Genomic DNA, 144,179 nt, shown 5'->3' on the forward strand with positions numbered 1-144,179 from the left:
ACGAGGCTGAATTTTTAATTATTTTACTCACTGCAAAATCTAATCTTCCTCCAAGATCCCATCCAAGCTGTGGTCTCCCAGTCTGCACCCTGCGAACAAGCCCCTGCCTCTCCCACTGAGGTGGGTGGGACTGTCCACGTTGCGCTTAGAGCAAGTGAGACTGTTTGCTCACCCATTTATTATTTTATATTTGCAATCCGTTTAACACTTAATTTTCTAATATTTTCTTCTTGGTGCCAAAGTAGGGCATCACTAAGATCAGAACTCAGTTTGGCTATATCATGGGGAAAGACTCCCCCAAACTGAGGTATCAGCCCAGGGTTCGGTGGCAGAACGGGAATCTGGGTTCTCCCGAGCTTTAGAGCCCAACTAGCCCTCAGCCTCTCCATCACTCTTCATCTCGGTCACCAATATCACCCCACTCCTTGAGAGCTGCTGTGGCCAGACACGTACCTGCTGCGACCAGAAACAGATAGCGAAGTATTTTAGGAGGGGAGTTAACACTCCCCAAATGAACTCATCCTTTCAGTTCATGTGTTGGCAGCACGGGCTGTCACAGCTTTATTTTTAAATGGCCTTTCTCTTTAACACCGGAAAAATTTCTTCCCATTGACCTGAACAGCACTAGCAAAGTCAAGTGGAATATATATATTCTTTCCTACTCACTGAACATAGTCATTGTTAATCTGAGCATGTTAAAACCAAAAGGGACAAGATGTGGAAGGTGGTTAACACTAATGGGATGGGAACAAAGGGGAAGGGGTGAAGACCAATCTTGTTGAAGGCAGAGTTAGATGTTTAAAATGGAAGTGAAGTGACTATCCATCTTGGACTTGGCAGTACCTGCCTCCATCTCAGGGGACACGGCCGCGGCACAAAGACTCTTGGCTGAGAAGAGACAAAGAACAACCAGTGGTCTTGTGGAGTTAACAGCAGCATGAGAAACGTGGCTACATGTTCACATGTATAAAACTGTGGGAGATCCAGAGTAGGAAACCAGCAAAAGCAACGTACAGAGCATTTGCAGAGCACAGCGCTGTCAGGGCACGGGGAAAACATTTTGTAGCCACTTTGAAAACCGTGACGTGAGACAATAGATACTCAGACTCTCTGTCTTTTTTGGAATACCGTTTTCTTTTGAGTCAGACCTTTGCATAAGTTCAAGGCCGGGCGACACAATGCATTTTTAATAAGCAATAAACAGCAATCACCTATGCAAATAATTTGCAGAAACAGTATTCGAGGGTCAGTACGTAGCAAGACTGTCTCATGTGAAGATGAAGGGAGGACCACCCCCCCATTCAGAAGGTCTCAGCCCGGTGCCGATGTCCACAGCGCTTGGCAAAACAAACTCACCTGGAGCCCACTCTCTGAAGCGGGCTGGAAACGATCCCACGAGCATTAGTAGCTCTCCCTTTCTGAGGAGAGGAGAAAGAAAAGCCCAGAGGAAGAGTTTTAGCATGCAGCAGCAGTGACAGGAATGTTTGGCTAGCTGAGAGAGGACAAGCCTACCGCTCTTCGCATCCTGAGACTTCCATAGGAGTAAAGCATACCTGTATAATCCACCCACGGCCTGACGGCACTTAAATCAGGCTGAAGGCACCTGTAGTAGCCACAGGAGGGGAGAGGGAGGGAGCTACCGAGCAGAAGGCACTGACCCCTTCTGCAGGACCCCAAAAGCAGGCAAGTCTGCTCCCCAAGATCGGTCCCCACCAGCCTCCTCCTCTCAGCGTTTATGTGAGAAATTCAAAAGCCGGAGCTAAGCGTATGCATTGGAATGATTTTTAACACAGCAAATTCCAATTTTAACAGTGAATTTCATCTGCAGGGAAAAAAAAAAAAAAAAAATCAGAAAGTGCCAAATCACACCAATCCATCAGGAACTGTCAGAACTGTCTTTGCTGGTACAAACGTGTGTCTTTCTCATTCCCGCAGCACTCGAGGTTCAGGGCAGAGCAGAAAATCTCTTGCAGAGTCCTTTGGATGGTCCTTAACTATACTACAAAATGTGGGTCTAATTAATCCCCAAAATTGGTGACATTACACTTGGGGTGAGTCTGCTTGTTAAGCCTGAGGAGGTGGGAAGGAAAAGAATAAAAATATACACACGCTTCAGTTTTATTTCAATGCAGCCAAAGCCCTAGCAACCACAGTCGCTTATTAGAGATTAGTCTTCATTTAAAAGTTAATTAGAACTGTACTGAAAAACTTAGGGGCTGAAGATGGTAAAGGTGAACTTTAATGAAGGTTCACTCACTAGAACGACCATGAAGTACCTTGGTTTGCGTGCCCTCTGCGGCAGCGCGGAGCTGCACCGCCATCTCCGCTCTGGGACATCAGGAAGAAATAGTTGAACAACACAGGGAACATCCAAGTTCAGAGGTCCCCAGAAGACAAGGGGGGTTGTACAAAGCATTGCAGAACAGAACCAGATTCTGTTTCGCGCATGGGATGATCATTACTCCGCTGCCCACGTTTTTTTAACTCGGAAAGCCGAAGTGGCCTCATTTCTGGAAGCGATGAGCCGAGCTTCATTTTGCCTATAATGGCAGTTCAGTGCATTAGTACCTACACCTCCTCTTTAAAAATGTGTGTTACCAGCCTACGGCAAATTCCCATTAAGAAAAAAAAATTATGAAAATGTCCTAACAAAGTGGGACAGCGCTATTTTAATGAAAATGGATGCAATTTCATTAATAAGAAAAATATTTGCTTTTTCCTAGGCACATCACTGTAACAGCCGCAGTGACTGTGTGACTCCTGCAATAAGCAACACTTTCTAACTGGAAACAACAGAAGCAATGCCCAGCGCATTTGAAAAAATAATTTATCTTCAAGGCATTTCTAATCACAGCAAGAAAGGCCAGAATCACAATGGATAAGACCCATTCCATCGAGATATAGCTTTAATTAATGGAATTAATAGGAACTTGGAGTTCAAATTAACATGAAAATGACAGGTCTGACAAAATATTTTTAAACATTTCTTAAAAAATGACCAAAAAAATAGTATCAATTATCTGCACCCAAGTCAAAGTAAGGCAGCCCACCTTCTGTTCTCCAAGATGCCCGTTGAGCTTTTCTACCGAGACAGACCCGTCCCGCTCCTGCGGATGTCCCCACGCGCAGCCGAGGCACTCAGGGCTCAGAACAACCCCAGCACCTCCTTTTATACAACGTGTCTCTCTGCCCTCAGCTCACTGAGCCCCATCCTCCTCCTCACCAGCAGGTGGGCTCACGCGTGTGCAGAGCTCTGGGGTCCTCGCTGGATGCTCCCACCCAAGCATGCGGTGTACCAGAGGACCACTGTCACTTCCCAGCCCCACAGCTAACTCATCGTTTGACGGTGAGTAAGTCTGACCTTGGCCCAGCCATTGCCCAGCTCCTACTTCCAGAGACCGTTCCGTTCCCTTTGGGTGCTGCTCTTCTGGAAGGCTGCTGGGAGGTGTTTTAATGCCTTTTCCAGCTGTCACCCCAAAATGGAGCACTCTCATGTTTCTTTCTGTGTCTATTTCTTCAAGGATTTCAGCTTATCCATCCCAAGCGACGCAGCCAGCAGCAGCCAGCCAGGCACCCACACCTCTGCAGTCTGCCTGCGGACGCTGCCCAGCCCCGTGGCTCCAGCCACCTCACCGGCGGAGCTGCAGCACCCACCGATGCCGTGGAGATAACCTCCAGCATCTCACCTGCTGCCTGCTGGTGTGCTCTGCCAGCTAAGCTGGCTTTGACAGTCGCTGCCTCTAATCAGGTATCCCTAAAGATTTTAATAACGTGATTATATGATGGCAAGAAAAACCAATAACCCAAGCCCCGACGTAAGCTGTTTTTGTCACAATCTTGAGAGTCCTGCTTGGAGCAGATGCCTTATTAGCCATTTAATTCTCAGCTTCACGGCAAGGCACGACAATGAGAGGAAACATAAAATCAACAAGGCAGCTGCAAACTATCTTCATGTTCTCTCTCAAATTTAATAGAGATTCATGAGGCTTTACACTAATGTGCTGAGAGGAAAGGATTACAGGGCTCTTGCACCTCGCTTGGGCATAAAGGAGGCGAACATCAGTAATCAGCATGCAGACGATAAAGGCCTGGCAGAAGTTACACCAAAACCCGACCTGCTAACGTCAAACAAGGCGCTTCAGCTGACGTGGTGCGTCCAGCTCAGGCCAAGCTGGCTGAGAAACACGAGCCCAGAGGTAAAGGAGCAGATCCGTAACAGAGGACACATCGATGCTGTGTGCGAGGGAGAAGCTGGACCTTCCAGAGAGCACACGCAGCATGAGCTGCGGCAGAGCTGCCCGAGCTTGGGGGTGGGCAGAGGGGAGCTGAGGTGGGTGTTGGCATTTCTCCTTCCCCCACCAGGCCCAGCAGAGGAAGCCAGCAAGTTTTTAAAAATGGAAGATTGTACTGCAAGGTTTTGTTTAACCAGATAATAATTAGCGGGTGGATCAGGGGGAGCGGGTGACGGCGCCCGGCAGCCCCCCAGGGTGGCTCTGCTCCGCTCGGATCTGCAGCCTTGAGGTGGGCAAAGGCGGGTGGCATCTGCCCTCCCCGAGACCGTGCAGGAACCAGGTCGGTTCGCTCCCCGCCACGAGGTTTTCGGCCATCGGGCAGTCGTGTCCCCATGCTCCCTGAAGCCGCCCGTGCCGGCGGGCTGTGCCAGTGTCGCCAGGTCCCGCAGCGGTGCCACCGCCCGGCTCCCTCTCCCCACACACATGGGCACAGGGTGGCATCTCGAGGGGCAGAACCAGTCCCACGTTTCTCCCCCTTTGCTGGTGCCTGGCTGACGGCTCTGGTCGTGCTCAGTCAGAACCCACTGACACAACTGACTTCGCTCCGGCAGTACTACGCACTTACTTGTACAGTCACCGCTCCGTTCCTTTAACTCCTCATCTCTTGGGTATTTCATGCAAGACAAAAAAGCAGCTGAGCGTTAATCCCACGGCTGCTGGAGTTAATCCCACGGCTGCTGGAGTGTGGTACCCAGCCCTCCGCCTCCCCCCACATCCTCCTGCTCTTTCCCCTCTCACTCCAAATGCATTTTTCCGCAGGGGTGCCAGGCTCCCACCCGGGACCTGCCCCAGCATCGCTGCTGCGGGGCGAGCGAGGAGCGCCTCGGGGTGAGCCGGGCGCATTAGCAGGGTCTGGGTGCTGAACTGCGATCCAAGTCAGTGAGCCGTCAGCCCAGTCAGTGAAGTTCACAGCAGCAGATGAGAGAGAGAGAGAGTCCCTCGTGCTAGAAAACACACCCAATATGCTTTCCAGCACATAAGGAAAATGGATAACCTTTTTATTTTAAAATGCAGTGCGCTCACATGAAAATGAACGTGCCCTAAAAAAGACTTTCTACCTTACATCCTTTGCTGTACTCTCGGTAAGTCATAAAACTTGCCGCCATATATTTTTTTTTACCAGGCAGGGAACCTTGGCTGCCATTCAGGAATGCCACTGGGATATAACAGCACCATCCAGCCCCAAGCCAACCCGCGTATGATTGTATTTATTGGTACAAAAACAGCCCTGAAAGAGCTTGACTGAGACCGGACCATGCAGTAGTGGGCACGGGACACAGCTGTTGAGAGAGAATCCTGACCCTAAAACCCTTAATCAGGCAGCAGGAAGGAGACAGAAGTTATTTTTACTCTGGTTTATCGGTGTGGAAGCTGTTTGCCAAAGGATGACATAAATTGTACAAACCTTGGGCTGAGCCAAGAAAGCAGCCCAAAGAATAACGCCGATTTACTGCCCGAGCTGCAGCCCTCCAGCGGTGGCGAGAGCGGCTCGGGGCCACCGGCCTGGCTGCAGGTGGGGACACTTGTTAAACGTGGGGACGTTTGTTATACGAGGGGACATTTGTTATACGACTGCCCGTTCAGGGCCGTTGTAAATAAAGCAGGGCATTACACAGTAGTTAATCCAGCACTGTTTTGCTGATTGTGTTGAAGACACCGACCTGTTTATGCTCTGCACACGTCTTATTGAAAATAATGGAGCAGATTTCACCTTAGCGACTGACTTCCACGGAGCCAGCCTCCGTGCCCCTAAATGAATGATAATAGCTGCTGTGCCACCGTAATTCCCGTGCAGCAAAGCACGTTGAAACCTGGTACCTCCTGTTTGTTCTCAGCATGGATCATTGCTCCTTCCGCCGCTGCGAGAGCCAGACCAAAAGAAAAACCCCACTGGTCTCCCAGCAGAGGCGTTTAATAAATTTATCGCACATCTGCAAGGAGATGCAGATACGAACAGGCACGGCCGGCTCTGGAAGGCAGCAGGGCTTCCCGGTGCTGGTGCTGGACGTTCCCCGGCACCGGGGCATGGCCGCCCCCCTTGGCAAAAGGCAGCACGGAGCACTGGGCGCCTGCAGTCCCGGCCGGCAGCCGGCGCCCAGGGCATGACTTCGCTTGGCTTCGCTTATCGTCCCATTTGCTTTATTACAGAAAGGAGGGCTGCGTCGTCTTTTTTGTACCTCTGAGGTACTGTCAGCCTTAAGCCGACGAGATAGAATGCAAGAATTATTTTGAGCAACTCAGAGTTGTTTTTTGTTGCCCTTGCTTTAAAGAAAAACCAAAACCAACAACAAACTTTGCAGAAGCAATACATTTTTATTCTGCACATAGACACATTCAATATCGCAGGCACTGAGTGCACTTAGGCAAAGCAAAGGCAAGAATTCATGTGAAGCAAAAAAATAATCTGGGTTTTTGACCAGTCTTCCAATTAACTTTGCTGGCAATTTCTAACAAGGAATTCATAAAAATCCTGAGGCACTTTTCATAGGCAAGATGGAAAGTGGTTTATTTTTTTTTCATCTTGCGGGAAATTTCCTTTTCTTTCTCTGAAGCAAAAGAAAACACATCAATAAATAAAGAATGACTCTCCAAAAACTTTCTTTGACTCAAAGGCAACCTGAAATTATACAGCCTAATTCACTTCAAGCGCTCCCGGCTGGGCCGGCTGAGTGCGTCATTCCCAGAGGCAAACACTACGTTTCTAAAGGACAGTCCATTAAGCACCACCGAAGTCCCCCTCCCGCTGCCTTCGACATATTGGGTTAGATCGCACAGCGACTCAGTGTCCTCGTCCCCTCTCTGCATCAAGTCCCTTAACTCAGCTCCGATTGCTGGCACAAGCAGCAGAGTCCTCTGCAAGCACCACCGTTCTTTGCCGAGGTTTCTCTGACATATCCGAAATCTAATAATACAGAAAGAAACCCTGGCTCTTCCGGCTGCAAAATATCCGCAGAAAACGAGCCGGGAGCTTTGCTCCCTCCCTGCCCCGGCACAGCGCCTGTCTCTGGGGTTTGACGCGCGTGTCGTGATGGATGTTAGTGGGGAGAAACAGCTGCGAGCCCCGCAGGGACCACGGCCACCCCGCTACCTGGCGTCCACCCTCCCAGCGTTTCAGCGCTCGACGAAAGCGTGTCGGCAATTTTAGTGACTCCCTTGAGTTCTGGAGGGGGTTTTGTTACTGAAAAAAGAGTCAGATGTCATTTCCTTCGCAAGAAAAGCAAGTGTCAGAAAAAGGCACTTGAGCTGCTCGGGTTGCCTCCAGCAGCCAGGAGCGTACCGGGTGTGTCAGGTCACAACGCGCATCGAGAGGGGCACCGATTTCATCTTTCTGCCTGTTCGGCTTCTGAGAAGCTGGGAGGAGTTTGGAGAAGGCTTAAAGCAGTGCACATTGGCACTGAAACTACAGTGAGATTTCGGGGCTGGAGGGGGGTGTGTGCAGAAATTAGTTCTCAGCTCTTGGATTTAGACAGAACTCGGGGTTCCGGGACACTTTATGGAAAGGACTGTTAAAAAACGGGCATGCAGAAGGGTATGTTGGTGAGACTACATCTTGGCTTTGGCTAAGATCGGTGCACAGCCCTGCAGGGAAACGGCAGCACCAGCAGCCACCATCCCCGCGAAGGACTGTTCGGGGACGCCCAGGGGTGAGCCCCGGCAGAGCCGGGCTGGGAAGAGCCATCTGGGCCCCTCCGCTCCAGCTGCGGGGTGCTGCCCCCCTGAACAACACGCAGAGCCGCTATGGAAAGACCCAGGTTTGGGTTCAGGTCGCAGGACACAGTGCGGACGCACCAAAGACACCACTGCTGCAGCACGGCAAAGGGCTACCAGGGACATTTTTGACAAAAAATAAACTGTTCTGCCTTGGCAGACTGTCCACGGGGGTTTGCTGTGGGGAGGGGTGGCGGTAAGGGTGGGGGTGGCGGTTTATGGTCCCCAGCTCTGCTCAGGCTGGGCTTACTGCCCGTCAGATGACCACTTTTACCGCCGAGACCATCATCAGCCTTTCCCCAGTCAAATGGGTATAATCGCGCCAAGCACCTCAAGCCGCAGGGTTTCGCCAGGGGAGCGGCCTGCGGCAGGCAGAGCACAGCGCCCCGGCCCAGGCCGGCGCCAGGCCCTGCTGCAGCCAGGACGGCACGGTGCGGGGCTGCCTCTATGACAGCACAGCGCCAAGGCCGCAACAAAGGTTTTGGCTTTGCTCTCGGGGAAAACATTTGGAAAACTCTGAATTTTCTCCATAAAACAGCTTTTCAGCCAGCCCCTTTTCCCCGTCTCCCACCCCAAGAGAAGGCAAACCCGCTCTCACAGCCAGCCATGCCAGTTCTCCTCCTCCAACGATGGTGGTCTTGGACCACTCCTCCAAATATCTCCATTCAAGCACCGTTTCCCACTTTTCCTCATCCTTTAACAGCTACTTCACAGGCTTTGCTCTTCCCACATCCCTCGTTTTTATCTCCCATCTGCTAACACCTCTTTTATTATCCCGTGCACCTCTCAAGTCGCTGACTGCTATCCACATTCCCTTCTACCCTACATCTGCCGACACTTGCAGTTTGGACATATTTTCTGACGCCTGTTTGAAGGCTGCCTTAAAACCTTAATCACAACTGTTTCTCCCAGTCTGAGATAATTGGATGTTAGAGACTGCTTCTCTTATTTATTTTTAGCAGAAGGTAAGACACTTTTACAGGTGTTCCAGCACACAGGGGGAGGGGAGGAGAAAGAAGTCAATTATGAGATCAAAACCTTTCCATATTCCACCCACCGCTGCAGATACTGCCAGCGTGTTGAGGCAAGAGGACGTGCCCCCACAGGATAAAGGTCATGTTTTACCTGTCTCGGAGGTCCTTGTCTCCAGCAAACAGCCAGATCCTCACCATTTCCAGAGGGTATCAGCAAAGGCAGAACAGAAAGTGCTCCAATCTAGCTGATTTTAAATGAATTTAACAATTATTCAGCAACCTTGTGTAAATTAGGGTTTCCTTGGGTACATTTAGTTAATTATCTGGGATTTTAAAGTGGAAACGTGACACATCGTTCAACAGCCAGCAACAAAAAGGATGCGCTCTGTGTCCTGCCCGTTGGCAATTCCTCTTGATCAAAAGGATTTAAATAAAGAAGAATTGATCGATGTACCTTTGTGCAGGCAAAAAAAAAAAAAAAATCCAACCCCAGAAAAAATGGGCTGGTGGGGGCTTAGCTGCTGGCCGGGGTCAACCCACCACGGTCCTTTGCGCCGAGGCCATGGGACAGGAGTCCCTGCCTGCCTACATTCCTATTTGCAAATGGGCTGGGCAAAGAGGTCGCTTTGCCCAAGGTACTCACGAAATCTATTGAGGTGGAACCTCCGAACTGAACTGAAATTTCCCAAATCCTCCCCTGGTTCTGCAGCAACAAGACCATCACCAACGGCACACGGGTTTAACTGCCTGCTGCTGAGCAGCCAAAACGCCAATGAAGGCAACAGAACTGCACCCACAGGCTGTAAATCCAACTCGGTAGGGCTGGCTTCTGAAATAACACACATACAGTAATTTTTTAACTATATTGACAGTAAGAGTTGCACAAATGCCAGTAAACCTGCCATTAGCAGTGTAAGTTAGTATGATTTTTAATAATAACCATCAGAAACAGCTAATCTACATTTAGCAGAGGAAAGAATGTAATTATTTAAAGGAACCTCTTTGTTTTTCTGTGCTGCGTATAAAATAACGTGGGTACATGAAAAGGGCACAGGAAAAATAAATGCAATAAACCCCCCCGTGCATATAAGGCTCCTTCTGCAGCGGTGGAGGGCTCAACATGGAGGATGGATCAGAGCTGTGTGGGGCAGCACGGATAAGGCGTCCCGTTGGCTTTCCGTGTAAGGCAAGGATCACCGAGACGTCTGCAGTGATTTGAGGCAAGGATTTCACTCCACTTGCACCACACTCCAAACTGCCTCCCCGGGGAGTGCAGCATGTTGTGGGTAAGTGAGTGTGGGGCAGAGACGGATGGAAGGATGACACGGATCCAGCAAACACAGCTGTGCACCCACAGCTCCGTCTCTGCAGTCCCCATCGCACACCCAGACACGCTGCCCAGTAGGAAGCCCTGGTTTGCTGAAGATTTCAGGATCGGGCTCCCGTCCTGCAAGCTGCTCTCAGTTCATGAGCGTACGTGAATCCACCAGCAGCTATAGAAATATTTGTACCGGATAGTCAAAGGAGTGGGTGGATTTCTCCATTAAGTCACCCCTCTGTTATTTCTCCTGGGAAAAAATTGTGTGCACTGCTTCAATTCTACCGAGACACATTTAAAAAAAAACCACGAGGGTCAATAAATCGGCTGTTAATATTACACACATGTAGAGATGAAGGCGGCGGCAGTTTGTCACTCATGGGGGAGCTGACAGGAATATGGCAGTACGACGGGGTCCTGCACACGTTCAGACTGTAATGCTGCTCTGAACACTGGCACCTAGTGATAGCTTTTTGTCGAGGAGGAAAGGGAAAACCAAAGCTTTGCTTTGCACCTGATAAATGGATCTCCCCGGAGTACTCCAGGAAGATCTGCAAGGGGAAAAAAAAAAAAAAAAAAAAGCACAGAATCCTGTATTTACATGAATTACGTACCAGAAGCTTTTGTAGGACTGGGGTTTTGTCATGAAACAGTAATTTTCAGAAGAATAAGGAGAGGTAGGCAGTATGTTTTTGAAGGTTGTAACAATGGTATAATGTGTTATGGAGATGGTCATAAATGCCTCTATTTCCCTGTTTATACCTATCCACACTTTGTATCTATGCAAGTTTATAGAGTCTTCTCCCTGGCATGCACTTTTCTCTGCTTGGACTTCTCAGTTTTCCCTATTTCTGCCCATTCCCACTGCTCCTGTATCCATTCCTCATCCCTGCACCCCAGTCCATGTTCCCTGGGCTCCCCAGCTGTCCTGTTACAAGTTCTTCCCTCCTCTCAATCTCTTTTCCCAGCCCGCTCCGATGCAGTGGGTCGTCTTGGCAAGTGCAGGATACTCCCTTCAGGAAGGTGATAGGACCGGTCCCTTCTGAGTGCTACTTGATCAAGAACAGAGCTGGGTCACTTAAATTCATTGCTCAACAAGTGTCTCGAGCATAGCACCATCTCCTTGTATCACCACTTAGGGCCAGTACTTCCCAAGATCGGCCTTCTGGATGCTAACGGGCTTCTCACGACTCAAGAGTCTGCAAAACCAGACCACCTTTGCTCGTGCTGACTTACCTGGTGGACCTGGAGCTTGGAGGACAAGCAGAGATTTTGTGCTGTCAGTAATAATGGCTAAATGTGGCACCAGATTCGAATGAGCTCCACCACCAGTGCTAACCAGTTTGCTACCAAGGAGATGGGGATCCCATCACACCATCCATATGCTGCTGCTTCCACTCTGCCTCTCCAGAGAAAGCACTGGAAAATGCTGTTGTGCTGCACAGTAATACTCAGTGAGTAGCTCAGAGTAAAAAGAAAACCATATGTTGAAAACCCATCACACTGATTATCAAATTCATTGCTGGTTTAAGAGAACACAGATTGAACAGAATTAATGAATTGTGCCAGCTGCAAAACTTCTGGCAGATGGAGCAGAAAAAAAGCAGCCCTGGATGCTGGGAATGATCTTCACCTCTTTTGAGGGAGATATTTCTACAATGAATATATTTAAGTGATGAAAAAAACCTCTCGTGCAAAGATGATCTTGCTTTTTCTTCAATCTTTCTTTGAAATAATTATTTCAAACACAACAGCTCTTCAGAAGATCAATAGCTAGGATTATAAAAATATCCCAGCACAGACTGATTGCTGCTGAAGAAAGAATTATTACTAAGGTTCAGCTTCACTTTTTTGTATTAAATAGAGACTATTTACAGCCCAGAAAACTCCATGTTTCAAGATCTGAGATGTCATTTTTAGCTATGCATTCATCTTTTTAGTTCACATCAACCACCATCATCTGTTAAGTCAATAGTTACCTCTCCTACCTACATCTGAGATGTCCTGAATGAACCCATCAGTCAAGGAAGTCTTCAGCGCTCTGGCTGCGGGAAAGAAGAAAAAGCACACACGTCAGAAGGAACCAGGTAAGAAACGCTTCTTCATACATCAGCGCCAAGCTTGTTTTCTTAAACAAAAGTACAAACTATTGCCTTACCTATGCAAAGGTATTTATGATGCAAAACCAAAGAAAATTGCTGTGGTAGATTATGCGCATTTACTGTTAAGATTCTAATAGTCAAGAATTTAATCTATTTAAAATTAACTCCAAAGCCAATTTTAATGCCATAATGCAGCTGAAAATCGAATAAGCTCTAAGCTCTAGAAGAGGGGAAAAATGCAGTTTAAAAAGTTAGGTAAGTCTGATCCAACATCTCTAGCGCTGGGAAATCTCAGTCCATCTCTGCACTAATGGAAGTGTACTTATTACCAAACGCTGGCGTGCGCAGAACGTCGTGCTGGCAGAACAGGGGTGCAGACATCTCCGTATAGGATTACGATCTGCATTACAGTGTGATCTCCAGCAGATTTTAGCCTCGTTGCACAATACAACGAATATACGGGGCTCATAGCTGGGAGCAGCAGTCTTCAACCATACAGTACAACTGCAGCATCATACTTTGTTCTCCCTCCTAGGCTCAGTTTAAGCTTTTCTTTCCTGTCACTTCTGAGCTATGCTCAAAGGTCTCAGAAACAACACTATGCCCTTAAGCCCAGGGTTACGCACCACCGAACAAAGCAAAGAAGTAAAATTACCTCAATTTTTCTCACATAGAACTGAAGTGATCTATATGAGATCAGGTAAGGAGACTGTTGGAGAGCCGAGCTCTCACCACGCTCCCACCAAGTGCCAGCCTGGTGCCCTGACCACACCGCGGTTCTGCCTTAATTCCAGAGAGTCAAAATTTTCAACTTGATTTTTCCCTCTTCCAGACGCCCTGCTTGGCATGCTAATACGCTGTTACGGGGGATAATGCTTCAGCCTCCCCATCTGGAAACACGCAGTCTGAGAGGACGGTGATGGGTGATAGGCACAATTCATGAATAGTTGTTAATTACCAAAGCCTTTTGATAATATTTATCCCAATAAATTAACAGGTAGAAAGCTCAGTGCAATTAGCAGAAGAGCCCAAGGCCTGATGTTGTACACTTGGCCAGACTTTAATTAGCCAAATAGCAACATTTTTGTACGAATCCTGACAATTAAAGCCAGAAGCTAATAACGTTCACAATGCTAGGCTAAATTGCGCACAGATAAAAATTGTAATGAATATAAATTAAAACTGAAGCTACAATGCAGATTCTTAAGGGCTCTTCCTGCAGATCTCAGGGGGATCTCAGCAGTATCTGAGGACAGCAGAGCCATGCGCTGCCAGGGCTCAGGTTATATTTTCATTGTGGAAGGATTGCTTTGTTACCTTTTTTTTTAATTTGTTTCGCTTTAAGTCAAAAGTTGAAATACTTCTAAATTTTGTAGCAGCCAACACAGGAGTGACAGAACACCTCCAAACAGCCCTTCTTCCTGCCTTTACTTGTGATTAGTGCACTCTTGGTGTTGCCTACGGCCTCAAAACGTGAACACCTTCCAGCCAGGAGCAGCGCTCCTGCAAGGACACACCGACTTCCTGCACCTCAATGGTCCCCCTTCACCAACAGGGTTGCAGAACGAAGGTTGAAGGACACAGATAGCTGAACACCTCTCGCTGCAGGCAACAAGGCAGCCTACTGCCCAACCGGGAGGACGGGGAAGCGCTCGCAGGATTCTCCACTCCTGGGGCAGCACCAACTCCATTGCCCGGGGCTGCCCCCTTAGTAAAGCTCCTGCATTTTTGCTATGAACGCGGGTTGACAAAGGTAATAGGAGATTCTGAAATTTAGAGCTCTTCTTTCTCACTGAATTTTGTTACTAAAACTCTAAGCAATAGGATTTAAAATATTAAATAGAAAAGGCAAACTCCTCTGCTTTTCCTGTGGCAGCAGAGCGCTGTGCCCCTCCCTTTGGTGCGGGTGAGCACTTTCACGGAACAACTTTCAGTGCTGCTCCATGGGAATGAGATGATTATTTTCCCCGGTAGCACCAGCCCCTCTCCCCGTTTCCCACTCATTGCAGCATGCCATTAGCTTCAGATGTACAAACAACAAAGCACGTTTTACAGCGAGGAATTAGCCTGTTATAATTTCTGTTAATAGGGAGAACAGAAAGGGCAGACTGGCACCATGCTACAAATTAGTCACTTTAAGATATTCCTTTTCTCCCTTTTGAGTTTTCATGGGTACTTCTAGACACTGCAAAGGCTCATCCTCCAGACAATCCAATTAAAAGAAAAGTTAGATTCGGTGATTCAGTGTATCAATACAGCACTGTTTACAGCATTTTTCCTCGTTATTTCATGACATCAACAGTTGCCAGAATAAAACCCGTGCAATTTGATTTGTTGCTCATGGGGTTGACTTCCTCTCCATTTATAGGATGCCGACTTTTTTGAAAGGAACATTTTTTTTAATCACAATGACAGTGTTTCATTTTCTTCATAAAAACGGGTTTCCAGATAGCTGTGGTTACAGCCACACATTCGGACCAGGCTTAACTATTTTAAGCTTTAACTCTTACCTCTCCCTCCCCTCTTAAAAGAATTAAAGTCTCCTGAATCTTTTGGTTGTCAGCACAGCTTTCTCAAAACGGTCCTGAAGTTATTTGTCCCATCAGTCATGTATGAGCTTAGTGCCAGTGCGAACCAGCAGACGTGCTCGAGCAGCGTAGCCAGCGGAAGGCGAGATCTCATATAACGCATCTTGCCAGCGGGGCAGCACCGCACCGCATCCCCACATCCCCAGCTCTGCGGCAGCGAGGCCCCATCTCCAACTGGCGCTTCTTAACCATCATCTTCATACTGCTTTGGCTGCTAAATATGGAATACTTCCCTCTCTTCCTGCCATTGTCTGAAGCCATGCCTAATAAACCCACATATGTAACTTGAATTACAGCAAATAGCCACCTATCTCCATAACGCAGCATAATTGGACACAATGAGTGATCATCTGGAATGCTTTTCAGAGAGTTCAGCTATGTGCTGAACACTGCAATACCCCTCTAAGAAGGCGGAGAAAGGCAAATGTGATTGACATGTCATTTTTATTTATTGGCAGATCATTCACAGTCCTGGCCTCTGTGGCAGGAACAACAGGAGGATTTGGAAGGCTTTTTACAAGCAGCCCATTCTGCAAAGATCATGCATTTTCGGGGAGGTTCTGTGAAACCTCCCCACTGCTAATTTCTGTCTAGGCAATAGAAATGGTAGGGAAAGCTTTCTATAACAGAGTGAACAAGATTTTAGTTGAACTCAAACTATGTGATACAGACAGAAAAAGTAACTATACAAGAACAAGTAATGGGAAGCTGTTTCTTAAGGTAACAGTTCATTTATAGAAGACTGTTGAGAAGCTGCTTTTGTACTGCTGACAATGCCTGAATGAAATCAGTGACTCTTCAGTGACTTTAAAGAAATTGCAGATAGATCCTACTTTGCTGGAGCTTTTATTAAGGTGTAAAACTCATTACTAGCAAAGGGCTAAAAGCTGTAAAACTTTGGTCTTGAAAGTTCCAGTTTCAAGATGCTGAGAGACCTTGAAAAAAAATGAGTTTTGAATGGGCTGTCAAGTTCAGAGTTAGAACTGAGCTTTGAGGAATTCATTATTAGGAACACAAAAATTCAGCACAGGGTACTACTTCAGGGTCACATCTGCTTACTTCTTTCCTAAGAGAATGCCATGACTTTTGGCATGAGATAGGGACTTTCAAGAGGCCCAGAATGAAGCTGGACCAGTCATAAGAGAGTCATGAGCCAAGTGGAAAGCAAGTACAATAAGGAAAAAAGTGCTTATAAGCATCTGGGGACTAGCCATTTTCATCCAGCAGAGATCTACTCACAAACAGAGCAATAAATTAAAGAGACTGCATGGAGATACTTGGCCACCAGCCTTTTAAGGGGCCGAGACAGTATTTCCCTGAGATGATCAAATCAATTGATGGCTGCCCAAACTTGTCATTATTTTCAGACTTCACAAGATGTTTTCCAGATCTTCAGCAAGGCAAAATGGGAAGGGACAACTTTTTGAAGCATGAAAAATAGCAGCCAAGTGCCATTACCTTCAGCCATAGCTACAAACCCCTGGCAACCAAAGAACAGCTCTCCAGGTGGGCTCTCACCTATTCACCTACCACTAGTTTTAGATGTACAGTGTACATAAAGAAAGACTTGGTTTGACATTTCAATCCATTATGAATCACCTGTCATTGTTTAGACGATGTCTCAGCCAAGTCATTAATTCCTTATGACTCAGTTTTTCGCAACTTGGTTCTTGAATCTGTGAACACATTAAATCATAGTACCGTTCCCCTTCTTCACTCCCAAACGAGAAAGAACACCAGTAAGTCTGAGCCAAAATCAATGAAATACAGAACTACGCCTTCTATTGTTAGATACTGACCTTGCTTTTACAATATTAAAAGAAAAACAAAACAACAACAACAAAACAAGCCCAGTAGTGGAATAATCTTGAACTGTAGGTGAAACTGGACATCATCCCATATGGCTCAGTTTTATCCATGGTCTGACTTACCAAATGATGCCAGTTGTGGGATCTAAGACATATTTGCCTGAACCCAAACAAGTCTCCACATGCAATCTGTAACACCCATTTGAATCTATTCTTTCCATTTTTAACTCTGTCCACTATTTTAATTGGTATTTGGAATATATTCTATTCTCTCTTCCCACGCAGACAGGCCACTGATGGAAAGACATTTCCCACACCACAACCATTATTTAAGGATAAATACTAGTATTAACTGTATCTGCACATTCTTAAAGCGTAAGGGCAAACAGTACACCTTCTTTATAGAATAATTGGTATCTTGTGTTTGCTTGTGGCTCAAGCAAGACCATTACATCCGTGCTCTTCTGTGTTGTCACAATATAATACTGAAAAGTTAGCAAGATACAAACCTGAACTTTCAGTGACATTTCAGAGTGCCTCTGACAGTGCAAACTTCAGCACACTGTACGCAGCAGGACCGTGACTCCCTTAACTGAGCAGCCGGGGAACCTGAGTACTCCCCGGCCTCCTCACGAGCAGCCAGTCCGTAGAGCAGAGGTCTCTCACCCGTGCACACCCTCAACAGCTGTTTCTATTTCTGCCTCTCTGTGAGACGTCACCCACTTATCCATAGGAAGAGTAAACTGCTTATTGCTTCAAACAGAGATACAGACAATTAAACCAAACCACCAATCAGAAAATGGCATTCAACCCATTTGCCCTCTACAAAAATGACCTACTTAGCTTCGATGTCACAGAAAGCACATTCCGAGCTTTCCTAAATCAAAACTTCTGCTTTGGGCTTGGGGGACTGTCAAAAAGAGGAAGCAAGTTCAATGATTTTGAAGGCCAGTAGCTCAATCATTTCTGTAAAGCAAAGCAGTCCGATTGCACGCTGCCTGTTATCCTCCGCTCCATGTAAAGCAGTCATTATTCTGGGAAGGAAACACAGAATTGCTTTCGCCTCTAAAGATGTTAAGACCCCATTCATCAGCAAAGTTGCACTGGCCTTAAAATCCAGCAAATTTTCACTGTCACAGTATGAGAACAACAGCTTTTCAACACCACTTATTGTGCCCATGCTCAAAAAACTATCACAGTGTCATCAAAATCGTTAAGTTGTCAGAACTGAATGAGTGTTTCTTTGCCAGTTAAGAAACACTGGACAAATGCCATCAGATTTGCCAGTGTAGCTCACTCATTTTTACAGTATTCTCTTAAATTCAACATATAATATCATTCTTTGTCCACTTTGTCTCCTTATCTACAATGCCTTAAAATAGAAATAGCTTTAGGAAAGGATGAAAGATGTGTTTAATTTTTGCCAAGTGTGATACCATTAAAGTCATTAGCCAATACTGGTTCCAACGGGAGATTATGAACAGCGGGAATTTAACGTGCTCCTTGTGCAGGATTAATAGATACATGTCTCACAATGTTTTGGTGCACAATGACAGCTTGAGGCTGTCAATTTCTACCATTTCCTGCTTAAAAGACATCAGACAAGCTTACACCCATTCAAGAAGCACAAAGAGAAGATGCAACTGAAGACAAATTGTTACGTGATGTACAAAGGTTTACATCATAGAACGCTTTTGGCAACGGGACGTGTGGGTTCAGGGAGTGTTTTAATTGGATCATGAAGCTGCCAAAGTTCAGCTATGAGGTTTCCCAGAATTCATAGCATATTATCATATTTTTAAAAGTGTCTTGTGAAGGGGAAGGAGTGCAATAAAAGCTACTTTAGTATACTGGCTTTTTTCCGTCTTTGAGACAATTCCTATTGTGTATTGCCGTAAGACAGAGGGCATTCACCTTTGGACTTAATATGCCTCTGTAAAGCTATTCCAGAGACACGGGGGACAGCTTCACCTAGAATATGCAGAGTGGAGGCAAAACCAGTCGTTTCCACCCTGATTAAGATGGGCAGTCTTGGATTGTTAGCAAACCAGAATAGCTGAGGTTGGCAGAGACCTCTGGAGATCATCGCATCCAAGCCCTTGGCTCAAAGCAAGATAAGCCGGAGCAGGGTGCCCAGGCCCATGTGCAGTCAGGTTTTGACCATCTCCAGGGATGAAGACTCTACAACCTCTCCAGACAATGGCAACAGCCAGTGAGTTAGACTTGAGCAATGAGAGCCAAGGAGTAGCAAAGGCCAACTGCTCCCTGAAGGATGGGAGGCAGGGGCTCAGTGCGACAACGCAGGTGGCAGGGCAGGGACCTCACCAGCCCAACCACAGCCCCATGGTACTCAAGCGAGCAGGGCAGCTGGGATCAGCCCAGAGTCCAGATTGCCAGATAGGTGTGTGGTGACAAAGCTCTGAAGTTAAGCCCGAAACTCAGCCTGTGGGTCGGGTCCAGGTCAACAGGGTCCATAGTCAGGCATGGCTGTGACGGACCTGGAGGCAGACATACCTTCAACCAGGCGCTGAGCTGAAAGGGAGTCTCCAGTCAGAGGCTGTGGGTGAAGGTCCCATGAGAGGCTGGTCAGGGCCATTAAGGTCTATCACTGCATTCAGGGCCCTGACAGAGAGAACACAAATGAGCTGGAAATATCTTTCCACTGACAAATTGCAGCACAACTCACAGGGACAGTGTGAACCCAAACAGATAAGGGACCCGCACAAAAGAATAATGATCATCTATTCTGTCTTTGCAATGGCAATTCTGAGAAAACGATTAACTTACAAACTCAAAGGCTTTCACAATTCATGATTCAACTGAGTAAACTGGTGGCTTCTTATTATGCAAATACATGAAATGTTTTGTTCTGGGAATACAAAACAATAGATTGGGGCATCTAAAGAACCTTTATTCCTCTTTCTGTCATTATTATACCATCACACTTAAATCTCACATATTTCACCATAAGAATCCAAGGGAATAAGGGGTTTCCTGCTAGAAATACACCTCTGGAGTAGTTGCTTTTTCACTCCGTGTTGAGTATGCACTAGGAGAAGGATTCTAGGTGAGGTCAAGGTCATATAGCTTTCCAACTTCTCTTGCAGCACAGAGCTTACCGAAAATGAACTGTAAGACTGCCATTGTGGCACAGGCTTTGCCCCATCCCACCATTTTTTTAAGGTAGTATCTTATGATTTTGATAAAATCTTTTAATAGTTGCACTTGGTGATTTATAATCTTCACTGTGCATAAGCTAGGGCACCCAAAGACCTGCGCACAGCGTACTTTTGACTGTCGCAATAGCTGCACTATCTTCTCACACTTACTTGACTTAAGGTGGCAAAATACTCATCTTTTCATCACTCTGTGCAAAATTAATTTTTCCTTTCTATTTTTCCTTAGAAAATGAATTAGATTATTATAGCTTCAGAAAGGAGGAGTAGAGATTACAGATTACTTTTGTTTCCTTCCTTGTGATGCCAAACCCTCTGACCTGTTTCTTGATAGGAGTTAAGATCGGGTTTTTTTCAAGCTTTGGCATTTCTGAAGAAAAAAAGCTGTTATAACAAGTGAGAACAATAATTTAACAGACAGTCCTCCAATCATAGAATCATAGAATCGTTATGGCTGGAAAAGACCTTTAAGATCATCAAGTCCAACTGTTATCTAAACTGTACTGGGCTCACTTCTAAACCATGTCCCTGAGCGCCGTATCTAGACGGCTTTTAAATACACCCAAGGATGGCGATTCAACCACTTCCCCGGGCAGCCTGTTCCAGTCTTTGATAACCAAGGCTACCATATCCGACTAAATAAAGTTGCGGACAAACATCTTTGGATTGCATTTTAACAAGAAATCTCAAATTCTCCTACTTTTTAATAGAGGAAATAAAAGCATATATGGGACTTCTCCCTGGAAGACTACATCCTTAGAATGTATTTTACAAAAAACAGGACAAGGAAAAGCTTGGATCCCTGAATTACACCAGTTTCACTGAAATAACATATCATATCTGTCACTCCGTGTTGTCTGGGGAAGTCGGCATCTGCCCTTCTCCAGTCCGTCATACTGGAATTTCTCTTACCTTACCAGGCAGCTGTATTTATAACCCTGTCAAATATCATCAAGAAGTCATCACACTTTCTATTTAGAGATCAACAGTTTAACACTCAGTACAAAGAGAAAAATGAGTTTGTCAGCATGCACCTAGATGTGCAGCCATTTTGTCCTTATCAGAATAACCAAGTCATCGCACATCTCCCGAGGAGAGCATGGCAGGGATCCAGAAATGGCAGATTATCATCATCGCTTTTAAAATGGTCTGGCAGAGCTTTTTATAATGTTTGTCATGCTACATGTTCAGGATTAATTGTTGCCAAGAGATTATCATCATCTTCATTCAAATTGAAGACATTAAATTAATACCATGGAATTTTCAAGTTCACTGGAAGGTAAAAGTGGATTTGTTACAAACAGTCAGGACTTGCTTTAAGATTATACAAAATCCAGTAGGGTATTTCTGTACCTATACTCACCTCCTGTGTAATCCAGAGTAGGGAAAATTAAAACAAAAATCAAAGACATGCTTTGCACGAAGAATTATCAAGAATCCTTCAATGGTTCAAACAGAGTAACAAAAGTAATACCACACCAGCTGGCCACCAGAAAGACCGAAACCCTAATTAGCGTGCAGGCAGGTATTAGTTTCCAACCAACCGCTCCAATAAAGCCTTTCCTTTCATATCTAATACTTAACCGAACTACACTCTTGGTGCTGAAAGGATCTGTCTAAAAGCAAAACAAAATATTCGGAACATGTTCGTATTTAAATCACAACACAAAAAAATTAAAACACTGAGCTTTCAACTTGTAAGAGCTGCACTTAGGAAAATTTCAAACAATTTTTTGATAAAGTTATAGCCAAGTTAATTTACGAGAGGAAAATAAGGACGTTAGACCAGTGCAATGCTTTATTTCATGCTTTCAGATCATGAGGCAAAAGAAAAATTAGTAAAGAAGATGCTTTAGCATTTTACTAACCTCAATCCACAGGTCTTTTACTTCTTTGCTTCATGTAATTAGTTGCTGGTAGGGATGGGAGAAGAGGAATAGATGATAAACGCAATTTAATTAAGTAGGAATTTAATTAAATAGAATTTCCCAATAAAATCTCTTCACAAAAGATAATAGACGTTGCCTTAAATCCAACAAAACATGAATTCTAAATGTTCTAATTTGTTGCCCCATTGAAAAAGAGAGTATGGTTTTGATTGTCTCTAATGCATGAAGTAAGAAAGTATATGTCCCAAAATAACCAGTGTCAGGCAAAATGCTACGATACAAAGAGTTACAAGTGACAATAGATGAGAAATCATGATCAATGCCAAGAGACCGCAGATACATCTCAATGGCTGTCAGCTTCTTGACGGAGCCAAATTGTTCAATGTCAAACCATTAACTCGGTTAGACAGAAGGTGCCCTACAAGTGGAAGCAAGGTAGATACCCAAAAGTACACCGAGATGGGCAAACGTTTTTAACTTTTTTCTTATTAACAGGTTACCCACCAGCTGAGTGAAGAGCCAAGTAGGAAGCTGCTGAACACATCTAATTAATTCCAATTAGAGCATCTTTAATACAAGTTATTATGAATCCACCTCTTGAACTATGAAGATTACACCTAGATGGGCAGATTGAGCAAAGCTGGTGAAGCAGAACCCATTCTTCAGACCATCTGCACTGGGAAATATGCTCTGAAGGAAGCTGGTAACAGGCATTGGCGGACAGATGTAGACAAGCACCTAATACGTAATTACTTCACTTCTATTTGACAAAGGTGGAGAACTTAAGGCTACACGCTACTTTTGCTGTAGCAATGCCTTTGGCCTATTAGCTTTGTTTCATAAAGCGATCCATCGCTGAGAAAGTATGTCCACAACACCTACAAATAACCAAATCTGCAAATGATTTAGTGGTTCAAAACCTAACAAAGTTGTAAGTACTTTTTTGATATCAAACTCAGCTTGTCTGTCAGTGGAAATTTTTTTTTGATAGAAGGCACGAATACAGAGAGAGCAAAGTTTTGTTGTATAAAGTGATAATTTTTTAAAATTCTATCTTCAAAACTATGATCTGGAACTCCTAAGACAATGAGGAAAGACCGGCTAGCACATTACAGACAAAAAGGCCCTTCCAAAGTGCTCTGGAAAGCTAGCGTTAATATTCCAAGTCCTTCTGGTTTGTTACACGCACGCAGAGGAAATAATTCAAAGTACCTACAGCTAAAGAGTTGCTTAAATTACTGTATTTGACCAAACTTAAAGCAAAGCAATCTCATGTTATATTGTTTCCACAAAACTGAGAAATTTGAAAAATTAAAACTAGGTGCTGACAACTCAGAGCTACCACAGTGCCTTCCTCGTGACTACTCAAAAGCCCGCTTTCTTCCACTTGAAGCTCTCCCAATTTCTTAACTCTCCGTTCCAGCAACCTCATGTATTTCCCATCAGAAACAAGATTGTGGCAATACAGGCAGGTGACACAGGGCCTCTTTAGGCCCTTTGGTGCACGGCCACATCGCAAGGAATTGATACGTACAGTTTTCGTGGACGGAGATGGGGTGTGAGACACAGCCCAATTCCCCTTTTCTGCAAATCCCAGACCTGCTGCCTGTGGTCCCAGATGCTTAGCCAGGGTCTTATAACTGCGTCCACAGAGAGGGTTCTTCCAGGGGCTGCACTGAAAATCCATACCTGGAAAATGGAAATTTGAAAATTTTCCAGTTTGAAGTCCTTAAGACACTTTCCTGATATTGGTTACACATTCTCCTGATATACCAGACATCAGAAATTGTACTGACTGTATCACAAGCCCCACGTAACGTGCTGTTGCAATGCAGCTGATGCCTGTGAAGACAGACTAAAAAAGTAGCATTGGTCTATAAATCTGAATACATACAAAGGAATTATTCTGGTAACGCAGTTCAAGCCCCTTTAATACAGTGAAAATGTCCATTTTGGTTAGAAAGAGAAAAAAATAACACAATAAAAACGCTACTACTATTTAAATTCTGGAGAATACAACTACCCATGAGAGTGTTAAATGCAAACAAACCTCAGTAAACAATAAAGTGTGTATAAAAATGCAGTTTAATCTAAATTTTCCTAGAGCTTAACGCTCCATCTCACTTCGTACCACAAAAGGGAATAAGAAATTAAAAAAAAGGGAAAAAAAAAAAAAAGACTTGCTCACAGGGAGGGAAAATATTTTAAGAAGTCATTAAAGCAACAACCTTCCCAAAGAGAATAAATCTGCAAAGCAGCAGCAAAGCAAGCTGCCCAGTCTATTTTGTCAGAGTTGGGCTTTTTTCCTATTACATGACAAACAACTGGCATCCAAGCTGCCAATTATTTAACCACAGTGAGACTTTTAACTCCATTTAAGAGGGAAAAATAAAGCTGCTGTAAATTTAACACTGCACAACAATCTAAACCAGCTGCCTACGAAATTTACTTTATGTCCTTTTTTATCTGTCTACTAGTACTGTTTCATCTACACGTACAGAGATGTTATCTCTCTCACACTGGCTGAAAGTTATTTTTGTCCTAGTCAAAACACTACAAATAACTTTGAAATAATTAGGTAAGTGGTGGATAACATGATTCTACATTACCATTTAAATGGCTCTGTTTCATCACAATTTATGTGCACCATGAAATTCCTCTGCATCAGACACAACATTTTATATTGTTTGTAAGAGTGTAAACTCTGCTAATTATTACTGGCTAAAAATTGAAAAGAAACCCGATTGATTATTGTTTCCAATGGTTTAAATACTGTTCTCTCATTCCAAGTGAGGACCAGCAAGTGGCATACCAACTACCATTTTGACCATCACGTTACTCAAAGCTTGAATAATATCAATGCATTGTTTCTCCTCCCCTTGCTTTGAGCAAAAACATTTTGCATTGGAGTTATTAATCTGTGTAGTTCTATGCAGTTCAATTACCAACTAGTCTGTGAGTAAGCGTAAACTTTATCACATTGATTTCTCTAATCCATTTCCAACCTCCACCTACTCTCTATAAAATTTGAGAAAATTAGGACATGAGTCACTATAACCACAATCTTCCTGATTATACATCACAGAGTTTTTAAGGGGTCATTAAAAGCCCTGATTCCACTCCATATGGAATCAGGTAACTGCCCATAAGGGCACCTTTTAAATACACCAACTATTACAAAACCTCATAGTTAAAGCAGGCTTGGGGAAAAAATCACACATGCCTTTTTGTAATCATTTTAAGAGTAATACAATTAAAAAATTAAATAGTCTCAGTGTCCAAGAAAGGACACATAATAAAGAAACGTGCAATTATACTGAGGCCACAAGCTTTCTGAAAAGTGTTAACTGGTATATGTCAGTAAAACGTAAGTTAGTAATCGCCTTCCTCAACCATATGAAAGATGTTAAATGAGAAGAATGCTGGATTTCTGTGAAGTATGCCTGTTGAATGACTACCACAATATACTCTCTTTTCTGTAGCTAACTAGAGAGAACAAGGCCCATTAAGACAAAGGGGCTACGGACCATTAGTTAATTGACTTCAAAGGGTCAACTCCTCAAATGGAGGCTCAGAGATCTTTCTAAACGATGGACATAAAATCATGTCCCTTGTCCAAAAACTGTCCACTACTAACATCCAAGCAAACAAGCATTCTTCTTCGACTGTTCTGTGCACAAAATACAAATATTTCTCAGCTTCAAGTGGTCAGGCAGGCTAGACAGTTGTTATTTTAAAAAGCAGAAAGTACTAAAGAAAAATAAAAATAATTTGTAACAAAAGTCAACTGCAAACAAGGACTCGACAAAAACTTTAGCTAATGAAAGATGTTTCGTTCTTTATTATTGTGTAATACTTCTTTCACAGAAACATGGTATTTACAAATATACACATATAGACCGCTGATCATAAAATGTTACTGAAGAATTAGTCAAAAAATCAATTTACAAAAACCAAAAACTTTCCAAAGATATTCTGGCTGAAAAAGTTTAATGAAATTTCAAGGAGACGCTTCTGTACAGAAAGATAGGTTTTAGCTCCTCGAGTTCTGGTAATATTAGACGAGTTGTGAACCAAGTGAGCTAAGCTCAGCTGTACATTTGAGATGAGGCAGTTTTTTTTAATATTGTTCTTTTTCACACAATTTCTTGATGGTCAGTTCAACAGGTCTCAGGAGGCACTAGTTTGTATGTTTTTGGAAGCTGCAAGCATTGCTCTCACTTTGGCCATAAGATCCTGCAGAAAATAAAAGGAAAATGATCAGACATGTCTGGGCTTTGAACAGAGCTAAAGCATGTGATTGCAAAAACCTGCACAAAAGGGTTAGCTTATGCTCCAGTCACAGAGAATACTTAGATGCATGATTATAAGATATTAACAGTCCCTAGGTTAAATGAGTGAAATAATTTGGAGAAAGTTTCTATGACAGCAGAAGTCTGCCTTTACTACAATGCTACAAGGTGCTGCACATAAATACTTAGAGCAGTTTCTATACAACAAAACACAGAAATCACATCAACTGAAATGGAAAGAAACTAGGACTGTATCTTCACAAAAACTGTAATGAACACACAACTATAACCACTGAAAGCTGAAAAAAGGAAAAAACGAAAAGAAAAAAGAAGAAAAGAGAGGGAGCAGGTAAAAAGAGAGTGCTGACAATTACTCTATAACAGAAAGCTTCTTTTGTTTGCTTTGTAAAACTGAACGAAAAATGTACATAGGAGTGGTATTTTCAGATATGAAAGAGTGACTGAAACATTAAGACTGTTGTGAAACCAAATAGCAACTCTCAGTCTTGTCTGAGTATCCAGTGGGAACAGCATTATAGAAGGAAATGAAATTTCATGCAAACGGCACTGAATAATTGGGTTGCAAAAAATGGTCACAAATGTGTGTTACAGTAATAAACTAAAGTTACTTAAAACATTTCTTCATAAATGCAATATAAATGAATTAAAATCCTTCGTTGTTTTAAATCATTTTTCATCTGAAGCTCTCAAAACGCTTCACAGGGGAGTTCAGCATCATTATTCCACTTTACAGATGGAAGGATTGAATGAGAAAAGATACTGAATTGGTCAGGGTCAGCCAGCACATTGGCAGTAAAATCATCTTACTAATAATTAGGTAAATTACATTTCTTTGGGCCCTTAAAGATAAAACGATGGTAAACTAATTTATGTTGGGAAGTATCTTGCAGATTCACAAAAGTTTCATTCTTCTTTTTTACTTTGTACAAATAGTAACTAAAGAATTGTATTTTAATATAGTAATCTTTCCTCCTCTTACAGCTGCGCTTCAAGCAAGCAGACTAATTAGCAAATGCTATGCCATAAGCAATATGCAATCCAAGAAATGCATGAACCTATTACCTTTGTTTGAAGGGTATATGTTTTTAAAGGGTGGGATGTTCATTCTGCTTTGAAGAGCATGATGTAGTTCATATCTTATTTCTCATACCAGGAACTTCCATGCATTTGTTTGGCAGCCTAAGAAGTGCTATGGTGCTAGTACTCTGTTTTCCTTCTCTGGTGCCTATACCTGCTATTCTATTTTCCGAAATATTTTTGGTTTGGGTTTCTCATAGAAAATAGACCAAATATAGTATGTAAGGTACTAGTCTACTAGTACTAATTCCCAACTACCACCATTTCCCTAGCGGAACTAAATCTTTGAACAATATTAATCTGTTGAAAGAATAATCTGTTCATTGAAAAAAAAGAGAATATAAAAAGCAATTCTGATTTTATATTGTAAATTTTCCAAACCATAATTAAGAGCTTTCCTCCTCTAAACTTGGCATATTCAATTGAAAGAAAGTTAAATATGCATGAAGACTGTAAGAGGATGAGTGAAATTAAAAATTTTAAAGAGTGATACCATGCAGTAGCTTTTAAAAAAGGAATGGAATTATTTTGACAGACGTTGAGTATCTTAAAATTGCCTTAGAGAAGCTGAATGCGTTTCGATTATGGCACAGCATATAGAGGCACGTACCCGATATACCATGATTCACAGCAAACTTTAATATATCAACAAAATCATAACAACAATAGTTCAGAGACGTAAACAGCAACAAGGGTAAGATAAGCGAGTTGAAGATACTGCTTAATGCAAAGGATACACTTACTTCAGTCTGCAAGAGGACATGTTTTTCCTGTACTGCCAACACTACAAACTTAGCCTTTGCCAAGGTATTTCTCTTTCCCTCTTTCTTCCACAAAACTTGTTAAGAGCACTACACAGTAAGACGGGCTCTCAGTAATACCTGCTATTGGTAACTGGGGTATTGTAGCAGAATGTGGACTTTGATATATTAACAGTGCATATACTGCAGCATAATGAATTTAGCTTGGTCTTTAGAGGCTTGATTAAACTTGAAAGGACAGTAGCTACAGAAACAATAAAATTGGTTTTCTCACAAGCAAATAGATTAAGAATGACAATGAACATGTCTCTACATCATATACAAAGCTCAGAATTGTCCAAGGTAGTGAGATGAGAAAATGATATGATGGACACACGCAATTAGGCAACACACTCTGCATTTGTTTATTTGTACCTGAGTGATTTTACTCTGCACTGAAGACACAATTGCTGAGGAGATTTGGCCATCTTTTTCCTGAGAAACTCCCCTAAAAAAGTAAAATTAGAAATTTATAGTCAATGTTTTAAAAATACATTTCACTCATCATCACGATTTTGGGGTTTATTGTACAAGTGTCTCATGTGTTAGCCAACAATTCTCTCATTCAACCAGAAGCCGTGATAAATCACAGAGTCACTCATACAACTGACAAAGAGAAATCTGAACAGACCAGGAATTTTTAGCAGGACTGTTCCTATATTATGTAGAATTTAATTATGAATCTTGCACACACATTACAATTCAAACCACTCTATTAAAATTCTACGTCAAAGAGGTATCCCATTTAGTGAGAGTTTCCAATTTCTAACTGAGAATTAGGTTGCAGAATTTTCTGCACCAGTTTTACTGTAAGAGTATGTTGAGATGTTTACTCCAGTAGGCAACAGAGATCCGATGTCTTCATTAGACTGATGCACAAAGTGCTGTCCTCCTAGTGTCTTTTAATATGTCACATTATATACACACAGAGCTCCTCACCATACAAGTTATGTCAAAAGACACACTCACAGTCAAGAGACATCAGCACTGCAGCATTACAGTAAAAGAGCATATTACCTGGAGCGTTCCTGGCTGGATTCCCTGCTCTCCACAGGAGAGACACTAGTTGAATGTACAGAATTTTTGTGTGTGGATGGTTTGCCTGGTGACACGGATGGTGAAGGAGACCTAGCTTTGGACTTGGTACGTGATCTAGACCGCCTCTTCTTCTTCTTTTCATGGGGACTTCTGCAAGAAGAAAGTATTTTACTGAAGGATATTGAAAGCAATATTACACTACTAGCTCAGTTGAGGTTACTTTTTGCACTTCTAAAAGCTTACGCAGCCCTCCTCCACAGGACACTTTTCATGCCTTCAGCAAGCATCAGAGCCTTACTCCAATACTGCGCTTCTACAGTTGTGCAGAACACTTTCTCAGAAGCTCTTTTTAACATATTACATTAGGCAACTACTAGTACCTGAGGTTCCCACTTGGAATGCTGCTTTACAGGTACGCAGGAATTACTAACCCGTATTTGATAGTTTGAAGGATGACAATGAAAAGTCTGTCACTGGAGATTTGCAGAACAACTTTGCTAGAGGGAAGTTCCTTCCCAAGCATCATGAGTCACTTAAAATACAATGAGAAATGTAACAGTTTATGTCCCTTCCAATTTTCCTAGCTCATAAATGAACAAACCATGGAATCACAGCTATGCAAAAGATCTACAAGGCAAATCCATGGTTTGTTTGTTTGCTTTTTAACAGAAATTATCCCTTTCCTTGTGATCCAACCTATAATGCAACAAACTGCAGGCTCAAAATTATAAACTAGCTCTCGTGTGCCACTCAAAGAAACCTAGACCTAGCAGCATATTTTAAGTGCAAACTGTTTATGACTTGGAAATTAGATACACAAATGTTTGTCACTATGACAGCTGGAACAAAGGACTTACGGGGTACCTGATGTGTTCATTATTGACAGAAGGGGAAAACAGAGATAGCCTCTTCATATGCAATATTAAGCTCAAAGAGAATTCAATTAGTAATATACTAGAGACGGAACTATCAAAATCTTTATACATAGCGATGAATTTATGTCTGTATGATTTACATACCAGTATTGATATTACTGTAATTAGAATTACTAGAGCAATGCTTTAATTAGAGTTAGGCAATACCTCATTGTAGGCACCTCTCTCTAGCATGCGCTGCTAGAAGCAGCTTGTTGAAGCTTCCAGAACATCTTAAAATACTGTAAAATTTAGAGCTATTTTTTAAGTATCACATTATCAGTTATTCTGATTTTCTTAGGAATTGTATTTGGTACTTAAAAAGCAGCTATGCTATAACATTAAATTCCCACATAAATACCGTACACCTCTGATGCTTAGAATTTATCATACAAATATCTGATTTTTACATAGAATTTAACATTAAAGACTTAAAATTGCAAAACCTCCTTACACTTTCTTCCATAAATAATGATTAAGTGGCAGAAGAAAAACCCCACAGCTCTACTGGCCCCTAACACTTTCATGAGTATACAGAAAACATCAGCTACAAAGTCGATTATTTCTTGACTAGCTAATTATGTACTGGAATTGCTCAGTTTCTTAAAACTTCATCATGTAATCAAGCTGTGAACATATTTCATACTTAACTCTTGAAAATCTCAGCAAACATTCATCATGCAAGAAGAATATTTTACAGTAAGCGTTTTTGGTGTTTTTCATCTCAGATTATGATGAACAAACATCATTAACAGCTGAATGGATGTGTCTCAATTTTCTATTTTTAGAACAGTCCATTTGCCAAAACTAGGCTTATTTTTTTAATACTTTTCTAGGTACAAAAGCTAGCACAAAAGAACTATGCATATTCTCTATGGCAAGTAATTCACTGCAGTGACATACACTAGACTTCTTTTTAAAGTGACTGTGATGGCAACTGAGGTACAGGATAAGTAGAAGAAAAAACAACCGTTATGTTTATTCTGAAGTGCACCTCATTCTACCAGCAGCGAGGCAGTAATTCCTAAACAAGACAAAGTAAAGCATAGCTTCCTAGTTCTTACGTATTTTCTTCTAGAAATGTACCTAAAAATTTACAAGCAATGCTAGCTATTCAGCATCACGACCGATATCAGATTAATGCCCTGAGCAAGTTTAAAACATTGTGGTATTTATTAATTCTGATCTTCAGTGCTCTGACAGTACTGGATTCTAATGCTCGCCTACTTCTTAGTGTAACCATGGTTAATAAAAACCACTCAACTGACTGCTGCCCTGTAGGAGTGAAACCTGCTCTCAGCTATCAGGCCACAGTGTATGTTACTCACTGACAGAAAGTCCAAGTAAACTAATTAGCTTTTAGCAGACCTAGAACCCAAACCTTGCTTCCGCTACACCACTGTGAACAACCTACTCCATAACTGAAGAGGAAAACTGGTCTATCACAGCATCAACATTTTCACTTGAAAATTCAACAGTAGGCCTTCTGCAATCAGTGCTGCAAAAGATCCTCAATGCAGTATTTTTTTTTCAGTCTACATTTTTTGCACTTATTGCCGTATTTTACTGCGTAGTGTTCATAGAATCATGGAACAGTCTGGGTTGGAAGGGACTTTTAAAGGCCATCTAGTCCAATGCCCCTGCCGTGAGCAGGGACGCCTTCAACTAGATCAGGTCGTTCAGAGCCTCGTCCAACCTGACGGTGGATGTTTCCAGGGATGGGGCATCAATCACCTTTCTGGGCAACCTCTGCCAGTGTTTCACCACCCTCGGCATAAAAAACTTCTTCCTTATATCTAGTCTGAATCTACCCTCTTTTAATTTAAAACCATTACCCCTTGTCCTGTCACAACAGGCCCTGCTAAGAAGTAGCTTGTTCTGTTTTCCTGTTTGAGGCCTAACAAAGTTTACAATTTCCACCTATATAAACAATATTGTTTAAAGTGGTATCTAGTTTGTTTCACAATTGTCGTCATAATTTACCACTTTGAGTGGCATAACGCTAAAGATAATTTATAGCTTAAAATGCCAAATGGTCAAGCAGCAGACACACCAACACTGCATTAAAATTAGCACAGGGCTGTGAAAAAATTCCTGTGTGTGTTTACAGGAAGAAAAACATTTTAAGATTCCATTTCTTTTCTGCTTAACCAAATTTGCACTCTGAATTCCACAGAAGCCTCTATTATCTCGAGTTGATGAACGCGAAAAACTGAATCAGTTGAAGTATACCTATGAAGTTCTCAATTATATATGCTGCACATCAATTAATTAGAGGCTGTCAAGAGACGGAAAGTTATCCTAAGGAACAACTGAAATTTTTTAATAATCATAAAGTTGAAAGCGATCTCTTTGCTTCTTATTCCACAACAGATATGGAGATACAGGTTAAAGACTAAATGTTCACCAATGAGGACAGAAAAATTCTGTATGCTCAGTTTAGCAACTTCAATGCGTTGGGTTTTGTGTACACTTTAGGTGTACATATACAAACCTGAAAAATTTTCACACAAAACATTAGAGACACAAAGCGTTTCAAAGCCTTCTGGGCACACACTTTGCAGATGTTTTTCTTCTGCGGTTGGTGAGCTGAAATAATGGTTGATATGCCATTTTGAGTATAAGAGATTCAGAGAGACTATATGCAAGGTGCTCTCAAAAAATGCACCTCTTGATTCATATTTCACATTTCACTCTGCCAGTAAAATAATTGCTAAACGTAAAGCATAGTTTGCTAAACTGGAGGGTTTTTTGTGCAGATATGACGGGATCTGAAGCAATACCAATAGGAATAACATAATACCGCTCAGTGCAGAAGTCATACAGCTTGCGCAAGCCAAGCATGAGAAAATGACTCAACAAGAAAGAAATATGGAAGTCCAAACAACATCTTAACTCTCAGCCAGGAGATAGTAGCATATTAACGTTCACTGATTTGGTTGTACATTTAGTGTTCAAACACATGCAAAAATAGGAGAAGAAGAATGAGTACTTCTATTACTTGTTTTTTCCTCCACAGAAGTATTTCTTTATTAAAATAGAGCTCCAGAACATTCGTCTATTAAAATAAAGCTCCAGAACATACCGAGGGAGTATACGACACATCAGGCAATGTTTAAAGTCTCTTATGATGTCAGGACATAACCTTCCCCAGGACCAGGTATACTTACTTGGAACGTGGACGTTTCCTACTATTTCCAGGACTATTACTAATGCGATAAGCTGTTGGAACACTTCTTTCATCTCTCCGCCTTTCTGGCGTGTGAGCCCTTCTCCTAGGTGACCTTGATCGTGACCTGAGCAGGAAAAAAACATCCAAAAGTTTGCTTCTTGTTGCTTATTTCAGTGGAATTGCGCTCTCACCAAACAAATAACACCTTTCAAATGCCTATTTTATACCAACATGGAGTATTTAGTCTCCAAGACTTGTCAGCTGCATAAAAATTTCTTACCCATCCAAGACATTGAGGATGTAATTATCCATTGCTTTTCACTCCCAACAGCGGGTGGGGGAAAAGCAATTATTTTTTGGTATTGTGTGCTAATGTCAACTTCTGTATTAGCAGGCGGGAAGGTTTTACTTTGCTCCAGTCACCTTTTGTGGCAACAAAGTTTACTAACGCTGGTATGCAGAAGTCCAATTTGGCTTGAAGCCTGGGATTGTCAGGCCTGACCTTGTCTTCTCAAATTAGCAGTATGTTTTTAGAACTGCTGCATCACAGAGATAAACACAAGTTTTTGTTTTTAGCACATCTCCAACACTGACAAGTCCAGGAAATTTTGTTCCTGATGCTGCAGAATAATCCTAGTGCAGCCAACATTTTCACCTGTGCAAGTGACCAACAACCCGTGATCGGTATTGTTTGGCACCAGCACTTCAACTTGAGATATTTTTCCTAGAAAAGTGAGAAAGAGATCAAGAGGGAAAAAAGAAAGCGCGCCCAGTTAAGATCAGAGATCAACTTAAGACAGCTTAACTCTTTTTCTCTATGATTTGAAATTAAGTGGATGTGCAAGCAAAACCTGAGCATTTCTCAATAACAAAATAAATGAAATGAGAAAAGTCCTTAGAGATGAAGGGAAGGGGGAAAGATAGAGAAGGGGGCAATTCAGGGACCCAGCTTGGAAAAAAAAAAGAAAAAAAAACAAACCCCCAAATCCACCCAAAATTCCTCATAGTAACAGCTAGTTTTGTTCTCACTAAAATATATAGTTCTAATAATTTTACTTCTATTTGCTTACTTCTTTTAAAGCCTTTCTTATTTATTTACTATAGGTATGTCATTCCACGTATACCAAACATTCATGTTCTTGAATATACCTAATTTGCAGTGACTAAAAGACAAGCCATTTGTGAAATCACTGATCTTCTGCAGACTCACACCATATATATAATATATACACACATGCTCCTGAGCCATTTCTTTTACACCTACAACAAAAGAGATCAACTGAAAATGAAAAAAAGTAATCACAATGGCAGTTAAGTGTTATAAATTAACTGCTTTGTCACTTAGACATCTGATCTTTACCAGGCAATTCAGAAGAATTAAAAAAGGAAAAAACCCAACAGATTATAAAGTTTGGGGTCAGTCAGACACCTTGACATTTTACCAGGATTTCCCTCAAAAGAGCTCCAGCAGTCAAATCTTTTCGTTGTCGAAGTTGCCTGATAATTTTCCCGCTCTGTTGCTGCTGCCATTGATGAGCTGCTCAGACTTGGCTCCACGCTCAGTGTCCCTGTGGATGCTGTGAGTCTGTGATACGGAGGCACACACTTCACATTCAGAATAAAATGTGCTAGTTTTGGTATTAACTAGAATCCTGAAAAGGCTCAGTCCCTTAACCAAAAGCTGAACCTTAGTGAAACATGCCTATATGGACCAGCCTAAAAAAAGTCCAAACAATCAGAAAGAAAAAAGCATTAGCTTCATTTTCATGAATTGATGTTTCTGGTTCTACAACATTCTTCCAACCACCAAATGTTAAGAACTTTGGCCATTAGCTTCAAACAATTAAAAACAGCTTAACAGTTTTACTGCAAAATATCAATTATTACTTTCATTAGACTGCTATTTTAAAAGGCATTCTATTCCTTTAAAGTCAGTATCACTTGTGTTTAGTAGGGTCCCAAAAGCTTAAAGGGTTACGAAGCTTGGCACGTCCCATACAAAATAGGAACTAAAACTATGTGAACAGACACTGCCTCAGCAATAAGAAAATCAGTGCAGAAGGAGAAAACACACCCACAAACAACCTTGTTTGTGAAGAACAGACACTTTCAAGTCTCTTAAATTTCTACCATTAAGGCAAAAAGTCTCACACACACACAGGTGTACTCTGTCCAAATTTACTGAAAAGTAACCTGTTAATGAAGTATGCCACTACTAATTACTGTTTATAACTCATTAACTGGATAAATTTGTGGCTTAGTACTACTCTGTTACTAGGCAGTATAAAGAAAAACAATCCATATCAAAGAGAAGTTTAGACTTTCCATCTCTACTCTAGTTCAAAACGAACATCCACATTTCATCTAACCAAATCACTAAATCACTCGGAACATAACGAGTGCCTCTGCTTCCCTTCCTCTCCTCTCACGTACACACACAAACCACGCTCGCACGTACAAACACATCATTAGCTTAGATCATGGACTACAAAGCTCTATTGGCAGAAAACAAAGATTCAGATGAACACTGTCATTATTTACACTTACTGCCAATAAGCTGTGAAACCTCACTTCTCCCTGGAACAGCACACTGGAAACTCCAGTGATGGACAACCTACACTTCTTTAAAGAGCACCACTGTCAGGTGCATTTCACATCAAACTTTTTAATGGTGCTTTGAAGTCGATTAGAAAAAAAGACACTGATGAAGCATTCACTACAGATGACCGAAAGGCACCAAGGGCTGTTTGTTTTCCAAGGCAGATTTAACAAATGTGCCCCATCTTTGACATTAAGTACTTATTTGTAATAACTAATTCTCTCTTTGGGACTAACAGCTCCAAAGCAATCCACGTTGCAATACCTTACAGCACTTTTGGACATGGTTTACTGTTTTCATGACTTTTATTTAACTTTAATCTGTCATGCTGGTCTAGAATTAAAACTGTACAATACCAGGAGCTTTATGAGACTAGTTTGGGCACAGAAATTTTGTTCCAGAAAATAACATGCATTCATACAGAAAATTGCTGTTAGCACATCCCATGCCACAATTAAGCCAATATATCTGGGTTCCTTACGTAACTACAATGTTTTAAAACTTGTTTCTGTAAAACATATTTGGCTGTGCTACCCAGAAAAATGAATATGCAAAACATGCTTTGAATCAACTTAATGTTATTTGAACAGAAATTTTCAACTTTAATACTCTCTGAAGATGCATTAGAAAATATAAAAAAAATGCAACAGTACAAAAATTGTATCTTACCACCAAAGGCTATTTTTAAATGAAGCAGAGCTTCTAGGTCTCTAACAATACAAAAATAAATGACAAACAAGTGATATAAAATGGTATACAGAGAAGTATACTGCAAAGATCATCTGTAGGATTTCTAAGCACAACACACGTTTTGGAAAAAAAATAAAGATGTACAAACCCAAAAGGAAGAGCTTGAAAAGTATACTGACCATCACTTGAACAAAGAGCAAAGAAAGTTACCACAAATTTCTATGTTTAACTTCCCACATCTCATTACCTATTCATTTGTCACAGTAAATTATATGGTAAAGGTGATTTTTAATCTTACTTTTTGAAACAAATTATACCATGAAATAGTAACTCCTCAAAGTGTTTTAAAACAGAAGTTCAACTAATGTCTATAAGGAAACCTCACAAAATCTAAGGATTTAACACTGGTTCCCCAAATACAGGGCATGTGTTGAGTGGTCATTATTACAATTTAGGGATCATAATTAATTATAATCTGAATGCAATATAGTCTAATGAAAAATTATGAAATAAACATAGCTCCTCTTTTGGCTATCACAGTTAAATTTAATAGTTTAAATAACTTCACATCCAAAATACCTATTTTCACTGTGCAGACACTTCAAACCTAGTAAGTTACTCTCCAAGAAAGTTCTGAAATCTGTTTATTAAGAAAAAGATCTTGTTATGCTAAATTGTTTGATTAATAGGAGGAACTGGAGCAGTAATTACTACAGAAAGGGAAAAGTCCATCTTTTTTCCATCCAATCTTGAGGTAAAATAAAGCATCAATAATAATTTTATATTGAGATCTGTAGGTTGGAATATACATTTTGAACAGAATAAAATAAGGCAACAAAATCTCAAACATAGAACATTAGACTGAGATGTTCAAATAAAGCACTGTTCCTTGAAACAGGGATGTTCCACTATAATTTAGCATCAATGTCCACACAATAAAGACTGTCTCTAAGTGCCATGAACTTAATACAACATGAACGCATTAACCTTTACAAATAGTTTACACTTTATCCCAGGAGAGTATGACCCTCTAGGTAACTATTCATTTAGCAGTAAGCTGTAACACCCAATGTTTGGGGAATCGAGGAAAAAGATACCCTTCTGGGTGAAGCACTGGGAAAACCGAAGAGCAAAGAAATGCGAAAGGTGCCACGTTTTGAATGTAACCAGACAATGCACAGAAACAATTTTCTCTGAATCACCACTAAATATATAAATAAATTAAAAAAAGAAGAAAGTCATATCCTCTAGGTAGGCAACGCCATTTACCTTTTTTTTTGGCAATTATTAAGACTCGGCATTATTTTTGCCTAAACATTTGAGAGACAAAACACATCAGTACCTGACTGGGTTATGAGTCAGCTCCCACTCTTGATTACTCTACAAATTTTCTGACTTCAGGAGCAAGCGCTTTAACTTTGGAAATACAGTGAGTATGTTAAGCTGTAGCAAACACCTTCAATAAAGCAAACCTTCAATCACCACTGTCTCACATGTCTTATACAATGTGAGACCACATGGACCCTAATTAGAAAGGCAAGACTAGAAAAGACTTCAGGAAATAAGACAATTCAATATTCTCTAAACTCTAATTCTTGACACAGAAATTTCCTACAATGGAGTGTTCACAAGCTGCATTAACTGCCTTTACCACTGAGACCCTATGGAAAACTTCCTAGTCTCTCTGTTAACAATTTAAATCCATTACTTATTGTCCAAACCCCAAGAAATGAAGAATGTTCTATTCCCTCTTTTTTGGTGTACATGAAGACTCATTTCATCTTCCTTCAGTCTTCCCAAACAGTCATTCCAACTCACTCTTTTTTTTTTTTTTTTAATTCTAAAAATTTGTGATGATTCCCTCTAAACTTCCTCCAATTGGTCTAATTCCTTCTAAAGGATGCACAAAGCTGGACACAGCACTCCAGCTGAGGCCAACAGAACCCCAACAGTTTCCAAATGCGGAGACACTTGATGCATCCTGCATAAGACTTGCTTGTCTGACCACATTAAAGTAAACCAATACAATCACTATATTAAGTATTGGATGCAGGAGAAAGGTAGTCATTAAAGTTGAATTACCATGAGGTCCTTGGGCCTTAGATTTAGCCATGTTCTGGCAAAATGCTATGGATAGGAAGGCACATTCAGACTTCTAACAGGTGTTCTGCCTGATAAAAGCATTTCATATGGCCTCCACAAAGTTCAAAAAGAACAAGCACCCACTCAGCACTGATGATACTGCCTTCAGTTCCCAGAAACAATGAGTTTCTGAATGGGAGAGAGATCCTCCAGAGACTTTTGTTTAAACTGGTGCTCACAGAACAGAAAGGCAGGCTGAATGGAAAGCCCTTTCCCATTCAGCTATACCTTCTGTCAAGTTTTATAATGTGCAAAATGTTTTCAGTGCAAGATGCGGTGCAGTTGTTCTGAAACAATTTTAAAATTCAGCTAGCCAGCATCAAGCTTATTGGACTTCTCAGGCTGTAGACTTCAACAGCTGATCTAGGAAATACACAACCAAATTTAATCAGGTGTTGTGTTGACTCATGACGTTAAGGCTTTTATGTGTTTGTGTGTCATCTTGAGTATTCGTCCTGGCACAAGTCAAATAACAAAGATTAGCTCCAGCAGAGCTAATTCTTAACTTTTCAACAGCAGAACGAAATGTAGACTAGTTTGTGGAAGTATTCAAGCCTCTATAAAGGACCAGATATCTTTTCTCCCTGAAGTCACTGAAGACGTTATCTCAGTACGTATCAAACTGAACTTGTAAGTTCCCATCAATCTGATTACTGCCTGATGCAAGCTCATGCAACATGCAAGATTATCTTTATCCTATTCAGTAGTATACCCAAGTACTGGTGAGGATATTCTCAGATAATTCTTTATCCTTTTCAAGGTAACACAGAAGATGATTTAATTTTTTTTTTTAGCATTCCTATGATGTTTCTCCTTGTTTTTACCATATATCATTAGAATCATGTAATTTAGATAACCTAAAAATAGGTAACAAAGCTTGGATGAAGTGACACGGGAAGTTCAAGTGAAGATATGGCTTGACAGGGAGTTGAAAAGGTGATTCACCTGAGGAGACTTCTCCCCAAAATATCCTTAATGCTGAGAGGGCTTGCATTCACTTCTTAAAAAAGGGAAGTTTCATTCCCTTCACATGCTGGCGAGCACAGAGAAGGAATGGCACACTATTTTGGAATCTGCCTTATAACATGGAGCATCATGACCACCCGTTGTCAAAGGCAGTCAAATAAGCAGCATGTCAGACTGATCGTTTCAGCCCAAGTTACGTCCATTTAATTCCCCACATCTCTGAATAGCAGAGATATCTTCGGCAAAGTACTGTATTTGACCTTAAAAATCTAGTATAAAATAACAAGTTGTAACTTGTTAACACTTTCTTGTATTAGTGTAGTTAAAAAAAATGCACAGGGAAAATATAAGAAGTTTAGCCACACTGCCATAAAAGGCTAGAAGCTGTTGTTCAGGAAGAAGCATGTGTCATAGGCATGGCCACAAAGATAAAGGAATGTATGATTTTCCATGCATCACATACATATATAGCTGTAGTAGTATTTAAATGCACAATCCATTTGAAGTACAAGTTACTTAAACACTGTTCTGTAGCATGATGCAAAGAATGTAACCTCAAGAACAAGCCCTTTCGACTGACCACAGCAACTGCTATGTGACAGGACGTTCAGATATGACAAATTTTTACAGACAGTAAACTTTGAAGGTGCCTAGACCCAACTGTCTTGGATGTAACTAACAGTATTAGTATAACACAATATATATCATCTTATAGTTGGATAAGTAATAGAGTAAATTTAATCTCATTAATGAATAAATGCAGAGTTAACTACACTGGGGTACATTCTTCTATGGTCACCCTTCCTCATCAACTCTGTTTTCACCCTGCTTGGATTCCTGTCATATCTCTCCTGCCATTCATTCATCACATTTTTTCACATGCCAGCCAACTGCTTACTTTCTTTCTGAGCTCTGCAGTTCAACCACCTGGTTCTCCACCTCTATTTCTTATCTTAATATTATCTGGTTACTTCACTCCAGCAACAGCCACAGACTTATTAGCAAGTTCTAGTCCTGCTATAATCACATTCCTACGTATTATCACCAGGTATTTCAGAGATTAGAGCAAAAAAGCATTTACTGGTACAATTTTTGCACTATGTAATTAGAAATTAATGATTCATTATTTCATTAAAACTATTTTCAAAAATCTTCCACATGTGGTGATATTTATTCACTGTCTTCAAGGTGACTACACCCGTTGTAATGGGTGCAAAGATGCTTGTACAGTGGAAGAAGTGCAAAAATGTTTTAAGTGTTACCCCACACAGAACTCTAAAGAATACATTTGGTTTCCAAACCCACCTTGAATGCCTGACAGTTCTATAGGCAGTGGGAAGTGAGTGCTTTGCTTTTGAATGTGATCTAGATCTGGACTTAGATGATGAATGATACTTGAATGGTGATCGAGATCTTGTCCGAGATCTTTTCTTATGTTTTTTCCTTTTCTTTTCTTTTTCTTCATCCCTAGGAGGATCTTTGCTTTTGCTTGAAGGTCTTTCTGCTTGTTTAACTTCTAAGGTGGGTAAAGTTCTGACTGCAGTCACAGGACATGGTATAATATTGACACTCTGAAATCAAAGGTAAACAAAGAACAGTATTCAGTTTTCAAAAGTCGCATGCAAATTTTTAATTTGAGAAAGTCCTACAAGTGCAGACAACACATAAGCATCTCTAGTCCTTTATACTAAACAGAGGGCTACATCCACTCCTGTGCATACCACGTACGTGCCCATTCTGGCAAAGAAACTTAAATATCCTGCTTGGTAGTCTTGCCAACATACAGTACAGGTTTTTTTTGCAGAAATACTGAATAACAAGTACAACAGCAAGGAAAATAATAACTAACAATCGCCTTACATTTTTTGACTCATGAAAGTGTCTGAGAAATACATCCATCTTAAGAAAGTAGCTGTTAAATCAATAACAATCTAACCTCCCACGAATGCTTTAAAACTTCACATTGCTGCATCAGTATTATGTAAAGTGTGCATAAGTAAGGCTGACATCGTCAAAAACATGCATCCAGTAATGTTTAATGGAGGCCTATACAGCTCCCCAAAGATACATATGCAAGTTGGGATATGAACCCTAGGACATAGTTCCGAAGTTTTCATCTTTAGTTTTTAGAAGAAATGTGTTCTAAAAAATGGGTACTATCAGACATCTTTTCATCTATTTATCCCTTTTATTTAAAAAAGGATAAACCTGAAAATACAATCAGGAATTACTGACATTCAAAGTCAAGTTTTAAAGTCACTTTTCTCCTTGAACTGTGCTGTTTAGATTACAAGTCCAAGGAAATCAGCAAAATGAATTAGTGCCGATATAAATTATTTCTGTACTTTGCGAAATAAATGTTTTGCATGTAAAGGGTTGGGAAGATCACAAAAGTTATTAATCTCAAAGATAGAACAAGTCCATGCACAATTCATGCTCAGTGAGTAATTCTGACTACAGTCAGTTAAGCAAAACATACCATACTCCACGAAATTTTCAAATTATCAGCTTGTACCTGAGAGAATTCTGCTCAATACCTTGTTTAGAACAATTCAAGTCAGGCACTATAGATATGCTCCTCATTTCAAAGCCTGTCATTCCCCCAGCTGCCATTTCAAGGCAACTGGAGAAATCAGTTTTCCTCTGTCATAATTTCTGCTCCACCTGGTCTGACACTTTCACCATTTGATACAAGGATGCTTACCGTGATCGGAATAAAAAGTAATACATTAAAACCTGAAATAACCAAATTAGAAACAGGTGATCTTTTCCTTTCATTTTACCCACCTCCCATTGTGAGTATGTCAAGCAATAATTGACTGCATTTGAATAATCAGAAATCCAGTTTTGCTTCAAGTTGGAGAGCCATGACACTTTTCTGAGCTTTAACTGATAACTTCTATCACAATATTTACAAAAATAGCAACAAAGCAGTACTAAAGTGGTTTGCTTCAAGGATTATAGACATTTTATAGCATGATCATTTGAGCGAGTGGTTTAGTAGAGGCCCATTTCCAATTTCACTAACTTCACAATGCATGTGTAATTGCAGACAACTCATCTCCAAACTTCAGAGTTTCCTAAGACCACAGCAGCTGACTTTTGTTCCTACACAAAGTTATTAATCTCTTTATACAGTGTCTTAGTCTTCGCTTTGAACACTACTGAATATGTAATAGACCTGTTTGCCTTGAAGTAGACACCTCTAATAGCTTGAAACAAAATAGCTGTAGGCAAAGTAGAATTAAGAGGAAAACAAGAGAGGAAAGAAAAAAAACAACGGTTTTCTGTGCCCAAGTTCATTTGGCCGCATAAAGCACAAGCTATCATACCACTGCCAAAAAGGAAGTTAATAAATGAATGACACATTTACTTTTAGGTCACACATAGAGATTCTCTCAGCAATCAGAATGAAGAAAGCCACAATGCCAAGCACCTCTAGGTATCCAGCAAAAGCATTGGACGCTGAAACCGCGGGCTCTCCTTGACCTCCAGGACGCTGGCACTGAAGAGTGACAGCGCTGCCCAGATATCTCCGAGAGCAGCACAGCTGCAGGCTGCCTGGCTGTAGATTCAGACACCACTGCTTCAGGCTACTAATGAATCATGTTTGGAAAGCCATACAGAAGTAACTTTAGCTCCCCCCACGTGGATATGTAGGTCCTGGAGAACAAGACACCAGCTAACACACAGGAAGAAGTCACCTACCCATCCAAACCTACACAACACACCACTGCTCAGGTGACAGTCATCAGGTCACAAAGGCACAAATGTGCCGATTCCCTCAGTGGAAACTCTGGCTGCCTTCAAGAAAAAAAAAAAATCACCAGCAAAATGGCCTGAAACACCATGACAGCAGAACTTAGAGCTCAGTGAAAGAACTCAACGTTAGCAAGTTGCCAAGCCACACAGAAAATTTCTAGGTGTATAAATGATGCTGCTGAATAAAAATATTTGGAAAAAAAATAAACTGTTTTAGTGTCTGTCAAAAAGAAAAAGCTGCCTGTGGTTTGCGTTTGTACTAGTGAAAGCTGATCCAGGCAAACTAAGGAAATGGGAACTAAAATTGGAAGCATGAATGTGGCGGGGGCGGGGGGTGGTGGTGGTATAAAAAAAAAAAAAAAAAAAAAAAAAATCAAAGAAAGCACAGATACTGGGAGATTATTAAGCATTTCTGAAAGGCAGAAATACTTTGTTTTACTGACCAGGCTCTGCAAACCTGCAGGTCAGTAGAACACAGTTTTGGAAAGCATGGCAACAAGCTGGTTACCTGATGAATTTTATTATGCATCTCAAGGGATGAGAGATTTAAAGTTTTTGAGAGCTCTTCTAGGATGTCACACTGCAAACATTCAGAGAGCATTCATAGACTCTCGCTTATTTGTCCATTTTGGGTAACAGCACATTTTTTTGGCCCTTATTAAATGCTATGGTGTCAGACAATTACACTGGCAGAGCTGTTCTTCAGCACATTTGCATGACTGAAGTAAATCCTACTAAAATAATGCTTCCTGCAGTAAACGCTTGGTATAAAAAAATGCTTCAGAGACAGATTTTTGGAAAACAAAGATGATTCAACAACTCTTTTTTATCAGGACTGGGTTAGGAAAGAGCTTTGTATGAGGAAGAATTTATAACTATATGAGAACAGAAACGAGCACTTCAGTTCATTACAAGACATTTGCATATTTGCAGTATTCATAAGACCAGAACACACATTAGTTATTCTGGGGTTACATTCCTTAATCAATACACAAAGACAACACTAGAAGTGAACCAAAAGGTGCTTATTACAACAGAACAAGACACTGGCATTGTTCCTGGTACAAACAAAATCAACTGGTAAAGAACATTATCGATAATGTTGCCAACACTCTTAAACTGGCTAATATTTCTTCTGTTCTGAACAGCCAAATTTTGCAGTAATTTGAACCCTATGTTAGATCAGAATTAGAAAGAGTGAAGAATGTCAGAACTGTGAAGAGTTAATCAACAATTCTTTCACTTCATTAAAATCTGAAAACATTCCAGATTCTCTTCTACCACTGTACCTTTTTTACCACAGGTTCTCCAAAGCTTACGGTGAAACATTCCCTGACTGAGAATTAATAAGCAACTGTCTACCAGCAATGGAAGTCTATGACTGCTCTGTGCGTTAAAGTGAGCAGTTACTGCCATTAGAAGAGTTTCTCAGTCCTAGCCCCGGCAAATTGGCCCAAAGGTTAAGTAGACATGATAAAAACATTTCCTATAGCATAAGTTCCTACAGAACAAAGTAAATAATATTCAAAGACTCAACAGTTTCATCAGGGTCTAGCCGCTGCACTGAAATATAGCTATTAACCGTACACTGACCGTGATAAGTTCTCCAAAACCAGACAGAATTTTGCATTCTCAATTTTGAAGGGCCAACTGTAAAGAAATTGATGGCTGTGAATCTGTTTGTTGCATGGATCAATATGCCTTTGTATCTTGAGTACTCTGATGAACAAAAAACCAAGGCATAGAACGTTCTTAGATCCCTCACCTAACTTAATTAAGATGGTAGTTCCAGATATTTAACTTTTTTCCCCCTATTAAATATTAATTAAAGTATTTACAGTATGAGGAATTAAAACTCATGTAGTTTTTGATAGTAGGGTTCTTGCAATAAAAAAAGTTCCAAATGCCAGCAAGCTATGCACTCCCCAAATGCCACATTAGTATGTGACATTTTGGTTTATGTTTTCATCTGTCCTTTTGAAAAAGCATGGTAAGGGAAATTTACAAACATCCCCCCTCCATGCTAAACAGAAGATAATTAACTATATTCTGAGAAAAAAAAAAAAAAAAGTAAGAAATGAATGGCCCTGAAATGATGTTGTACAGCATTTTTTCTTTAAATACTTATTGGATGGTTTTCATTAGACAATTACATTTTGCTCACAGGTTAACATAAAAAAAAACATGCAAGCATAAAATTATGTTATACATTATTATTCCAAAGAGGCATGCAGTAATAGCTACAGTCCATTGCTAAAATAGTAGGATGAACTACAGCAGCAAGTGTGACAGACATACACCATCTATAGCTGTTGATAACCCTATTATGATTGGCAAAACTTGAATACCATCTTAGTTTTAAACATGGCAAACTTCTATTTCACTAGTAAACAGACTACTTTCCACAGGAAAAAAAAATAAATTGTTACATACAGGACAAAATAAGGACAAGCCATCTAAAAAACAAATGATAAAACAGGGCTTCAAAACAGGGAAGATGAAAGAGCCAAAAGAAGTTAAGTTTTGCTTTGTGCTATAGAATCGTTATATTCAAAGGCACAACAGCAGATGACATTTGGGACAAACCATTAAAATAGAGTTACTTTCAAATCACATCCTTGTCTGTTTTTGCAGCATTATGATTGTAGATTTCTCCCTTGTTTAACTCGGATACTAAGGTTCAGACAGGTAAGAGTTTGGGCGTAACCAACTGTCTTTTACATCCATATCAAAGTACTATCACCCCTAAAGTCTTTCTGATATAGGATAAAATACGAGAAATCAGCAGAATAATCTGTATTAGAAACTCATCAGACACACTATTAGTTAAGTTATGCCCTGTAGACAAAAGTCGGACACCTGAAGAACAAGTAACTTTGACGAAGTCAAATACACTGTGGCTTGTCTAGCTAGCCACCAGTGCTGGCCCCTCCTCCTATTTTTGTCAGGTATTATCAGCACCAGTAGATTCTGGGAGACACTTTGTCAATTATATTACTTTAATGGTTACTTAGGAACAATTTCTTTGACAAAGAATGCTGGTCTCAGGCCTTCCTTTGACAGGGAGAGCAGGGAGGTGACTTTACCCGCACAAATTATATTCACCAAAACTTTTTGCTGGAAGCAGTGATTTGGCAGCTTAGATTTTCCCTCTGCAAGACTCCTATAACCTGCTACCACTATCAACCACTGTTAACAAAAACATTAAGGCAGTGTTCACCAGCAAGACACTGAACTATGCCAATTTTCTTCTGTGAGGCTTGGCTGCACACAGATAGATAACCACAGCTCCATAGCAGATTCTTTTTCCTTCTCTTTTTCAACCTTTTGCTCCCAGATGCACCTAAGAACAACGCTGCTCAGATGGACAGGGTTAGGGATAATCAAAAGTTTTGAACTGGCACATTTGCAGACAAACAACATTTTAACCCCTGAAAAAGGTGCAAAAATGTTACAGACCTACTATACCAAGTGCACCGTACCAAGGCCTACTACCAAGGGTGACTGACACTTGGAGTCAGAATTCAACTCGTGCCATATTTGCTTTATTAAAATGAAAGAAAAAAAAAAAAGTAAACCAAAACAAACATACCATCTTAATGTGAGCTCTCCCAGTGTCTAATCTACTTAATTCAGGCGTTAGTAAATATATATAGGAACATGCACAACTTGCCTTCATTCTACTTTATATATAAGTATGTCACCTTAATTTTAAAAATTTAAATAATTTTAATAATTTTGGAATAAGGTTTACATTTCAGATTATGAAACATCTTACTTTATTTATTTAAAAATAAAAAAGCACTTCAGTGCGGCACTCCAGATAACCTGGCGTACTCCAGCTCCGCGCACCCGGAAGAACCGCAGTTAAACCCCAGGTTGTTTGCTGCTGTAGGCCAGAGAACCGACGTTGGTTGCAGAATGACTGCAAATTCTCCTTACTGAAACTACCGGCCAGACATGCCAGTTGGCATGATTTTCTTGTTACAAAAGTGCCTATGTGAATTATATATGTAAACACAAGGAGGGAGATGTTACTGTTTACCTCTCCTGAAAAGAGGCAAAGACTTCAGTAGCTACAACCTTACTGGAAACCGATCGGTTTGGGAAAGGGAGCGAAGCTACCTGTTTTCCAAGTATTGGTTCGAGGAAATACTATACATAACTGTGCTGCTGTAATGCATGCAAGAATGGTGAGGAGCCACTTGCGAAAAGCTGTGCCGCTTCGTTGCTCAAGCTCAGTTTTCAGCCTTTTGTTCCTCTTGCTTGATTTCACGTTAAGGAAAAACAGGAAGCCATATAAAGGAAATAATTCAGCCTTGGGAAAAGTAGATCTGACTATTCTTACGATTTAGCTGAAGCAAAAAAATATTCTTACAAGCGCTATGTTCTGTGGTATCAACTGTCCTTTACATGCAGTTAGTGGAACCAATTTTGTTCAAAGGTATAACATATACTCAGTACCAGCATTTCTTTCAAGAAACACTAGGAATCAGGAAAATCTGACACAGGTCAAAAGAGCTTTGCTCATTGAATGTGTTTCTACACAGTGTGATAAGCAGGTTTTCAGCACAAATGTACATAAATAGCATTACTAGTTTTTATACAGTTATTAGGCAGGGGCAATCCCACGGGAATTATGCATCTCCCATGGACATTCTCAACTCCTCTTCATGCTTAATTATAAATCTCAGTCATTATCCCATTTTTTGAGCCACATTTTAAGCTATAAAAATTATTCCACTACATCAACTCTATGAACACTGCGCATCAATCTTTGTTTCCTGGACTCCTCAATAGACACTCCTTCCCCCAAAAAGGGAGATGAAATACATTAAGTGACATTTTTGGCAGACTTAAATAGTTAATGTGGTTTTTTTCTGTGTTTTCTGAAATTTCCCCAATTAGTTTCATTGATCAAACTACAGAACTCATTTTACATCTCTTTTTTTATATACTTTACAAAATTACAGCCACTACAGTTATTTTTGCAGTCAGTGTTTTTAAATGCAACTTTTTTGTTTCCAAAACATGACTGAAAAGCTTAAAAAAACCTCTCTGTGCTATGCATTTATAAACTGATTTAGACATCATGATGCAGCTTACTGGATTCTCAGTATATATGCAACAGAGGTTAACAAATCCACAATATGATTTAACTTATCTTTTCTCAATAAAATTTCTTGAATCAAATGGGCTGTTACGAATAGGCAAACCAGGCAAGGAAAGCGAAAGGCAGATTATGCATTGGAATGAATGTAGATGGAAGCTTTTTCAAATACGGCAAATGGAAAGACAGCCGCTTGAAAAACATAAATGTTTCAAAATAAACTCTTATATGCAAAAATCTATAGGCATATACCTATATAGACATATACAAGTGTGTCAATAAGGAAACTACACTTAGGAGGAGTATTATTTCCAATGAAATCATGGCATTTTAGACTGTTTATGAAGACAGTAGTAGCATTCCCAATATAAAGTCAATTTTATTTCAAAAAGTAAGGTCACATCAGTAACATTTAAATATACATTTAAAATTCTAAATAAACACTTTTATAAAGAAAGCATCTCCAAACCATTTCTACTGGTAAGAAGCAGTGAAACTGGTTGGTTTAAAATTCTTAAATGGATATTTATGTGTAAGAAAAAGAGATTCCTTCTCTGAAACTGTACATATGTAGGAGAAGGAAAAAGAAAGTTTTAGCAAATAAGTTTACTGAGAAGCTGGATTATGGTGTGGTTTTTGTTGAAAACTTCACTTGCTTTTACTAAGTTCAGCTTAGAACTTTAGTAAGTTCAGATGTAAGCAAGGACACTCATCTGCTCTTCTGAAAATGAGTCAGCTGTTACTGAAGAGTTACTGGTTATTTCAGGCACTCTCTTAAAGAAAAATATCAAAAGAACTTTATCTTAGAAATATCTATGTCCTTGAGAAATCCCCTTGAGAAGGAGAGCAGAACTGCAAGCCTGGGGAGTTCTGCATTGCCTTTGTCTCTTCGCATTCACTCTTCAGTATGTAACTGGAAAAAAGTACTGAACACTTGTGCCAGTTGGGGAGAATTCGTTAGCAGTAGCAGTGAGAAACCCCATACAGGATGTCTTTTGGGATGTGACCACAATCAATTCACCTATCTGCTACTCTATGCTGATATGGATCACCTAAACTGCAGGTATGTCTCTTTCAATTGTCTGTTCTCTTGAAAGTGTTTTGAGGTATAATCCATGATTTATTTGGGAAAAATCAAGAGCTGGGCAATGAATATGTGTTAGGTACTGGAATTCTTTCTGTGGGAAAAAATGGAGAGCCATGTCATTCGTTCTTGTAATCAGTCTGTCACAATCAATAACTGAAATTTTCTATCAGTATCCAGAGATTAAGTTTTGCTTGATTAGTGCAACCAAGAGTGATTTACTTGCTTTTCTGGAAGCAATACAATTCCAAACCCAGGAAACTGATGTTCTGCTTCCCAACAGTATTTCTATTTGCAATCTGTACGGAAGGTCTGACTGCAGCATACATAGACAAACAAAGGAATTCTAATCTCGCTTGTGAAGGATCCTGCAACAATACCCCAAGCTGCATAGATTTCGGGCCTTATTTAGGTTAAGTTTCAGGAAACTACATAGTCTACACCAAATCCCATTCCTACGTTTTCCCCACAGCTGTCTACAGCTATTGCAGTGAAGACATAAGTCTAAGGTGACTTTGTTGAAAATGGATTTTGACAGATTTTCTTCCATTAAGAAAAGAGATTGCCTGGGCTTGTTGGAGGTGTCGGTACAGGTGCTGGAAACAGACTCCCCTGTCTTTTAGCAAGCATGCATCAGATCCCACTGAACTGGGATGTGCTTACGATAAAATGACGTTTAGGCTGAATAAAAATGAGTGATGCTTCTGGAAGTAAAATTATCACTTCTTAAGCTAGGACAAGCACTATGCTGGCACAGAGAGAGAGTGGCTCAGTGAAATAGCTGGATCAAGGGGAAAAGAAAAGAGAAAGAACAGAAACCAAGTAGGAAAACAGCCAATTTCCTCTGTGGATGAAGTTAAGCAATTCGGAACTGAAATGGAAAATATACAATGTAAATGGGAAAGTGACTCTTCAGTAGAGAACACAGCTCTGCTGCCAAAACCTGCAGATGGAGAGAAAAGCTTCAGGATAGCGCTACGATGCATGAACAAATCAATATTTGAAGGATTTTCCTATATAATAAATTCAAATCTCTCATTTAGGCTTTTAAAAAAGTGTAGTTATTTTATTGAAATCAGAAAGGTTTTATGTGAAACATATTATTTCTTAGCTATTTTAAACAGCATTTTCTGTTTATTAGTAGGAAAAAATGCAAATGTACGGCTTTGATCAATACAGGTTTTCCTGTGGCCCAAGACTCCTCTTTAACCTTGCCTACTCAGGAATTCTGAGCCTTATAAAACTGATTTCTAGAGGTTCTACCCAAAAATATATTTTAACTACTCATCAAGTGACTGAGTAGTAATAGTTCTGTTCGCTGCAGAAGATAATGCCAACTAACTGACTAGCAGTTACTTCTGTATGATAAATCCTCTTTTTCCCCTTTGTGCTAAATTCTAGTAACCCAACATATGGCTATGAGAAATTAGCTTTTAATTTCCTTTGGAAACAACAGTCCAAACAGCCAAATGGCAAGGGAACTTATTAGCAATTTTATTGTGTTCCTAAAATCTAATATTAAGTCATCACATACCAAGGTTACTCTTAGATTTGCCCTAAGAGTGCAGTATCATAACAACCTAGTCAAAACAGAGGTTCTGAAAGCCCTCAAACTGACATTACCCTAGTATTAGCTATTGTGGTTGACTAGTCCACCAATGAAAACAGGTGCAAACGGACAAAAGAATTACAAGGCAGAAAAAAGATGGAAAGCAGTCTGCCTCTGCCACGTGACTATTTCCTTGTAGTTTTCTAGAAAGAAGCAGAGGGCATGAATTTCTAACACAACTATCAAAAATGGTTCTTTGAAAGAAGTACAGGAATACTAACACTCAAAGTTGATTTGCTACAGAAAGATACTTGCTTCTAATCTCCAAAATAAGAGATTCTGCTGAAGAAACCCAACGGATTATGTCATTTCATGATTAAGTAGGCACAGTCAGCGTGCTTACTTCCAGTTCTCTGGAAGACAGCTAGCAGAATAATTAGCCCTATCAATTATTTCACTTAGAGTTTTTTGATTTGACCCTTCATTGACTATGCCCAGTGAATAACTTGGATACATATATTTGTTTGAATTTTGTGCTGCTATCTGTAAAGTTAGCCATATTTTAAAAATCATATCCTTATAATAAAACAAAATATTTTATAACTTCCATACTAAACTTGGGCCTGAAAGAGAGAGATAAACATCCTAGCATTCTAAGCTTTTAAGGTGTTTACATGAAATACTCAATTGACACAAAGATGACAAAGAGCAAACCTATTTTTGTCCCACGTATGTATTCGTTTTCTTGATTAAGGATATCACAGCTAGAAACCTTAAATCATGTAGATCAGTTCACTAACTATATATCTCCATTCCATGCCGGTAAATTAATAAAAATCAAACAACTAAACCCAGCAGAACAGGTGCAAAGTAAGTCTTAAAGTAAGCTCAGTTGCCTGTGAATAATTTCTGGACTTGGATGTCTACTCACATCAAAATACATGTTAAATAAGTAAATATCACAACAGACATCCAAATACTCTTGAAAGGTAAGCATTCTAATTAATGGACCACTAGTACAGAGTTTAACTTGCAAGCTCATTTTCCTTTCTGTAACTGGTTAACTGACCTCCGAATTGTGCATCGTATTTCTCTACCAGGTCTTTAATGACAGACATATGTAAAATAACTGAAAAAGATTAATAGTGTTTAAAATTCAAATCTCTCCCCATTTATAAAAGCTACTATCTCTTCAGTCAACTTCATAACATACTGTCAGATCCGCACTCTATAGATAAGTTTTCTGCTAGTTTTATGGTAAAGAGAAATTTATTTCCTGCTTACCTCGTTATTGAAGGAACTCTCTTCAATTTTCTCAGTTTCTGCCTCTGTCAGAGGGTTTTTCAGGGTCTGCAAGAACAGTGCAGCTTTCCTTTTGCGCTCTGCTTGTAGCTGCTTTTCTTTTGATTCTTTGGAGGCCTGTGCAAGCTTCTCCCTGGCTGCAGCTGCTAATCTATCCTCTAGTTTCTGCTTTGCTAAGAAAGACAATTAAGCAGAAAGTTTTGAGTGAGTCACACTTGGATAACTTAGGTTTCCTTGAAACAAACACCCCCACCCCACCCCCAACACAAATAACCAAACAGCCCCTAACAACCATTCTCAAACCTTTCTAATACCTCCATTCAAAGACATAATAATTACACATCAGCTTCAAATTATGAAATTCCAAACATCTTAATTCATAGATACATCATTTACTTGATGAAAAGCAGTACAGGTGAAGTAAAAATTGTTAAGCTTAAAGAAAATTACTTGAAAATCCTATCATGAAAATTCAGGACACTTGTCCTTTTCTATTTACAAAAGTTACCCAAAAAAGTAGCATTGTAAATTCAGAAGCTTTTACTTGTACTTGTTAAAGCAATGCAAACTCTCCATTTTGCTCCTTCCATAGATCTGAACTTTACCTTCTGTTTTCCAGCCCCACTTACATACATCTTAAAACCTTTACACAAACGGCTGCTCCAGAAATTTTCAGAAACTGTTTCACCACTGCTACAACCAATAGTTGTTGTTATGCGATTACAGAAAGAGAATAAGCCAATTTATTTAACTGTGCACATAAAGGATGTTTTGTCTAACCTTTTTCATATTACATTTCCACTTTCATATTCTGTGCATGTATAAGATAACTGGGTTTTTTTGTTCAGTTGCAAAGTTCTCCCAACAAACAACTTTTTCCAAACGTGTTTTACACTTCATTTTTATTATCATACAAAATATTTCATATTTGCTTTAGGTATATATCACCATAGCTTACTTTGTGCTACTAAAGTTTAGAACGGAACTGCTACTTAGGAGCAAAAAAAACATTTTGAAAATCAAAAATAAAATTCCTGTGGCGTACTCATAGTTGTAAGAATAATATTAAATTTTTAAGCTAGTAAACACTGACAGCAACTCCTCTTTATTGAACAATCCCTGCTGTGAAACAGCCTTGGGGAGGAATGGGGGAAATTTGATCCCTTTAAAAGATCATTTCATTCAAATTCACACAGCATACCTTTCTGCCCTCACATACAGAAATGCAGTAACAGGAAAATCCCATACAAAGACTTAATGGCATTGCATTATAAGAATAACAAAACATCAACAAGGTGATATTAGTCTATATGGGAATGCTATATAAATGAAAAATAGCTTGAAACATTTCATTGTTCTCTGAAGAAAATGAGAAATGGACATGCCTTTTTCTGGGCTCTGCTAATGCAATGTGGAAACTAGAAGTTTAGTGCTTTACTCGGAGGTTGTAATGGAAAAAAAAATAATTCTGAAAGATAACGCATTAGGGCGAAGTACTCAACTACAGTATCTTACAAGTCTGATTTTAGCTGAGCAACCAATGAAGATTTCATTCTTAACAATAAGCAGGAAATTGTGGGAAAAGAATTCTGATTCCTGCTAACATGACATAGGAAAGATTCAAAATACCTAAAATGTCATACTTATTCATATGTCAGCCTATGAGGAGAGGCTGAAAGAGTTGAGGCTGTTCAGCCTGGAGAAGAGAAGGCTCCGGGGAGATCTTATTGCGGCCTTCCAGTATCTAAAGAGGGCCTACAGGAGAGCTGGGGAAGGACTTTTTACTAGGGCACGTAGTGATAGGATGAGGGGGAATGGCATTAAACTGGAAGAGGGCAGGGTTAGATTAAACATTAGGAATAAGTTTTTCACTGTGAGGGTGGTGCGGCACTGGAACAGGTTGCCCAGAGAGGTTGTTGAGGCCCCATCCCTGGAGGTGTTCAAGGCCAGGCTGGATGTGGCCTCGGGCAACCTGGTCTAGTGGGAGGTGTCCCTGTCTATGGCAGGGGGGTTGGAACTGCATGATCTTCAAGGTCTTTTCCAACCTAAACCATTCTATGATTCTGTAGTTTGTCTGAAGGACTCAATCTTTCATTTTGTTTGGAGTGTAATAGGGGATACCTTGTTTAGCTTCCAACTCCTCCTGGGTAAGTTGAGGTTTTTTCTCTTCAGCAGCAGTACAAGGAGTAGTAACAGCTGGAGTATGGTTTGAAGCATTATTAGCATTCTCTTGGCCTTCCTTGCCCTCTTCTTCCTCCTCATCACTGTCATCATCCAATTTAACGCGGTTTTTCTCCAAAGGAAGAAGGTCATTTTCTTTGGCCTTGATTGCAAAGCTTATTGGAGCAAATGATGCTGTGAATGAATGGGTTAGATTTTACACATCATTAGAGTACAGTAGAAAGCAGGTTGATTTTTGTGACTTTATCCATTTCTCATGCAGACTACACCACAAAAAGAAGAAAATTCTATTATCCTTACGTTATGCTAATTATTTTGGGGGAAATGACAACACAATCTTTTGTGTGATCTTACAGTAGGCATCTGCTACCAATCTCCAAACCAAGATGACAAGGCCAACACAGCAATATTTGGGTCACTTAAGCAAACTTCAGGTTAACAGAACCTGGTTCTTATGGGTGACTTCAACAACCCAGACATTTACTGGAAGAACAATACAGCAGCTCACGTCATCCATCAAGAATGTGTAGAGGACTGCTTCCTCATACAAATGTCAGATGTGCCAATCAGGAATGAGGCACTGCTGGACTTGCTACTCACAAGCTAAGAACACCTGCTTTGTAGTATCTTGGTTAGCAATAGCCTCGGCTGACAATATTGTGGAGTTTGGGATCCTGCTAAGCACACTGAAGGTTAGTACAAAAGACAAATGTTTTAGATTCTAGAAAGGCAAACCTCAGCTTGCTCAGAGCTCAGCTGGGAGGGATTCTGTGGGAAGCTGGAGGATAAAGGAACTAGAGTGTGCTGGGAGTTTTTCAAGAACACTCTCCTTTCCTGAAAGCACAAAACCAGTTCATCTCCTTTAAAGGTAAGGGAAGTAGGCAGAGCAAGAGGCCTCCTTAGCTTAACTGCAAGCTTCTGAGCCTGCTCAAAACCAAAAGAGAAGTGTACCAGAGATGGAAACGTAGATGAATACCTGTTGAGAACTATAAGGGCATCGCCAGGGTGTGCAGAGATGCAGTTAGAAAAGCAAAAGCTCACATCAAATTGCAATTGCCCAGAGACGTCAAAAACTACAAGAAAGGGTTCTTCAGGTACATGAACAACAAGCAGAAATAGAAGGAAAATATTGGCCTGCTGTTAAACAGGAGAGGTGAATTAGTCACCAACAATGCTGAAAACGCAGAGCTTCTCAATACTTTCTTCACCTCTGTCTTTACGAGCACTGTTGGGCCCCAGGCCTTGGGAACAACAATCCAGGTTGATGCAAACAGACTCACCACAAGTGAAGGAAGAGTTGGTATGCGAACTATTACAGTAGCTTGACCCCCACAAATCAATGGGCCCTGACAATATCCATCTGAAGGTGTTGAGAGAGCTGGCTGATGTTGATGCGAGGCTGCTCTCCATAATCTTTGAGAAGTCGTAGAAATCAGGGGACGTCCCAGGAGACTGGCAAAGGCCAACGTCACCCCTATCTACAAGACGGGCTTAAAGGAAGATCCAGGGAAATTACAGGCTCATCAGTCTTACTTCAGTCCCTGAAGTCTAAGACCAAGCGGCATGTGTGGTGGGTGGGAACTGGCTGACAGGCCCCAACTAGAGGGTGGTGGTCAATCACTCCTTTTCAAACTGGCAACTTGTCACAAGCGGGGTCCCCCAGGGATCAATACTGGGCCCAACGCTGTTTAATAGCTTTGTAAGTGATTTGGATGATGGGAATCAGGTGTAGCCTCATGAAGTTTGCTGATGACACCAAACTGAGTGGGGAAGTGGACACTTTGGAAGGGAGAGCAACCCTGCAGGAAGACCTGTATAGACTGGAAGAGTGGGCTAACAAGAACCTTATGAAGTTCAACAAGGACAAGTGTGAGGTCTTGCACCCGGGCAAACATAATCCAGGAGCGCAGCACAGGCTGGGATCTACCTGGCTAGGGAGCAGCTCTGCAGAAAGGGACCTGGGGGTCCTGATGGACAACAAGCTCAATATGAATGAGCAGTGCGCTGCTGCAGCAAAGAAAGCCAACAGGATGCTGGGTTGCATCAACAAGGGCATCACCAGATATTTAGGAGACGTTATCCCGCTCTACTCAGTGCTTGTCAGGCCACACCTGGAATCCTGTGTTCAGTTTTGGTCCCTGCTATACGAAAAAGATGTGGACAGGCTGGAGAGGGTCTAAAGAAGGGCAACAAAGATGATCAAAGGACTGGAAAGCCTACCTTATAAGGAAAGGCTGTGAGAATTGGGTTTGTCCAGCCTTGAGAAAAGAAGGCTTAGAGGAGACCTCATCACCACGTTCCAATATTTAAAGGGTGGCTACAAAGAAGATGGATAGTCCCTTGTTACAAGGAGTCACATGGAAAAGACGAGGGGTAAGGGGTACAAGTTAATCCTGGGGAGACTGCAACTGGACACAAGAGGAAAATTTTTCACAATGAGAACAATCAGCCATTGGAATCTCCCAGGTAAGGGACAGATTCCCCAACAATGGATGCTTTCAAGATTCATCTGGGCAGGGTGCTGGGCCATCTTGTCTAGACCGTGATTTTGCCAAGAAAGGTTGGACCAGATGATCCTTGAGGTCCCTTCCAACCTGGTATTCTATGATTCTATGGCTTTTTTTCTTTTTCTTACACAAATGCTGGAAGCTTCATTTGCCCCATAAAGGTCTGTCTCAAAGCCTTTCTAATACTTCAGTAGCAGCAGGGAAAAAGAAAGGTACTTTAAACCATCTCAGGAATTACATTTCCTGAGATGAGATGAATAATTTCATATTCTGCCCCAAATAAATTTTAGTTTCAGTACTACTTCTTTTCCCAAATGAACAATCTACTCTTTCAGGCTGAAGATGAAAGAGCCCTGTGCTCAGGCTCCTATCTGACACACTACAGTATGATATCGTCCCTTTATGTTTCCTTCACACTAAATCAATGGTTTGCACAACAAGAGCATTTGGTAGACTCACAGAACAGTATTTAAAGACTTATTTCCATCTATATGAAAATTAATTACTTTGGGGAGTTAACAACATTTCATTACAGGAGATATAAATGCAAAAGCTAAGTAATTTTCCCCAAATGTCTTAGCTAGTCTTGCTGTAGCAAGATTGGTGGTTAAGTATTCCTTTCAAGTAGCCCCAACTACTCCAACACAAAAGGACAGCACAACACACTCATACCAGCACACTGAAAGGAAGAAAAATGCCTGTAAAAAAACATGGAATACTGCAATAGAAAGGAAACTGTGGATCCTTTCAAGCTAGGTGGTATTAATGGATCTTCAAAAAAATATTAAGCATAGCTAATATATAACTATATTTAAGTCTAAACTAATCCTTTTGCCTCACAGAACTTTCCTTGGAAAGTTTTTTGAGAACCATTTTCTGAAAAGAATACAGAATTAATGTTTAATCAATTTATCCAAAATGTAGCTTCTAAGAATAAAGAATGGAATTTCTCACACATCTCAAGCAAAGCAACCTACTATTATATGGTCTGCTGCAATATTTGTCTTTCTTGGGACATCTTTGCATATATATTGTAAAGGTTTCAATTAGGGAAATTTAAATACAAAAATTAAATTATATACCAAAGTTTATAAAATATAAGCTTTGCACCTTGTAATTCTGGGGTAAGGAAACAGGCTCAGAAACACAGAATTCAAGAATTCCAAGAGAAGAGATATTATAACAGTGATTTTCCGAATTTTTCATATGACAAAACAAAACCTAACATGGGATTTTACTCCCTCAGATGCAAAAGAAAAATCTAGTGTGGATGTTATGTCTGTCTTGCAGCCAACTACTGGTTTTGGTTACAAGAAAGTGGGATTTGCACCATATTAAAAGAAAATGAAACTAGGTTTATAGAAATAGGATTGTCATGAAATGACTCATTGGTTACATTCCATCATCTAAATTTGATCAGATTACTATTGTTAAAGCAGAAGCTCCAGTTTACCATTTATTAATAACACAACAAGAAAAGGTATCATTTTCTGTTGCATATTACATTCTCTTAATAGGGCATCTTTGAAGACAGGAGAGATTGCTCCTTTCCTGGGGAAGCTACTCAACCTGCCCAGAGAAAAAACTGCAGAGTATGGACAGTCTGACAACCATAGAAGAGCTTGGAGCTTGCAGCCTGTGAAGGGAAAGAAATTGCAGCAAGGAGCAGGAAGAGAGAAGAATTCCAAAGGACCACAGCGAGTAGATAAACTTATCAGCAACTAAGAAAGCCACTGAAGTGGCATGAAGGCAGTACCCATCCATGGGAACACAGGTCAAGAGCGTTTTTCCTGTTTCGGTTTTTTTTTTTTTTTTCAGTGGCTTTCAGTTCTAGTTAAAAAATTTAAGTTTCTAGTTTTTACTGAAAAGAAGAAATTTTGAGATATCTTTTCCTGATAGGCCAGGAAATCACTTCCCAGGTATAAATAATGGCTTCTCCAACTCAGGACAGTAACAGGGTGTTAGTTGACTTTGTCTGACTGGCTTCCATGAGATCATCCCGTTTTGTCCCTCTGCTGCTATGACCACAAGAGGAAAAACATTCCACTTGGACATGTAAGGGTCTTTTTTTCCAGCATGACTAACATCCAACAAAGGAAGACTGAGCAACAGAGTAATAAGCCTAGCATACTTCCTCCATATGTATGGTTTCAAATAAGACTTCTGCTTTTATTCAGAAGGAATAACTTCTTCCTTGCACAGAGCTCGTAACTGTCAAGTTTAAAATGACAAAAATAAGATTCTACTAGGGTCACTGATGAAAGCCTTCAACTTTGCACAAAACTGAAATAAAACAATTTATTCTGTCAGACCATAAATACCTGATAGTCTGATAAGAAATAAATATGAAAGCAGTCACATTGCTTATTTCAGTCCTTTTTTGATGCTTCTAGTGAAAGTATTTTCCACACGATGAAACTCTTTTCCCTACTTTCCCCCCGGCTCTCCCCCCACCTTTTTTTTTTTTCTCTTAAGTATATGCCAACAAATATTTTCATGCCCAACAAATCATGCTAACGTACCTTTCACCAATTTACCATCACTGACAGTTTTAGGAGGAACGTCCTTTTTAGTTCCTGGGACTCCCTTAGCACTTGGCTCAGATGCATCTTCAGGTGCATGTTCATCTGCAAATTGAGTCTCACTTGGTGTATCACCAGCAGTATCTGCTGGAACATCTTCAGATGAAGATACTCCCTTTTCAAAAGAAATGTGCAAGCTTACTAACTGGATAGTTCATGAAAGAATTACTGCAGTGTCTGTGGAGTTGCAAATTTGCCAGCCATTTCAAAAACCACATTATCAGCTAATCACATAACAGCTAATTTTATATCAATAAGCACTCATGACCAAACAAAAGTCTGCTTCTTATAAACAATGCACTGCTTCATGTAAACCCACAGTCTGCAAGAACTACAGACCTACAATACGAATGTGTTATTATTTTACAGGGAAGAAAGTGTTCTTCAGCTGGTACACTTTTACCAACAACTGTTTCAAAAATTATGTTTTTTAAAATTAGACCCTAAAAGCATACGCTTGTGTTTTTTTTTGTTGTTTTGGGTTTTTTTTTTGTTTTTTTTTTTTTGTTTTGTTTTGTTTTTTTTTTTTTTTTACAAAGCATATTCTTTCAGGTCTTGATCTCCAGGGTACAGGACAAAATCCATTAAAGTAAATTCACAGTGACAGAATGAAAGCTTATGACATTTTTTCCTCATGTACAATTGCATGATACCTTCTTTACAAAATCAAGTTTTACAGGGATCAACAGAGGTTAACGTGTTTGATTTGTTCCAACATTATGCTGAAGAACATTGGGCCTATCAATGTTTTTTGTGGCATTAAACTTATACAGTATAGATGTGCTAATATTTTCAAACGAGTAAAGAAGTACTGATTCTACTATTACATGACTAAATCATTCACGACAACCTTAAAATTTTTATACTGTGAGTTTAGAGGTGGATATTGTAGAGCATTAAAAATATTTACGTGGTGAGTCAGGCAATGGCATTAAGTAATTTAACATTTAAATGAGCCTCTCCCAATAAATAGGTTGGTTGCTTTCCACTAGCTGCTGTTCAGTATACTCAATGTTGAAATACCAGGTATTGAAGAGATCCTTTCACCGCTCCCTGCAGCCATTCCCTGACCAACAGAACTAATTTCTGAAACTCCTCCATGGGGAAACCACAAGGAAATCAAGGACTTGATACATCCTGTATTTACTGAAGCCAGCAGTACAATTTCTTATTAACTTTAATGGCCAAAAGGAGAACAATCAATTGCATTAGTTGTCTATACGTACATTACTAAAGCGTAAAGATAATATTGAAATCATTACTCTAAAAAATTTAAAGAGAATGGCGTTATCTACAAAAGCATGCAGTAGGAAAATATGCATTGCTACACATGACCTCAGGGGACTTAAACCAGTTTCTGCTTGCTTCTTAGCTGTACTCATTTGAACACTTTAAATGAATCCTTTATTATTACACTTTGGTTACTGTACAATTTCCCCCCCCAATAAATGTTAACAAGTCCTTATTAATTATATAAGTATTATGAATTCAACCCACTCGTTTGCAAATAAGAAGTACCAGTATAATAGTCAGCATTGTGGTACAAGACAATTTTGCATGTAATTTAGCAACTGAATAAGACTGTATCTACCACAGCTTATGTTTAAAAACAGTATTTTCAAAAAATATTTTGGTTATTAAAGCAAAATATTAGACACAAGTGTTTCAAACAGCAACTAGTATTGAATATCTTCATTTTCCACAAAGCAATTTTGAGGAGTTTACCCACAGGCCTACCTTCTTCAGTTTAAGGCTCCCCAATCTAAGCCTTGAGATGACAAATGACATAGGGCCTAAAAAAAAAATAGCTCTTTCCGATGAAAAGTTAACATCAGATAATGTATTTCTGATACTATTTGCAATTTTCTTTTCAGTAGAGAACAATTTAATGAGATTAGCTAACATGAGAATAGTTAAAAACAAGGATGCCAAGTCTGGGTATCATCTTCTAATAACATGGACTAGAAGAAGCAAAGCGAGTAGGACACTGATGTGAGATTTTGAAGCTCCAATAATTGTTTCAATCAATCATGACAGGACTCTTTCTTAACAAAACCTCCCTCAGAAAAATGCATGTCAGAAAAGTAGTTCAGCTACTGTGCTACTGTTCTACAAAGAACCATGAGGCATACAAGAAGGTATGATTGTTAAAAAGCTATACCTAACCTTTCTGACAACAGAACACTAATCCCAATCCTACAAAGCTCTAAACCTCCACAAAGCATATATTCCCTTGTATAGAAAACCAAAAGATTTTCAGGTTTCCATTTTATAATACAAACACACTGAGTAGCTGCTTATACTAAAACGCAAGAACTAAATATCATACCACCTCACGTATCCTTGTTTAAACACTATGCAAAATTAAAAAGCAACAAAAAAAAAAATCACATCTTTTGCTCAAGAATTTCTCCATAATTCAGAAAGTTCCATTGTTAAAATATCTCAAGATAGAACAACAGAGAAGCAAGTCCTTTTCTCACTCACACTGCATTTTAATACATGTAAGTACAAACACACACATACCTGACAGTTGTCACTGCTCTCTTTTTGAAGGAAGAACTGTTTCTTAAATTCATAATAAGCATTATACTGATGCCACGGTTGCAAGAACTCAAATCTGTTAAAAGAAAACCAAATATGTCAAAATGCATATGAACATAGTAAATAACAACAATCCTGTGCCATATAATTTCCTCTAGCAGATGGAACGCTATTTGATGTTTGGAAAAAACTGTAACTTATGTGTAAACTTCTAGAGGATATACATTCTGAGCATTCTTTCTAGAGACATTTTTGTTAGGTTGGTTGTTTTTGGCCAATAATGCTTTGGTATGACTTGCATCATTATCAGCGTCGTTTAATTTGGGCAATAATGCATTACCTTTAAGTAGGTCCCTGAATTTCAATTAAAAAAAATAATGATAATGCATCTCTTCTTCAGACCTCCATGTCCTGGTAATATATTTAAAAATGAAACCCTCAACTTTTACAATAGAAGTTAAAATAACATTTTCTCTTACCTGAGATCATTCTTGGCACGAACACTGGTTTCAAATTTTATCCCATTCCTAGCAACATACTCAGCTAGCTTATCAATAACAGGTTGGATATCTGGGGGTGGAGGTATAATGGCAACCACTGGAGCAATTGTGCTGAAAACATCAAAAGCACATCGTTTTTATAAATAGAACATAAATATCTTTCAAACTCTTTTGTTAACAAAAAACACTTTATAGAGGCTTGCTCTCTGAGTTCATTATGCAGTTAAAATAACTTTATTTTCCATCATGCAAAAACTTCATAGTAGCTGAGTAACAATAACCACATACAATATCAAAGACCAAAGTGCAGATAATCAAAGCTGTATAAACACTGGTGAATGTTACTGAGGCATCACCAATAATAGAACCCATACTAAATACTTCATCTTGAAGTGCAGGAAGGAGACCCCTCCATCCAGCAAGCAAATCTGTATGTGGTACCTTGTAGATGTTGTGGTAGAAGTCAACCCACTGCTGCTATCAGCTGTGTCTGGGGGAGGTGGAGGTGTAGTACCAGGGGGCGGAGGTACTGTTGCTACCCCTGTAGTGCTCGATACAGTCACCCCTGCAGGCAACGCATTGTAGTAGGTGGCAACATCTATTCCTGGAGGTGGAGGCGCGAGGCAATAGGTTCCATCAGGTAGCATATAGTAACTATAATACATGGCTGCCACAGTTGCTATAAAAAGACATATTTAAGAACAATGTTCTAATTAGAAGAAAAACACAGAATAAAAAACCAAAACCAAACATCATGATTGCATCAGTACAAATACAATGAGAATCCAGATTCACACAACACACTAAGAAATGGTATCTAATTTTTTATTTAAAAAAAAAAAAAGAAGAAACAAAAGAATGCTCATACTAACACACTTAGGATGAATAAGAAATATGTAGATTAAGAGACAGAATCAGAACAAACGAAGCTCAGCTAGATGCCAAATAGGTACGAATAAAGCAGTGAACCAGAGAAGCCTATTAAAAAATGACTTTATATGAAATCATTCTTCCTAATCTAATTCACCTCTGGCAGTTTAACTCAATTAAAACAATGTACGCATTAAGAAAGAAATGTACATATATTCAAAACTAACATAGAGAAATTAAACCACTAGTATTGCTATATATATATAAAAAACCATAAACCGCTATATAGAGACACACATTCACTTACTGAAACCTCCAAATGCAGACAGGCTTTGCAATTTAACACCAATACAATGAACAACCAATTTGATCAAGTTTTCCACACTAGAGGCTTCTCTGACTCTAAATAAATATTTCTTGAGAGTGCAAAGGCTTATGGCTTGCTTGTTTCCTTTAATGACAACATTTTATAATGCTTTAATTAGATTAACTCTTTAAATGGCAGTTACTTCCTGCAAAGCTAAAGATTTTCTGCAGAAAGACGTATAAACAGGAAGTATTCGGGTAAAATATTTCAAAGGATTTACAGTAAGAGTTTACATTTCTGGAGGCAAAGTTTAATCAACGCATTAAATTACAATGAAATATCCTCCTAAGAGTTTCATAAACATCCCTGTGTGGCAGTATTTACTTTCTTCAAAGAATAGGTTATCTATAAGGAAAGCAGAATAAAGATATGTTAAGTTTTAAAGACAGGGAGAGGAGTTGCAAACGCCACTTGTATTGCTACTAAATTATCATCTCCCAGTTTGCATCATAGACATTCAGATTCAAGCCTGACATGAAAGCAATCAGAAAACTGACGAGCGTTATTCTATAGAGATACTTATTCTTATTGTAGTCTTTCTTGAAATAGCCAGTAATTTTCAATTTGTTCACAGAAATCTTGTTTCAGTTTTATTAAGATTCTCTTACGGTACAGTTTTAAATAAAAATTACTTCCATGCATATTCCTCTCCATGTAATAGACTCTGACAACACATGTAATCATTTGGGGAGTTCTGAACCTATAATGCATCAAAATCAACTTAAATCATAGTGATACTTATTTGCAACAGCATTACTAAAAAAACAGGAACTCCATCACCACTTTGAAGTAAAACTACTCATTACCTACAAATTTATATCATCATGAAACCCTACTGTAGTGAAGGCTGCAAAAGATATCTTATATCTCAGCAGTATCAAATGTAAGTCCAGAAATGAAAGGATAAGTTACATTTCTATATTTAAGGTATCAAAGACTTTCAGAATGCTGAAAAGAATTAAAGGCACATAAATCGAATTAAGTTTGACTTCACCTTTTTGAGTATCAGAATTTACAAAATTTGCAGGAGCTTTATATAAGGCTTTAGTTAAGCAGCTTCAGAGATAATGGAAACCAGACACATCCAGAGAAGTTAAGATAATGTTGCTAAAAATTTCATAGAAAAGTTGATTCTTATAAGAGGTTATATACAGGATGGTATTTCCATTTATCGGAAATGGTTCAAGAAAAATATAACATTAAAGATTTAATAATAATTTGGAGATAGGAGAAAGTCTTGATATTTGAATATCAGGCATGGGAAAAAGCACTTGAGCACACAACTTTCCACAGTGCTCGCTTATAATTTAAATATATCATTGCTTTTGTTATTCTTCTGAGAAAAAAATAAAATAGAAGAAAGAAGGGCCTCTTGGAGCTGTGGAACTTAAAATTTACTACTGCCTTTCAGATACTGCAATGAGAAATTTAATGTAAAAGATCAATTTTTAACTTTGAATCTTGAGTATTCCTAAATTTTATCTTCTACATAGAACACTGGACCAATGCAGAGAATAAAAGGTAAAATCATGAAAAATTATAGGAATTGACTGTATAATAAAACTTATTTATTTACTGTAAAACTACTTCCAACTTTAGAACAGAATACTATACTAAAACCTGGTTTTATCACTTCAGTGGGATCTTACATGATTTTACCTTTGCAGATTTTTCTTTGTGTTAGACACTCCAGTAAAACTGTTCAAAGCAGATTTATCATCTGCATTTTGCTTAATATAGTAAGCTTTTTTTAATGGGAATCTCATTAATTGCTTTATAGGACAGTTTTATGTTCAACAGTGAAGGTATTCATTACTAAAAACTGATAGAAGTTATAAAAACCCAAAACATTAAGGGTACTGTGCTAACCATACTCATAGACTGGCGACTTGGCCTCCTGCCTGCCCACCCCCTCCACCCCAGTTCTATTTTTCCTAAGCAGCTAACAATTCAACAGATACTCAGTGGAAGACTGCACCTTCAAAAATTTAGGAGATTGAAAAAGAATAAATATCAGTTACAAATTATCAAGTATGAAGCTAACGTATTTTCTTCGCATCAGCATCCACACACAATTCATCAAGGCACACCACCAGCTGCCTAATCACAATGCACTTACAATCAGAAGAATATTCTGCTTGCGATGTCTGTACAGCTGCCCCATCTGTTGACTGTGGTGTAGATGAGTTATTATCTGATTGCGCTTTGCGCACCAGTGCTGCAAGTGGATGATCGGGGTCTACTACCTTCAACGGCTGAAAAAATTTTAAGAATAGAAAAGAATAAAATTTGAAGTACACATTTAAAGCATGATAGCATCAACCTAATTTGGAAAGCAAATTTATCTAAGTTAATAGACATCAATAATACTGTTCAAATGCTGAAGTTATGGTTTCTGTAGCTCTCACATCAGAATCAACTTACTTTTTGGCAATTTGTGTAAAACAAAATTAAAAAATACTGTAATTTAATGTGAAGAGAAATCCATGACACGAAAAAAAACCACAAACCCAAACACAAGAAGGGGGGGAAGAGGAAGGAAGGAGGGAGAGAGGGAAGGGGGGACGGGGGGTATTACTCTTCCTCATTTATTGCCCAGGCTGAGATAAGACACAGAACCTGACTTGTCTAAATAGCAGACAGCACCACTGCCATTCCTCTGAAAGCCTCAAATGTGTACAACCATCTGTCATTCCATTATTTCATCACTGATCAATCTCAGAAAATGAAAATAACCAAAACATCCAGCAAAATTTTCATTTACTAATTCTACTGAAATATTATTCACTGAAACTATTACTTCATGTCAATATTTTATCTACTAAAATCTAAAAAGAAAATGTTCCCTCTCTGCTTATATACAGAAGGCATTAAATATCTTAATCTTTTCAGCTTCAATACAGGTTCTGTGGGATAAATCCTTGAGTGATGCCCTTAATACCACAGGGCATCAAAAATAGAAATTTAATTCCTTACAAACAGAAAAATGACAATTTGTGTACTAGGCAAAAGGTAACTTGAAAGTTTACCAATGTAGACTGAAATTACTAAGACAGTCTGGAAAAAAAAATTAAAATCTTTGTTAACAAAAGATCTTAACACCTGCATATTAGATTTTTTGTGCCCGTGAATCAGATGTTTTGCAAGGTAGAAAGTAATTTCAGTTGAGTCAAGTACCTTCATGAGCTCCTCAAGCCTACTGCATTTTTTAGATGCAAAGAGACTCGGATGCAAATAATTTCCATCATCATCGTCATCATCATCATCTTCTTCCTCAGATTTGACTCTCGAATCTAAATAAAAGCAATGTCTGAATTTTATTTGGGTTTGCTATGGATTTGTACTGGGAAAGATGGTACAGGACAAGAATGTGTTCTTAAGAAACCACCATTTTCAGAAATCTGCCTATTCACAAATGCATAGATACAAGAAGATATTGCTAGCCACCAACAACAGTAAAACCTAAGTGCACAGACCAACTTTCTGTTGGACTTGAGCTATACAAGTGTTTCTAAAAGCTCCAAGATCATAGCAGCTCTTGTATCCAAAAGTTTCCCCAAACAATCTTTTATTTTAAGAATCTCCTCCCATTTAAGCAAAATTTTGAATCATCACGTCAATCTCAGTTGCAGGATAACAGTATTGCCATTGCAATGCACCAATAAGATGTAGCTATTTTACCAAAAAAGACCAGTGGATGCTCCAATGATTCGCGTCCTGAAGCCACCCATTTGACAAGCAACAACTTACGTTTTTTCTCGTCCGCTTTATTTTCAGAAGGAGCAGCGTATCGTCCCTCTTTCATAGCCTTCTGAATGAATTTGTAGTAGGGATTGAGGTAGTGATCAAATCGCAAGAAGTCAAACTGGGAGTTGCGTGCTTGCTTGGCTTTCAGCATAATCTCAAACTGTGCTCCCTGCTTGCAGACAAAGTTTGCAGTCCGTTCTATAATGGCATGCATTTTTGCTGTTGGTGGCTGTGGGAGTAAAATAACATGTATTTGTAGTTTCTTATGAAAACCTTGTAAAGTGTGTTAGAACTCCAGTGGGAATTAGAAGGAGCAGTAGTAGTTCCCTGCCCTTCTCAGCTTTCTCTAGCAAGTCAGTTACATAATCACTTTCAACTAGTGAAAGCATATCAGCACTGAAAAAAAACGAATCCAAATCTTCCAAAGCTACTCATTCATTTCCTTTACAAGATCCTCTACTTCTATCAGCACAACTATTTTTGCCATTGTAAACCAAACTCAAGGGGAACAAATCCTGGTCAACTATGGTGTAGCAAAAAAAAAAAAAAAAAAATCTTTTAAGCCAGGTACATTCCATAGCCATATAGACACTTCTGCTGGCACAAGACAGATGGGTTTCTTGACACAGCAGTGTCAACTTAAGTGACCCTACTTCACAATACCTCAAGATGCTCTGAAGACTCAACATGTATGGTCTTCTTCCCAACAGCTGTTCTTTATTCTGTTGTCACTGAATGTGTAAATATTGTTCCCTAACTAGAAAAGCTTGTTACTACGCATTTGCTTGGAAGGAACAAGACCAACATAAGAACTGTACTTCCTACATGCTGTCACATTCCCATAAAGAGTCATTGAACACTTCATTAATTTTCTTTTTTCTTTTATTGCTAAAGTTAAGCAGCATCCATGCATTTCCACTCCCGAAATTCCACGTAAGGAGCACTGCCATAACAAACCCAAGAAGTGAAAAGAACAAGAATATAGTTGAAGAATGAATGAACTTCATCATTCACTGTTTTTAATTTCATACTCAGATAGCTATTTGTCTTGTGCTTAATAAACTGTAGAAACACATACCCTATGTGCCTATAAAGACTGAAGTGTCACATCAATGATTCATTTTAGCTTTGCATTTTTATTGGTCCAGATACAGAAGTATGTTGCAAACCTCAGAAAATGTTTTTCAAAAGATTGGAAGCACATGAGACAGCGGTGCTCTATTTAGGGAAAAAAGTCTGAATGTGATCAAACAGCATATTTTGGAAATTATTTTCAGCTGACTGGATCCTTTACTAGAACAACATGTTCAATATGGAAAATAATTAGTTGTTTCAAGTTTTACTTGTCCCTCAAACACTAACGAAGATTATTTAATTTAGAGGCCATGAAGTTCTCAACGGATAACATTTAGGGCATAGCCAGTTTCACTATTTAATCATATATCAAGTTTCTCTATTTCTGCAGTTCTTGCGCAGAAATACAAAATACACTTAAGGCCAAGAGATTCATAAACAAAACCGCAAATTAGCAAGGATGCTCAGAAAAGACTGTATCCAAAATTACTATCTGGTCTTAAATTTGAAACCGATACCCCTATAAGCCCCAGAAAACAGGTACTATGAATATTAATATGCTTTTAATTGACTTCTAAGATTACTAACACCACTGATTTACAAAATGTTAGTAACTTTACAAAGTGAAAAACATTAAATGGCAAACAGAGATGCAGATATCATAGACATTCTGGTTTGCTATTACATTTAATAATAACACTAAACATTTATACTGAGAACTGTTAAAACTTCTGAAAGTAAGAGTACTTGCCAGAGGAGAGGAAAAAAACCCTTCTGAAAAATACTCCAATGACATAAGTGCTATCATCTAGACAGATATTCTGTTCCAATCTTTAATTAGTATTGTAATGAAATGTTTTTCATGTGTGAGTCTCCCTTACTGCAAGTTAAGCAAATATTCTCCTATCTTCAGTAAGCCTGAAAAATAATTTTATGCCTTATATTGCCTCTCAATATTCTCATCTGGAGAAAACAAAGTAATTTTCATTCTCTTCTCATAAGTTTAACTGATAATATCCTCTTATGGACCACTTCCATAGCATCTGCACACTTCTTAAAATGCACTGGTGAAGAACAGTCATCTTTGCCCACAACCCTGATGTCAACAGTTATAAGCAATGGAAGACCTCCTGGATCCTTGACACAACCCTTCTATTTTAAGTGGCAGAATGACATTACTGCTGCAGTTGGAGTTGCCATACGCTCAACATTCAACAGCTCACTACAGTCTCCGGATCTTTTTTGCAGTAGTGCTGCCTAACTACTTAGTCTTCATTTAATATTTGCACTTTGGATTGTTCTGTATTACAGGAACTATTTTATGTCTGCTTTTATTGAACTGCACCTTGCAGATTGTGAACAAAGTCTCTAAGTTTGCAAGCCGACTGTCAGATTTTATTTTATTTCCAAGCACTACATTTTTCTCCCCCAAATGATTCAAAGTTTACAAGTGTCCTCCTCCCGCCTTGACCATCAGCAAGTGCCATGCCTTTTAACTAGAATGTTAATTAGCAGTAAACTCAGGAGAGACCTAGAACACCACTCTGTCATTACCAAGAACCACCAATGTATCTGTACACCTTTTCCAATCACTTGAGAATCAACATAATGGTAATGGAATTTATGATGTATTTCTCTCTCCCTCTTTTGTTTTTTTTTTTTTTTTTTTAAATGAGGATAGGGTAGAGCAAGAAGTATTTTTTAAACATGCCTGTAAAACCCCACCAATAATTTACCAGGCTTCTATCCTTCACGGCAACCGAATTAAAAATACAGAATAAATACATTCAATGGTAAAACTGATTGACTTCACTAGAACAACAACAACAACAACAAATAATCAAGGCTTAGAAAAAAAATTCTGACAATTCCTAATGCAAGGTCAAGTATACATTGTTTTCAGAGCTGCTGTCTAGACATTTTGGGTTTTTTTTTAAATCAAAACCAAATATACCCACATTTGCTTTCTGCTCATTTGAACATAATAAAGTTCAATAGCTGACTGAGAAATTACTTCAGTAAGCCCCACACTGCATTCTGCAATTTACACGTAAATATATATTTTAAGTTTCAGAACAAAATTCAAGCAAAGCAGCTACCTAAAACAGCTAACATTCTCTCACTGGCAGTTAACTTTTTGGAATCAGCATCCAAATGCTAAATAAGCAGCATCGCAATGAGAACTCAACATTCTTATTCTAAGACTAAAGTATAACTCATAATGTAAAAGCAGTAACGTATAAAAGTCTACTCCGAACTCAGAAGTAGGTTTTATAAACTTCACTAACGAAATATATTATAAGATTGTAAAGAAGAGGAAGTAAAATTAGAACAATTTGCACATTAGCTTTGTTAAATAGCTCTTATTTCATATAAAAAACAGAACAGGATAAAAATTTTCAATTAAAAGCTAATGAATCAGAAAAACATTCTTACACAAATACCCTGTGTTCACTATCAGTCATTCTAACAGAGTACTTTTAATCTTTACTGGCTAATGTTATCAAGTTGAGAAGGCAACCCAAATATAAATTAACGCTTTCATGACCATGGTATAGGAGAGAATATTATCTGACTTCCCAGTATCTTTTATGAAATTTTAAATAAATTGGAAGTTCTCATGGTTACAACTGTTCAGCTGCCTTCAGGAAAAATACACAAGTTGCAATTAAATTTACAGTTTACTATGTAGCAAATTCTGGTAACATCACTGAAGGAAAGCGCTTCTATATGCTAATACTTGCAAGTTATTTCAGAACTTGCTAGAAATAAACTATTGCTTTTCTCCTTAAATAGGCTAGTATTAAACACAGCCTTTTTATTTGATCACTTCCTACCCTCTTCAGACTGGGACTCAAGTAAAAAGAATCCAGAAAAAAATCTCGAACAGAAGCAATCTTTTAGTTTAATGGTCTTTTACATTTGGAATGTCAATCTCAACATCTCAGTAAGTATCCATTCCAAGAACAACTGCCTTTCTTCTGCATTATCTAAAATAATATCACAAGGGATACTAAATGCACTTAGCATAAGCACTGCAGTAATTTCAGTGTGAAAAAGAAGATTCAGGAGAGTTGATCGAACTCAAGAAAAAACATTTAAAATTAAGCTACTATTTTAGAGTAATTTAAAATGTACCACACTAAAGTTAATGGGGAAAAAAAAAAAAAAAATCAGTAAAGCACCATAAACTCTTTGAAAATTGACAGAAATGTAGGTTGCATTAAATGTACACACATACCAGTTCCACATCAGAAGGTACGTTCAGTCCCGGAGGGGCAACAAAAGGTTCTTCGTTTTCTTCTACATTTTCTGTCTGAGCTGTTTCTACAAGAAATGACAGAATAAAATACTACAGGACAAAACATGTCAAAGTATCCAAACGTTAACAAAAAATTATTAAAATAAAGTATATCTAAAAGGATGTGCAATCAAGGAATTTCTCAAATGAAACTATAACCAGCATTTGCACTGAAGATACTTAAATACAGTCTCTCTCCCTGGGGTTATGTGTAGTTTATTTAAGATTGCATAAATTATATCTTAATAGAGGTCTTAGGAAGAATAAACCCCTATAAACCTTAGCCCTGACTACAGTGCTGAAGACAAACACGTATCAAATCAAATAGAAAACATCCATTTTCATGACTATTCCGTTTTGTTTTTACAAGAAAACCCATGCAAAATTAAGGGGAAGCATTTTAAATGCACTGGGTGAATCCTTTCCTAACAATGATTAAAATATCACAGATATCCAATATCACTAAAGCTGTTAAGACCCACACATCTGGTCTATCCGAATTCAGCTCCCTGTTAATCAACCATTTCAGCCTATCCAAACAAACCTAAGTACTTTCATCAGCTTCCTAACCCTAATGAAAGTTGTACAGGAATGCAATAGGGAGGCTAAAATCCACTTTCATCATCTACAGACATAAGCCAGTAGTTGCCTTAATAACTGATTAAAATAAACGTTGCCATTCATCTGTGAGTTCAGTCTAAAGCTGGTATGGTTCCTTTCATACCAAGTTTAACATATCCAAATATTTAACAGATTTATTACATGAACTACTCATCTAAAATAGTTATTATTTTATAAAGGCCAATTTGTATTACATTGTGTTATGAGCTATACCAGAAACGTTCTTCTGAAAATATTCTGCTTTACAAATTTTTATAATTGAAGTGGAAAGTTTACTTTTTAAAGTAACTTTTAGTATTACCTACTAGCTTTAAGAGAAAATGTATTCCATTTTTATCCTGACAAATTAGATAGCACAAACTGCATGAAAACCCGAGTATGGGAACTATGGACACAGACAGCAGAACAGCCTAATCATGCATGAGATGTCACAGCAATTACTGCATACAAGCTCTTACCCATGCAAAAAGGGAGTTAACATTTTTGTTGCTGTCTGGTGGGTTGTTTTGTTGGGTTTTTTTTGTTTGTTTGTTTGTTTTTTTAAATGAAGTCTAATAGTTTAACTCCACAAAGGCACACAGAAATTTTAGCAACAAGGAAAGGAGGAAAAAGCAGCAGACAAAGCAGAATAAGACAGTTTCTTTTGCCAGCAGCTTTGGCTAACACTTTAAGTGTTCACAGAACTACAGCCTGTAATTGATACTACTGTTATCTGCATCTTCCAATATTTGATTTTACTCTATTATGATTTATAAAAAAATAATTTTAAGAATTTATAGTCCTGTGTTATTGGAAATTGTTACCATATAGCACTCTATTAAAAGTTTATACAGTCCAGCTACAGCAAAACGTAATACCAATGTTTCTCACTTTTATCCCAAGTACTTTTTACTCTAAGTACTATGCAGTATTACTAGAAAATGACGCTTTGTTTTCCATCATGACTAAAAATTTTCTAGAAGACAAAGAATTTTGTAAGAAAGCTCACAACTGAGATAATGTTCTAATGACCTGCTATAAGGATCTCCTCGTCAGCAGCACTGAGAAATCTCACATTACACCGCAAGATTTTGTAACAGCCTAGCATGACACTTCCACGCTGCATCAGAGATCAATTAACAAAGTATTAACTTGTAGAAAGACTGGGTAGTTTCATCCTCTCTGCCAATGACTAAGTGATCACATTTTAATGTTATTCCTAAAAATATGACTCCATTAAGAGTGAAATACATTATTCTAGATATCTCATCATTCTAGGAAAGGAAAATAATGTAGAGCAATCCAGACACAACTTGAATTCACAACAGCTTTTACCAAATGAAACCGGAATTTTTATTTATTCCTTACACACTTGATCAAAGGCAGACATTATGGCATGTTTTCACAGTTTTGCATAGGCCTCCTACAATACGGACAGACTACGAGGTTCAGCAGATTCTCTTTTTAGTGGCCAATATAGAGGGGGCATGCACCTTTTTAATCTCTACGAACTAGAGACAGCTAAAGGAGCCAAAATACAAACATGTTCATTTCTATCACCCCAAATTTTTCAGTAGGCTTATCCCCATATATACACAGACACCCACAACATGAAAAACACCCCCATGACAAGAAACACTCAAAAACTGTATGTAAAGAGAACTTAGAAACTATTTGGTTATGTAATCTACTAGACAAATAGGAATAAACAAATGGAATAAAGCCCAGAAAAGACAATGCAGTTCAGGATCAATACTGAAGAGTACAGGAGAAACCCTTGGTAGAATTCAAGCACCACAGACACTGCCCTGATACAACATTCCACACACATCAGCAAAAAATACCAAAAACCATTTAGCGTCTAAAATGATCCCGCATTATAGCACACATCTTGGTAAAAAAAGCACATCTCACACCACAGTAACCCACCAATATGTAGTTAGACAGCCCAATTGCTAATTAAACATTCCTAACTTTACTAAGATATAGCTCAGTAACTCTTGAAAGCCTACTTAAGACTTCATGTTAAAAATGCAAAGTTATCATAATTAAAGATGGGAATGTGAGAACCTTAACTCTGCATTTTTTAAGATCATGGAAAGGGATGCACTGTGTTGAAGACAGACTGGTTTATAATTATTAAGACGACAAAATCTAAACTTAAAAAAATATGTATTCTGGTTAATTACTATTCTGTTTGTTTGTAATGAACTTCTCCCTTTTGACCAAGAAACACAGTAGTAACAGACAGCCGTGTGATGAATTACTAGTTTCTTCCTGAGTAAGAATCTACAAGAGAGCAGCATGAAATCTCCTATCCTGACTACTGTAGTATTGACTGTGCTGTAGCAGGAAGAAAGTTAAGCACATCAAGAGTGAAGTTTGCGAAAACACACTAGCATATTTCCATAAAGATTTTGCTGAAATGTTTTGAGATTTTTTCACATGCATTTTAATGAAACACACATTTTCAACCTTCAGCTGCAAGTGAGAGAGACACAGAGGTGATATGTTCTTCCTCTCATTAACCCTTGCTATTTTTACCCCTTACCTCTTTGTTTTGCAGGCTGATGCTCCTCCTCCTCAGTGGGTTCTGAAGGGTCATAATAATCACTCCCGTAACGGAATCCCACTGCATTATAGGTACCATCTTCTGCCAAAGCTTCACTCAGTCTTTTATATTCCTCCTCTTGAACAAAAATGCAATTACCCATCATTAGAACATATTTAGAAGCTAAATTCTTAAAAATAAAAATTAAAAAAAAAGTGTAATATTTCTTACTTTAGTTTTTAAATGAGAAGTTTTCACCTAATCATTTTAACTTTCATTAAAAATTGAATAGAAAAATGCAGCATATACATATGCTGACCATTTATTTCTTCCTGAAGAGATAAAGCCTGTGGGTTAAAACATTCTAATGTAATTATGTATACAAGAGCACAGAATTTAATTTATTCAGCACTAAAAAAAGACGCAGAATGTGTTTATTTTGGGGTTTTTTTGGGTATGAAATCCCAGTCTGCCCTCAGAATCTGGGCAATTTCTGTGTGGATCTATATTTAAACTATCCTGAGGTCCTCTCACACGCGCAAAGACTCCCGTTTTTCAAATCCACTGGGTACTGTCAAGATAATATCAGAAAAAGAGAGTATAAAATTAGGAGTAAATTTAATTTAATAATTATTTATTTAAACATGTGCTAAACTCAGGAAGTTTCCTTGAGCAATACCTTGCCTCGCCTCCTCCTCAAGCAAGTCCGTATGCAAGGCTAAATACCTCTCTTCATCACAGAGGGCTTCTATTCTAGCTTCCTCCTCAGACAACTGATAATCTCTGTTCCACGTGGAATATTCAGCATCGTATTCAGAAAGGTCATGTAGGTGACCACGCCCATCGTACCTGCAAGATGAAACAACTGGTCAATGCAAAGAACTTAGGGCTTGAGTTTATGCGACTACTTAAATACTTACCCATTAAAAATGAAAAAAAAATATACTTAAATGTTAAAGTGTATTTCCTTTTAGAAGTTACGTTTAATCTCGCTAATCATTTGTCACCAACTATTGAAAATTTGTTTAATAGTCTAAATTCCTCTCAGAGAAACTAATAAATTATTACAATTAAAGGCAAAGGTATCCTTTAATAGTTTAATTGGGATCCATTTCCTTAACAGCTCTTACCGTACGTGCTTCAACCAACCAATCAATGTCACTTGCAAAATACGTTTTTCTGGAAAGTCAAATAGCTTACATTCACACAAACCCGAATACATAAATACCTATCCGTAAGAACCAAACGGTCGAAATTTCCTCGCTTCTTTCTGCTAGTCCCGAACTCTCAGGAGATATCTTCACCATAGAAACTTGCGTCCATTGGAGGTAAAATCATGGCTAGGCTCGGCCCCTAGCCATTTGGCTGAGGAAATAAGTTCTGGGTTATGTGATAGAGAGACACACATACATAGGAACAGTAACATATACATGCAATTTAAGGAGGTTCACCGTAAAAACTGCAAAGATCAATGACGTACAGTTCCTTTCTACTAAGCAGAAACAATTTTATTTGCAGGAAAAGCACTGCATTGGGATAATGTTTATGCACCAGTAAGAGAAACTGATTGAAAAGTAAAGTGACAGTAAACTCGACTCCGCTGAGGTGTCTTCCCACACACAACTCTTGACTTGTGCCAACTTGCTAGACCAAAAACAAAGAAAGTAAATATTCTTATAGCAAAAAGTTAATGAAACACGTAGGTCAGGTTAATCAAGCTCTGTCCACAGGCAAACTTCAACCCACATCTTCTCATAGCAATGTGCCTTTCTCAAAAAGGTGAAAATGAAGACTTCCTGCTGCTGGAGATAGAAAGACTCTAAGTTTCCAAAGGAGTTTATAAGATTAGTAAATGCAAGCTACCTTAACTTACAAATGTATGTTACCTGGATTTCTCCAAATACATGCACATACTTAGTTTTTGCTCCCAACAATTTCTGTAGTGACTGTAAATTGGGTTATTGTTGCACAGGACCACAAAAATGGCCTCTACCTGCTAACGAAATCTGTCACGACAGTGATCTGGATTAGAAGTACACATCGTAACAATTCTATTCTCATGTAAGTGAGAAATTAAACACAGCTATAAACTTTTACGGTTGTTTTTTCATATCTTTGTATTTTTTCCAATTTAACAAATTAATTTCAATCATAAAAATCATTAATGGCATAAACCCCAAAATAGCGCAAGGGCACTTCTTTTTTCTCTAGTCTTATGGAAGGAAATGAAAAGACCTTCCGTTACTGACCTTTTTCCAAGCCAAATACAGTTGCTAAATCAAAACAAGAAAAATCATGTATAGCACCAAATCAATGAGGAAACTGAGGGAACAAATATCTATAGTATGTCATGTGATCCTTTTCAAACCAAAATCCTTCCATCTTTCCCACTGAGGTTTTTAGGGTCTGCCACAACTCTTAAATTGTACTTTCAGTGCTCCACTCAAATATACCCAACCTGACCTCCCACTTTCCCTCTCTCCAGGAAAATATTCAGAAAACTAATTCTGGATAAATTTATTTCTAAATCCGATCCTGTACTGCTGAAACTACCTAGAGACCAGAGAAAAATCAAAGCAGATTCTATTACTCTCTCTGGCATTGAACCTGTACCTACTCGAAAACAACCAAAAAAGCCACCTCTGACATAAAATCTGAAAAGCAAGCACCCAAAATCAAAGCGATTCTGCCTAATACAGTGAAACATGGCACAAGAAAAACATAACTACGCCAAAAATTGCATTTGGGTTATCCCAGCAACAGCCTGCAGCCAGATTACATAGGAGAAATAAGAAAACCACATTTCCCCTAATGTGGATAAATACCTTTCCATTCCCACACTGCACCTTTCTTGCTTAGAGAACATACAAAGTGCCTAATAAGTATTCCCATGCAATAAAGCTCCCTTGGTTTCCAAGTGAGAAAAGATAATTGGTTTGCATTGAAAAGGAACAGATCATTCCCACTCTCCACTCCACCCTGTAAACCTACCCTACCAAGTGGAGCAGAAGGACTCAATGCACACTGACTGTCAGAAAGAGGGGAACCTCCCAACACTGTCAGAGCGGGGAACCCCAAGTTCCCGCTGCCAGGGAAACGGCCCTGCAGCGTTACAAAACCAGCACTCAACACACTCTACCAGGAGGAGCTGCCCTCCAACTCTGCCAGTGAAGAAGATCCCCACACGTCTGCCAGAGTGAGCCTTTTGCTCACCCCCCGCCCTCACTTGCCCACAGCATAAGGGGGGGAACAGAAAGAGGCTATAACAGGAGATCTCGCAGCAGAGTCTGGGGGTTGTGTTACACCGACCTATCGATCATGATCTTGGGGTCTCCCATCCAAGGAATAAGGTGTCGCCCCTGCTCCTGGTACTGAGCCTTCTCATCATCTCGAAACAGCTTGCAGGCATAGCCGAACACCAGCAGCTCCACACGGCTATTCCCACCTCCACCTCCTCCTCCACCTCCTCCGGGGGGCCCGGGAACCGCTCCCCCACCAGACAACAACATTAGGGGCGGCGGGCCTGCTTCTTCTGCAGTCCGTCGAGAACCTCCGACCCCTCCGTACATCACCAGGGGATGCAGCGAGGAGGAGGCAACTCGCAGTAACAACGACTGTCCGAGAAGCGAGTCCCCCAGAAGGCCGGGCCCGCACTAAACTCCCCAGCTCCAGAGCACCACAGTCGCCATCACCCGAAACAAAATGGCGACGCTTCCGCTTCCGCTGGCAGAGCAGAGGCTAGGCTGGCTTCCGGCCACCGGCAGATTCGCGGTTGGTTTGGGTAGGTAAAAATCGAAGAAAAATGCGGTGGGGTGAGGGTTTGTGCTCTCGGCGGGACAGCATGGCAGACTGGTGACAAGGGCCAGCGGCCAGGAGGGAACCGTGACACCGCGGCCGTGACGAAAGTGCGGAACCACGGGAGCGGGCGGTGCGGCCCGCCTCGGCCCGGCCCACCCGCCCCTGTGAGGCGCTCGGCCCGCCGCAGCGGGGTCGCTGGCTTCCTGCGGCCACCCGCGGGCTAGGCGTTTTTGTGGCATATCTCGACTGAAATGTGTGCACAGAGTTTAAAAAGAGAAGGAGGGAGGTGGCGGAGGCTCTGCACGGGGCAGGGAGCCGCGTCTCCCGGTGTCACCCCGCTGAGGACCATCGGCCAAAGGAAATGGAAGACTGAGGGGTTTTAGGGCTCGGTGGAATCCTGTGGCGGGGTGGGCGGCTTTCTCAAGGGGCAGAGTTGTGGGAAGGGGTAGCAGACAGCGGGGTTCACCTCAGGCTGCGCATGGGAAGTTCAGGGGGGAAAGAGGGCCTGGGAGCCAAGGCGGGAAGGAGACAGGCTGTGGCGCTGAGGAGGACTTAAAAAAAAAAAAAAAAAAAAAAAGAACAAAAAAAACCAGGCTATTTTTGCTAAAATTGTGTAATCCGGGCTGAAATTCTTAATATTGTTTACCTCGGCATTATTATTTTCATCACTCTTAAAGAAGCATGAAGAAACATGTTGGGTGGGGTTGCATATGTTACAATAAAATCTTGTAATGAAGCACATCGTGTTTTGCCATTCACAGTGGGAGTTAATCCACAGCCTTCGTTAGGAGATGGGTGCCCGTGAATACAGGCCGGGCTGCTGGGGCTTTCCTGTGTGAACAACTCACGGGCATCACTGTGCACAAAGGGATAAAATGTGTAAAACTGTGAGAAAAGCAATGCACAAGCACTGGAAAGAGATGGATAGCTTGTGTCAGTGTTTAGAAATACCTGCGACCATGTAAACCTGCTGAAGGAGGAATCTAGAAACTTTCTTGGATGCCTCTTTATTAATCTAGAGGTATTAAACTGAAGACAATACATGGAGTTTCCACAGTGTCTTTCAAAGTGACCTACAAAATCTGGATAAACTTTGTAATGCTGCTTTTAGGTAATTGTGATGCATATACAGTTCTACCTGCCATTCCATGCCCTAGAAAAGATGGTTAAAAATCTACAAAAGTTAACATTTTTATCCTTCACAATGAATATGTGGAAGTTACCAGTAATTATCTGATACTTCAAAGCTATCAGTGAACAGATCTGCTAAAGGTGGAAACTTCAGACGTATCTTAACCATTTTATAAAAATAATGACTGAGTTGTTTTAATGAAGAGAGAAGTTCTAAGTGTAACACTTGCCTTTGAGAAACAAAATACAGACCTGAGTGCCAAGGAGACAGGTAGGAACATGCTTGAACATTGTGTAGCAATTTTATACCAGCTGGGAAACATTTGGAGTAAAGAAAAGAGCAGGAGAAAACAACAGAAAGAACATGAGGGGAAAAAAAAAAAAACAGTTTTGGATGGGAAGTATAAGAAAACAATTGAACATTGATATGTGGCAAGGATTTTGTGACTTCCATAAGTTTTCTGGTAGCGCAAATGATTCCGCAAAAAGATAGTATGGCACAAAAATGACTCTGTGCAGTTGAAGTGACTTCAGACCATTTTAGTGGGATATCAGCATTTGAGACAAGGACGTGACCTGTGCATGAGTCAGATAAAGGACAAAAGTGGAAATCTTAGTTACAAAGAATGCATTTACAGAAAGATGGAGGGAGTATTTTAATGGTCTCTTTAATGGTGAAATGGATAAAGGTGAACAAACAGCAATTTTCCAGCCAGCTAAGCCATTTGTAGAAGAACCAAGAGGCGACCAGAACACCCAGGAACAATAAAACACCAGGTGTTGATTATGTCCCCTCTGAATTATTAAGAACAGGAGGGGATAAGACTTCAAAAACTAATTTGTGTTAGTTTGGTGGTTTGAAAATAATGTAAAGAAATGGAAAGGGGGAACTACGTCTATTTTTGAGAAAGGGGACAAAATGAAACCTGAGGCCTGGGGCAGCATCTTGCTGTTTATTACAGCATGTGATGTTATAGGCTATTTTTTCACATGTAATTAGCCTGTAAACAGATTAAGAGAGGTTTCTGGAAGAACAGGACTACAGCACAAAAGTTTTTTTCAAATCATTGAGTACCCGAGGAGAAGAAGTTGGAACATGAGCAGACTACATACGGGGATCTTTAATGTATTTAAGGAAGCATGTCATAGTGCATTATGAATTTGCATTGTCATAAAAAAGCACCAATCCCTTCCTTTTTTCCCGGTATGTGTAAAAACAGTAAACTTTTTCCATTATGTCATTATCGGGAAGGAAACTTGTTGCTAATCATAATACAGAGTATGCTTTTTTACAACATTTAAAGACACATCCAACTTTCATACCGACTAATAAGAAAAAATACTCTGAAATTACTATAGGCTTCTGTTTTAAAGTCTTTACATGGTGCATGCATATATTAGTTCATTTGGATCCTTGGTTAGTCCCAGCTGTCCTGGCTGTGATGAAGACAAGCTAGCTGTAAGAGGAAAAATTTACAAAATTATTCTCTCTCCCTCTCACTTTTTCTATATTCATTTTTCTATAGGTAGGAAAGCAGGAATAAAGCAAGTAAAAACAAGTCTTTCTTTTCTAGGCTGATACTAGTCTTTTCTCCTCTATCTTAATGGAAGTATAGTCATCTAGGATTGTTATGCAATTCATCTTTATCTAAAAGTATATAATAACACATTATTTTTTAGTTCTGAAGTAGTTTTGAAAGAAAAGTGTGTTGTGCTGATTCTAAAGAAAAATACCATTTATATCACATTTCAGCAATATAAAGGAATTTTCAGCATACCAAAAGAACGCATCAAATGTTATTCCAAGCACGTGGAAGATATGAAATCTGAAGCTCCGGACTTAGAAACCCTGCAGAAAAGAAAGCACAGGATAGGTAAGCAGTTCCATACAGAAACACATGCAATTTTTCAGTAATTAAGAAGCTATAATTTGGGAATGGGATTTGGTATACTTTCAAAGAACTGGTTTGTAGTCTTCTGTATTGGTCATAAGGGAACAAAACTGTATATGAGGGAGCTACCATAAAGGATTTTGTGCATCAACAGGAGCACAATGTTTTTTTTATAGTAAAAATAGAAAGCTTGCGTATCACTATATTAATCATGACATTGGCACTCTCAAACTATTGAAGTAGGCTTGTTATTTTTGTAGAAAATGCTCTGCTTAGTCAGGCTGGAGGCAATATCTAAGGCTTTTTTTTTCTTGGTCATAATTTGTTCATTATGGAACTTGGCATGAACCTGTGCTGCTGTCAGATTTCTTAATTCTATCTCAGTGGTTTCTTGTAACAAAAGAACTGCCGTGTTCTTTAGGGAAGGTTGCGCAGAACCTGTGAGTTTTCCTTGAACACTGAAATTGTACATAATTATTCTCTTAAAGAAGATATTCTCTAAATTATCATGACTTTTTGAGCAGATTTTATTGTTACTTCTGCCATTACTGTAGCATCCACATATAAAACATACGGTAATTCCAATCCAATTGAATCAGAATCACATTTTAAATACAGAACTGCTGTATAACAGTAGCTAGGTAAACAATTTATGGGTATGTTAATGACTGCAGTATGTAACTGGCTGCATTAATGACTGGGTGCAGAGTAGTGGTTAAGGATTTCCAGCTCTTTTTAATTATAAGCTTGCTGTAATTTATAGCTTAGTTGCTCACTTTATATCCAGAGAGTGACTTACCTCTTGTATGAATTGTATAAAGATTCTATTTACTTCTGCCTCTTAAAAAAATGAAGTAAACCCCCCTCATTCTTCTTAGCACAGTGTTTTTATCTATTGACCACTTTTCTTATTCTGGCATGTTATACAGATATGCTATGTATCCTTTGGTAGGGTTTTTTCTTTTGTTTTGGGGTTTTGTGCATGTGTGTATTTCACAGCCTGCCAATTTCTATAACTAATTTATTTGGTCACTGCCTTTAGGCCAGAGGACCCCTTTCTTGAGGCTGGTTGTAAGAAGCAAAGATGCACTTAAACAGAAAACAGTACACAAAGCCTGTCCCTTTCCCCTTCCCTTTGCTTTCTCTTTTCTTTATTCAAAACCATCTTCACTGTTGTATTTTATAAGGCGTTTTATTACTGTGTGCTTGAAAAGGGTAAATTAAAGCTTATGAGTAGCACTAACAATCAATGTTGGGTTTGCTCTTGAATTCTCTTACAGCAGTAGATGTGGTTTTGTACAGTTTTTCCCCAAAAAAGTGCTGGTGTGAGAGACATTTTCAGTTAAGGTGTGCAACAAGCTATTTCTGTTATTGTAGAAAAGATTTGTAGAGAAAACTAAATAGTCTTAAAATATAATCAGTTTATAATTAACCAAATTCTTTGCATTCAGCTTTCATCATAGATTTGCTTTTGTTGTTACTGTGGAAACCCATGACACAAGTTCTATAAGGAATGTGTTGTTTTGTTTGAAAAGCATAGTATCACTGGACAGTAACTTAAATTGTTTTGGTTTTTTAAGTAATGTTCTGTCTTGCAGGTAAAGTAATCAAAATGAACTGCTACTTTGTAGAGAGCACTGATGTGTTTTTGAGCAACCTTCAAAGTTGATAGTGTATCTGTCTTATGGCAGGGAGGTTTTACACTAAATTCTTCATGCAGCAAAACAGCCAACCCTGTGTTACAGTCCAGCCAATTGTATTTAATTTTCTCTTAACCATTAAGAGGAATCCTCTCTGCAAAAGAGAGAAGGTCGTAGCTGAGCAGGCTTACTGCATGCAGAAAATAAACTTATTTTTCCTATGAGCAGTACCATTTGTCTAACAGTGTGATAGCATTCCTAGCTAAACCTTGATGATCATTGATCTGCTGCTTGAAGAGAACCCTGCGTGATACACAAAGAAATAAATGCTTTTTTTTTTTGTACGTTACATCATTGGGAATATACAGATATCAAAAGGTCAAAGTCTGCCCTTGTGTAACCTTATATTAAAGCCACGGTTATTTATTTGTAATAGCAGCATGCTTAAAGAACCCAAGACAGATCCATTAGCTGTAATGGATTGTGAGGCCATATTTATTACTAATAACAACAAGGAAATACAAATTATTAATGGCTTTCATTTTACATGATAAAATTAATGTAGCAGTTAGGGAAAGGCTTACTTGCAAACTTCATGGCTCTAATAATTCGGGGGTTTTTTTTTGCAAATGAAGTAAACGTTCTTCAGCAGCCACTTCTTTTCTGAGGCTTCTCTCTTAAATGATGCTAAAGCACTCCTGGCCCTCTGTGTGCTTTAGAGAAATCAATACTGCACTCCTGTGTGGAAATAATTACTAAAGATTTGGGCTGGGTAGACTACTACTCATTCCTAGAGGAAAAATGTGGAGCAGCAGCAGTTTGCATTGTTTTTTAGCTTCTCTAATGTTCTGTGATCTTCTATTCTACAGAATACTTTTTTTAAGATTTCCATTTTGTTTGCGCCTAGTTTTTAAATATTTTACCAAAGATTAGTCTTTCAAGATAACATGCTGGAAAGTTTCATAGGTAGGAGACATCAGAGGAACTCTTAAGCCTCCCATGGCAGTGGCTATACTCGGTGGTGATCTTGTTTTGTTTTTAATGCTGGTAGTTGAATGTCAATAAACTTAGTTCATTGGTTCCTTTAATCCACAAGAAGAGACACGGGAATGTGTAAAAAGATAACATAAACTACCAAATATTTTTCCCCCACTTTGTTGGCATACTGTCTGTGAAGAGATTGGAGTTTGCTTTACTATCTTTTAGTTTTGATTTTTTACTTGTTGTTTGCCTCACAATTACTTTCTAATTCTTGTGAATGTTAACAAATAGCAATTTTCTTAAGTCTATTAATCCATCTGTCCAGCCAGTCATCTGCTTTCTAGACTGCCATTCATGTCACTGGGGGTTTTGTTATCCATAATGGAAAGCAGAACGTTCAGTCCGTATTGTAGGATGTGAGCCATGAATACAATTATTATTTGCTTAGGTGTGATGGAAAATTAACTTAAAGTTGACTAGGTTGAGCTGTAATGTTGATTGTTATCAGATACAAATCAACATGTCTGCACCTTTGTGTGTGGATGAAGAGGAGAGAAGTTGTCTTCCGGAAGGTTTACATTCAGAATTGCTGATGCAGTCTGCCTGGACTGCAAGAACAACCGGCACATGGACAGTTTGCCTAACAAGCCTGTAGGCAGAAATGTTGCTATCAAGACCTTGATAGTGTGCATGAAATGATGTAATCATATGGATTTAGGAGTGAAAGTTTGTTTGTGTGAGGTCCTTAATAAGCAACTACTGTGACTGATATTTCATGTATGCTTTTTCGGTATATCTTACTGCAGCAAAAATTGTAAGTCTAAATAATTTGAAAAATGCTTCTTGAAATAAGCATTTCTTTAAAAAATGGTAACTTTTGGGTAGACAGCTTACAAATCAAAGCAGACTACAATTGACCTATCAGTCATGTAGCTGAGTAATAGCTTGTCAGGAGTGTGAAAGCAGTCACTGATAGACACATCAACACAGTGCCAGATGGCACAGTGGAACAATAGACTGCATGTGGTTGCTTATGGCTCTCTGCATCTTGAAGTTGACTATCATGCAAAGACCTCCAGCAACAAAGTCTTTTTTAAGGCTGTGTAATTCAAAGAGATGCCAAATAAGAAGGCTGAAGTGCCTTCCTATTGATATTGCCAGTCTGAGTAATAAAATCCAGTTAATTCTTCCCTCTAAGGCTTCAAATTTTCTTGGATGAAAAATCCTTAAGTTTCTGTTTCAGTGTTTGACGTTTGGCTTCCAAATGTCTCAGCAGTGTCAAGTGTTTCATACTCAGCAGCTGGTGCTTTCAGAGTGTGCTACACTGTGCCTTCAAATCAGTCATTATAAAGCCATATGTAATTTGCCACTTTCTTCATGTGTTTTTTCTCTGATGCAATTTGCCATCATCCCTGGCAAAATTCTTGTCTTTCCCATTCACACTTTGGCTGGGATCAAGTGAGGAATATGGGAAGCTAGCGGACTTGTTTTACCTTCGTGATTGACCTGCTGGGTATAAATTGTTAATGTTCACATGATGGCAGTATCTAAGACTGGAATCTAAAATTAAAAAAACCCTCAGTGCCACTGTTCATTGAAACTTCATAGTTCTGTGTAAGTTAATGATTAGCAGAGACACACGGGCAAGGCATATTTGCCATCTCCATACTGCGTGCAGTTTTGACATAAAAGGAGAGCACGTGCATTAAGAAAACAGTAATGATCAGCATGATAAGTTGAAGTCTCAGTGTACAAGCAATCCAAGACTTCTGATGTTTTTCCTGGTTTTGTAGGCTTTATAATAGAGGAGACCTTCAGAGATGGAGATCTTGGCCTAGTATCTGCCTCTAGGCAGCCAAAATGCTCTGTGTACCAGTACAGCTGCTCAGGCATGTCTGTGTGCCTGTGTAGGATTGTCCAGTTGCAGGATGAGACTTTTAGTACTGTTTTCTTCCTGGCTTGCTACTGTTTGCAATCCTGTATCTTTATTCATTCACATTTTGTATGGGAGTACACTCGTGCTGAAGACTTTGAATCATATCTCAGAATAACTTGATTATACTGGCACTGTAGTTCTTGAATAATCTGACATGTCAAAGAAAAACTTCACAAGCAACGCATGTGTTAAAGATCACTTTGTGTTAACTCCTTCAGTAAACCCAAGGGTTTCTACTGCTATGGACCTGAGGCAGAAAAACTTGATATTATCATTGCTTCTGTTCTGATCTACACAATTTTGGTCATATCTTAATCATGTTAAATAGGTGTCAGACTGAAGGAGAGCACACCTAAATGAGTTATCAGGGAAAAGAAATAAATGCTGCTCAGCAGTCAGTCATTCCTGAAGTTCCTTCCAGTAGAAGTAATTTACGTTCAATACCTTGGTGGCTTCTGTTTAAGAACTTCAGGGTTTGAAATATTGGATCAGGCAGCTGGTTCATGTTTCAAAGGAAAATAAAGCAATAACATCACATAGGTGTTTGATATGTCTTGGGAAATAGAATTAATGTCTTAGAGATCTAATTTATGGCGTAAGCAGCAATATTTTGGTAATGGGAACTCAAGTTAGGATGGACAACAATAACATGCAAACTGAAATGAGAATGTTAATTATGTACATAACACACTTTATTGTGAAACTACTTTATATCTTTGTCCTAATGATAAAAGCAAGGAAAAATAGAATCAGCCACACACAATGATCCCTAAAACCTGGAGTAATTAACTCCTCCCTGAGGATCAGGTTTGGTATTTCATAGAAAACTTCTTATTTTCCAGGCCACTTTACAGACAAGTTGATTTCTTCGAGTTTCACTTCGTGCAGTTTCCATAAATACAGTTTCTGGAAGAGGGAGTATCTTCACATAAAAATATTTGAAATACATACAATACCCAGCCCAAGGATTTGGCTTAAGTCTTGAGTAACCTGGTCTGACTTCATAGCAACTCTGCTTCGAACAGAAGGTTGGACTGATGACCTCCTGAGGTCCCTTCTAATCTGAATGATTCTGTGAATCCATATATCTCTTCCACTGACATGTACTCAGTGGGAGGAATACATGATCCCAATAATTTCAAGAGGGTCTGTCTCTGCTTTAGGGATGCAGGCAGTGATGAACAGATAGTGGGAACTATGCAGCTGTAAAACTAAAATGTGGATTTTGTTAATTTTTAAGTTTTCCACTGTATCCACCATTCCACTTGTTCTCCAGCATTTTGTCTTGGGTTGTGTTGCTCTTTATTATCAGGGCTTCTTAAATTACATGTCATGCAGGAAGCTGCCACTGGTGAAGGATCCTATTTTTTTTCCATCTTTTCAGTGCAGTTTGTTACACTTTCCCTGTTGCATCTCCTGGGAACTCATGCTTGCCAGCAGATGAGATGACAGTCTTCAAAAGACTGGTGGTATTTCATTGAACAAGACAGACAATAATACAGCTAAATGAATCACATTTGTACTCTTCTGCCAAAGAAGTGGATCAATGAAAAGCTGTTAATTTTAAATAGCATGTATGGGTGTGTACCTGCACATACATGAGGGTGTGACTGCCTTGCTAGCAACAGCAGAATGAAGCTTCCTTGAAGTTTTGGTCTTGCCTCAAAATCTGAAAGCAGATTTCAAGGGCCTTGACAAGGAGTGCTGGAGGAAGGCTGTCAGGGATTACACTGTATTAATAATTGCCTGTGTTTGACTTGTTAAAATTGATCATTGAACTTCTGTTTGAGTGGGGGGACTAGGGAACAGACTGAGTTTGAGTTAAATGAACAACAGACGGTCTTGATCATTGAACTGAAAGTTAGAGGCATGAACCAGGCACAGCACAGAACTATTAGATGCAAACTTTAAGCAAGATGCAAACATTAAGATGAAGACTTAGAAAATATGTTCTTTTAAAACACAGAGGCTGACTAAAAAGCTTTGAAAGCCTTTGTGGGAGAACTTTGACAGCAGAGTAGATGTCTGAAACATAAGTTTATATCAATTTCTGTAAAGAGGACATGAGGCTTAGAGAAATCCTAGAATTCCTCCAAAGGGAAAATCTGCATTTTGAGCTCAGAAATCAGTGAACTCACACTGGAAAAAGACCTTAATGCTGTCAGACCTAGTGTCTTGTTAGCAAAGCTGAAGGAACCCACATTTACTGTGCTCGAAAAAGCTACATGATTTAACAGAGACGGAATGGGATCATCTTTGTACTGCACCAGGGCACAGACACTTCTTGCTTTTTCAGTTGCTTATTATCTGGGTGACTTCTGACAACCTGCTGTCTTTATAAGATTTGTTTCTGGATCATGCTACATTAATTAATTATTGGCCTAATTGTATCTGCAAAATGTCAATGTGGTTTTGGAATGTGTTCTAGGAATGGAATGCTTTGTTTGCAGTGTTAGTCCTCACAACTACAAAAAATCTATAGGTGACTCTCTTGTTCCTACCGAGTTGCTGCTGGTTTGTTTGGAAAAAGAAACAGTTCTTATTAAGAGAAACTCAGATTTTCAAGCTTGTCAGAAACACTCAATTGTAGCACTTCAGTGTTGTTTTCCTTGTTTTCCATGGGCACTGTTACTGCAATATGAAGCTTAAGAAGGTCTAACACAGTGTTTCAGAAATGCAAGAAGCAAATACCATTGTGTTCTCAAATGGATAGTTGGCTGCAGAAATACTTTATCTAAGAAACCACTGGACAGAGTTTTGCCATTAAACAGGATCTGACCACACAAACCTCTCCCAAATGCATACTCTGAGCAGGATTATTTAAGGCTGACTTTCTTCTGGGATGCTTCTGTCATGGCAGGCTAGTGAAGAAGCACTTTCCTTTCTCCCTACAACAATCTGTTCTTGATGTAACTTCCTCAAAGTTCACTTCTTTGTTGTTTTTATTGGTAATTTTATTAGTGTTTTTCAAAGGTTTATCCGCAGCAAAAAAATAGGTTTTCTTATCCCAAAGGAAGACTATTTTCTATTATGAGTCTTAAAATTCAGACTGCCAGAAATGTAATGCCAGAAATGACTCCACTCTGTGCCTTTCTCGTGTGTGATAACCTTCTCTAACCACTTTTTTGAAATCCGCTAAGTTTATTCTTTCTTTGAGACCTGATCATCTCACAAGACACAGGAAATGATAATCTTTGCATCCCCCCTCCAACATCAGTTCCACCTTGCATCTGATCTTAGACTTTCTTTATAAATAGTTTATTGACACACACACGCACAAAGTCTTAAAATACATCTTTCCTTTGCTGGTCTTTGTGGTCTTCGACTATAAATCCAGTACAACCTACCCGTAAGAGCATATCTTACTGAAATTTAACAAAGCTGACTCACAATAAATAAAAATAAAATTCCAAAAAGATTCAGTGTATTGAACCAGCAAAGTGTGACTACTTAGTGTGAGACTGCAGTGTGGAGTTTAATTGTTTTCTATGCAATTATTTTGGCATTTTTACCTGGCTCCTTCCTTAGGTAAAAATCTCTGATGTTATTGAGGTATTGCTGAGAGAATCCTGAATCAATATGAGTATAAACTTCAGATCTGGCCAAAATTCCAAACAACAAAAAGAGTGTTAAATTGGCCTTGTAGCTCTTTTAAGGCTGCCTAAAAATTTATCCTGAAAAATAATTTTCAGCTTCAAAAACTGTAACATATCAAGCTTTAAGTGTTGGGCATGAAATTTTCCTCTCCTGCATAAATTTTCAGCCTGAATCTTTGTTACCAGAAAAGTGGTTTAGATAGCGGCATGGGACATGTTTTGGCAACTTTTTTTATATTTAAAACTTTTTTGTGTAGCAATACCCCTAGGTTTTGGAAGAAGCACAACTTAGAATTTGGCAGTGGTGTCTGAAAATGGTAATATGTTTTGCTGTGAGAGTCATCCATTCTTGCTGTTAGGAGCCTTTGAAAAGCACCCGTTGGCAAAATTGCCTGAATATCCTGTGAGCCTCTACTGTGTGCCAATGCCCCACTCCAGGCTAAAGGGAAAATAAACTCCATGATACTCCTTTTGGCTGACTTTAAGAAAAGGGCAGCGGAGCTCAGTGATTTCAGAAGGACTGAACAGCTCAGTGAAGTCCTGTAATTGGAATATATTGCGCATTTAGATCTGTTACAGAATAATTTGATGCTGGACAGCATTCAGGGCTAACAGCACAAGCCAATGAGAAGATCAATGGTGCTGATGCTTTCATGTTCAGTGCAGTGATGGTAGAAGGAAAAATCTGTCTTCTAGGGCTATGGAAAAGGGATTATCCTATATCATAGCTTCCTGTGTGTTCAAAAGTATAATTTAGTTCTTCTATGCTATTTTTCACATGCTATGTGCCCGGAAAGTCCTGCTGGTCTGGACAGCAAGCAGCAATATTCCTGAGACTGTATTTATGCCTTCTTGGCAAATGGCCTGTTAGCAGCCAAACTGAATTAATATATACATTGCACATTGGACTGTGGGATATTCACTCCTCTTTCCTGAATAAAGAAGGGCAGAAGCTGGATATCGGGGAAGAGGAAAAAGCATATGGAATTTGAAAACTAACCTGCAAGTTTGAATCTTTAAGATGCTTCTCAAAATTCCACTGTATTTAGCACAACATAATACCTTGTCCGTTTTAAAATTCACTGGGAAACTGCTCAGTAATTAGCTAAACAAAAAAAAAAGTTTAAACTTTCATATTGACTGTCTACATGTCCGATGTGAAACAAATACTCAGTTTTCCTTCCGTGTTTAGCATCGAAATCCTAAGAATGTTTGTTTCTTCCTAACTGTTTGGTAATACATGCTTTCTAGCATGATGGCTTTAATCCCCTGCATGGGGAGGAGGAAAACTTGGCTGGATTTCCAGAAAAATGGGAAGCCGTGTACAGTAGCTGCCAACTGTTAACAGATTTTTTTTCTTCCCTCAAACCATTATGTTAGAGAAATGCTGATGTAATTTAGCAGTTCTTTATATGGAATAATTTACAGAAGTCAGTATGTCTTCATTTTAGCCTTGGTCCAAAACACCATTGAAAAGATAGGCTTTGCTTTCAACTTAACAGCAGAAAGCCAAAAAGAAAGAAAAAAGCCAAAGTTGTTAATTAAACTCTACCATTTAAAAATAACACTCAACCTATTGTCCTTTTTTGATAATTTTCCACATTACATCTGATTGCCTAATTCCTTCTCCTCAACTGCCTTTGCCAAAAGCCCACGTCTGAAAAGTATTTTGTCAGCTTCAATAGGAGAAGACTCCAGGTATATTTTGTCCTCATATAATCTCAGAAGAAAGGCAAAAACTCTAGACAAAATTAAAAACTATTTTTCCCCCCTCTTTCTTTGTTCCCCAGGTGAAAGTTATTCAACTTTTTATAAAAGCCGCAGTTTCTGTGTAACAAAGGGTAACTTTATTGTAGTCCTCAGTATAAAGAAAATACTGCTAGCAGAGTGTTTTGTCTGTATCAGGGAATCAGCTACTACTTAGATTTCTTTTTAACTGTTAAAAAAAATAAAGCTCTTAAGTAGCACCCATTCACCTTTCTAGAATGTGATTGTAACTTTTACTGCAGAAGGAGGAAAGCTATTTAAGAAACATTTTCTGTGTGTCACAAGGTTAAGTATGTAAGAGCTTGCCATTGTTTTTCTGTTTTGGTGGAGTTCTGAGCAGCCTACTTGATTTCTGGGCTATGTCGGCTCTTTTAATTCTCTTCTCCAGCCTTTATATAACTAGAAATGGCTGAAACCTTTTACTGCTGAAATCACCATCTCCTTTTTCAGGTGTGGAGAAAGCTAACTTAGATGGTTAAGTTAGTCTGCCTTGACTGTTGGCTAATCATTGATGCTTAAGAGGGCAGAAAAAGCACTAGTTTGATCCAACTTCCCTGTCCCTGGAGCATGCAGCTGTTTAAGAAATTTTTTGTGCTATCAGCTCTGTAAGATAATGGACAGCATCGGTCAGGATAACACCAAAAGTTAAAAAATTTCCAAAACCACAAAAAAAACCCAAACCAGATAAAAAAAAAAAAGCCCAACAAACAAAACCCCAAAACCAATCCAAGAAATGCACAGAAAATACCAGGAAAGTAACTTAATTTACAGCATTTTACTGCTCACTTAACAGATCCTGTGTTTCTCTGCCTAGGTCTGTAAGCTATCTGGGTAGGTCCCAAAAAAACGTGTCCCTGTAATTAGTTACTTCATTCTTTGATGTGTTTTCCATTAAATCTAAATTTAAGGACAGACCCAACTGTGTTTTCAAACAACTTAAATTTCTATAGCAAATATTTTCATTGTTATAATGCATAGCTATTGTAGAGTCAATTTTCTGTGTAAAAAGTCTTAAAGCACGAGGTAAAAGTTCCCAACTAGGCAGAAGTAGTAGTTTATCAGACAGTCATGGCATCTTCTTATTCTGGATGAATAGAACTGAATTTTACCTAAGTTTTTCCTTCACGTTATTTTAGAACTGTCCTGTAATTAAATGCTTGTTCATGTTTGAGCAGTATAAAAGCCTTAACTAAAAAGGCAGAAGCTCTCCCTTGACAATGTGATGTAAAAAGCTTCTGTTGTTGACGAATACTCCCTTTTAAATGCAATATGTAAAAATTATTCTTCCTTGTCTTTCTAAAAGCCTCCTTTTTAGTGTCCACTAGCTACCGAAGCACTGGCCATAGCACAGAGATTCAGCACAAGCCCACGATACAGAGCTTCGAGACATAAGTGGGCTTACATGCCCCACCACTGGGACCTGCTGCTTAGGACTTGAGACCTGACTTCACAAACGCTTGGGTTCAGCACCTACCAGATTGCTGAAAGTGGTACTGGCTGGTGGGTGGTCTGTAGTGTTCTGTCCCGTTCTGTCCCCTTTTCTCCATGGGAATTTGTAGCACAAAATATCTCTCTTCAAAATACATTTAATGTGCTCTTACTCACCCCGGGTGTTTGTCAATAAAAAAGGGTGGACTAATCAGTAGTTACTTTGAAAACACTCTGTCTTTGTCTCTGGGCAGCTTTAAATATACAAAAAGAATTGAAGGTTTCCCTGAAATTTCTACCAGTGTCTGCCAGAGCTGTAAATGCTGCCAAGCAGCACCATCCCTGTTGTGATCTGTAAAGATAAGTATTGGCTTTAGGCAGGATCTCATCAATCAGACACTCCCCAGTTAGCACCCTTTTATCTCCAATCACAAGAGTAACTGTTGGAAGGTTGCAGTGGATGCTTCAGAGCACCAGTTGAAACCTTGTTGTTTGGGGAAATTAAAGCAAAACAAAACGTATTTGTATAGTCCCAATTTGGGGCAGGAGGAACACAGCCAAGATTGCAAGTGTAACTGGAAATGGGCTGAGCTTTTCAAAATTGAGTGTATGTAGTTATTAAAGAGATTGAGAGGGGTTTCAATTACAATGAAGTAGTATTTTCATGGGAAAAGAAGTGCTGGGTCCTAAATAGTGTTTTTATAAGAACCGGCAGATGGAAACTGAAGCTAGACGTATGCCAATTAAAAAAGATTAGACATACATCACAACTGCTGCAATAAATCCATAGTTCTCTGCCCTGAAACGCCTTTGAACTAAGCTTAAGTATCTTTTTGGAAGATTAACTTTAGCAAAATGTGCGTTAAGCTTTAGTGAAATGTAAATAATTGCACTAGGTCTAAGAGTGACGCTTTCCCATAAAGCCATTTGATGAGACCTTCTGGGTAGCTGGCTCAGGATGGAGCACGACTGCCTCCAGGGGGGATGGGAGTGGAATTAGGGAGTTAAGGCATTAGGTAGACGCACTGCTCTGAATGAAGAGCATGTTTCATGACGGATTTGAGTAAAATGTGAATGGAAAATTGTGATGGGCCCCAGGGTGGTATTTTGCATATGGAAATAAGTAATCGAAGAGCTTTTTGGGGAGGCTGAGCAGTGTATGTCTTGCACACCCTGCAGAAATAGTGTTAGTACAGCTACCAGGCTAATAACCTACTGTGAAAACATCTTGAACATGATGGGAGATGGGAACATTGTAGCTTCACACTTGCGTAAACTAATGCAGTCTCCAAAACAGGATGTTTCTCTATCAGCTGTTAATGATGAAGAGGGGTCGTACGGTTCTAGAGACTCCTTTTCCCTTTACGAGTGGTGGTAATTGAACGGCAGGCATTTGGAAGACACAGAAGGAATTTTTATGGATTTATCTGTGAAGCAGAGCATTTGCTCAGCTCTTAACTTCCGCTGGTTATGTGTTCAGGCTGATTCAGAGTATATGTACAACTCACCTCTGCAGCAGGCCGTAACCTCTGCTACCTCCTCACAGCCTTTGATTTGACTTTCGTGCCCGTAGATCTGAATGTGTCAAATATATCACTGAACACTATTCACTGGCAATTTATTGGTCTTCATTCTCAAAGCTGTGCTCAAAAAACCAACAGCATAAATGTAATAAAGGATCTTAGGGTGTCCACTGGGGCAATTCAAATGCTTCTATGCTCACATATAGCAGATAAGGTGCTCTGCCAACACCCATTGGTTTGTTTTTATAAAAATGTATTCTTGTGCTCTGAGCTACTTGTTATTGTCTCCAGTGCTGATAGCACAGGGAAGGAATGGCACGTTTACTATAAATCAGCACATGGTACTGGCTTTCTGTTGAGAGAAATATTGTTTATCAGAGCAGCAGTTGGCAGCACTTACTGGCAACTTTTCTCATCTATTTAAGTGATAGATAGTAGCAGCCTTTCTGCATGGCCAGATGCATCTTTGGTCGTGTGCTGTTTTGTTCGTCATACAGCAATAACGTGTGGTTTGAGCCACTTATGAATGCGTTGTAGTCTGCTATAAAAACCTAATTTCCCAATAGCTGAAGCATATAATTTCTTTTAAGGTCTGTTTCATTGATACTGCACAACTTGTGGGGATTAAGCCCTTGTAAAAAATGTACTGAGGCTTTATACAGAGAAATCTGATTGTACCCTGAAAATACAAAAAGGAAAAGATATTGTGTTGGATAACTCCCACCTGCTTATGAGGGACGTGATGCACCAACTGAAAAGAGTTATTTTTCTGGAGAAACAGAGCAAGTTCTAACCATGAGAAAGATTTTTGTTGTCTTCCTTCTTCAGAAGATGGTGTTTGGCAATGCACGAAGACTATAGCGAAACTGAGGGTCAGCTCCAGGTTTGCAGTCCTAGTCCAGTATTTTGAGCACAGGCCCAAATTTTTTGACTACTTACAACTAGCTGTCCCTCCGTGGAGTTCACATAAAGGTTTTGTCTTAGGAATTTTTTAAAATACTTCTCTAAACTTTAAAGTATAACATGTGTGTTACACTGAATTGGGGTCAGGAGCATGTGAAACATTATGATTTTCTTCCACATTGAGCAGGAAAAGAAACTGAGCTATGTGATTGCTACCAAGTTTAAGAATCTGTCAAATACCTAATTTTCTGAAGAAAGCCCACGGGAAGTATTAATGTAACTGTGAGCTGAAGCTAAGCAATAAAACTTGGATCCTAGTCAAAGCTAAGTTATACCCCAAAAGTGTTTTGGGATCATTTTGGCCTGGTCATTTGGTGCAGTGAGAGGCTAGTCACAAGCTTGACTGCTGGGCTGAACCCTGGGTGTCTTCTCTCACATAAATCTTGGACCTAGTTATCATTCCTATTTCAGACCATAGCGATGTCTTGGATTTTTTGTGTCCCAGTCAAATTCCTCGCTGGGAACACCTATGAGTCAAGGGTTCTCCAGCTCATCAGCTCAGAGGCAGATTAGTTATAACTGCTTTACCAAGTAAGTGATGGTTAGTTGTGAAGAACAGGTTGCTGTATTCATTTGAGTCTTGCCCCAGTAGTAATAATTATTCTAGTAATTATTTTCCTTAGACAGTAAGTCAGGGATAGGTCTAATGGGAGAGTTTTCTGCCTTAGAGCCTTCCTGTTCCTTGGGCAGTATATACTGCAGTACTGACGAAAAGCATTTCTGCAGTCTTCAGGTCAAAAGAGCTAGTTGCTGTACGACTTCCAGCCTAATGGCATTGAGGTCCAGGATATAAGGCCTATTCTTAGATATGTCAGCGGTAACTAATAAATACAGGACAGATGTATCTAATTATTTCCTATTTATTGTATTGCTTTAGTATCCTTACCTAAATCAATAAAACAAAACCAGCTCTTGACAGCAGCAGGTAGTAGTGTCATAAGAAAAGCACAAAAATATGCACCAAATAAGCCTAGGATTTTGCTCAAATGAGGAAAAAAAAAGAAAGAAGCTTGTTATTCTTCCACCAAGCAGCTGCTGTGATTGGTAATTAGGGAAAGAAATGAAAAGCCATCAATTCATTTCTGCACTTTGTTTTTAAAGTACTAGTGGAGGAGCAGACACACCAGCCTGTGAGAGATTTTTCACTCGAACTTCAAAGGGCAGAGGAGTTCTCTGCTGAGCAAGGTAATGCTGCTTCTAATAACAGGTGTGAACCTTGCAAATCTATTGAGAACCTACTTATTTTCTCTTTAAATTATCTATACTCCCAAAACAAATCAACCTAAAAGCTAATCTACTCCTTTTTCTCCTTCATCCTGCAACATACATGTGTGAGCATCAGACATACTTGACATTATTGTGAATTTACTTAAAATGGTTGACTCAGAAGTTTTGCTTTTAGATAAAGTAAAGGCTTGAACAGAACTAGTTATCAATGTCATTATTTATATCCTGATGAGTCCATGGCATAGGTAACTGACTTCTGAACTGTGCATTTATTTTTTTTTTAAAAGCATTTATGCTAACTGGAGATTACAGATGGTGCAGATTGCAAGATAAGTAAAATAATGGTAGTTATCGAACGCTGCTGGTTGCATGCAAAGCTCTTTGGCCAAATTTGTATCTGCACTGACCCACCTGGTGTGTGCAAGGCAAAGGAGGGCCTTAGCTCCCTGGAAGTGCTTGTAGTTCCTTGATACTCAAGTGTACTCCGACAGATTATAACTCCTTCCCACCATTGCTATGGCTTTCTTTATTAGTGATGTGATCCTTATCTCTCCCACTTTTCTTGTATGACAGAATTGGCAGGTGTTAGAGACAACTTTGATGTCCCTCTGCCATGTAACAGCAGCCCTTTTCTAGGAGGTGGAGAGAGATGCAACAGCATGAACAGAAGTTCAGAAAGGGTCATTGTAGAAATGAGTATCTTTCCATTTTTGGATCCCTAAAAAGGAATCCCTTTGAAGCCTGAGTTTTGCATCCTTTATCACCTCTTCTGCTCAGTAAACACTGGATGGAAAATGAAACGCAAGCCTTCAAGCCAACAGTGCTAGAAGAGACTGGAAGCAGATGCTTATTTGGACTTATTGGCAGCTGGACAGTAACAAACACATTAATGTTAGGATTGAGCCTCCTTAACAGTGCAAAGTCCTACTTTCACTAGGCACTTGTATAAAGAAATTTTCACAGTGACATTATTGAGTTTTCAGAGGACTGAGTCCAGTCCTGTTTACAGATGTGAAAATGCAATGTGGGTGGAAGTTACTGCACATGGACTGCAGTGTGCTTTCCTGCTTAGGCCAACAATGTCTATTAGGTTTGCTTGCATAATGTTTGAGACACATGATAAATGCTTGTTTGGTCAGTATTCCATGCCTGTGAGAGGATGAGCTGAAGGAGATTAGTTAGCAAATAATCACCATTGAATTGCTTGAGTTATGTGAAACAGAATTAACTGAGAAAGTTAGTTTGAGTCTGCATCAACCACACACAACTCCTTGGAAACGAGAGTGTGAGATTCTCTGCTGGCTGGTGGAAGTCCTTTGGGAGGAAGCAGCTATTAATGAACATTGTATTGCTTACTAGCTGTGGATTTTTTTTGTTTGGTACGATGCTTTATTTGTACCTCTTTTACAATCTCCCAGTCAGCCAAATTATGATCTTGTCGAACTCTGAGTCATAAGCATTACAGAAACGGAGGAGTAGTAGAAATTAGCATAATTGTTTTCTGCAGTGGATCAGGAAAAGATTTTGTTATTTGAAGTACCAGTTGAGGTACAGAATTTTATGTTATCTTAAAGAAAAGCCTTTGCGATAGGTTTAATCTGTTTCTTTGTGTGCATTATACATTCATATAACAGTGACATTTCTTATGTATGAATTGCCTGAAAATATGCTGATTATAGCAGCATGTTTATCTGCAACAAAAATATTATTCTGTGTCTGCAGGTTACACATTAAATGACTTAAATTAGAGAAGACGGATTAATCGGGAAACTCATGCAGATTAACACCACAACAACATGGATGACATAGTATTTATGTGGTGCCGTGCTACTGTGACCTTCTTTCACAATTGTAGTCTTTCTCTCTGTTGCAGCTTTTCCACCTCCAGCCTGATTATTGTCTCAGCAATTCTACAGCAGGGGCTGAAGTCGGTGAAAATTCATGCCAGTATTTTGAAGTAGTTTGAAGCTATCTGAGTTATATATAGTAAGAATCAAATACTGATTTCATTAAAGTTGATGGCAAAATTCCCACTGACTTAAGTGGGACCTGAATTCTGATTCCAAATAGGAAATGAGTTGTCCTAAGTGTGTGTACTATAAATATGCAAAGCATCTCTGGATAACTCAAATGGCATAGGATTGCAAATAAAATGCCTCTTTAATATCTCAGAGAAATTACTTGAGTAATATACTTTCTAAATAACATCACTTGATGACCTCTCCTTCAGAAGTGCTTGGTTGTTTTTTTTTTTTCTTTCTACTGCATATTAGGTTAAATAACCTTGATGTGATGACAATCCAATCACAATTCCTTCCAAATAAATGGCTTGAAAATACAAAGTATTTTTAATCTCATTAAGGGTGAACACATGAAAAAAAATATAGCATCCCATGTAATGAAGCTGTCAGTGATATCATATGGAGGGTGACTCTGTGAATCAATACAAGTTGTTCTGCTTGTCAGCACGGAGGAAACAAGTATGTTAAAACCTGGCAGTGAAATCTTAAAATATAGACAGAAATGAATAATGAATTGAATTTTAAAACTATTAATTTCCCTGTCTTTTAGTAACTAGATTTAGCTAGATTTGTACCAAGCCTATTGCTAGCTGCAGAGGGGAAAGCTATTGAACAGGCACACAGAGTGTCACAGACTAACACAAATATGAACAAAACTGAAATTTCATTAAGGCACTTAAACTTCACAGCTCCAGCAGAGTCAGTGGTAGACCTGCTCTATTTTTAGGTGCCTGTATTATGTACAGAGTAATTATCAGCTGAGCTATTCACATCCGTATATGGTACTCAAATGAAAAAGACCCAGAACAGTGGCATAAAAAAAATTCTTGTACGGTTTGCAGCATTAACTTTTGCAGCTTTGTTTCTGTGAAGTGAATTTTGTATCTTGTTATCCTTTGGCTTCAGAGCTTGTTCTTGGGCAACGTATGGAGTGATATTCAACAGCAAAAGGAAAGACATCATATTTGAGTGCAGCATAAATAAATTTCTCTGAGTCAAAAAAAAACCCAACCAAACACCTGAATGACATCCCTGGAATAACTGTTCTTTAAATAACTGAACAGAAATAGTGAGATGAAATCAACAAGTAAATATTATGATTCCTATAGCTGGAGTCCTTCCCCCCTCCCCAAAATGGTTTGTTTCTTGGATCTTGTACATATGAAAGAGGTGAGTTGAATTTTTACCTTCATCTGCTGTTAATTAGGTGTTAATCTCTACTCCCCTTCTCACTTGCCTGTTTTTGGCTAAATATAATATATTATAATAAACTGCTTATATCGATATGCTGTAAGACTACAGTGTTAACTTCTCTTCTGTATCCTCCTCAGACTGTAACTTTGAAAGCCACAGTTCAAAAAGAGCAGTTGAGAAAACAGGAGAGCTAGTTGATATTGCAGAGTACCCTCTAATAAAAGCAGCAGAATCAGGACCGTGCATGTCCCCTCAGAAGCTCATTATATGTTTCTAGATGACAAATTGCAGACCCGGAGTAACATTTGGCCCTTTAGTTTGAGGTGCAGACAAAGGGCTATTTTACAAGTGTTTTGTCTGAGCTCAGATAAAAGTGTTAGTAAATAGTCCTTTATTTGCAGGAGTGATTAATGCTTTCAGCTTTGGAGCAGTGTTTGTGTTATAATACTATGGTTCCATTTTGATGGCTAAGTCTTTGTGCCCTATGCCAGGGTGATGCTTCTAAAAAATAAAAAAAAATTAATGGGCATGTGAAAACATGGAAGGGAGAATATAGCAGCTGAGACACTCTATTGTTTCTTTGCCATGGTGGGGGAAATAGATCAGGTCCACTAGAAATACAATTGTGACACTTAGCAGTTATATATTCAAAGGACTTTATAAGCTTTACCTGAGCCTGTTCACAGGGGAGAAGCTATTGGGAAGTAGGCTAAGAGATGAACTGGAGCATAAACGGTGTCCTGCCCTACTGCACTGGAGTGCTTTTCCACTGGATGGCACCTAGAATCATTGCCTGCTTCTACAATGGATCTGGACAAAGAGTGTGTAGGATCACCTGAGCCCCCTGAATAGTCCTTTCCTTATGCATATCTTGTCTTGAGAGCTGTGTTAAACCCACATAGCTGTGTGGGTTTTCTCTGTAGAAAGACTACAGAAATAAGGCCACTTCTTCAAATTAAAAAATAAAGTAAGTAAGTAAATAAATAAATAAAGGCAAGAAAGCAGAAAGCCAAAGGCAGGGAGATAACTGAAAGACTCCCGCGGCTCGTTTTTGCGGTGCCACTCCAGAAGGGACAAGCCTTGAAAATCAGCAGGGGCAGGCTCGGCTTCAAACTCTGATATCCAGTAACGCCTCTGAAGAGATGGGCCAGCTTACAACTAGCCATTGAACTTTGAGGCTTTCAGGATGCAGCTGGTAGGTAGGTCTGGGCTTGAAGGCCACCCTGACTGGTGCCAGCGCAGCCAAGGCCAAAGTTGCATGCTGCAATGCAGCGTAGGTAGAGAAGACTGAAGTAACTCCAGACAGACTGGGGTGGTGCAATGCTGTATAGCACAGGTCCCCAAAACAGCAGAAGCAAATGTAGTGCTGTGGCCCAAGACAAGTAAACCTGCTGCAGTTGATTTAGAAGCAGCCGGTCTATCCAGCAAGGCTGAGGGATCCGGGCGCCACGCTGCATCATGCACAGCAGGGTAAACTACCCACGTGGTAACCAAGATGCAGGTGTGCTGCGAGGGCTGCAGCACTTCTCTGCCTCGGTAAGACGTTTAATTTTATCTACACGGTTTGTGCTGGTTTAAACTTCTTTGCTGCAGCAGTTGTAACTGAATTCATGCGAACATAATATATAGACAAATTCCAGTTGTTACAGTATGAACGTCCAAGAGGAGAGATTACATTGTATTGGGACTCTGTATGCTGACACCTACACATACTCACAAACAGGGGTAGAACAAATTTAAAAAAATCACTACCCTTGTCACTAGTTGAGTTAATCATTCACATACTTTGTGGTCTATACCACCCTGCTTTCTTCTTAAGGATTCTCAAAACACTTTCTGCCTTTTAAGAATATAGAGGTGATGACTTTGCTACCAAACTGCTGTCACTTCTCAAGCCCTTGACAGCTATTTAGCTGCTATTAGTAGTACTCTAAAAGTGCCATATAGCAGCTAGCCCAGCTGCTTACATACAAAAGAATAGTGGATAGATAAGTATCAGGTAAATTTCTTAATTAGAAATTTAAGACCGTACTAGAAGGAAGTTGTACATTATGATGAACTTAAATGTCACCATATGAGCTGTTGCATACATCTATATAAATCTCTTCATGGAGCACTTGGCTGGATCTACTATTGGTAAAAGTAATTTAAGATCATTAATGGGCATCGCAAGTATCCCATTCAGTGGGAAACAGCATCATTAGCACAACATACAGAATAACCAGGCTTAGATGTTAAGCGATTTTACCAGCTATTGTGAGTTATCGGTTCCAGGAAGTGCTTTGGGTGCATTGTCAGAGTGTCCTACCTATACAGTGGTATTGTCTAACTCTGCTTAGTGGGGAGGTCTGAGTGATGTTACCCTCAGTAGTAGGCTGCATGGTTTAGACAAATTGGTCTCTGATTTTTAGAGAGGAGTATTTTTTTTCTCCCTGATTGTCAGTTTATAAACCTTTTTAAATGGACACATTTGTAGCCAGGCAATTATCATTTTGTCATTGTGGTTAAATGGAAAAGAGCGTTGAATACAAATGACAGCACTATGTATGTTTCACTATTGCTGAACCTAAACAATATGCTTTTCATCTCATAACCATACCCATCTGTAATCTTCCCTTCCCTCCCCTGTCTCTAGAGCAACAGCACCAGAGCAGCTGCTTGCTCACACATAGAGAGCATATTGTAAGGCATCTAACTTGTATTCAGATCATGAGGTGATGTGCTACTTACAAAGCAAAGGATTCCTTGGGCTGAGGTATGCTGCAGTCTCTCGTGCGACTGGAGACAGCACAGCATTGATAGTAAGTTTAGGTTGCTTTTTTTTTTTTTTTTTAATAAGTAGTTATTTTACACTCATGCCCTATTTATTCTTAGATGGCAGCATATCTGAACAAAACCATGCCATCAGCTACTCATAATCCCTTACAAAACTAGGAGGCTCACAAGCACGCACTTGGTAGCTAAAGGGCTTTCGCCAAATGGAATAAATTAAGAGCCAAACTAGAAATGCTTAGTCCCTATTTTGATCTGAATTGTCACAGCTCTGACCTACAGAGCACTGATCAAACTGCAGCAACACATGTAACGTACCTGGTATAACTACAACATAGCTAGTTTAGGCAATGTAAAGTGAAGATATTGTTGGAATAACTCCAGGCACTCCATGATGCTGTTTCAGCAGGTTGATGACTGTTCCTTCTCTGGGAATGTCCAGGAATGCTTTCACCCTGTAACACTCCTTACTCAGTCTTACCTCCTAGCTTAGTGCTTGCGTGTCTGAAGGATGTGTGGTCTGGTATCGAGATGCTGAAGGACCTAGCTTGGAGCAGTAGCACAACAGCTGCTGCTTCTGGGCATATTCTTCCTGTTGCAGGTCCCCTATTCGCACCTGCTAACACTGCTGTGATGCTTTTGGGTGCCAGACTGGTATTTCTGCATGCTGTTCTGTTCTGGGCTGTGCAGGCTGGTTTCTGAGAGCTACCTCAGTGGTCATTACAGAACCAAACTGGTGTGGGTCTCAGAGGAGCAGAGCTTTTTACTTAATCTCTGAGTGGCAAATGAATTTTGAATTTAGCAGAACAATTCTTACTTATCCTCATTTTTAGGAGCAGTTGGAGTGGTACGGGCAGTGAAGTGTTAGCCTTCCTTTTGACACTGGCTTTTATCAAGTTCTCTTGGGAACTAACAAATACAGGGAGGCAAAATTTATTAAAGCAAATGACGGTTATAAATCAGTTCCCAAACGGGTGGGGGTATGCGTAAATTAGGTCCATTCTTTTGAATCAAAGAAATGCAGGACCTCTAAGGAATTATATATATATATTGTCATTGTCATCAAGAATGTTAGAGATAAATTAGTTCTCCTCCTGTTATGAGTAATCACTTCAAATGAGAAACCCAGTCATTTCAACACTGGCCCCTTAAACCATGCAGTGTGGAACAGAGATTGGAAATATGGTGTTTTGTGGACATGAGAAAAGCCCGGGGGGAGGGTGTTCCTGACAAAGCCTGTATTAAATTAGAGCCAGGACTTTGAAATGCACCTTTACCTGCATGGAGAGCACTCAGATTGCTGTGAAGTATCTTTCTATCCGTACATTCCATCGATAGATATAGCCCATAAAGCAATAAGACTGTTGGAACTGTCATATTGTTTTGACCTCTAGATCAATATTGTGTTCGATAGCAGAAGCTATGGAAGAAAGGTACAAGAAATTTAGTACAACATCTCAGCATAGCATAACCTGGATCAAGATGTATACAACCCCTCAGCCTGTATCAGTTATGATTTGGGTTTTTTTCACTCTGAGTCGTATGAACTAATTCTCCCTCCAAAACCCTTTTCAGGAGGAGATAGGTGTAATTTTATTACCTGTTTTGTAATGCGTGATGTTATCTGAGCATATATTTAGTTACAAGAACATCCAGAGCAGCATTCTACTACCCTGTTGAGCTTTTCCTCCATTCCTTTTTTTTATGACCTTTCTAATTAGTAGAGGTATTTACAACAGAGCGACAGGAGTGTAAAAAAACAAAACAAATCGCAACACCCCCCCCCGCACAACCCCTCAAAACAACAAAAAGGCATTGTGTACTAGAGAAAAATGTTCTTGCAAGTTTTGTTTTTTAAGTGAAATGTTCAAACAAGCTCCCATGACATTTGGAAAAATGTATAATCAGTTTTGCTAAATTTCCCAAAGCTTTGGGATTCCTGCTCCTTTTAGATGTGTGAATAACTCTCTCATCATACTGGAACAGCATTGGTGAGGAGCCACAGATCCTTTAGCCTCTCCGCTCCCTCTCCACCTTTGGTACATTCCAGGTATCTTTGTTTCAGCTGCCTTGAAGAGGACATCTCAGTCAAGCATATGGTCTGGTTGTAACACCACCAAGGCTCAGTCCCTGTCCTCTGAAGGTTACAGTCTTGGCTCCTTTCCTGTCTTTCCCACCCAAGGATCTCAAGGGAAATCACTTCCCCATGTTTTTGTCATAGAATCATAGAATGGTTTAGGTTGGAAGGGACCTTAAAGATCATCTAGTTCCAACCCCCCTGCCATGGGCAGGGACACCTCCCACTGGACCAGGTTACTTGAAGCCCCATCCAACCTGGTCTTGGAAACTTCCAGGGATGGGGCATCCACAGCTTCTCTTGACAACCTGTGCCAGTGCCTCATCATGTCCCAGGCAGTTGGCAGAACTGGAAATGGGCCCAGATTTCCTAACACCAAGTGCAGTGTTCTCCCTGCTGCGCTACATTCTGCATAGTACGTGACGTCAACGGGCCTTTAGTTTACTTCACACGGTTGTTAACTCTGCAGTCAACTTAGTGAGTAGAACGTGCTTGCTGAATTTGTGTATTTGCTTATTTCAGTCTTCTATAGATATGTCTGTGTAATGAAAACTCAATAAAATTTTAATGGTTTAAAAAAAAGCAGGCAACAAACCAACCCTTTCATCAGCAGATCATTATCTCATTGCAGGCAGGTCATGCCAGGGTGTCACTGGCCTGGAATCTAAGCAGTGTCTAACCAGGAGAAGTAATTCTTCAAACACGAATCCCAAAATGAGCCATTGCACCATATAAGATCTATGAATTATTCATCAGCTCTGATTTAACATTCATCCTGCCACTGAGGCTAAAGCCAGCCATATATTTGCTGGTAAAAATAACAATTTGCATTACAGTGGGTAATAATGCAAATTGTTATTTTATCCTTAACTGACAATATCGTTGCCATGATAACTTTATGTACAGGCAGAAATTGTATCACTTCATACTTTGAAGTTCTCTGAGACCCAATAGTCATTCTTGTAAAGTTGTTTTATATATGTATATATGTATGTGTGTGTGTTTTTATATGTATCTACACAGTCATACACAGCTGAAACTCTATCTTTGGATTTTGAATAATACCAAAAAGGCAAAATAAAAGGACTGTGCAAATAACAATATATTCAAGGAGTTAGCATTGCATTATACATTTGGCTGTATGCTAAGCAATCCTTCACGTCTGCTTCTCTTTCTTTCTCCATTCATTTTTCAGCATGACTTTTCCTTACGCAGTACACACTGTGCGTTCAGTATCTCCTTTTCAGCTGCAAATGTTGCAAATTATATTCTTTGACTTTTTCCCTTTGTTTTTGCATAGCAGTTGAATACATTGACTCCCGAAGATAATAACACACAGTGGCCAGCCCTGCCTGGAATACTGAATATATAAATCAATATCATTGACTGCTGGTATTAATTATTTCAGCAAATTTTCCCAGCCCAATGTTGCAGCTTTCAGTCAATTCCATGTTATTTAGTCCCCCGTAGTTATGTAGGACACCGGCAACACAGGTTATGTAACCTAAAGGACAAGTTCTTTCTACTTTCAAAGTAATTAGTGCTTTCTTCCTACAGTATAAAGGGTCAAATCCTCACCTCCAGGCCCATTAGGCTGACTAGGGAAGGCACAAAAAGGCGTTTCAGTTGCATCGCAGCTCTCTGAATGTTGATTCATTGACTTGAATGGAGCTTTTCCAGTTTGGGCCTGTTTCATTATCTTGTGGGACGAAAGGGCAATAAAATTAACTCTCTGCAGTTTGCCCATCCGGCCTGCGTAGCCTAAGTCCTCTTCCTCAGCACTTCCAGCAAACTTGTAAAAGTCATTGAAACAAAAGTCTGAAATGGAGCAAAAGAGCAAGCCCTCGCTAGCCCCAGCTGGAGGTGAGAAAAAGTGTAATGTTGACCTTAAGAGACAATATATTTAATTTTAAAGCCAGATGGCATTTATCCAAGATCCCTGAGCACACATGATATGACTTAAAAAAGAAAATGACCGGCAAATAACGGTTGACCAAGGTCTCCATTTGTTGTGTTAGTGAATAATGATGGCGAGGGAGACTGCCACAGCTATTCATTATGCTTTTCCCTTGTGTTTAAAGCCAAATTCTGCTTTTTGTGGCGTTCACTGAGATTTTGTTTTCTTTGACTTTGTGTGGAATGCTCTGTATGCAAGGTGTGCTGCAAAACAAAAAACCACCAGCACTCCAATGCAAAACCGGTGTGAACTATTGTCTGCCTGCTCACAGTCCCGCCGGGCTCTGGACATGCAAGCCAAAACAGCTTGCACAGACATCGTTTTTCTTGGCACTGTTAATGTTCTGAGCCGAATCTGGTTTGCTCTTATTAGCCTCAGCCATCAGAGATACAAACGCTGCTGTTTATGCACTGTGAGAAGCAGATGTTTCTCTTTGTGCATAATGGGGGGACTTTCCCATGCAGAAACAGAAATGTTTCTAAGGAGAGCCACTTGTCAGAAGGGCAGGAAGGATTACATTCGCTAGTCCATGCTGCTGGTCTTGATCTATTTGGTATGTTCAAAGTAGTAGAAAATAATTTTTAATCACCGTGGTGAGGACAAAATAGATTTATGTCCCCTTTGTCACGGGTGCAAGCTGCTTCAATCAGCGGAGGCCTTGCTCTGTAAAGTGAAATCCAGTATGGCCAGACTTCATCGTTTTCATGTACAGGCTTGCTCGCATGGACAGACTGTTTCTGTCACTGAATATTCTTGCAGGTCTGGACATGAGACTGGAGAGTAGTTTGCTGGTTATTTCTAGCAGGTGTTTCAAATGCTGCTGTATACAGGGCTTCCTGGGGCTGTTGTGGAGCAAATCAGCTCCTCCATGGAGCTTTCGTATCCTAACGCAACCACTCCAGCTTCCCTTCACTTACCCCTCCTCCTACTCACCATACGGGGCTATTGAGCACATATGAACAAGTAGCAACCCTGAAGGACAGGCAAAAAGTGTGAGGACAGAGAGACAGAAGAGGAGCAGGCAGGTAGAGGAAGCCATCCAGGGACTTCATAGTTGCCAGAACCCAAAGGAATGACCCCTGTAATGAGACCCATTTCAGGAGCCAGGTTTGGGTCCTGTACAAGCAGCGTACTTGTAGTTTACAGCTCTGAGGGATCGGCTCCCTTGGACTCTGGGGTTGGGTATGCCCAGTGCCTATGCAGACTATCCAAATCCACTTCTAGAATTTCCAGAGGGCTAGAAACCAGTGAAGATTAGTCTGTCTCATGGGTGCATGAGACCTAAAATTAGGAGCACCCTTAAACAAAAATTCAGCTTCTCTTTGCTGTTGTTCGTTTTGAAGTAACTTCCACTGCTGCTTACGTTGTGTGTATATCCACTAAAGCAATGTTTCATAACCACTAATTAGATTGCTTTCATTTTCTCCACTATTTCGTATACCTTTCTCTTGTATTTTTTTGTATGCTATAGCATTGCGCTGAGCCTAACCTTAACATGGGAAAACCTTAGAGAAATCACAGATGTATTTTTATGAAGTTAGCCCTATACTTTGCCCTTCGGATCAAAGCTATGTCACGAAAGGCATTGCAGACGCAGTTCCTGTCCTGGAGAACTTGGTATTACTGTAGAGGCTATAAGCAGGGGGTTATGATGGGACATTTGGTTTGATACCATGCTGTAATCTGTTGTTACATTCCTTGGCTAAGTGTGCAGCTCTTGAAGAAGCCAGGTATCATTAGTGGTTTCAACAAAGTGAAAAAAAAATCTTCTTCAAATTTCCCACATTGTTATTCTATGCTATTGCTCGTTATGATAGGAATATAACTCTTGCTAATTAAAATGGGTACTAGCAATTAAATTAAACAGTGCCTTAAAATGCCCAGCTTCAGGTAATATTCAATAATGGCTATTTATGCAGGGGATACTTTCTCGTGTGTATCTATTTTTCTAAGATAATTATGACATGATTTCCTCTGTTTAAGACCACTGAATTCTTCAAGGGCTTGACCATAACCTCAGCCTCCTAATGAGATAGGTAGTAGCAGAAGGGGAGGAGGGAAGGAGGGAAGGAACGAGAAAATAGTCGGCAAGCTGAACAACTTGGAAAATAAAACTGAGAGGATCACATCCTCGGATTATTGGTTAACCAGCTAATTTCAGTTTTTATTAAGGCTCATTTGATCTATGAGTCAAGGATAAATAGAACATTTTTTCTTGATCTCAGTACTTTATTATTTGTAAAATAGCCAAAGTCTCTCTCCATTATTTCTCAACTAATATGGTGAAGCATAAAGCAGCAGAACATCAGATAATGGGTGTACCAGGATATTTAGAAGTGTCGTAGTAATTTTTATGGTATTTCAGATTAGAGTCCAGATGGGTACCCACTGCTGAAACATATTTTAACTGGCAAAACTGAAGTCTGTGCAAGTGCTCACTGCAGAAGAGAGTACATTTTCAAGCAGATCTTGGTGTCCCCCTCTCAGTTGTTTCAGAAGTTGCCCATCAAAATGTGTTCTTCCAGCGCTGAATAAAATGAGATTCCTCTCATCTCTTCACCACACAAAACGAGGCAAAGAGTCGGATATAAAATACGGTTTCACTTGAAAAATCAGCTTAAAAACGAGTATGTTCTATACCTAGATTTTTTTTTTTCCTGATTGCTTGTCTTTCAGCATTGACCTTAGGACTGGACAGTCACTATGGGTTACCTGATTCGGGTGCCTAACAGTGACACACAGTTCACTGGCCAAACGCTGCTCTGTAATCTCCTTGAATTTCTCACTAATTGTTGATGGTGTAAATTTAGCATGACTTATATGTTTTTATTTCAGGAACTCCACTAACATTAGGAAACAAAACTGCTATTCAAGCCAAGTTTTGATCTGACTTTGTATGACTGTCACGTAGCTTACAGATCAGAAGACACTTTGCCAAATTTGAACTGAATTTGTGGAAGAAAATCAAATGGAAACCTAGGAGGGAACACTTCTTTTCGGTGTGACTTTCTAGCCTAGACCACCATTATAAGATGGAGGAAGTTATTTATTGCTGGGCCTTTTCCTGATGGAGCAAATGAGCTATGACCTGGTGTTTATGCCAGTATTTTTTTATGAACCAAACTGGAATTCAGAGTATAGAGAAGTCAGACTCACATCTCCATTTGACTTCTTCAGTCTGTATTGTTTCCCCCTGCCTCTCCAATTGTATTTATCCTATAATATGTTGTGTTGTGCTTTCCAGTTGACTGCCATGTGGAACTGAATCTTAGTTAACTTTTTCGTATGGCTTTGGAAACAGACCCAGATGCTGCAGCATCCACTGTGAGCAACTTGGCAGTTAGAAAGCCTAGCTAGAAGAAGCAGCTATAGTGGGTTTCTGTGGACCCCATTTTAATTATTTTGTTTTGTTTCTCTTCTAAATGATATCACAAGTAGGCACGGAGTGGAAAAGATTATGCTAATACTTGCAGTTAAACTCTTCTGGGACTACTAGTATTTCTCTCTTTGGAGACCTGTCCTGAGAGACGACCTGCCCAGTGGGAGTCTCCACTCCTGTTCAAAGCAGGTTTCAGCTCCTGCTCTGAATGCTATTTATTTCAGGAGGGAAAGGACAAAGTTTATTTAAACTAGATTTATCTGACAGAGAGCCCTCTCTTGATTTAGACCACAGAGATGAATTCACAGACATAGCAGTATTTTGCAGAGCTGCATAGCAGAAAGCAGCTGTCACCTGAGGAAACTGCTGGAAAGCAGAACCCATCCTTCTGAAGTGTCTTTGCTTTTTGTAAACCAAGATTTTTCTGACTGCTTTTTTATGCCTTCACTTGCCCAGGTTTTCCCCTCTCTGTGCTCACTCTTGCACTACGGTAATCAAGAGCACAACTTTCATTGACTTCACAAAATGGGAAGATCAGGCCCATGAAACTCCTGTTGTTACGGGGTACATTGTGCTGACACACAGTAATTGGTCCGTGTGGAAGAAACTGTTGAACCAAGCAATGGGCTCAGTCCTTTTAATCCCAGTCGTATCCTGTTGGTAAAGAAAGAGACAGAAGCTTAAGACATATCAGCCTGGGATCTCATTTCATTTGCAGCTCCAGGATGGGAAATGCCAAATGGATTGCAACGAGGGCAGGTTTCTAGCAGCAGCAATCAGCATGTGGCTGGTTTTGTGGCTGGCATCTTCTTGGCTGCTCTGTAGGTTCCACTTTCTGTACAGTTGCTAGAGAGCTGTGAAGCTGTCTATAGGTGAGAGAGTGAATTTACTGCTGCACCATTACCATTTATTTTTTGGATGTGTCCTGCTTTAATTTTCTATGTCCAAAACACTTGCATCACCGTATCTAGGAATGCTTTATGGTAAGAGCAGCCAATTCTTCCTCTACTTACAATTGTATTTTCTAGAAAAGTGCATTTAGTATGCCATAAACACCTCTAAGCTGATGAAAATGGTATCTCTTTCATCGCCTGGTTTGTAAATGCCTTGGCAGGTCTGGTGCATATTCCTTGAGCAGACTGCACAGGCAAAGCTCAGCACAATTTGCATCACAAGGTTAATGTCACCTCGTTATTCCACTACAATCTCACTACTTCAACGCTGATGAGATGAGTAGCAGTCTAGGACTGTAGGTCACTACAGGCAGAGTCTCAAAGAAAGGGATGGAAAGTGCCAGGGGAATTGCTGGCTGTCCTAAAGAGGGCAGGAGTAAGACGTGGTGACAACCATCTCAAGGCCAAGGGCAGCCTGAAGGGAAGGAGATAATGGTGAGTGCCAGTTTTTCAAGTGAGGGTTGGCTGCAGGAAGTTTGGGAATAGCAGTGTTAATTGAGATGGCATAGCCTTCTGTTTATCTGAAAGCTATGCTGTGCTCAACAGCTGCTTTCCCAAAACTAGTTTCTTTCACCTCTGCTGAGCTGCAGTGTGTTTGGTTGGCTTTTGGAAAGGACTGGGACATGGTTTCTCTTTTGAGGCAGGTCTATTTTATTCTTGACTGAGTGATGCCAAATCTCTATGCTAGTGTCCTGTCAGATGAGCATGAGAGCATCCTTCGGAAAGCGTGCTGGCATTTCTGGAAGTGAAAACTGTGCGCCTCTTCCAGCAGTGATAGAAGAGGGCGACATTCAGCTGGCAGCACAGCCCAGCCCTGCGGTGAGTGATCATTACAGACATGTGCTCATTACTGCATGTCCTGGAGGGGATTTTACTCTCTTATGCTTCTGTTTTGTATCACCAGACAAGCATGCAGCTTCTTAAAATGGAACGTGGATATTAGCTCCACGCATTTGTGCCCTGAGTCCCCTAGCAAGCAGCTAGTTGGAAGCTGTGTGTGCTGAGCAGGGGGTCTGTCACTGCCTGGTGGGACAAGGACGGGGAGAAGTGTAACCTCCTGTCTCTCAGTGGAGGCTGTAATTTGGGTCTTACTCCCTGTTAGCTGCCAGTTTTCAGTAGGCCTAGAAGCATACACTTAGGGACCTTTTCCTCTGCCAGTTTTGTTTGAAACCAGCCAAGAGGTTCAGAAATGAGGTGAAAGGAATATTAACAGCACATGAATAGGCAGATGGCACAACTGTATGTGTTTCATTTCCTGTGGGAAACCAGACTCAGTTTTCCATCAGAAACTTGCAGTTTTGAAACATTTAATGGGAAGTCATTCGAAGCAAACTTCTGTAAATTGCAGAAACTTCAATGCAATGCCTTAGTCTTTGTGCATAGTTAAGTGGTGTGTGAATAATACATATTCTGAAAAAACCCTGCATCTTAAGTGACTCACATTTTGCTAAATTTAGCATTACCTCTGTGCTGGCGTTCCCCATCTGTGAAATGGGAGTAGCACTACCTCTTACCTCCTGTCAGCACTGTAGATTTAACTTACAAAAATCCTGTAGGAAGTGCTACTGAAAAGCTGACAAGGAAACAGAATTTTGTTTTCAAACTAGGTTTTAACTATGATGCAGGAAGAAGGGTCAAATGCCAGGCAATAAAACGAAGACTGCATGTCTGTCAAACTGAATGCTGCTGCCCATTCTGTGTGCTGATCGAGGCTGGAGTCCTGTGGAAAACCAGTATGCGGTCACATAACTAAAGGCACTGACACAATGCATTCGTACAAGATGGTTTAACTAAAGTTGCAAAAATAACATTGGTTCTGGCATTTCCCAACACCAGAATGCTTGACTTTTTTACTTTAATAACACTCTTGCAAGCTCCTTTGCATGTACGTATGCATAACAGCTAACTTCCAAAGTGCCTCTCTGGATAAGAAATACAGGGACGTGCTCTGGGTAATGCAGAAGGTCAGCAGAAACGATTTTGGTTAGCATTTCCATCTTTCTTTTTCATTTCCCCTGTATGATTTTCCCTCGTGCCTGAAATTAACTTGTGCTCTGTGATAGAATTCTTTCCCCTCTTCCAGGAAGTGGCCCTTTCCACTGTCAATTTAAAAGGATATATTTATCCTGTGTTGGCATCACACTGAGAGCTCTAGCTTTAAATACAGCCCATCATACAATCTAATCAGGCAAAACCTTTTAAATCCAAATGAAGAGAAAAATGGAATTCATTTAACCCATCTGTGAAATATCTACCTGACCATAAAACTGTTCCAAATCCAAAATTTCACTGGAACAGACATGCAAAAATCTCTGCAAAAGTAGCAGGAACACCACTTGTCTTCTGCTTCCTTGTACCCAACACACTGGAAGCAGAAGCTGTAAGCAGTTCTTTTGCATTTCATAGTTGTAAGTGGTTTGACACTGCATTGATATGATAAAAATATCTGAAAAACTGCATGCCACAGATATACAGCTGCTCTGTATAATTTTTTTTTTTAACTACACAGATCACAGATTTCAGGAATGAATAACTCAGTATCCCACCTGGATTCTTTTATGTCAACAGTTTGCTCAAATCACAAGACAACATTTCCAAAAGGCAGTGAAAGAATCAGCCTTTGGTAACGTTCTCCTAACTGACTTTGACAAATGGCGTGTCATCCTGAAAACATATACTTGACAATTCCTCGGTGTATCTGGAGTGCTACCAAATGTGTCTGCTCTTCCATGAGAGCTTAGATGTCCCTGGGGCTAGCAAGCCTCATCAACTTTATACCTGAGTTTTGAGGATCAGCTTGCCATGAGAGGAACGATAAATAATGTACAGGTCTGACATAGGAAGGAGTTCTTGTGTTCTTGTTCTCACTTGGAGTGCGATTGACATGTGATGAGGATATGTTGGAAACACAGGATTTCTTGCAAATCAATTAACTCACCGGTGACTGAGGGATGGATTATGGAGAAGAAAATTTATGTCAATGTGTGCCTGTAAAAACGTGCAAGAAAGTTTTCCACAGAGATTATCTAGACTAAAACCTTTCTTACTGATGCAATAGTCATCTCTTCTGCAGTGTTAAATGCCACTGTAGCGGTGTTCTTCGTTTACAGAATTCATACTTTATATCCTATGGTACCAAACGTGACACTGGATCCTTGACACCTTCTGGAAAGAAGAACACTTAATGACTTCTAGGCTGTCTTGGAAACTCTGTTTTGGTTTGTCAGTAGCTTTGCAGTATGTGCCTTTTGTGTCGGTGGTCACTTCTGAAACATTGGAGAATAACTGTTACCTGCCAAAAGGACATAACTCTTTTATTAAGGACTTCTTAGTCCTTAGCCACATGCTCAGAAACTAACCTTGCAATCATTACCTTACACTGCTGAGTTATAGTAGAACAAAGACACAAATTTTGAGAGTTTATCCTTTTAGTGCTCACTGCTCTCTCTGTTTGGCTTCATCTTCTGAAGGGTACAAGGAGGAAGAAAAAGGTTAAAACCTGCAGTCATTTTCTGTGTTCATTTTTTGACTGAGCAAGAAGCTAATCTTTGAGATGTGAAGTCAGTTATACATAAGGGGGGATAAGAGGAGTAGGTGGTAGGAATCTCACATGAAAAAAAATTATTCCAAGTAAAGATTCAGTATAGCTGCTTTCTTCTGTTCCCAGGAATGAATCTTTCTCGCGAGGGCTGTTGTTTATTAGGACTGTGCTGAAACAGGCCTCTTCTGCTGCTTTACGTTCTGCTTTCCTTAATTTCATGCACGAGTTTCTCTATTCTAATCTGAATGATTATGTGCCCTGAGATGCTGGAGTATTGCAAGCTGTGCACCGTGTCATGCACAGTGCAATCCGTAGAGAAGTAAATGATGACATAAAGAGACAAAACAGTAGGAAATGAGGTACTTCAGACAAGACTTTCAAGTGAGTGCTGACTGTGGTACTCCGATTCAGGTACTTCAAAAGCATAGGCCATCTAGTCTCCAAAAATTCTCTGCCTTTGCTGCTGTTAAGTTGGCATCTAGAACTGAACAGACACTTTGAAAGTCACTGTGCTTTCCTGCTTTCTAGCAAAGACTTTTATCTTAAAAAGGGAGACTGGAAAGGATACTAGGAAAATCTAAAAAAGAGAATATGGCAAAGGCAGAAAACGTTTATTCATAGGAACTTTCCAAAATTCATCACTGTCTACACACCTGAAAATATGACTGCTGTTCTGCCCTTGAAACAACAGATAGGCTAAGTTTTTAACTAAAGCTTTTATTAATGGGGGAAAAAGGGAATGTAGACACCTCAAGAGCCTTCTGTTCTCATTGCTGAAGTAGTATGTCCTTTGTTTTCGTAATCTTTGTTAGAGTAAAAGGTGCAGCTCCTTGATAAGAAGCAATATCTAGCTAAAGATGCACCATCACTTTTGCCTTTCCGGGGAATTGTTTCAAATGAAGAGGCAGTGTCTATCAGCTCTCTGTGAAGAAAGGTCAGGCCATCAGCCACCTTGCTTGTCTTGTGCCAGCCAAATGAATCATGAAGAGATTGCTGCCGCCTCACAAGTTCTTCAAACATTTTGCAGCTTCTCTTGCCAATTAGGAGCCCATATAGGTCCCCCAAATGCTGATTCCTCTTCACATTGGGCTGTATGTTACAATAGCTATTCTTTCCTCTGGTGATTCTCTGTCCATATGTCTGATGTGCTTCCTTCTTACATGCACTGAAGAAATACTTTGGGGAATGAAATCATCCTGCAGAATCCTGGGACGTGCTTACAACCAGTGTTTTGATTAAACTGTCTTTCTACTTCCTTGGCAGTCAGACATATGTCAAATCAACTAAGACAGCAGTTTGCACAGTCATGTGAAACTGTGAAGCCTATGGGCTCTCAGGCAAAATATGCATGTTATGCCAGTTTTGTTTCCAGCCCCGCATGCATCATACTACCTGCCTTGTGGGTTGGTTCTGGTTCTTGTGATGAACTGTTAGATGCTCACCACGATGACTTCTTGTCTGGGAGTCTGGATTAATCATTTGTCCTATGGGAGTGAGACTGTAACATAAAATAATGCTTGTTTATTTTAAAATTGAAGCATGCTTTCCAGAATGGTGTGTTTAAGTTTACTGTGAATTAAGAATGACAGAACACCAAAGAGGAACATGACATTTGGAGGCAAGAAATCAAAACTGACAGCCTCCAAAAACAGATTGAAGAGGTAGGTGACTTGTCGCAGTGACAAGGAGCAATGATAGGCTATCATGTTCACTGATGGAAGTTGAGTAATGAGAAGTAGTCAACAGAGGAAGTGATAGGAGGCAGTAACTGAGGTGAATAGTAAAGTGTTTCTAATTCAGCTCAGCTTTTTTCCTTATTAACAACCAAACAGCTAAAAAAGCCCACCCATTCCTAAACAGCAATAGCTATCAGGCTGTATTTCTAAGGAAACCCAGCAGTATATTAGAAGCTTTCACTATATTTTGGAAAGGTTAATTTGCACAGCGTTCCTATGAACTGGAATGAGTTTTATCTCCATGTTATACATGGGAACTAAGGCACAGAGGAGTGAGAGCATGAGATGATTTGTTTAAGGTCACACACAGTATGACTCTCCCTAGCTTGGGCACGGTCCTTAGTTAATGTGTCTAAATGACTTGTTAGTGCTGATTTCTGCTCTACCACCTTCCAGGCAGGAGAGCTAGCTCTGACTGTGTGGCACCGCAGCAAGCAGAGCTGCTTGTCAGTGTCATAAATGCGCACTCAAGGTGCTTTCTTTCCCTGCTAGGGATCATGATAGGTTGTTGCTTGCATTATAACAAAGACTAGGGATTTAAATATCAGTTTAAATTACATGTGGAAAATTTTGTATGAACACAGTAAAACTTGGCAGCTTGTCCCAAAGTTCTCGTATGTATGATCTGAAAAGGGAAGCAATGTCTTCATCCTACCAAGAGGGTGTACCGTACAATACCATTAACTGGCATCTTTGCTTGGATGTGGATTTTCACACTGACTGCAGAGCAGTTAGGATTCGTCTGTTCAATTAGTAGTGTATCTGTATGTGATAGACAGAGCTCTCTTCAAATACAGTGAAGTGAGGTCTGTATGCCCTGTCGGTGTAATTGCTACATGGGACATAACACCTGGAACTAATTACATCTTCTGAAGAGTTTTCTTCGGGATGCCAACAACTAGAGGAATACCAATCAATGCATGGGGTGACAGAGGCATTAATCAGAGTTGTTGCTGCTTCTATGTTGTCTAAGGACTTGTCTGTTTGAGATAAATTATGCACAAAGAGAGGAGACTGTTAGTGTCCTTCATGATATATGAAGTAGAAAAAAGACTCCAGCTAACTCCCAAAGTTTGAAAACTATTTTCTATTTAAGTAACTCCCCTATTAAAAATTAGTAGAACCTAAATAATGCAGAATCTTATGACTGTTCTGTTTGAATCAGTTCCTCTTTTGCTTGCATTTGTTTGCTCAACCATAGCACTCCGTGCTAGCCATTGACTGCACAAGTGTAAGTGATGGTAAGTGTTTCTTTCTGTGCTTAAGTCATTTATTGAAACATTCACAGTTCTTTTTCTTAAAATACTTAAAAGAATTAGATGCCCAGTTCCATTTGAAATTCAGTGGATGATGGACATCAATTCACTTAGGCTTCTTCGAAAATCCCATTTGCTCTGTCTTGTAACAATTATCAAATGTCTGTCTTTCAGCTAATAAATATAGCTAGGCAACAAAATGTCTTCCTTTGACACGAAGGAAATGGCATCTTTCCACACAAATGTGGGAAAATTGTGGAACCGATAGTAAACAATTAGAAAGGCCAAAATATGGGTAATCTTTTGATATTCCTTGTCCTACCTTTCCTGCATACATGAGAGATGTTTGCATATGCAATGCAATGTTGCTGTGTAAATTTAATAGTAAGGGTGGGCTGAGGTGTTAATGTCTCTAACACAGCAGTGTGTACAGTGCTTAGCAAAATATTTGTGGATCTGGCTTTACACCTAGGTGTAAGAAATTAAGGATTAACTTGTACTTTGTCAAAGAGAAGGAGGATTTGGTGGCCACATCTAGGAAAAGCCAGAAAACAGGAAAGAATCATGAAAATATGAAAAGCCTTGAATCATTTGACATTACTTTGGACATTAGGTGGCAATGATGTGTGGTTCCTTCCTGCCGTCCCCAAAAGTCTGTGCTCTAGTAGAATGCAGAAGGCTATTGAAAGTCGCAGCAGACCATAGGTCAGAGCATGTCAAGGAGAGATAATGACTTATGGGAATGCAGCAAATCTTCTTTCACACAGAAATGGGAGAGATGGGAAAGAGCTGTAAAAAGAATAAGGAATGTTTTGTATAGGCACTTAGTAGATTCTGCCTTATCTTTGTCAAGAAGGTCAAATGAGAAACACACCTCCATCTCACCTTACCATTTTCTCCTTTTCTTCCTGTGTGCTCTCTTAAAGTGACTGATCCATGTTAGAGAAAAAGAGATACTGAGATATAACCGACTTGAAAATGAGTCTTTTAAAGGGAGATTAAGAAATAAATGGTGTAATTCATGCACTTCGATTCCTTGGTTTCTTTTTCTCAGTTGTAGATATGAAAAGTGTATAATATGTGTTAGAAAAACCAGTTCCAGTCTTAATTTGTTTATAATCCCCTCAGATGGACTCATTTATTTAGATAAGTAGAGGTTATAAGAGTGTAAGTTTTTTCTCTCTAGATCTACTAATCTTCTCTGTGAGTGGTCACAGCTTGGTAAGAGAAACAGGTACAATTGCAGAGGATCAGTTGAATGGTTTTATGCTGAAGACAACTGAGCAAAAAATTTCCATTTTTTGATATTGTCTCTGGCTCTTTCAGTCTTGCATTCAGCAGCTTCCCAGCAAAATTTGTTGGGCAACTTCCTGGGTTTGTGTTTTCTCAATGTTTATACACTAGTAAGATGTAGAGATCCCAGAAACCATGAACACACAAAAGAGAACTATTTTTCCCCAATTTAAATTATATTGATAATGTTATCAGCTTGATATTTGTGCTTATAACTGGTGAATCTGAGATCTAGTCCCATGTGACTTCTTGCAGCTTGGATCTTAGAGTGCCTCATTCATGCATAAAACAAAGTGAAATTTGACTTTGATATAGAGATAGCGACCTTTTTAACAGAGATGTAAGGATAGTAGAAGAGGGGAGGTAAGCTTTTCATTCTTCAGTAATTCATCTAATACGTTTGGAAAAAATAAAGGAAAAGTGGTCCCGATACATGTTACTTGTGAGGCTTGTGTTTCGAAAAAAGTGCTCCAGCCTAAATCCTGCTTCTCCTACACTATATCTGTAGCTCAGCCCTTCAGTCTTTTGTCTTAAGAGGTTGGGTTTGTTTGTGCAATGGAAGGTTAATTAATAATGATTGACATAGTTGATGATTGTAGGGTGCAATGGTCCACTAGTTACTTCAGTTTATATGTTTATAACTACTCTGTGCCTCCTGTCTATAATGTAGTAAATATACCTACAACACTGTGAGATGCTCCAACGTGAACAGTTGGTGAACGTGAACAGGGAGGTGAACAGTCCAAGGTCTCAGATCGGTAGGTTTGTTTCTGCAGTTTCTCTGCATAATTTTTTTAATAGTCAAAAGGATTTTTTTTTCTTCATGAAATGGCTTTCCCAACAAGTGATAAGATGGGACTGTCTTTCAAACGGACTCATTCTTTCTCATGAAGGAGGATGTGTGTTTTTAACAAATGTAAGCAAGAGGTCACAGGAGAGAATCACCAATAACAAGGAGTTTCAACTATTAGTTTTTATGGTTCAGACTAAGGTCAGAGCCACAGACCACCATTAACATTCACTCTGTAATGGAGCATAACAGTAGCCAGGAATGGGATGCTTGGTTAGCATATGTCAGAGTAATTACAGAATTCATATGAAAAGTACAGCTCTTAATTAGCTGTACAGTCTAAAGGAAATGAATGACAAACTATCTGTATAATTCATGACCTGTCTCTGTTAATTTGATGCTGTCATGCATGAAGTTCAACTCCCCTGTTTTCTACCAGTCATTGCAAAAGTGTTTATACTGATGCGTCTCTAAAAGGACAGAGGTAGGAAGGATGAGGATGTTATACCCTGTGACAAAGAATGAGACGAGCAAAATGTTCTTAAAATATTGTGCAATGTTTCCCTTGTTTTAAATCGTGAACAAAAAGAGATACTGCTTGCGTAAGCAATTGCCCTCAAGATATCAGTCTTGATTAGAATGGAGTTGGTCCTTAAGTCAGTCTTCCTGTGAAAGTGCAATCTGGTGTAACAAGTATTCACATTAAACATCCCGTGCTGCTGAAGGAGACAGATGTCTTTGCAGAAGACTAAGAGCATTGTCTTTCTGAACTAAGGTAAATCCCCGTAACCTACCTGGCTTTAAAAAACCACAGAACGTTGCTGGAGTCTTCTCAGTGACATGAACAAACATTGCATCCCACTCTGAAATGAGGAACGATCTAGCTATATTCATGTTATCCTTTCAACAAAGATAGAAAAGTAATAATTTTGGGTTGAAGTTGCCGATGAGATGCTTTTTATACAACATTGGTAGGTGTAAAAAGGAAAAGTTGTCACTTCTTATGACGGCAAATAAGAAGATTGTGAGAAAATATTGATGGGAGAGAGCTTTATGAGGAATGCTTTTTTCCCTGTTTTATTTCAAGGCTCCTCAGACTTTTAGACTCGTGCCTTGTGAAATCCCTCTACTGCACCCATCTCCTGACATAACACCATTTCCATCCTTATCCCAACATAAGCACCATATAGATTGAGAAACAATTTAAGTTTCTAGGAGTGCTAATTTTTCCATTTTTATTTTTATAGGGAAAATTTTAAATTAAAAAAAGCCACATCATTTTGCTGTGAGATAATGAGGTAAAACTTATTATCCATCTGTTGTACACACATTTTATTTAGCAGACTTTTATTATGATAACACTACAGAGGTGCTTGAAAACTGCAGGACTGGCTTGGTTTAATGTAGCTCCCCATCATTCTCCGGCAGCCTTTTGCTTCAGGCTTCCTATGGTGATCCTCCAAAGGCAAAGCGGGTAATTGCACCCATCTCTTGGCACGTTATGAAGTCCTAATATACGCTCTCACTGCTTTGGTCTGGCATGTCTCTCTAAGGTATACGGCACTCATACATATGTGACATGGATGAAGATGGGCTCCGAGGGGAACAGATACTGACTGCTCATGGAAATGTAGCTGTATCTTCTTGCTGCTGTTTCTCTTTCATCACCCCAACCCCCCTCCAGCTCCACCTCTGCCTTCGAAGGCAGTCTGAAATGCAGATACATTTATGTTACCCTTTGATCTAATTTCATCTCAGTAATTTCTCATCATGTTATAAACCACTCAGAGTGAATAAACCAGTAATTAGCCATTATGACTGGAGTTAGGTGTAATTAGCTATTTAAAGGAGACCTAATAATGCTGTTAATGGAATTTCTCATTTTGGGGGTGGAAGGGGGACAGTGTTATAATACATCTATAAGCAACTCTAGTTAATGCATAGAATTAGCACTCTGCTGATTTTTTGTGGTTTGTTCTGTAATTCTTCAGGTAAAAGGTGCTCCATTTTACTGAGATTAGCTCTAACTTTATGGGAAACTGTTTCATGTTAAGTTAATGATAATATATTTTTTCTGAGCTATGCTACTCACACTGCAACTGCTGCTTGCTTCTAGGGTGCATTTTTTTGATATATTGATATTTCTTTGATAATTCTTTGTTGTTTAGGAAAACATCTGATTATGTAGCCTGGGTCCCATGGGAAGAGACATTTGTATATTATATATGAAACCTGCCTTAGAGAATGTTTTTACATCATGTATCTTGAGCCAGCCTGGAACATACTGAACAAACAGAGGGCAACCAACTTAGCTGAAAACCCATTTTGCATAATATGACTCTCTCTGGCTGTCTTCCTCACTCACCTTGAAGCAAATTAATTGAAAGTGTTGCCTAGTGATGGGTACTACTTCTTCTAGCTGTACCTGAAAAAGCCTGGACTGTTACTGTTTTTTTCATTTTCTGTTTTGCCTCCGACTATGCTCTTAAGTTTCATTTGACAGTAAGTGCTCCTGCCTATTTTAAAAATTCTGTCTATACTTTAGTCCATTTATGTATCAAATGGCTGCGAGCAGATATATTTAACTCCCAAAGTGCCATAATTTAATTCAGAAGATTAGCCCTTGAAGGTCACTTTTTCCATGTATGAATGTTAACCAAAAATGAAAACCCCTGCCTTCCAAATTACTATAAAAGAAGTTATTGCAGTTTGTTTTGAAATGCTTTCAGTAACTATTTGAAAAGGTCTTGGAACCTCTTAGTCAAAATGCTGAAAACATGTTTAGAATCGATGCATGTGGAGGTGAGAAGGTTAGACAAAAGCTCCAGTTAAAAAGGGGGGTGGAGAATGAAGTATAGAATCATAGGATAATTCAGGCTAGGAGGGACCTCGGGAGGTGTCTAGTCCAACCTCCTGTTCAAAGCATTGTCAGCTGTAACGTCAGACCAGGTTACTCAAGGTTTTATCTAGTCTGATCTTAAAAACCTCCAAGGGTAGAGACCACACCTTCTCTCCGAGCAACTTATTCTATTGCTTGAATGTCCTGGTCATGAAAAAGCTTTTCTTTTTATCCTGTTTGAACCTGTCTTGTTTCAGTTTATGTCCATTATTTCTTGTCCTCCTCCTACCATGCAATACTGTGAAGAGCCTGGATCCGTCTTCTTGGTGACCTCTTTGTAGGTATCAGGTGGTTGATACTGGGCCCCTTTAAGCACAAGATGCTAGTGACCAGGACTGTGTCTTCTAAGGAAGACCTTAGCAGAGGGTTAAGAGAGAAATGTACCCACACAGGATCATGACTGTTCTTGAATAGCATCCAAAGATTTATCAAACTCTGTAAGTTTTGTTAAAAATAATAGCTTAAAAATAGCAGTACTGGTGGAAAGGAAAATGCTGGTAGCAAGATTGGACAGATCAATTTTCTGTGAGAGTGTTTCCTATGATAAAGAGCTAACAAGCTTCCTAAGGGCTTGGTGATAGAAACAAATGATTCAACTGTAGGATCTTAGGGGCTGGGACCATATTTTATTTTGCGTAATGGGAGTGAGGGCTTGAACTACTGTGATACAAATTATAGTATTAGTAAAATCATTACTTCTTAAAGTAAATTCTACTGTGAATTTGACAAGGACAGTGTGAAGAACTCCCTGAAAACAAAGCAAGGATCAGTTCAAGCTACAAATCTTCACTGGCATGTTTTCTGTTTTTTTGACATGCAATCTCTACCATTAGTCTTCTCAAGTTCTTTCCAATACAGTTTGCAAGATCCAGTTGCAGGGCTCATTGCAGGCTTGCACCGTCCAGCTTCTTAAATATAGCGATGCAGGCGAAGGGGGAGAAAAACGGAATTTCCTTCAGCCAAAACTGTACATCTGTGCAATTCAGTGTTGAGAGGGTTTTGCTTTTGCTTGACCAGCAAGTCTCTCGGTCTCTCTGTCTGCTCTGGATGGAGGAAACTCTGCTGACCACAACATTGGATAAAAAATAGGAGACTGAATGGGAGGGCAAAGTCCAAAGTCCATCCTGTTCCTTGGGCACCAGGTGTGCACAGATGATCCAGACTGTCATGGTCTAAATGGAGTACAGCAGGTCTTCTGTATGGCGAGTTGTCCACCTTCCACTGACCTCCTGGTCAGTTTTGAGAACTTTATTGTGGGTGTGCGAGTGGGAACACAGCTAGCTGCGGAGTATAAGGCAGATGTCAGTTTATTGGAAAGATTATTATTACATGTTGCAATATGAATCACGAGCTCTTGTTCTGTTTTTACTGTGGATGTTACATCAAAACAACATAAAGCACCCCAAGGAGAGAGGGAAGGAGATTTTGCACAACTGCATGTGCATGAAAACTTCTCACAGTCATCCTCAGCCTGACACAGGCAGCTGTGCACATCTCAGACATTGAATTCATCTTGACTGCAGACCCTAGAATAAAAGTCAGTGTAGCTGCTTTCATGTCTCTGGAGGATTTTTCTGCATTCAGCTGCTTCTGATCTTTCAAAAAAACTGTGTCAATAGTAGAATGATAGAAGGGATGTTGCGCTGCTCTAGTCTCCTCATGAAAACAAATGCTAATTACTTCTACATGAAATAGAAGGACATCATGAGTATTTAAAATCAATCACCAAAGGCAAGGATGTGTTTTCAAGATTGGTTGTAGAAAGTTGAGAGTGTTTGTTTTGTTTTTTTTTTTTTTTCTTCCAGAAAATACTACTGGGCTTTTAATTTGGGTTAATTGGGGAATAATTTTTTTCCTTTCCATTACATTAATGATTTATTGCACATAGCATCCCGTTTAGTTTCACAGTGAAGAAAGCTCTCTAGTGGCTCTCAATAGTCTAGTTGCAGAAGAAGGGATAAAAGGGTGGCTTGTTTCTGTCCCACATTAAAGATATGCGCTTGTTACCGGTATTGCTTAGCTTGTGAATTCTTACCTGTAATCCAGCTACCTCAGGCCCCATTAGTGTGTGGTTTTTTTCCCGGAGCCCATAGGGAAGGAGGTTTCTCTCTTATCCTCTGTGCTCTGAAAACACCAGCTGTTCCGTCTTTGTGGGTCGTCTTTTTCTCTGCTAATTCTTCCTCGAGGATTCACGGATGGAGAGGTATACCACAAAACATCTACCAAAGGGAGGAGAGATGAATTTGTCCTGATGCTTCTTCAAGAGGATCCCCGCTCCTTATCTGGGGTATTTGAATGACAGCTATTGCTTGTCAGAAGTCTCTGGCATAAAAGAGAATTAACCAAAATCACATGCTTCATCACGGTAGGTGACTCTGAAGTGGGAACTGACAAACTTGGCTGCTAGGAAATTACTACAGTGTCAGATTCACCAGCCCGCTGAAGCTAGGATTTTGGGCAGGGATTCCAAAGCTATCACAGAGGGACACAGGCTTTTTAAGAATCTTTAAGAGATGACACACAACACAAATGGGTTTTGGCATTAAAACTAAATTCAACTTTTAATGAAAATGTGAGGACAATAGATGGCAGGGCAGGGAGTTGAGCCAAGTTTTGTAAAAAAGCATAGAGTTGGGAATATTTTAGAACAAAGCAAAGATAGCTGTGTCCAGTGCAAAAGTTATTAAATAACTTAATCATACATAGAGATGGGATTTAATTTCAAGTGAAAGCTACATCGAACCGAAACTCATAGTCTCTTTAAAACATAAACACTGAACATTAACCAGAAAATGACAGAACCTCTTCTATTTATGTTTTAAAAAATCAATTTAAATACCATCTGTCTGATTTTGCGGAGCAGTGAAGAGGAACCAGTACGAAAACACTAGTCAGTGCTTTGTACACCTTCCAAATAGCCTATAGCTCCAAATAACAGATAATGCCATATTCAGCTTCATCTAAGGTGGTATATTTTTCCAGGAGAGCTGCCCAATAGCTCCTTTGCCCTCTGTCCAGGGGCACGTTGTCGTGAAGGTTGGCACAGACTGCAGAGTGAGGCATGTGTGCTCCCCCCTCTCCTGTACCATCGAGGGAACAGTGAAGATCTGTGGTTGGCCCACCCTTTCGGGAATGGCAGGTGCCACTGTGCTTACAGGAGAGTGGGGCAGCCCCTGGTGACACATTTGGCCCAGGGCTGCTGGCTGCAGCCATCTCAAGGACTGAATTCCTCAGGTGAGTGCTCACTGCAGGAGTGATTCGTTGGCAGTGGGAGTGGTTGGGGAAGGCAAGTATCTCATGCCCTCCTTCTCAGTTATTTTGTGATCTCTCTTTAATGTTTCCCTGGTTGGTTGTTTCACTAGCAGAACGAATTGCTTCTTCCACCATCTCTGCTGTCTGGCAGAGAGCAGCAGCCGGATAATAAGCAGTGATGCACTTAAGGGCAAGCCCAATACCTGCTCTTCAGGTATCCCAAATAACAGAATCTCTACAAATTCTTGAGGGGAATAGACGCAGTGAAGGTGGTAGACATGTTCCATTTTATTCACCCTAGACTTTCCATACATTAACTTGTCCATATTGCTTTGTGCTTCATAGTAAGTAATGATTTGTTCTCTTTGATGTTTACTTTCAATTAGATAAAGCCTTTTATCCCCATCAACCCTACTTTATGGCTCAAAAATAAATTTCCTTAAGCCCCTGGTAATTTTTTTTTCTGTTTCCTGAACTGCTTACAGTCTTTCGGCATCTCTGTGGTAATGAATAATAATAATGATAACGATGATAATGAAACTGAGTGCTTACAGCAGGCTGGAGAGAGAGGGAAGTGATGTGATTGAAACCCCACTCTGTAGCCCTAAATTCTTTCAATATTTTCTGTTGTGTAACCAAACATTGTATCTAATTTGCTGTCTTTTTATGCTCTTGCATTTCGTTCAATGGTACAGCTTTCCCTGCATCTCTTCCATTGAGTTTTACATTTGATATGCTTTCCCTGGATGATGAACTGTGGTTTTTTTCAACTTTAATTAACCTCCTTCCTGTGTTTCAAACCATATAAACCATGTTTCTTTAGTGTAGTATTGTCATTGGCTTTTATTTCAGTTTCCGTGTTAGGGTAATCTGCCAACTAGTAAAACAATTTATAGATGGTACTTCTTTCTACTGCGACAACACTTTTCATACACCATGGTGAGGCATTTTGTTCCCTAGGGCATGGTGCTGCCATCAGTCTTGCCAAGGTTCCCCACTGAATCCATCCCATCCAAAGTGAGCCTGGGAAGATGAAGTCCTCCTCCTTACAAGTTGCTCAAACTATGTATGTCTACAATTTTCTCATAGTAAGATCAACAGCAATGCCAACAGACTAAATACAAATCTCTGCAAAGCTTTAACACCTCCTTCATCTCCTAGGTTTTCCAATTTTTGTCTCCTTGCCTCTATGCTGCCCTTTCCTTTAGCCTCAGCTTCTTTTGCTGTCATTTCATCAAGTTGGGAAAGAGAGAACAGTTATTAAAACCGGAATGATGTAGTTAAACATGTTTTGAGACATCACACTGCAACTGCAACAGCCATTCAAGCTTTTCTTTCTAATTAGAGTAAGTAATTAATAGCTACCCAGGAGCAAGTTTCACATTAATTGATTCCCAACAAAGTTGTCGTCCGAAATACTCCTTTGACCAAATGTTCAAAGTAACTCATTAAAGTTTGAACGTAAGATAGGAAGGTGTTATTATCTACAGTACAAATAGCAATAAGGTTAGTAACTTTCCTAAACTTTCTCTGCCTTTTTCATGTGCTTTTTGATATTGTCCAGGAAAAGGAGAAAAATTAAAACTTTTGCAGTAAGGCTGTATTTATTTCTATTTCTTACATTATCCCACTGAATAATTCAAAATGGTATAGTCATGTCTTCATTAAAATCTTAATATAGGAAGGAAAAATAAGAGTTCTCTTACTTCGGCCATTCAAGTAGACAAACCCTAGGTTATTAGCCATCTGTTAAATTATTTACACAAATGTGGACAGTCAAGAAATGAAAGTAGACCTAAGAGGTCTTTGCCATTGACCTCATTGGGACACCACTAATTTTATCAGAAGTATGAGTTATTCTGCAGTCCATACTGTGTCACGTAGAGTACTGAAGAAACTTAGTGATAAAGCACTAAATTTACTATTCCCAAATAGAGCTATTCTTCCAATTCACTCTCTCCACAGAACATGAGCCCAGGTTAATTTCCTACCTTGCAATACAAGGATTTTCTTTGTATTTTATTCCAAGGATACCAGTTTTTCTTCTTTGAGTCTTGAAACATTAATTAATTGCAGATAATTTTAAACCAGAGGTCTGCGTAGTGGTACTAGCTATTGAATAGTTGCTTAGGAATACCTAGATTAACATGGCAGTCTTTGAATTTACCATATCTTTAAAGATGCGTTAGGGATAAATGCTTGAAAACTTTTTTCCCAATGTTTTTGGTTTAGGTGTTCAATACTCACCCTGTCTATCAAACAAGATAGATGAGTACAGTTCCAAATCCTCTGTGAGGATTACATCACCGCAAATGATGAGGCTTTGGGGAGACTGCGTCTGCCCTTATCCCCTAAAATCTATCTTGGGAGGATTTTCTTAATCTCTCTGAAATCCTGGATTTCCAGAACTCTTCGTAGAACTCGGTAAAACCTCTCCTTGTCAAGAGCTATGCAGACAGGCAGTCACATTGCTCCACTGCAATATGGCTTGATGCTGTTAATAGTTTCTCTGCAATTCCTTACATCATCATGCATGTTTTAGAAGTCTTTTTAAAGAAGGACTGATCACGTGAAATAAGTATGTAGAAACTCTACTTTGAAGAGTCTGGAGTTTAGTTTTCAGGTTATGGAGATGGCACAAGACATTCTGTTTGTTTAAAAATACAGGAAGAAAAATGGTCATAGGCAGAGGTAAAATCTTTTAATAGATCAGGTGATGATGTGGGAAAAATGAGTCTTTTGTATCCAGGAACTTGTCTGGAGAAGGGATGTTAAGAAGAACTTGTGTAACTAGAAGCTTTTCTAATTTGTCCAACCAAATCAGCTGGTCTAATATAGCTACTTTCAAAGTCTGCCCTTTGTTTAAAGGAGAATTGAATAGCTTATATTCAGCTGAATATCTGCAGTTCCTTTGGGATGATCAAGGCTTTATGTAAAAATCTAATTATTATGTTAATCACTATTCAAATGGCAAGGAGTAAACTACAGAGCTCCAACGGCAAGGTAACAATAGGAAGGTATCAATTGTTAGATTTGGTTCTGAAATACATGAATTTTCATGGTTTGCTGAAAGCAAACCATCTCTCTGGGGGGAAAAGAATTACCTTGAAAATCAATGAAGTCATTGCACTTGTAATTTAGTGTTTTGATAAAACTGAAAATTAGCCAGTTAAAAATTTTGTCAATAATGAATAAGAAACGTGAATGACTGTATGGGCAGTTTTCTGTGTGATTGTCGGTATATATATTTGTATATATATAAAATTTTCTTGTGCTCTAGTCACAGAGAAATAGGAAACAATATTAGCAATGGAAAAGATAGCTTAGAATGAAAAGATGATTAAATATGCTTCTTTTCTTGATAGTGCCATTGTGTTAGGGTAGGAATTGATGAGAGAGAGCCTTCAGAGACTGCATCGTCATGACACTGCAGCAGACAGGCAGTAACAAGTCTAAAAATAACAGCGTATGGGGGAAGTCAAAGAACGTGAAGCTGTGTCTCTGCAAGATGTTGAGCAGCTCCTGAGTGTTTGGTACCTGGCAGGGCTGAACTCCTGAACACTGACACTGGGGTTCTGTTCTTCTACCTCACTTTGATTTTATCTTCGTCTTTCACAAGTATTGAAGATGAAACAGAGAAACAAGCTGAGCTGAACAAGAAAGTTTGAAACGTGTAAAGTTCTTTAGCAAATTGAAAGTGAAGGGGTCATTGTGGTCTTGAATTGCTGAAAGGATTTACCTGCAAACATGAGGCATAGAGAGAACAGCCCAAAGCTTAGAGCACAAGGGTACAACTTGGGAGAAAGACTCTCAAGTGTCCAACCGATTTCTCATAACTATAGAATAGCAACTGGGTTTCGTGGGGATCAGTCCCATATTTCTAACACTGATGTGGAAAAAAACTCTTTTCACATTCTTCTGTGTCAAAAACTTTCCAAACCTGTGAGATGTGCAGAGACTACGGTGTGGCAAGTTGCACACTGTAATTCAGTCTTAGCATTAGGAAGTTGGTCAGATTTGGTGTCTAAATCACGGCCATGTCTTCCAGTGGCAATAGTGCGTGACTGGGATGAATAACTTTTCAATGACATTCATTTATATGAACAATAATTCAAGTGCCTTTTGCTTGTCTAGAACTGCTTGCCATAGTGCTGTTTGGGTGCAGAATCAGCCATGGTGTATGTGAAGAGGTACCAGGTATCACATTTCCACTGTGGCAGCTCCTTCTCTGATGGAGGACATGGCCAGTGACTTTTCTTGGGGCAGGATGGGAAAGGAGTCTTCTAGAAATGCACATTTACAAGTAACATGACATTGAACGTGCAGGATATATCTCACATCATTAAGTGGACTGTCTTAAAGGTGAACCTTGTTACATCTGCTCTGCTTGGAAACCTTGTGGCATAGCAAGGTGATTGCAGATGGTTACCTGAAAATATTTCTTGGTCCCCATTTGGGAGGAGAGGCAGATTCTGTGTGTCAAGTGGGACTGACTCGTCCTCCACTCCTCCAAATCATTCTGCAAATATTTCCTCCTTGAGGTTGGAACTCAGCTGCTGCCTCAATATGTTACAGGATATTTTTTACTGAGGCTGCTGTTTTTCTGATGATAGACAGAATCTTGTTTTATGTCAGTATATACACTGAAAATCCCATGCACTTTACACAGAAAGGGTGCTGTTTCCTGTGTTCTGGCTCAATTCCATTCCAGTTATTTCATTTAATGTAACTTCAATTAATGCTTGCAGGCATGTAGTGACATAAATTGAGAAATGACTGAAAAGACTGAAAGTGTTCTAGAAAGCAGAGAAATATTCAGGGACATTGGTAGACACCATATTTGCACCATATTATGCACCTTTGTACAAATACAGAGTCAGGAGACTTTGAGCCAAATTGAAGATGACAAATTCAAAAGCCAATGAAGAAAATGCTCTTAATACAAAGCATATAAATAACTCCTGCTTCTTGGAAGAAGTGCTGAATTAGATGACATAAGGACTTACCATTACATAAAAGAGGAAGCAAAAATATACCTCTTTAAAAGTTCCCTCTTCAGTTTGACTCAGAGAAGTAGCAAAGCACAGACTTCTAACTCATGAAAGCCTTGGTTTAGCAGACTGCTTGAGCATGCACCAGTATTTTAGGCTCTAAGTAATTCCATTGACTCCATTAACATTCCATGCTCACTTAAAGTAAAGCACATGTGAAGGGGTTTATAAGATGTTAGCCTAAGAAAACTTTTAATTATATGGCATAAGGAAGATTTTTTTCCATGAGAGATCTTTTGGAATTTGTTCCAGTATATTGCTTTCTCTCATTGTGCCCATTAGGGATGAAGGGAGACCTGAAAGCTTTTGTGGAGCTTGTTAGCCTTATTAGACTATATCTAACATACGTGTCCAACAACTGACAAGTACAGTCAGTGCCTTTCACTGGATTCACGACAGGCTCTGCCTGACAAACGAAGATGTAGTATTAGTCCTGGTGCCAGTTATGATGGTTCAAGTGAAAACTTAAATCAAACTATTTAGTGTTAGGCTAAAAATATTTAGCATTCACATTCAGGTTTAGAAGTGAGAATGGGGATTCGGTATCTTTGTGGAGACTATGCACTTTATTTAAAATGCAAATGAGATCACTCCCAAAGTGCACGGTCATTTGTCTGTAAATCTTTGTATGTTGCTGCTAGGCTTGCTTTCTGTGCTGAATTTCAGAAAGAAGCCTGTGGTCACCAGCATAACTCTGTACTGGGGGAGTTCCTCTTCTCTGTAGCCCACTTCCCCCATTATAGGTCTTCTAAAGAAAACTTCCATTGCAACCCAAGCTGCTGATACCTCGGTGGGGTGGGTAAAGACAACTTGCATCTACAAAGAACCTTTAGCACACGCAACTCTTCTTCAGTGCTAAGGTCTATTTTCTAGGCTTGTGTATCTTTTCTACGCATCTTTGCATGAAGGCAAATTTCATTGTCTTGTGTAGTAGACCAGAGGTATTTACTACTCACAGGTCTTCATCTGTAGGCACTGGTTTAATGGAATCACTGCAACTTCTCCCTTTCTTAGTCCTACTCCTCCCTTTGAAAAGGGGACAGCAACCACAAAAGAAAGGGTGTTTTTTTAGAGCAGGTGGGAAAATTCTGAGCCTGACTTCAGTGCTTAGCATTTGAGACTGGCTTCTTTTGGACAAATATGCATAACGACACAACAGGCCAGGTGGAGGACTCAGAACTGAACAGTCTCAGCCAGCATACGCTTTACAGAATGCGGCTTATATGGGTAATTTCTGTGGGTGAATTTCTTGAGACTTGTGTAGTCTCTTGTGTGCTTGGGGCCATGACTACATTGTACCTACAACATCATGAAAGCAGGGCACCGATCAGCATCGGTGCAGAAAAATAACTAACCCTTAGCATGTATAGTAAGTACCTATCTTTTTTCACTTTTACAAAGCTGTACAGTAAAGTATCATAAACAGCCAGGGTCTACAACACGTAAAAAAGATCACTGAGGAGATCCTATCCTATTACCTTTCTCTTGTGCGAGTCATTACAAAATCAGTCACATGTTACAACAGAGTCACAGCACAATCTATCAATTTCATTGTGTGTCAGTGATAAATTTTAATGTACTCTGTACAAGAAATCCCATTATCGTGATTTTATATATAATATATAAATATATGGATTCTATTAAAACCAAAAGAAACAGTAGCACTGATTGAACTCCTTTAAAAAGGACTTACCTTAAAAAGTAACATGGTGTGATCCCCAGTAAATTTTTCCAACTTAATTTCCCTTTGCAGTGTTCATTTTTATAACGCAAGCTTTAGTCTATTAAGCTGTCAGATAAAAAGGGAGCTAACGGCCTGGCCACATTTTCATCTAACAAAGGATACATTTAGCTAGCTCAATTACTAGTGGAAGCTTTAGATAGAAATACAAAAAGAAGGACGACAGAACAATTTATTTTTACAATAAAACTATTAATTCTTGCACCCTCCCCTCCTTACAATATTCTGATGCTTAACACTACATTAACGAGGCACTTTTAATATAATTATGGTTGCTTTTGTTCCAGCTCTTCCTGATTTTTAGATGTGCCCTTAGAATTAACTGTCCTTGGCCAGAGTTAAATGTTCCCCTTAATTGGGCTGAAACTGTCAGCTTTTTACAATTTCCTGCAACATCTTTTGCTATTTTTTTACCATTTGGATTTAGGGAGAAGAAAGAGAAAACACCATTTCATGATGCTCCTCTCTTCGGATAATTTAACCAACCTAAAATTTGTAGCATCATTGCTGGGATTTGCAGTCTGAAGCTCAACATATGGCCACCTAACTGTTTTTCTGTGCAATCTTAGATGCCGTATAATTTATTTTCTTTTACAGCGGGCCGAAGAATACAGGATCTAACTCCTAATGCAAGTAATTCATTAGCAACAGGCTATGTTGATCCTGGAACCAAATATAGCAATTACACAAAAGGTCTTTAAACAGCCTCTTAAACAGTTATTTGAAGGAGTAGATTATTTACACAGCCAGTAACAAGCCGTGGAATATTTAATCTTTTAGTTGCCGGTCCACTCCTCAGTTAGGGTTGTGCTGACTCTCACTTGTTTGTGCCCTATGACTAAGTGAGTCGGTGCTGCACACAGCCAGCTAGTTTGCAGTCTCAGAAGGATGGAGGAATAAACGGACCATAACAGCTGAATTCCCTTTTAATTTTGAGCATGCTGGCTTCAGCTCAGTGCAAGAAATACAGTGCTTTGTAATTCAGCTCACCACCTTTACTGTGGTGTTTTCTTCATCGTTATGCATGTTGCTAGCTGTAGCTGGTCTTTGATATGGTTATGAAATGGCAGTGTGAGTTACATCTCTCACTGGATGTATAAAATTTATAACATTATCCCTTATGCATATTAAGAGAAAACTTCAGACATAAAGTGATCTTTCAAACGTAAATGAGGAAATTCCTCTTCATGGTCCAATTCACCTATGAACTTTATGAGCTGGACATCATCACCACACTTACAGCCCCAGCAGTTTCAGTTGCTTTGTAAGGGTGGTCGATCTTTCTCTTAAGCATGCAAGAGAGATTCTGCTGCTTTTGTTTTACATTGCAAACACAAACATAGAAACTGGCTCTGTTCCCTCTGTTTAGCTTAATGTATACATGAAGCAACAACATGAATGCATGGCAGAACAGGACATTTGTTTTCTGCTGCCCCCTCCCTAACGAGCAATTTGGCTTTACACCCCTGCCTCTTCCAGAAACAAGCATTAGTTTTTTGTTTTCTGAAGTTTGGCTCCAGGAAGAAGGCTGGTTAGAGACACAAACATCCCACTGGAAATAAAGCCTACAACTCTTTTTCATAAAGGTGTGAGAACAATTCCTTCAGCATTCCTGGAAAAATTCAGGGTATTTGCTTCCTCAGGAGGAATATTTTAAAGTTGTTTAAGGTCTGGTGAACTTCATGCAGTGATTGGTAAAACCAAGTTATGCAGCCCAGGGATAGGATAGAGGTAATTCGGTAAAACATGGAGCAACGTGCAGTGGGAAACCACTGATAGGAAGCTAGAGGTTGTGCCCTGGGGAAAAAAAAAAAAGCTAAAATAATAAACAATAAATATTTGGCTTGTATTGGTGGAATAAATGCCTTGTTCGGATAATCCGTTTGGGATCTGAAGGGATTCCTTTGGTTGAAAAGACTGATAAGAGAGTTATTAGAATTCTCTAGGCAGAAATATATGAGATGGATTGAGGCTGCGTGGATGGAAAGATGAAGGCTTGATCTGAGGTGCCTAGGCAGAATGCAAAAGCAGTTTTAAAATTGAGCTGAAGCAGGAGGAAGCAGTTGCTCTTTATGGAAGCGTGGAGGGGTTCCCTGGGAACAAAGGGTTTATAGGTTTCGCAGTCCAGCATTGATGTGCTGCACTCGCGCACGGCACCGCTCCTCTGAAAACTCCAAAGACACCGGGGAGGTGATTTTGTGTTGGACAAAATGGGATTTTCCTTACCAAGGCTGGCAAGAGAGGATAATAGACTTCCCTTACTTTCCTTATCAACCCTTGGTGACTGCCCAGGTCTTGAAAAAAATCACAAGGATCACTTCTTTTGCTTCAGTGCCTAAGGCCATGCGCTCTGGTTACTCTGGGGTAGAGATTAATATTTAATGACAAATCACTTTGAAACTGAAGAAAAAAATTAATGGTCATCTTTGGCCTGCTATGTTCAGGGTTTAGGAGAGTGTAGTCCTTTATAAGAAGGAATCTTTGCCAGATATTTAAATCTGACATCGTCCAATGAATCATTCAATGATGAAATATTCTGGAACCATTACAATTTTTAAAAATTAATCACGCATTAGACTTTTCGCACCACTTAATGTAGCAAAGAAGAGTACTATTTAAATATTACAGGCTTCATTAACTGAAACTAAATTATTGTTCAAAATCAAGTGCATCAATCTCATCCTGAGAGATGTCTGACCTGTATTTATTTCTGCTACTGGAATAATTATAAAGGAAATTATGCTGTCATTGTTAATTTTGATCTTGTTATCAGGAAAACTTGTAATGCTCACTGTTCACTGACTTGAGGTACAGGAGGGGTTAGGAGCTGCGTTAGTACTGAGGGAGCGATTGCCTGAGTATTCCCATTTTATTTGTATTTTCTTGGACAGATTTTGTAAATATATAACAACCCCCAAGAAACTCAGTTCTGCACAGTACCTAAAAGATAGTCTAGATCCAGAAACAGGAGTAAGCATCCATACTCACCCGATTTAATAATTTTTATTGATAAGGTGAGAATCCAGTTGATATAATAAGCATTTTAAATCTATACAGTCTTTGAAGGTAAGGTTTCCAACAAGAATAAATTTAGGCTAGTATTCTTTCTTTTTGCTTTTGCAGATTCTCTGTCTTTATGCCACTTTTCAGTAACTTAACTATAATGTGACAGAATTATACGCTGTTGTATATAGTTGAAAATGCTGTATAAAAAAAAGCTAATTTTCTCTTACAGAAAAACAATGATTAGGTTCTTTTTTAAATGAGGTTATATGAGTGCAATTGGTGACAGTTACCTCTTCAGATATTCCTGTATTGTTATAGGATCAATAACTCATTGATTGAAGTGATAAGAGAACTATTAGATTTGATGAAGTCGTAAATTAGCAAACTACCACTAGTGCTTACTGAATCACTAGGGTATTATTGCTTAATTATATGCCTAACTAAGCATACCCTCTGCTCTAATTAGTGGAAAATGAGTTAAAAATATACAGGATGTGGCCTACTTCTGTACCTAGTCCCAGCTTAACATTTTCTTTAATTTCCAGATATTATATCAACATTATAAAATATTCAACACATGTATTTCATAGATCTGCTACCATTAGTGTCAAATTTGTTGATGCAGCTTAACTGATCTAGAAGTAAGTTTAGAAATTAATATTAATATATTGTTTACAAGGACTGCTAGTTGAAAAAGTACTTTAATCGTAAATAAGGCATATTAATTTCAAGTGTCTGTGCTCAAATGTGATTAAATGCCAATGGGAAATATATTCAAGAAGACCAGAGGTACACTGCAGAACGCCTTTGTGGTACGAGAGTGTGATAACAGGCAACATCCATTGAGGATCCAAAAGCCTCCCTCTTGCTAGGGTTGAGGTGGGCTTTAAGCGACACCTGTGAGTTGAAAAACCAGTTGAATAGATTAATTTTCATGAACAGCTTTGGTTGTGATTAGCTGGTAACTTTAAGCAGTTATCTAACTCTGTCAGCTGCAGCACACGCTTGGTCTGACGGAGGCTGAAATCTGAATCCTCCCTCCTCGTTTGTGTTGATTATGGTTTGCGTTTTGTTGTTTTGTTTTCCATCTGCTTACAAATAGTAGGCTTTTCAGGTGATCATAGTTCTGAAATTCAAGCTGTCTTCCTGGTTATACCTCCATTTATTAACCTGTATCCGTCCCAGAGGATGCACAGGAGGTTAATGGAATATTCTAGGTAACTCTGGCTACTAGCTAGAAGCTATCTAGGAAATGTAAAGTGTAATGAGAAAAAATGAAGCTGCTAAAACCAAAGATACCACCTCTGACCTCGGAACTGCCTGAGCTGCAGATCACTGAAGGCTGAGATAAGTACTGTGAGGTAGGTGCCTTGTTCTCCTAGACTTCCTTAGGCATTCGATGCTGGAGACAGAATCCTTGGCTAAGTGGGCCTTTGATCTGACCTGGTCCAGACATCAGAGTGTAATTAATGCTTGTCAGAGCCTGCAGCAATCTGTAATCCACTGCAGTCCTGTTGTTGGATGTGGACTAATGGGTGGTCTCTTACTCAAATAATGTAAATTAGTGTCTCCACTGAAATCAAACTTAACCACTGAAGTTAAAAGAGCTTTCTTTGCCAACACCACTTGATAATTTGGCCCAGAAATTTGAGACTGTACCAGAAGGACATGATTCTTCACAAAAGATTTTTGTATGGCTGTATGAAGGCTGTGTCAGCTATAAAATTGAAATGGATCATGTAGATATAAACCTACTTTGAATAAATTTTCTTTACTGAAATGAAGATTTTAAGTATTTCTGTGCTGCAGCTGTTTTAATTTTAAATATTTCAATGATCATTTTAGAGTTTTGTCTTGTGTGAATGTGTAGCAACTCATTTTCAGTGTGAAGTCTTCTACCCCTTTAAATGTTATATCCTGTAGCAGGTTTGATATAAAGTTTAACTTCTACACAGACAAAAATCACTTTTAAAACTGCACATCCAAAACTGAAGGGTACAATGAAACTATTTACATAGAAATCCCCAGCAATTAAGGCAAAGCAAACTTGACAGCGTGGAATTAAGTATGACAATAAGAAACCAAATAAAATCTGTAAGTATCAGGACAGAGGGAGAGGCATGCTAGAATTTTGTTCAGCAGGAATTGATGTAGTCAGCTTGAGTGAGGAATATAAAACCAATGATGTGTGGATACCCCTGCCTGAACAGCACATAATTCCTGTAGAAGGGGAAAAGGTTTTACAGAGTCATGGTTAGCCCTCCGATGATCAGAGCAATAAAATCAGTTCCCTTAAGGTAATCCCACTGGGCATCTTCTAGTGCATATTGTCAGGACAGGCCACTGAAATGGCTCACTTGTGAATGCTTTATTATCCTCTCTCATTCTCCACCTCCAGGTATATTCAGGGCTTTCTTCCCTCTTATTCCCTATAGGGGACTGCAGCAGATGCATAACCCAGTGCTGGATTAGCGCTGGGAAATTGTGAAGCCATCTCACCATGAAGATTTCTGGGCAGAAGTGATCCCTGCCAGAGGCTGGACAAAGTCCTGAGCAGCAACCCGCTCCGTTCAGCCCTGCTTTGAGCAGGGGGTTTGCAGCAGATGATCTCCAGAAGTCCCTTCTGACCTCCACTATTGTGTGATTCTGTAAAATGAGGCCTATTAGTGTGCATGTCACAGTGAGTTTTCTTGGTATGGCAGAACATCTCCTGACAGGAGTACAGAAAGAATTTAGGCTCCTCCAGAGAAGTCAGTTGCTCATAACAAACATCTTGATATATATGGCAAAGGTCTGTAGGGAGATAGGCAACTCTGTTACTGTCTGCTGGCAATAACATTTCTGCAAGTAGTTTTATTGCCATCAGTCATATTTCCCTCAAGTGTGCTCAAGGGGCAAACAAGTCTTGAATATCCAGGAGATGACTAATGTACTGGTGTAGAAGCAAACTTCAATAGTGTTTTCTGACACTTAAAAGTGACGCCATGAACTGCGGCATCTGTGCTGCCACCCTCAGAAAAAGCATTCCAGGGAAGTGGAACAATCCCTTTCTGCATAAATCCTTCTTTCCCATCAGCAAGATTTCGAGTTTTGCAACAGTCCTGAGTCGTCCTGATCTGAAGCACAGGGGAAACTTATATACCACAGGAATTTACTAAATTATCGGTGTCTGACATGTTTTTATGCAAGTTTCCCATAACCAAGCTCAAAAGACCCTCTAGAATGTCTGATGCGTGACCATTCCTATATATATATCAGGTGAAAGCCCCAAATCCTTTTCAGCGTGTACCTTTCACAAAAGTGCCCAACATAGTCTTTTACAAATTCTCAGTGGTATGGATGCTGCTCCTTCTGCATAGGCCTGTCCTAAAACCCCACGCAATTACGGCTATAAGCTTCGATACACATTCCGTTATCTCCTTGTGACCATTTGACCTTGTAAACTTACTTGAAAATCTGGTCACTTAATTGTTATAAACAAGTAGAACCCAGAGTGCCTCGAAATCTGGAGATCTTTTAAAGTTTTGTTCTAAACTGTCTAACCTCAGGCATCAAAGAAGGAATCAGCTTTGAACTCTGAACCTCAGATAGCCCTGTGTACATAGTCATGAATTTGAGGTATATTGGAGAAGGTCGTTGTCAGGAAATCCTGAAGGGAGTCTCTGGGCCTGAGTTCAGAATCCCTGGGTAACACCAGCTTCAAGATCTTCTTAAATGAAGAGTTTATAAAGGAATACCTGTCTCCTCAATATAGCAAGTTCCCCACAGAAAGCATTTGTGTTTGAAAGCCAGCTCCTAAATTTATTTGGACAAAACTTGCAATATACATAATAGCAGGGAAACCATTGGAATGACTGACTTCAAAAGAAACAAGAATGGTGAACAGAAGCATTACTTCTGCGCTGAGGTTTTGCAACTTGACACACCAAAGAAACTCACGGAGCTTTACATGACTCTTCTCATGCGAGCAGGGGAAGGTGAAAAATGTCCCTTCCATTATTGCAAGGATTTGAGAGGATATCTAAAAACGTATGGGCAGTGCTTGTATAATTCATATGAGAGCAGATGCCTGAAAGTTTAAGGCAGGGACTCCTCAGTCTGACCACCTGCTCTGTTTGCCTTTGAATGGTGGGAAAGCGCGTGCTGCACAGCTACCAAGATTTCTGACATCAGCATCCCTGCTGAAATATTTCCAGTGGAGACACCTCATATTTGTCACTATTTTTCCCAGAGGTGCTCGGGAGAATTCCTCTTTCACATGGTTTTTGTAACACATTTGGGAGCTTTTGTTATCTGGTAAAGTCAGTTGTAAAAAGTCAGTGTTGGTTTTGCTGGGTTTAAGCACACACTAAAGGTATTTATTTTGGCATTAAGTTGCATGAATAAATGCACATTTGCAAGAGCTGGTGAGCCACCTCATTCTGAAAATTGACATTAATGCTTCATGGAATAAAGCCAAAAGTCCGGTGGATCTATTTGATTACACATATGACAGTCCTCTATGATGCCACTACATACAGACACAGCAAGATTACTAGTCCATCCATTACTTACAAACAGTAATTTTCCTTCTCGTCTTTCTCTGAGCTTTCTGTTCTTTGATTATGCTATCATTGTCAGAAAGGTGAATCTCACAGTGCCTCGGTGGTATAGTTTCTCCCGTATAAGTTTTATCCACATATATCTACTTGGAAGAGGGGAAAGAATGCAGATAATGTAATCTTTGAAAATAACACAGGAAAGAATGATCATAATGAGGAGGGCAGACGTCTTATGGCAAAGGAGACGTTGGCAGATGGAAAGCAGCAAGTCTGCAAGCTCTTCTGATGGAAGAAGAGCCACCTTCTCAAAGAAGTAGACTGTAGCATCAAATATTTTGATGTGCAGTGAACCAGGAATGCAACATTTTCCCTAACAGCTATCAGCAAGTTTTATGCTGACCTCTAAAAGAAGAGAACATTATGTAGCCTGTTTGGCTATAGAGGTGGGTAGATTACACTGCCAGGTGGCTCTTCTGGAATGAGAAGTGCTCTCGAGATACTGGCTAAAACGATGTCAGTGTTGCTACTGGCCAACTGCAGTTCTGTCTGGTTGGTAAGGGACGCGTTTCCTTTCTTGCCTCAGCGTGCAGATGTAAGCCATTTGTGCTAGCAGAATATTGGAAAAGGCAGTGGCTGTATACTTCACTAAGCACTAGAAATATGTTTGCTTTTATTGTCTGAATTAAAAAATATTAATACCTAAATATGCTTGGTTTTATTTGTTTTTAAATGCATTTGATTTGCATAGTTTAATGATATAATTTGTAGCTGTTTGTTTACCATTCCTCTCTTGACAGTTCAGAGAAAAAAAATAGTTTATTTATCACAACAGGTAGGTCTTCAATTTCCACTCAATTCAAGTCTTTTAGAAGACAAATAATTTCCTTCTTTTCCAATTCACAGGAAAGCAAAGATAAATATAATCTTCCCTACCTGTAATTGCACTGATAAACTGTATATATATGTGGCCACAGATAAAAGTATCACATCTGTTTTAGTGACTTCAGCACTATGAAGATTACCCTATTTATTTCTAACCATATGAATTTGACAGTATCCCCTTTAGATTTCTATTCTACAGCACGTCAATAATCTTTGAAAAATGCATTTCTTTGCTCTGTGAGACAGGGTTGATAAGGTAAACTATTAGAAAGGCGTTTAAGCATTAGAGGAAATTTCAAGGACATCTGCTAGGGTGGAAAAGACTTCTTTTTTCTCTGTCTAGCTGATATTAGGTGCATATATGTGATGGATTAGTGATATTTAAAACTATTTGCATTATCATGTTGTCTTTAAAGAGTTGCTATGCATATGCATACATGCCTAGAAACTTACAATTGGGCTTTATAAATTAAAGAAGTTCTCTCGCCTGCCTTTCTGCCTTCCTTCCTTCCTTCCACCCCAGCCTGGGATTTGCAGGAGACCTCTCAACTCACCAGAGCTCGCTCTCTGCTGCTGAGCTCTGCCCCGGGCAGCCAGGAGTGCCGCCTGCCCACAGCCCCCTGCTCGGCAATGATGCCTGGCTGGCAATGAGCAGTTTTTCCCGCTCAGGCTGTGACAGAAGCAGCAGCACTTTGCCCACTACTACCTTGATTGCTCTTGGAAACTTACAGTTAATTGGACAGAGCCTTCCAGACCTGTCCCTCCTTCCTAACAGGCATAGTGAGAAATGCCTCAAAGCCAGGGCTACCAGCTCTGTCAAACACAGATGAGCAGAGAGGGAGGAAGGAATTGAATCAAATTCTTCTGCATGAAGCATTATTCCTAGTGACTTTTTTCCTGTTGCTTTGTCCTGTTAATTAAGTGTTGATGGAGACTTCCCACTGTTTTCTCCTGGAGTCTGTTTCATAGTCACATGGACCCTAGACAATTTTTCCTGGAGTTCAGCCTAAAGATTTCTGTCTTTTTCTTGGTATCATTAGATAAGTCTTGGTTGCCCGCTCACCGATCCCCTTCACCGATCTCCAAATGCATGTTAATGTATCCCACAGAAGTGTTAGGTTATCTTGATGTGGTGCTTATAGTTGTGCTGGGGGAGCAGACACACAGGCTATCGATACCCCAGGCAAAGTTTTGCCCTCTACAGACAATGCAGTTGGCCAGTGCATCATTTAACATGTTTTTTCATTTATGTGGGAATGTAAAAAGTGTGTACAGTTCATGACAGCTGTCTGCACATAAATGAATTGCATCCCCAGCAAATTTCTAGAGGCTGGAATGGAGCCCAAGCGTCCTTGTATTCAATCTTAGACTGCACTACCTTCTAGTGGCATTTTACAATATTTCCTCCCTTTTAACTTTTTAGCACTTGCTGACAGTGATGAGGAGACTCTGAGGCACAGCTAAACTAAACAAAGGTAGCTTTTCACTTTTTAATAAATTGCAAAGCTTTTATTTTCTCAGGAGCAGTAAAAATAGCATGCCAAAAATCTCATTCTATTTCATGGACTTTGGTCCCATCAACCTGTAACTGAAATTTCAAAAAATGTATTTGCTGTCTTTTAATGCCAGTCTGCATATCACACAAAATCTGACTGACGTAAATGAATTCACGGTAGATAGGCTTAATAATGGATAGCTTTGCTGAAATGTAAGCAGGCATTCTCCAAATAGGAAACTGAAGTTAGAGGTGTTGAAATGTTTAAGAGTCCATGAAGTGATGTTGGAACAGATACGTGCTTGTTAGTGGTTTCATTTTACTTTGTGAGTTATTTTTCTGCAAACCAGAAATAACAATAAATTATAAAACCAATTGGTTTCGATTAAATTATAATGAGAGTATTTCAGGCTGTGTTCTGCATGGATGACAGTGCAGGAAGACTGAACTAACAGCAAATGTACTTGTAAGGGATTGGATTCTGGCCCAGCTTTTAAGCTTCGGCATGTAAATGAACAGGTAGCCCAGGACTGAGCTGATGCACCAGCTCCAGCTGAGCACAGGTTCTCATTGAGCGTGACTCGCTGTCGGGTCTCTTGATTATCAAACCATCTTTTGACCCAGAAGATGCAAGAGGCATAAAAATAGGAGTTTCATTCCAGGGCTAGCAGGGCAGTTTTGTCTACTAACAGGGTGCAGCCTGCATGCAACAGTGTAACCTGATTTTTGGACAGCAGGAGCTGAGCTTACAATTTAAGTGAAGGAAAACCACTGATCTTTCTGCGAAAGAGCCACATAGAAGCTCAGTGAATTATATGGCCAGGGACTGGCAAGGAGGGGAGGGAGGAACAAGTCATGCTATGCTGGATTAGTCAAGGTTATACTTAATAGCAATGAAAAGGTGCAATGGCATCATCTATTCTTTATGCCCATGAGCAAAATGTCTGTAAATTATGCCTTTTCCAACTCTTCATAGTAACAGGGTATTCTTACCTTAGTATCTGATTCTTGAATGTATAAATGTCACTGCTTTAATTTTCATCTTTTATGATGGAGACCTGATTTTGGCAGCATTTTGATTAAGTAGCTAGGTGCTACAATGCAGTCAGGTGGACAAAGAAGTGAAATCTATATTCTATCTATCTGGTGTGTGTATATATTTTTTTTATATATGTGTAAAATAAATATATAACGATCTATGAAACCAGAATGCACAACTTAGTAAACAAGGGAAAAACCTGAAACAAAACTGGCAGCAATATGC

At 39.5% G+C, this 144,179-nt stretch overlaps 1 protein-coding gene across 4 annotated transcripts; it reads right to left on the reverse strand.

The window, feature by feature from the left end:
- Nucleotides 1-25,667: 25,667 nt before the first annotated feature.
- Nucleotides 25,668-78,870, reverse strand: SFSWAP (splicing factor SWAP). Of its 4 annotated transcripts, XM_082491507.1 has the most exons (19): nt 78,507-78,870; nt 75,877-76,046; nt 75,198-75,335; nt 71,987-72,072; nt 67,675-67,900; nt 67,102-67,217; nt 66,044-66,179; nt 63,129-63,366; nt 62,667-62,798; nt 62,170-62,263; nt 59,584-59,758; nt 54,495-54,728; nt 52,356-52,546; nt 40,872-41,137; nt 34,599-34,754; nt 33,168-33,293; nt 29,063-29,233; nt 28,421-28,493; nt 25,668-26,091 (listed from the first exon to the last, which is right to left on the reverse strand). In XM_082491507.1, the coding sequence occupies exons 1-19, from the start codon at nt 78,764-78,766 to the stop codon at nt 26,026-26,028; spliced, it is 3,054 nt and encodes a 1,017-aa protein (XP_082347633.1). In that variant the 5' UTR covers nt 78,767-78,870; the 3' UTR covers nt 25,668-26,025. The 4 variants fall into 4 exon arrangements, with proteins under 4 accessions (XP_082347633.1, XP_082347634.1, XP_082347632.1 ...); XM_082491508.1 differs by lacking the exon at nt 34,599-34,754 and having other exon boundaries at nt 78,507-78,861; XM_082491506.1 differs by lacking the exons at nt 34,599-34,754; nt 78,507-78,870 and adding an exon at nt 76,426-77,385 and having other exon boundaries at nt 75,924-76,046.
- Between the last annotated feature and the right edge of the window lie 65,309 nt (nt 78,871-144,179).

This window comes from Vanellus vanellus (assembly GCF_965231255.1).
Source record: "Vanellus vanellus genome assembly, chromosome: 16".
In the NCBI taxonomy this organism is placed as follows: Eukaryota; Metazoa; Chordata; class Aves; order Charadriiformes; family Charadriidae; genus Vanellus; species Vanellus vanellus.

What these genes read in the sequence shown, in the direction of transcription:
- SFSWAP (XM_082491507.1), bottom strand. Translation starts at nt 78,766, where the DNA reads ATGTACGGAGGGGTCGGAGGTTCTCGACGGACTGCAGAAGAAGCAGGC. An exon ending in TCCAGCCAGGAACGCTCCAG is followed by an intron (nt 28,494 to 29,062) that starts GTAATATGCTCT and finishes TTACTTTTTTAG; the next exon opens with GGGAGTTTCTCAGGAAAAAG. An exon ending in TGCAGAGTAAAATCACTCAG is followed by an intron (nt 26,092 to 28,420) that starts GTACAAATAAAC and finishes TATTTTCTGCAG; the next exon opens with GATCTTATGGCCAAAGTGAG.